This window comes from Telmatherina bonti (genome assembly GCF_933228915.1).
Source record: "Telmatherina bonti genome assembly, chromosome: 2".
NCBI lineage: Eukaryota > Metazoa > Chordata > Actinopteri > Atheriniformes > Telmatherinidae > Telmatherina > Telmatherina bonti.
This window is the reverse complement of record NC_136620.1, coordinates 24,865,425-25,009,603: the sequence shown is the minus strand read 5'-3', so window position 1 is coordinate 25,009,603 and position 144,179 is coordinate 24,865,425. Positions and strand designations below refer to the sequence as shown.

Genomic DNA, 144,179 nt, shown 5'->3' with positions numbered 1-144,179 from the left:
AGCCAATGCTGGAACCTTGCAAATCACAAAACAAAGGAAATCTGTTACTCTCATTCCTATCAAGAAAAGAAGATCATAATCGTTATTTGATTATTTATTTTTAATTATGTAAATATGGTTTTATTGCGGAGCCCTAAGGTGCAAACAGCAGTTTGGTTTTACCACAGCCAGAGAAGAAGCATTTGAAGTGTAAAATAATGAAGATAAAGGTTACATTTAGCCTTCTTGGATAGATCCATAAACACCACAAATAATGTCCAAGATTTGATAAGGCCCCAGGACTGGCTAAATTAGTACAATAGCATGTTTTTTTTATTGTGTTGTTGGCTCTACTCCAGCACGCTAAACTTGAACTGAAACATATGCTGAGGTCAAAGTGCTGACTTACAGCTTTATGTGTTTGTGTGTTCACACTGATAAAGAATGCTAGTTTGGAACGGAGAGAAAAATGTAATAAATGCACAACTTCTGCATTTTGTAAGAAAAGGGGAATGCAAGACAGAAGTCTGAGCTGTAATTCCCAGCTACACAGTAGATTGGTGATCTTTCTGTGGTGGTACCTTGAAAAGCTCATGAAACCCTTCCAGCTGTAGAGCTTCACTGCATTTTCACTGGTGGGTACAGTGGATCAGACAATTGAAAAGAAGGTAGGGAGGTTAAAATAGGTTTCTTCTTTGCTTCATGTCGGCTATGATGGAAAACACAAGGCTGCCATATATGCACGTTTCTGATTCAGTTTTGTTAACTTGTATCTGCTTGTTTCAATTTAGCTCACACATACATGTATAATAACATATTTCTATTCATAAGAAAAGCTGAAGGTGCAAAATTTCTGGAGTTAACAGCTTTACAACAGTGGTAACTATGAATTCGTTGCATTCAGCACTGAACACGCCACCCCTTCGAATAGCTTCATTCAATCTTCTCCCTCAGGGTAGGAAAAAGTGTCGGTGAAGCTGGATGAAACAGGTGTTTGTCATGCTATGGGTTTCTTTGAAGGTGCTGAGAGTTACAGAAAAAGAGTGAATCATTGCTAATTGTGTGAAATTACAGTTTGTGAGGTGCAAAATGAACTCATCCCAGTGCAGCTCAAGTCAAGACAGTTACATTTTGGAGGGCTGTAGATGGTTGGAACGATGGATTAACAGTGCTTTTCCTGGATGCTCACTGAACAATGACTTTGGTTTACTGGAAATGCTGCAGGGGGGACTTTAAAGAAATCTTACTTGACTATGAAGAGTGGAATGCCCTTCAAGATCAAATTGTTTATCTAAGACATAGGAAAATGTTGGCTCATTTTTTAGATCTATCAAATTAGCTTAAGCTACGAGCTACTTTTTGGGCAAAGCTGCAGAGCCAAATGAGATCAGAACGGGGCGGACTGGAACAAAAAACTGGCCCTAGCATTTTGGGGCAGACCTGCCCGTAGATAATCATGCATGCCACAAATCTTTACTCTCCTTTGACAGTCTATATAAACCGTGCAGCTTCAGCTGCTCAAACCATGTAGTGAGGGAGCAGAAAACAGTCAGAGTGGACATGTAAAATACTTCCTGTCATGTCCTGTCTTCCTGAAACCCCCGTCACTCTCCAGCTTGCCCTTACGTGAATTATCTTCCCTCTCCAGTCACAGCTGCACCTCATCACGTGAATGAACACACCTGTCCACAATCACCACCGCCTCCCTTTATAACCAACTCATTTCTCCCCAAGAGGCACCAGTCCGTTTGTCGTATCCACTTCCTCATTACTCATGCTTGGTTTTTTTTTTTTTTTTTTTAAAATAAACCCTTGGACAATAATTCCTTCTTCAGTGTGAATCCTTCATCCAATTCTTCTTCCTCAAACGCATGACACTTCCAAAAAATGTTAAAAAATAAACATTTATGTTACCGTACAGTTATAATTATGGATGATCAGCCACAATTATTAAATTACTCGATAAAGTAGCTTACAGCTGCATTAGTTTAACATTTGTACAAAAGTGTAAATACATGAACAATTTTAAAACTGTTTTGTTTCTGTATACTGTTCATACACATCTACATAGAAGTTGACTCACAATTTGTTGCAAAAGTATCTGTCAGCCAACAACTCTTGACAAATAGGCTGATAAAGAAAATCAGAAAGTTGCTGACTCATTATTATTAATGTTGATGGTTAAAATGTAATGTAGCTTTCAAATAGAAAATATGGTTCAGGAAGACAAATAGAACTAAATGTAACATCTACATCTGTTAACACAACCTATTAACTTTGCAAACAGCGAGTGTGTTCATTGCTAGCTGGCTAATGCGGCTGAAACCTACTGGGTTTAATGGCTCTCTCAACTCTGAACACAAACTCTGGGATGTAAATGCAGCACAACCAATCATAGTTCCGACCATCTTCCTCATCCATGGCAGCAGATAAAGGTCCTGCAAACTTGTCAATCAGTACATTTTGGACATTTGGTTGCATTTTTAAATTATTTATTTTATTTTTCTTGTTTGTTCAATCACGGCATTTTTCTGCTTCTCCGTTTCCTCTAATCTATTCTGACATGTAGACACATCGACCCACTGGGAAAATGCCTGCTGAACCGGATGGCCAGTCTGTCCCTGGATGAAAATGTTACTATCTTTGCTGTGGATTATTTAACCAATGTCTTCACAAAACGTACACATTTTATGAAATGATCTCTTCTAATAAGTGATAATCAGTAACTCTACCATTTCAAATTGCAATAAAACATGTCACTCTTTCCTAACCAGAACAAAAGCACAGCAAGCAATGAGGCTGTAGCCTCTTGTAATTTACTCGCTTTATCAGAGCAGACATCCATACCCAAACCAATTTAGTGAAGCCAAATAAAAGTAATTGGTATTCTTTGACAGAAAGAACCAATAAACAAGATAAATATACGCAAAGGCCAGCAGGGAAATATATGACTGGCGATAAATCTCAGATCTTCTTTCATATGATTCCAGCAACTTAATATACAGTTTATATTAAGTTTCTGAAATATTGTGCTGAATATTGCCGGCTGTTGTCCCTCTGCAGAACACACATAATGTAACTTCTTCCAAAATCAAATTAATTTAAAGTGTTATTTGCTATTTTTTTCTATTTCCGAGATGTACAGAATGAATGTAGTCACCTTTATTATGTAACCTGTAAATCTGCAATGGGCTGTTTGAACACATCTGTCTTATGTTAGAAAGAACAATCCATCTGAGATGTGTTTCATTTTTGCATTGTGGGGCAGAGGGAGATGCATGTGAAATAGATTGTGAGGCAACTTCTCTGACTCCTAATGCTAGACTCTATAAATATAATTGAATGAATTGACTTGTAGTTGAGGAAATGTCTTGTGCCTTTAGTTGGTTTGACCATCCAGTCATGTTTGGGAATGCAAAAAAAATTGCCACATGACAGTGATGGTGCTTTGAGTCGTCTTCTGAGAACTGAAAGTAAAGTATTGAGTAACAAATTCCTTCCTACTGAAGATTCACTTCCCTTATATGAGTGGACGTGTTATTTATGTGCCATTTATAGTTTTGGCTGCAAACATAGCGAGCTGTTTGGACAGGACAGCGTTTCAATCCTCTTGATACTTTGATAAAATTTGATAAAAATTCCTCGGACAACTGTGAAGGCGTGCCTGTGGTTATCATGTTGCGTTTTACTACCACCTTTGGTGTTTTCCTTTTGTTGGTATGCACTGTCGTCGCAGCAACGAACAAGGAGACTTGTAACAGCTATGTTGCTGTTGGAGAGAGTTTAACTTTGCCTTTTGTCTTCGAAGGATTGGGAAGCTCACATGCACTGAAATGGACTCACAACAACACGATCATTTTCTTCAGACAGAATGGCAAGTTGTTTGTTGGAAAACCAGACGACGTCTCCGCAAGTGGATCTCTTTTGCTGAAGAAGTCACAATTCACAACTGCAGGGATTTACCGAGCACAAGCACTGAATCCCAATGGTACTTTGGCTGCAGAATGGACTTTTCGTGTCTGCATCATGGAAAAATTGGCAAAACCTAAACTCAGTTATGTCTGTGACTTTCAGAAGAATGCTGTAAGGCTTGACTGCTCTGTAGCCAAACCTCAGGGTTTGGTGTTCTCATGGACGCTTGATAAAAAGATTTTACAAAGTGAAACAAAACAAACACTGAGCATATCTCTAAACAAGCCAAAAGATGAGAGGAGCGTCTCTTGTAGTGTGGAAAACAAAGTCAGCAAAGAAACCAGTGAAGCTGTTACTCTGACATGTAAAGCTCCACCTGAGCTTTGTTTTTCACCCAAAACTGTTGTGGCAGTGCTAGCAGGAGGCGCTGGCTTGATTTTTGTTCTGCTCATCATTGTTGTAGCTTTATGCTACAGCAAGAGGCGCAACAAAGCCCAAATGAAATTTAGGGACAAAGGTGAACATGGGAGGTTCTCTCTCAACAAGCGAGGGCCAGACTCCATCAGTTCCGAATATGAGACTATGCACCAAACAGAGAACTATCCTCCTTCAAGTCCCCAGCGATCTCCTACAGTCGTTTACCAGAATGTATCCCAGCCTGAAGTTAAGATTGAAAACAAGCCTGCACAACTTTCCATGGCTGCTGAAGGACAACAAAAGCCATCACCGGTTCCAAAGCCGAGGACAAAGAACACCCAGATGCAAAACATTTAAACATAGTGACATCGGCATCCCAGTGCCTCTCTTTAGCTAAATGATGAAACAGAGACAGAAAAGCCATACATTTCTGCAGTAAAATTAATTTTATATCACTTTCTTGGTAATGTCAGACTGCGACTTTGCTTCAACTCACTTATCAGATCAAAAAAGACCAGAGGCACTGGCTGTTCAAACTAACATGCTGTCTGAATCATATAGTTTAACAAGGGTCACTTTGAGCAATTATGTTTTGTACTGGTTTTTTGTAACTCATATTGTCTTTATTCTTATTTTATTATTTAACTACCTTCAAACTTGTATTTTCTCTGAGTATTGATTGTACTTTAAAACATGGAGGTCTTTTTCATTATGTGGTATAATGTGGTAGATATAAGCAGTGAAAATATTAGTGACTAAACTCAAATTTAAGTCAACTGTTTATTAAATAAAATGCAAGTTGAGCAAAGGTTGATTTCGTTGTTTACTTGATGTACTGCAACATATTTTATGTTACTGATTCTTAATCTTTTGCTTGCTGAATAAAGTTGCTGCTTACTGAAAGTACATGACTTTTTCTTCTTTCGGTTTATGTGCACTGTTGAAGGTAAAGACTTGACTTTTATTCTCGTTATAATGAGAAAATGAACTCGCCATCTCGATATATTTAGGACCCTTTTCTCGTAAAAGTGGGATCATTTATTTAATGATAACAAGGAAATTAGGCTTCTTCAAAGATAAAGAGATGAGGTGGGTTAAAAAAGTAAGTGTTATATCAATTTAATTTTTGTTCTGTATTTTCAGAAAACCCTGAAAAATGACAAAGTCCATTATTTTAATGGGGGGGGGTAATCTTGAGTAATCTTGTGAATGAGTGATTGAATTCTTCTCCATATGACATCAGCTTGCACCATTTGCTAGCTTGACTTAACTACAGCTCTTTACTGGGAGGCCACTTGGACCCACCAGTTAAGTTTTTGATTGAGAGGAAGAGGATGACTAAGCTCTAATCGACATTACAGTCTCCCTGCCCATCACGCCACATGCCTCCCAATCACTGTCAGCACCACAGAGCCTTTTTCAGTGGAGGATTGCTGCATGCAAAGCATGAAGGTGATGCAGGTCTTTGAATCCACAGCAGTCAGAATGGAAACCAGCACTGCTCCAAAAACACACTCAAATAGACGTACATATATATGTACATATATATATATATATATATATATATATATATATATATATATATATATATATATATATAGGGAACCTGTGTGTAGTTCCTCCAGTGTATGCACGGCTTAATAAAAACACATGCATATTAGACTGATTTAAGTCTTTATTCTTGATAGGAGTGAGTGTGAGTGTGGCTGAATATTTATCTCTCTGTGTTGTTTCTGTGACTGTGATGGACTAGCAACAGTTCCAGCCCTTCACAACTGAGTTAGATTATCCTGTTATAACAAAAAAACAGTGTTAATAACATCTGTGTTTTCAGATTCTACAATAAAGTTCTTCAACAATGTTCTTTGAAAGTTTTGCACAAAACTGAACAGTCACTGCTGTCTGAAGAAGCCAGCTCCAGATTATTTTCTCCATTCAATCCTTTCTTTTAGAAAACAAGCATTTGATTTGCTGGCTACCATGTCGTTTCATACTTTGTATGAGACGCCCCTTAAGATCTCTCGGCAAGTTAATCATTGTCTTTAAAACAAATGACTATTTTCTTTTCACATATTTACCCATGTTTCTTGGACATATCATCATATACTCTGGCACACTAGTCATAATAGCTATTCACATTCCTAGTCAGTATCCTTCCCCTCCACTTTCATTTATTCTTAGAAACATTGTGATTTTCTTTTTAACTCTATTTGTACCAAAAAAAAAAAAAAATCTTTTACATAGAGCGTTATTTAATCTTGCATCTACTACTATACAGAAAACTATGTAGTTTCCATGAGAATTTAATATTATTTTTAAGTAAAAACAATTGTATTTGTGAAAAAGAAAACTTGTAAGTATGCATAAATATTATTTTAATGGCGAGTGTGGGAGAGTATGATCATGTATGCAAGAGACTTCATGAGTATCAATGAAAAAGTATACTATTGTTTGTGAGAGAGCATAGCAGTAATTGTGTGAGAGTAGGAATATCCCTACAAGAGAGTGTGGAAGTATTTGTGATGAAGTATACTATTGTTCGAGTAAGAGTATAATAATGTTTGTGTGCAAGCATGATGGTATGTGTAAAACCAAGTTTAAATTATCTCTCAAGCGGCCTCTCATATGAGGGTGATGATTCTTGCATATAAAGTAGAAAATGAGTGTTTTCATAGTTTTTCTTTAATTTTCGTGCCATAAACACTGATTGCAATGAGATGAGAAGAGCAGCTATTGAAAAAAAAACCATTATCTGATAATATGACAAAAGAGAACATATAGGCTACGTTTCTATGGTCAGAGATAGAACTAATCATAGTTTGACCTACTTATATGGGTATTTCATCTGAAATACATTGTGGATTATTTTGTTTTCCTTTTTTTTTTTTTCTACACAGAAGATGCTTAACAAAACGACACTTCAAGATATCATTTGGATTTTTGTGTAACAGAACACAGCATGTTTGCAGGATCTTAGTGTTTCAAATAAAGGATGTTGTCAAAAATAATCTTGTATGAAAAGTACATAAATCAGCTTCTCAGTCGCAAATAAAGTCCTTTGTTCCAGTTTCTCACTTGTCAGCATTCTTGCACTTATTAAAATTTGCTTGCTTGCAAAAAGTTATTAAACGGTGGGGGGATCAATAGAAAAAAAATGGATTAGCTAAGGCAAATATCTATTATCTCCAGTGGGTAAATGGTAATCCACACATGAAAGTGTTTGCCGTCTGGCGTAATGCTGTGTGACAGCTATATAATGGAATCCCCCTGAGCGTCATTGCCCTAAACTTACAAGCCAATGTCATCTTTTGTCAGTCCTGCACCACCCCTGCTCCTTTTACATGGCTGAAATTTTCAATCCAGCCCGTGAGGATTTGCTGGTAAAGCTGGTATCTGCTCCCAGAACAATGCATATTTTTTTCTGTCCTTCTTCCCTGCATTTCTCAAGAAACACTGAGACTTGACTGGCAGCCTGCCACCTCCCTTTCCCCACAACCATGTGCAGCATGGAGACGCAGAGAGATAAAGCAACACACATGCACATACATAGGCATGCTGTCATGCAATGCACACACCCACACAGGACCAGATTTCATTTTACAACTTAATGAAACACATCTCATACGCCGACGCCAGATCTACACTGGAAATGGAAGGGAAATACTTTTGAAATGTGTTTAATCAGTGGCTGTTGGAGCCTAGAGGATATACCCTTTTGATGTCGAAGCGTGTGTGTCCAGGAAAAGGGTCAATTACCCACGGAAAGTATTTATACTCATGTCAGATCATTCTTATTAAAGTTCTCTTGTTGTCAAAGGCTGCCAAGTCTGGGGAAAGTACAAATCAGTACATCAGAGGTCAGCCAGCGCAGTGGCCTTTTTCATCAGATTTGTCCAAATGCAGAGATGATTATGACCTATTAGCATTCTTGAGCAGACTTGACATTCTTTGACCTCAGTTCTGTTCTGAAACTTAAAGCATGCAATGCATTGAATTAGCCAAAGCCACCATCTTCCAATCAGCCTTCAATTTATTGAAAAAGCGACGTGGTCAATTATTCTTGAAGGTCAGTGACATGATGACTTTAAGTACAATACTGTCTGATCTATCTTTTAAACGCATCTTTCTTTTCAAATGCTGTTTTCCTTCTTTCTTTTTTCTAACAGTGTGTTTAAATGGTGTTATATCCATTTTCTAATGTGTCATTAAGCATCAAGTTCACACCATCACACACAAGTGCTGATTTTTTTTCCCCCTCCATCTGTACATTTCACACTTTTTTCCATCCACACAGCACATGCAATATATGGACTGGCTTTGTACAGACAGTGGGTATCTGCAAAACTTTAAAACAAGCTGTCTGAGGAAACAGGCTACACTGATTTTTCAGTCAAGGTAAACTAATGCAAGCAAACATATAATATTTATTTAGTATCAGGGGGAAAACGACATACTGAGCATTAAACATCTAATTATTAATTACCTTTTATGAAACTCCCTACAAGTTAGGGGAAGTATGGTTTTTATCCAAGTGAGTCTCTTTGATGTCTCTCTTAAGTTATGTACAGCTATCTAAATCTGTAGACATTTAGGTTTGTCCAAATAGTGACTGTTCTATCTGTGATTAAGTGTAGGTGAAAAACTATTTAGTTTAAATTATGAAAATATCGTGGCTTGGCTTAAAATAAAACTTGTCACAGCTGTTTAAATATAAGCAAGCTTCAGCTCATACTGAACTTATCTGGCTGTTTTTCCCAACTGCAACAGTTTGAGGTGCCTTTAGTTCAGGAAGAGAGCAAAGAAGGTCTGAAGAACCTTTTCACAGTGGCTTCCAAAACGTACCTGTGAAGTTACATTGTTCTCTTTCTCAACAAACTTCATGTGAATCATTACTTTTGACATTAACTGCATTAGAAAATGAGGAGGCCAGAGAGACTGTGCAAGTTGTGGACATTGTTTAAAGGAAATCAGAAAAAAGATACAAATATTATTTGTGAAAGCTATTAAATTTTATTAATGAGCTGCTTGGTTTGGCTTTGGGGTCATTTATGTGAAGTTTCTCTTCTCTCATATCTTGGTAAGATATAAAAACTCTGCTATTGTAGGCTGATGGTTTATGTATGTAACTTAATCCTTTAAATGAAAAATTATATCAAAACAAGGAAAAAATGAATTGAATTTGAGTGCAGATGTGGGACCAATGTGATGGTATCCAAATTTCCATGAATATAAAGCAAAATGGGATTTAATGCAATAACCTATGAAAGTGACCTTTTACATGAGTCTTTAAAAAACCTAAAAGAGATCATGAATAAATGTTGTTTGTTTTCTAATCAGATTTTCCAAGCAGAATGCTTTCCAAATCTATTTCTTGGATCTTCATCAAACACTCCATCAAAATCTGCTGAGGCATGCAGTCACTAAAAGAGTAGTAAATAGTTTTCACTCATCTGCAACACAACTATTTTATAGTTTCTTCATGGATGAAGGACACTGAAAGTTAATTCAATTCAATTCAATTCAATTCAACTTTATTTATATAGCGTCAAATCACGGCAATGCCATCTCAAGACGCTTTACAGACAGAGGGGAAAACATAATGAAGGCCAATTCATAATAGCCTATATAAGGAAACCAACAGATTGAGTTGAGTCCAACTCAATCTCCCATCCTGAGCAAGCACACTGGCAACAGTGGGAAGGAAAAAACTCCCTTTTAACAGGAAGGAAACCTCCGGCAGAACCCGGCTCAGGACAGGCAGCCATCTGCCTCTGCTGTGTGGGGGGAAGAGGACAGAAAGACAACAGACAACAGGAACTGCTACTCCCGGCCAGGGAGACCTGCTGAGACAGGAGACATACATCTTAATGATGCAACACTGTTATGGGGGGGTAAAAGAAAGAGATAAAGAGAAAAAGAAAGAAGCTCAGTGTATCAGGAAATGTCCCTCAGCAGTCTAAACCTATAGCAGCATAACTAAGGGATGCTAACCATCCCTAGCTATAGGACTTATCAAAAAGATAAGTCTTCAGCCTAGTCTTAAAGGTGGGGAGGGTGTCTGCTTCCCTAACACTAACTGGGAGCTTATTCCATAAGAGAGGGGCCTGATAACCAAAGGCTCTGCCTCCTGCTCGGCTCTTTGAGACTCTAGGAACCACAAGTAAGCCTGCAGTCTGCGAACGAAGTACTCTGCTTGGTATATAAGGAACAATGAGGTCTTTGATATATAGTGGTGCCTGGTTGTGGAGGGCTTTATATGTAAGGAGAAGGATTTTAAATTCTATTCTAGATTCAACAGGCAGCCAATGAAGAGAGGCTAAAACTGGAGAAATATGATCTCTCCCGCTGGTTCTGGTCAGGACTCTGGCTGCAGAATTCTGGATCAGCTGAAGGGTTTTCAGGGCAGATTTAGGACAGCCCAGTAATAGAGAGTTACAGTAATCTAGTCTCGAAGTAACAAAAGCGTGAACCAGTTTTTCTGCATCACTCTGAGACAGAATGTCCCTAATTTTGGCTATATTACGTAAATGAAAGAAGGCTGTTTTAGTAACCTGCTTAATATGTGGACCAAAGGACAGGTCAGGGTCAAATATTACTCCAAGGTTTCTCACTGTAGCACTGGAAGCTAAAGTAATGCCATCCAGGTTCATTACAAAACCGGAAAATTTAGCTCTGAGTTTTTCAGATCCAACGAGAATTACTTCAGTCTTATCTGAGTTTAAGAGGAGAAAATTTCTAGACATCCAAGTCTTTATGTCTATGAGACAATTTTGTAGCCTATTGGGCTGATTTGTTTCATCTGGTTTAAAGGATAAGTATAGTTGAGTATCATCTGCATAACAATGAAAGTTTATTCCATGCTGTCTAATAATTTTGCCTAAAGGGAGCATATATAGCGTGAAGAGTATTGGTCCAAGTACAGAACCTTGAGGAACTCCATGACTTACTGTAGTTTGGGAGGAGGACTTGTCATTTACATGAACGAACTGAAGTCTATCAGATAAATATGATTTAAACCAGCTTAACACTGTACCTGTAATTCCAATCACCTGTTCTAGTCTTTGTAACAGAATGTTATGATCGACTGTATCAAATGCAGCACAAATGCAAGATCAAGCAAGATAAGTACGGACACAAGTCCTTTGTCTGAGGCCATAAGAAGGTCATTAGTAACTTTCACCAATGCCGTCTCAGTGCTATGATGAGCTCTAAATCCTGACTGAAACTCCTCGCATAAATTATTTCTGCTCAGGTGGGCATGTAGCTGAGCTGAAACTATTTTCTCCAGAATTTTGGACATAAACGGGAGGTTAGATATAGGTCTATAATTTGCTATCACCTCTGGATCCAGAGATTGCTTTTTAAGTAAAGGCTTGATTACAGCAGTTTTAAATGATTGTGGTACATATCCTGTCACTAAAGACATATTGATAAGACTTAGTAGTGATGTATTAATTAAAGGGAAAATGTCCTTAAAGAGGCTCGTTGGGAGAGGGTCTAAGATACAGGTGGATGGTTTAGATGAAGCTATTATTTTAGTTAATTCAGAGGGTTGGACAGGACAGAAACTATTTAGACACAAGTCAGATCCTGGTTCTAAGGATGCTTCGGAGACCACAATAGGCTCAACATTATAGGTAGAAGGAAGAGTATTGTGAATTTGATCTCTAATAGTGTCAATTTTATTCCTGAAAAAATACATGAAATCATCACAGCTAAGTGAGAAAGGAATACATGGCTCCACAGCGCTCCGGCTCCTAGTAAGCCTAGCTACAGTGCTGAAAAGAAACCGAGGGTTGTTTTTGTTTTCCTCTATAAATGATGAATAATAAGCTGTTCTTGCTGTACGTAAGGCTTTTTTGTATACGCTTAAACTTTCTTTCCAGGTTAAGTGAGACTCCTCTAGTCCTGATGAACGCCATCTGTTTTCCAAACGCCTTGATGCCTGTTTTAGAGCTCGAAGCTGGGAATTAAACCAGGGAGCCTTCATAATCTTGCCTAATTTCTTCTTCTTTAGGGGAGCAACATTATCCAAGGTTGTACGCATTGAAGCTGTTATAGTATCAGCATGTTGGTCAATCTGAGCAGGAGTAAGGCTTAAAGGGGGACTCTCAGTCATGCTAAAACATGGTAGATGTGAAAAAATTGATTCAATTGATTGTTTAAATTTTGTAATATTATTGTCTGATAAACATCTACTATAGTAGAATTTATTTTTGGTCAGTGAGTAATCAAATAAAGTGAATTCAAAGGTTAATAAGAAGTGATCGGACAAGACAGGGTTTTGAGGAAATACTTTGAGCTTATCAGTCTCAATACCATATGTTAGAACAAGATCAAGAGTATGGCCATGAGAGTGAGTGGCTCCATTGACATTTTGTGAAAACCCAATTGAGTTTAGAATAGAGCTAAAGGAAATGTTTAAACTATCATTTTCATCGTCAACATGAATATTAAAATCACCTAGTACAATGACCTTATCAGTAGTCAGCACTAACTCAGACAAGAGATCAGAGAATTCGGTCAGAAACTCGGAGTAAGGTCCAGGTGGGCGATACACTAATGCTAAAAGGAGCGGTTTCTCTGAATTCCATTTTGGATGAGATCAATTTAATGTCAGGAATTCAAAGGTTTTATAGTTAGTTTTGTGCTTAGGATTAATTAAAAATTCTGACTTAAAGATAGCTGCAACACCTCCTCCTCTGCCTGTAGTTCTAGGAATGTGAAAGTTTAAATAGTTAGCTGGCGTAGCTTCATTAATACTAACATAATCCTCTTGCTGTAACCAGGTTTCCGTAAGACAGAATAAATCAATGTGGTGATCACCTATCAAGTCATTGACTAATAAAGACTTATTTGGGAGGGATCTAATATTCAGTAGGCCACACTTTATTGTCTTATTTTCAGATTTTATTAGATCCATTGTTTTTATTTTTATGAGGTTTTCACGATTAACCCCAGAAGTGTTTTTGTGTTGTTTAATTCTTACTGCTGGGAAGTTGTATAAGGTCGGAATGGGGTTTTGGGTGGGCGGCGGCAGGCGGGAAGCTGCAGAAAAGTGTGTAGGACTACAATTCTGCCTCCTGGTCCCAACCCTGAGTTGTCAATTTAGCTGACTAATAAAAGAGTCCATATTGCTAGATAAGAGAGTGGCTCCATCCAACGTGGGATGGATGCCATCTCTCCTAATAAGACCAGGCTTTCCCCAAAAAGCGCTCCAATTATCTATAAAACCCACGTTGTTATCGGGACACCACCTAGACAACCAGCGGTTGAAGGATGACATGCGGCTAAACATGTCATCACTGATTAAGTTAACAGCGTTAAATCTTAGAAAGATTTTTGGATTTATTTTAGCCTTCTGTATAGAAGGTCCAGCAAACATCTGGTACTTCTGAAACAACTAGCACTCTTTAAAATTAAGATTTTTTGGTTCTACTGAAGCAATTGAGCAGCAATCCAAACATGCATGTATGGTTGAACTTGTTATTTAAGGTAAAAATGCTCCAGGAAGCCGTAATAGGAGATTGCTGATTCAGTCTACAATTTGGCATTTGCTGTGGGGAGGAATGCATGAATGAATGTTTTAGATATTATATCCAATGTCCAGGACATGTGCCAGAGGTCCAACCGCAATGACAAATAGACAGAATCAAGGATCAGACCATTCTGACAGCACAAAACAATTATTCCTATCATAATGTGACTGCAACTGTCCTGTCCTGACGGAGCTAGCATGAAGAAAGAAAAGGGAAAAAAGAGCTCTTTGTTAGACACAGACAGTCATGGAAAATCTGTTTATACCTGCTCATGTTTCTGACTTTTTTGCTGATAAAGCTGGTATTGAGTACAAAATGATAATTTTTACAAAAGAAAAAAAAAACAGTGAATGTGTTTTGGAGCTGTGTTCAGTGAAAAAACAGGGATTTAAATGAGCCACAAGCAGTTACATTGTGTTTCTAATTTGCGTCCTCTACTGCAGCATTTTTTACTTATTTTTCCTAGCAAACAGGATTGAAAACACTTTGCTGGACAAAGGCATTCTGTCCAAATTATACTTCATTTCATGCAGTTTACAGTATGTACCGAAAAACTTGCAGTAGTAACATGATCCGCCTGAAAATTTCCAGACAACATGTCATCTTTCTTCTCATCCATCCACTCTGCCAAATATCTATCTCTTATGTTTAAAGTCAGGGTTAGCACATGGTTAGACTGAAATATTTAATTACTAACAGGTTTCTGACACATCTCATGGATGCTTCATCATTAAACAATTAAAAAATGTTACCATATCAATATTTCAGCACTTTCCATGTGACTGTGCTGCGAGTCGACAATCTTACCTCACAAATTTAAATTTAAAGCCTTGGGCGGCATCTATCGGGTCTGTGCCTGATGGCACTGCTACCTGTCTGATACACCTATTTAACTACATAAACAGTATATATTATATACAAGCTAAAATGCTAACAATGCTGTCAATTTTGGTGCAGAAGAGTACGATCCATGGTGACAATGCTGTTTTCTGTAGGCTGCTATGGTAACATAATTTGTCCTGTCAGAGAGATTTCAATACTATTTGGTTCCAATGTGTCAGGAAGCTTCCTGCCAAATTTAGAGTCAATCGCATGAATCCCCTCAAATATAATGCATGTAAAGTGACAAAAATGGTGTCAAAAATGGGCATAAACTCTAAGATGGTGGACACCCTGTTGCCACGACTGTAGGTGTTTGATTGACTTTCTTCTTTGAATGTGTGTCAAATTTGATAGTCCTACGTCAAAGTTAGACGTTTAGGACCCAATTCATTTTTTAATTTTTGTAATGGCTAAGTGGCGCCGAAAAGCCATCTTTGCATTGGAGTCTATGCAGACCATGGGTTGTCAAAGTTTTCACAGGGCTTGTTTAATGCCAAATTTCACAACTTTTCATGTGCATTAAGGGGGTCATATTTGCACTCAATACGCATACAATAATAAACATTTGGAAAACAGTAGGGTCCATTCCAGGCTTTGTATGGCTCGGGCCCTAACAAAGGACTTAGAGTCTGGTTGGAAGCCTTGACCTTCCAAAGGAAATACCATAATTACTAATGCAAACAGCCAAGGATTTTTAGTCAAAAAAAAAAAAGAAAAAAAAATTGTGTTCTGACAAATTCGTGTTGTTTTTAAGGCCATTGTATTCGTATTGTATTTGGCATAATTTTAAACTTTTTGGGAGATCCTGCGTTTGATTATGTAGTTAATTACATTGTTAAATGTGCTGTAAGTGAAAAAAATATTTTGCCATCAAGTATTTGTTGTTTTATCCTTTTGTGTAAGCTTCAAATAGCTATTACGACTAGTCTTACATTTGAGATGCTTTTGTCAGTGAAAGTCTGATTTTTCCTTATTAAACTTATTATGTCCTTCATAAACCATTGTTATTCTTAATGAGACTGCACTTCGATCACATGAGAGATGTGATGGGCTGTTAAAGCTTAATCTTATAGGCTTGTCATCCCTCAGCTTGCCTTCATCTTGGACGCTGTTTCAAATTCCAGGTGAAGCGCCCGTACAGGGGATGAGCCCTGAACAAACATTCCAGGATAATCAGCTGTAGACAAAAGGAAAGGTAAACTCCAGTCCACAACTGCTGTAAAGCAGACCTATCATTTTTGAAGCTTGAACTCTGTAATAAAAATGCTTCTATCAGACAAATTACCCATCCATGGTCTAGCACCTGATGGGAAAAAAATTCCACCTTGTGCTTTAATAAGCATCTAGCTCAACATTCAAGCAAAGATCAAACATCTCTGTAACAGCATGTGTGCCAACATAAAATTACAACCTGGCAATAGAAAAAGAAAATCCAACTCCCTGCTGCTTATGATACACAATTTGCGCAATAAGACTTTTTGTTGTTTTAGCTTGCAGGGGGGATAATCATTAAGATGATTGTTCCAGATAGCTATAAGAGAAGAGAGGTCTTATAGCTAGAAGAGATAATTTGGATAGTTTGAAGCCTTTGTCTTGGGCTGTGGTCCTATCTGCTCTCAGACATAAGGATCCTTTAAGCCACATTGTGTGTGTGGACTCATGCAGGGATAACAGCATATCAGCGAAGGGCCACGCAACAATGGTCCAAGATGAGAGAGGTGTAAAGGTGCGACAGAAGGCTAGCAACACAAGGTTTTGCTTTGACTATACCATGTCTATCAAGGAAATCATCACTGAAAAACTCCAACGGCCTCTCTGTGTGGCCCTCGTTCTTTCAAACATGTTTGTTGTGGCCTCATACTGGAAAACTGCCTTAGAAAGCATTTTTATCATCAAAATAGATAAGAGCTTTGAAATAATGGTGTTTTGAGGTTTATGTGCAAGGTATTTATTGCTGCTATGGAAACCCAGAGGTAACAGCAAACACACAGAACACACACACCTCACACCGCCTCACACAAACACACATACATATAATTATGAGCATGAACAATAATAGACAACACAGTGCATGCATGAAGAGTTAGAAAGTTCATGCAAAAAAAGGGCCGTAACTGAGTTTCCAACATCAAGGCATGATTGTCTAATTAGGAGTACATCTAATCGTGTGTGACAAGTCTTATGGGCCAGTTCATTTATGGTGAGTCTTATCCTTATGGCAGCTGACAGACAGTCTGGTCAAAGTGGTTGCTGAAGTCTACTTTGTGCCAGAAAATGTGTCGCGAGCAGCTGGGCAGAATGTGTCGCTGAGCTGCGGTACCAGATGGAGTGCTAAAACTGAATTAACCCTGCTGCCACATTACATGTGAAAAGCCTGTGAATAATGTTTTTTCATGACACATTGAATGGCACTCAGCGATGTCCTGGTTGTTCATGATCAAAATGCAAAGTATGGCTCAGAAGTGTAAATCCAGAATATTTGAAGATTTCTTCATCCACAAATTTGTTAAAACACTGATCACAATGAATACATTCATTTTAAATGCGCCTCTTGTTAGTAAAAATAGCAGGATCCTAACCCAGTTTCTGTTTTATGACAAACAGACTTTTAAAAGTTTGGTACAAGGCATATAATGAGGAAAGTTAGAATGTAAATATTGTATTAGACAACAAGGGAAAAAATTGTGACATTTTGAAGGGAAGGACTGAAAAACTGGGCTGCATCCCTCGTAAGTACGCGATTGATTATGAACAGGGCATATCGGGAAGCTGATCAAGCATCTGTTTACTTAGGGAAATGTAAGTTATCATGATATACTTGTTTGAACTTGATTGTCCATTTTTTCGACAGCAATTAAGATGGGTTGTGGCCGGGTTCAGACAGATATTAATGGTGATACATTCCCCCTGGTGCCACCACTGAACAAGAAACAAACACCAACTAAGCTGGAGCTACTAGCAGAAGCTATAGTAGCCAGCTTTCACCTGCTGCTGGCAAGGGCCTAATTATGATATTATATAATTATTATTTGTATATATACTTAAATAAGTATATATTTCTTGTTGCAGACAAGAAATGTTAGGACAAAAACACATTAAATGGTTGGAATGGGACCAAGAATGCATGTTTTTTTTTGTTTTTTTTTGCTATTTAGTCAGTGATTTTATGAGTCATCGTGATAATGTAAGGAGATAACGTCTTTCTCTGAAAAAAAAAAAAATTACATACACACGCACACACACACACACACATATATATATATATATATATATATATATATATATATATATATATATATATATATATATATATATATATATATATATATATATATATATTTATGTGTGTGTATGTATATAATTTTAGCTGAGAATCATTCATGGTGAATCATCTGAAAGGGAAAATAATGCTGTCTTTGCTGTGGTGTACAAAGTGCCTGTTTAATGAGACCTTTATGTCATGTCCAACTTGTCCCTCGATTTAATCTACATCTGTTTACACAACTCCAGTGTAAACCCTCATCCAGACAAGAACTGAATCACTTATAAAGCACATCCAGGGCTGAAATTACTGGTTTGGAAGCTTTTCTCTCCTTTGAGAACACATTATTTATAGTTACAAAATAAAAACCTGGTGCTTTTTTTAACCACTTCTCAGTTTGCTGTGATGGGGATTTGCTGAAAGTCAAGTTCTAACACAGTTACAGAAATAAAAAACAGCCATGGATTACAGAAACGTTGGATCTTTTTGCTGTGTCATTGAGGAAATATACTCAAGCACACGTGGGATGAGAGACCATGTCATACCAAGATGGAGCTTTTGCATCCATGTAGAGCCAAGCAAACTTTCACAATAACAGTTTTTGCTAGTTAATAAACTACAAATGACCTGCACTGTGGAAGGAAAGGAGGAAAACTTCCCATATCCTGCACTCTTGTGGAATTTTTTAAATTCGCATAAAGGCACTTGTCATACAGTTCTCTCCAAAGTCAGCGTAATCCAGTCCCTTTAGGAGTCCTCCATAAAATTCCTAATTAATCAGTCTCTTTGTTCCCACCTCTGACAGTCGTGTTGCACTCAGAGAATCACTATAAACACCCTTCAGCATCATGAATGTATTTGAATATAAGGATCGTCTGTTACAAAATGTGTTGGTCTTCAGCATGGGAAGTGGAAGCTGGAGAGTTTAAAAGCCTGTCATTGGCAATTGTATTGCTCTAGTGAAGTGGCTGTGTCTGCGTTTGAGTGGCCCCTTCATGAAAGACCCTGCTGTGAATGGCCCACTTGCAATGTTAAGAGACCTGTACATGTGTGTGAATATGAGAATGCCTGACGTGAGAGACATATTGTGAGAATGTGCCAGAAGTACACACTCCCAGTAACACACATAAAGTCACACAGACTTGGACATTGTAATCCAGACAATGAGACCTGTTCAGCATAAGATTGTGATGCTTGTTCCCAGTTCCAAGAGCAGGTAAATGGTGTGGAGATTTTTAAGGTTTTCAGGGTCTTTTCGATGGGTGTCAAGCTGGATTATGGAGCAACTTTCTCCGTCTCACCCTCATACAGAGAAGGAATGATTGAGAATCACAGCAGGTTTTATATTGATGAATTGTAAAAGCAAACATTTTAGAAAGGGCCAGCCAGCATGTTTCTCCAGTACAAGAAAAACCAGAAGCTTTCACTTAGGGTGGAGAAGTAGACTCTGGTGCAGAGGGGCTGTAGGAGAGTGACTGATGTGAGTTAGCCTTGTCAATGTAGGGTTATGGATCAGCGCAAAGCAGCACATAAATGACTTCCAAATGGTCCTCACCTACCACTGTTAGATCAGACTGATACACTCCTTCCTTCTGATCTTTCCATGAATGTCCAGATCTGCTCATTCAGGCAATCACTTCAGCTTTTAGCAATAAAAGCTTTCCTTATTGCAGACTTTAACTTATAAGCAACAACTTTATAGCTTTTATCATTTAAACCCCAATTTGATTAGTTAGACTTCTGAGACAGATGATCTATAAATGGGAGCTTTCTTTAGACTAGCTGGAAGAGTATTTAAATTAAATGAATTTGCTTTGACATCTCCCACATCAATTGCATATTTCATTTTCTTTAAAAACTCCTTACAGTGACAATGACCATTGGTGATTATGACTGAAACAAAATAGAAATTCAATTAAAAAGAATATGTTGTAGGAATGTGGTTTGAAAATATGTAAAATGATGACATTTGTTTGGCTAAAAACCTAAGAAATACCTAAATCTGCCTTTCAAATTACAAGTATGACTAAAGTCTGCATGACATGAAATGATTAAACATGCTAATAGATTGTATAATAACTACATTATTATGAAAGTTACATTTCTTATTTCTTGCCTGACCTACTGTAACATGCTTATTCTTTGTATCTTGTGAAAAATCGCACAATGATTTTATTCTTTGAATTATTATCAGAAGGTAGGAAGGGGAGGCTGGTGCTGTTACAACATGGGTGTCATGCAGGAAAAGTCTGAGCTCCATCAACTCCATTGTGGATAGCCATGGGGAAAAATACATTGTACACTTTGTTAAAATTGTTATAATAAGTTGAATAACAACGTGGCTGGTGTTTGGCGTACGAGACGGGAAATTTTTATTCTTCAAGTGAAAACTTTTTGTCTGTGCTTTCTATTTCCTTAAAGGCAGAGTATGTAAGATTTCAAGGCGATTCTTTCCACCACCAGGTGGCAAACAACAGGTCGTGAGCAAAACCACAAAACTGCTACCTCCACAAATGACCACAGGTTGGCAGTAATGAGCAAAATTCACTCCTTACCCCTCTTCCTTGCCAGGTCCAATGAGGGCAGGAATCGCTTGTGAGCTGTAGCTCAGAGCCACTCTGCAATAAATGGGCTTATACTCACCCTACTGGTGGAAAAAAGTGCTTTTTTTTTTACTGGTCAGAAAATATTCAAGAAGGGTCTTTGTCATTAATCAAACTTGTAATTTAATAACGCATCAAATATGGACAGACTGGAACCTACATTTTAAAAAACTATCTAATTATGATTGTAGTTATTTTTTTAGTTAATTTATTTTGAAAACATTGAAAATCTTACATACTCTACCTTTAAACTATAGCCCCATGCTCAGCTTCGAACAGAGACAGGCTATAGCTGGATAACAATTGGATTTGGCAAAATGGACATCATCTGTCTGAACAACCTTGACAAAAATGTCTTTCACGCTTTCAGTGTTTTTTTTTTCCATTGGCTTTGCAAACTTTGTCACAGAACACACACATCTTTTTCACAGAGCAATAAATCTCCTTACATGCATTGCAATTTGGATGCACATAACATGTCCTTTGCTGCGTGTACAGTATCCCACACAAGTATTTTAAGTGTCTGATGCCAAAAACAAAGGGGACATTGTGTAGGTTTCCTACCATATCCTGGTGGTCCATACCAGTGTGTAAAAATATCCAGAAAGCTCTCTTGGTTAAAGTGTTAAGCTGTTAGAAATAATTAGCTCCCCCCCCCCCCCCCCCCCCCTTCCCTGTTATGGAGAGTCCTGCAGGCCTGTTTCACACACAATAGACAGCCGCAGCCACAGCTCCAACCATGTCTGGCCTCTGCCTCAGTCAGTCTAACTATGCTGACACGGGGCAATGTTTTCCAGGCTGATTAACAGAGTAAAGTTTTACAATGGGAACGTAATTCCCACAATGAAAACACTGCCACTGGTCATAATGTGTGCATTTCCTAAATGACTGTCTGCAGGCTTTTATGACCGCACAACTTCAGTTTTGTTTTTCCAGCAAATATATTACTCTGACTACAAAGACGGTTTTAGAATGTTCCATATTACAGAAATAAATAAATAATAAATAGTCTGTAATGCATTAACAAAAGATGTCTGAGAAAAAAAAAATCCTTCACTGAGCATGCTCTGCTCACTGTTAGCCTTGAAGTGCAAGTCTCACATTTATGGATCAAACAATGGAAGTCCATTTTTCACCACACCACATGTGCATATGGGCTATTGGCACATACTTGCAGACCCCAGGGGTCTAACACTAACCACCCCCCTTCATACCACCTCCAGTTGGACCCTGCTTGTTTTTGACAACATACCACCCGGCCCTGTGCAGTGAATAGGTGGTCAGCTTCGGGTCGAGGTTGTAGTCCCCCACACATTGCATGCAGCTGTTACAAAATGGTCACTGTAGCGGTGTAACACAATACCTAAAAATGACCTCATTCGGTCTTACCCAGTTAAAGTCAAAGCTGACATGATTTCCTTCAAAAGTACTGCCAGCCTGTCAAGTGGAGTCTATAATGTCCCATGAGGCGGCGTGCCAACAGTTCCTACCCCCCAAATGTCTGACAGTCCAGTTGGCAGTGGAGATAGCTGCTAAATCGTGTGCAGTTTTAATAGATTTTGATGCAGACATGCCGTATCAAAAGATGAAAATGATACTGTTCAAGGCCAGCTGTTCCACTATAGGATGTGTGTGGGTGTGAGAGAAAGAGCTTGCGTATCAGGGCTGAAGGCAAGTTATGTGTGTAAAAGTGAGGTTTACAAGGATTTGAGTTTGCATAAACAACCTCCTCTTGCAACAGCTTTCACTGGAACAGCTGAGTTTAGAGAGTGGATGTTTGTGTTCACTACTGGTTTCAAAGATGGTGCAGTTTAAGTGTAGTATCATACAACAAACTCTTGCACACACATAAGAACATAGACGTTTACTTGACACACAGTGAGCTGAAGAAAGATATTCCTCGTTAAAAAACAAAAACAAAAAAAGAACCTGATGATTAATCTGAGTCTTTGGTTATTTGCTTACAGTTAACTTTCCAAAAGGCTGCAGACACACAACTAGGAGGTGCATGCTTGCTTTTATTCTCTTATACTTTACTGCCCTCTTTTGGTCACAAAACATGGTGCTCTAAAAGTTTTATAGTTAATTTCACTTTATGTATTTATTTTGGTATGGCCTTCTTCTTCTCTTTTGCTGTCCAGAAAATTGCTGTAATACCCAAGCAAACAAATGTTACCAATGAAACTAGTGATTTGTACACAGTGAGCAGTGTCGTGACTCACTATGACGTGTACATAAAATGCATCCACTGTTAAAAACTGAATGTTATATTTTTTTTGCAAAGAAACCTATAACCCCTACATTTAATGTGTTTGATTTCAGGAAACAAAAGTTTGTCACAACATACATCTCAGAGTTTTGTTGTCCAGCTTTCTTTATTGTCATTTTAAACCTATTGCAAAATAAACGGAAACTTGTGTTTGTTTTTTTTTTTTTTTTTTTTTTTTTTTTTGGCAATGTTATACTGTTGGTTAATGTATTTATTTCTCTTTTAAATGGTGTTGCTTTTAATAAGAAAAAGAAAGTATCTTATTCTGCTATTCACTCTGGTTTGAGCTTCTGCTATTGCAGGTGGTGAAAAGAGGGTGCTTTATTGGTGCATCAGCAGCAACATGTGCACTGAGAACCTGGACATGTCACGGAGCATTATGTTCAGTGATGGGTTGAGATTACGCCAGTGGCTGTTGAATCATAAGTGTGGAGAAAGTTATGCTGACTGCTGCACTGATAGAGGATGGCAGCTTTTAGCTGCCCCACAGTGTGATGGTGTGGGGCAGCTTCTCCATAACTGGAAGAATAAGACTTTTCAAGATGAGCTGTGCAACCGGTTGGAACCCCACAACCCCATAGTCTGGGACCAAAATCTGTTTCGCTAGAAAATAATGCTTGCTCTCCACAGGTTCATCAGAGAATATCTCTAAAATGTGAGCAATTAGAGGACGGAATGGCCTCCTACACTCCTGACCTCAAACCCACTGAACACTTGTAGATCAACTTGGGTGTGCTGTTCGTGCCAGAATGACCAAGCTAACCACATTGGTTGACTTGGGACAAATGCTGGTTGAAGAATGGTAAACCATCCCACAGCATTGTCTTACAAAGCTGCTAAAAAGTACCAGGCTGTTGTGGCTGTGTATACTTCTACCACATGTTACTGATGGCCGTGCTTGTTTAATGAATAAATGGTTATATTGCCAGTATGTCTTGCTTCTTTGTACTTTAATGACTCCATCCATAAAAGACCCTAAACAAGAGTTAATAGCACATTATGGTATTTGACATCAGCACAGAAGTTTGGGCAAGTTTTTCATAGACACTTCATACTCAGCCATGCTGCTTATCCCACAAATGCATTTTCCTTATTAATGTGGCACCATGTAAATGAGAAATAATAAGATATATTTCAAATAAGCATAGTTAAAACAATGAAATAATCCCATTATTAATCAATCAGACCACAGTTCAGCATTGTTCATAAACCCACTAATTGCAAACACATGTATTTAGCAATGCTACCTTATAGTTGATAACAACTGTAGTATCATGCTTTAGACACTAGGGGTCACTCTTTACTCAGTGTAGGAAAACCAAGCTTTCTACAGGTCACTGGGTGAATGCTGCTGAGCATGTTAAACTAATTACCTTAACTTTAAATCTGTCATGAAATGTTTATCTTTCTGTTGGATAAATATTATTTCACAGGTGATAATATAAGACTGTTTTTCTTCATAAGCTGTAAAAATACAAGAAAATCCTCATAAGAATAAAAGCTAATTATGGCTTTTAGAAATATAAAAAAATTATGTTCATTGCTGATTGTTTAAAGTGCATTTTGGTCTGTTGCTTGAATGCATCACTGTGTGCCATGGTTGTTTCTGGATGTGTGCCCTTTAGAGCAGGTTGCAGCTGCAGACTATGCTGGAATGTCTGTGCTGTTACCTAAAAGCAGACTGTTTCATGGTAAACATCAATCATTAGTGTCTTTTATGAGATTTGTGTTTTTCAACTAGGTCATTAAAGATGCCTGGTTTATGCTCACAACAACTGGGCCAGGAGAGATGTTTTCTGACTTGCGTGCAGTGTATGGAAATATCTTTTCACAGCTTCTTTTCCCTGGAAAAACGGCCTTGCAGGGTCATTGTTGTCGTGCTACGGGACTTGTTCAAATCCTGAGATTAGATTTTAGGAACAAAAGCAGCTTTTTGGCAAAAAATCAAAGCAACTCTTGAAGAACCTCAGGATCTGTTTTCATTTAATGTCCGACCTATCTCTCTGAAATGTGCCCTGGAAAAGTGGCTTGTATATAAACAGTTTTCGTTTTGTAGAAGTACCTGCTGTTTCAAGACTGACTCAATTTGGGGACATTAAAATTCCACTTTACATCTCTTTGTGAAGTTTCCAAAGTTTATGGGAGCTTACCTCATTCTTTGATTTGACCTTACAGTATAATGAGTCATTGGGCACTTGACAGCTTCAGTTGTTTTCAAAACTCAAGAGCACGACTACATTAGTGAGAAATGGTTTTAAATGGTATTTGCTGTGTTTATGTGACTCTAAAGTGGAGTTGAACTCTTGAAAGTCAAGTTGTGGAAATCCAGCCTGAAAACCACTAAGTGAGTCCATATGGAATCAAAATTTGGTGTGTGCCAACACCCAGGCAGTGCTGACCTGTTGCCCTTTGTTATCAAACCAACTCTGTGTTGGAGGGAAGTTCTGCTATATAAATAACAAAGACCTGAGGTATTTCTAACAGAAGTTAAATTCCTTTACTTTGTTTGTCTAAAGACTTTAAAAACTTTTTGTCTGTTGTTCCTTCATTTGGCTGTCAGACCCTCAGTGATGAAAAAGGAACTACATTTTGACACCATACATTAATTTCTGCTCACCTTGAATCTGACACATGAGCATGTTTTGATGAGATCATTAGTACTCTGAAAGCTGAATGTGGTCTGAGATGAATGTTACACATCTGTGAGGTGAAACTCTGCTGACTCCTGGGCACATGCGCTGTCAATGTTGTAGTTATGAAGGACACATCTTGTGTCCAGCTGTGAGCCATGGAATAGGCAATATTTACATATTTATAGCTGACAGAATGCAATAGTTTGTAAATCAATATTTTATTTGCAATACAACAGAAAACATCTCAGATGCTGCGTTTTACTTAATAAAAAATACTGGCTGGCTTTGAAACAGTTGGGAGCAACATGTCTTGCAAATGTTGGGAGAGAAGAAAAGTAAGTAGTACAGATTAGAAACAGCTTATTTATTAGTTTAATTGGCAACAAGGCAGTAATATGACTGAGCATTTAAAAAAATAACACACCTTAGAGCGGTAAGAAGTAAAAATGGACAAAAAAGTTAATCATCTGCAAAGACTGCTCCAATGTGGGCCATTTTAAAATAATGTTATTGCAAATTGCAGAAAATAAAATATCTTACTTAAAAAAAAAAAAAAAAAAAAAAAAAAAAAAATCAGTGCTCTATATTGCAGAAAATGCTTGGTAATGAAATTTTAAAATATTTTTTATTTATTTATTTTTACATTTTAGACACTACATGAGTTTTTCTGCATTTTGGGTTGAAATATATTCATTCATTCATTTTCCGAACCGCTTATTCCAATTCAGGGTCGCGGGGAAGCTGGAGCCTATCCCAGCTGGCTTTGGGCGACAGGCAGGGTACACCCTGGACAGCTTGCCAGTCCATCGCAGAGCCACACAGAGAGAGACGAACAACCACACTCACACTCACTCCTAGGGGCAATTTAGAGTGACCAATTAACCTATCATGCATGTCTGTGGATGGTGGGAGGAAGCCGGAGTACCCGGAGAGAACCCACGCACGCACGGGGAGAACATGCAAACTCCACACAGAAAGGCCACTGACCAAACCAGCCAAGGATCGAACCAGCGACCTTCTTGCTGTGAGACCACAGTGCTAACCATTGCGTCACCGTGCAGCCGATTGAAATATATTTTAGAATAAAATAAAACGTAAATATTTCCAAGCTATTTACTTTTAAATACCCAAAAGTGTTCCATATTCATAAATTGTATTGTGTTCAGAAAACAAACAAAACCCAAATTATGACTTAGCTGAAAAGCAAATTTTATTCTTACTTTTCTTTACAGCATTAGTGTAATAACAAGACATACAGTAACAGTACGATTAGTAACCATAGCACCAGAATCATTCATTTCTTGCAGGCTGCATACACACATACTGTACGTACATACCAGGTGCATGTACATGTGATTCTTTAAAACCTCTTTGGATAAAGCATGGCAAACAAACACTTTTCGTTTCTCTGTTCAGTACCAATACCCATTCAATATTTAGCACACGGTTTAAAATTCAAGTATGGATATTAAAAAATACACATATATCATAAGTTACAAATCTTAATGGTTATTACAAAACATACAACAAACAGGATTACATTTTTCTACAAAATTAATGGCACATAGTGCATCAAGTATTCTTCAAATTTCTGATACAGACCTCATAGCACAATTGGCGGTCATAACAACGAATGATAGCCAAATGATTTTCTAGCTGCTCATTGACTTTATTTTCAGCTATTCTACAAATCAAATGAAGCTGCATTGGCCGAGAAAAAAAAAAAAGAAAATCTGCGTCTACTTTCTAACTTTGGTTAAAGCTTAACATCAGCACACCAGCATGTTAGGTTGCGTGATAGTTGTAGTAGTGGTCACGATGCGAGCGCTTTACAATGATTTACACTAAGTACTGCTCAAGGAGGAGATTTCCTCATGTCTGGCAATCATGCAGCTACATTTTCAGCTATGTTATTAAGAGGGCCATGACAGCCTTTATATGCAGATAAAACATCTGCTCAAGACACATCTAAGCTTAACTGTGTCCGTTAGAAAGAAGAGAAGCTCTGCCTCTGCCAGTGTTACTCCCTAAGTCGGTATTTTCCTTCTTTAGATTAGAGGTAATTCAAAGCACAATTCAATATATCCTTATTGAAGGTTAGTGGTTTTAAAACAAATGGCTCCTCTGCTGGTAGTAGTCACTTGCACCATAACAGACAACATAACTAGAAGTAAATACAGAATAAATACGGTCAAACATAAATATATAACAACACATATCTTAACAGAGTATGGATGTTTGTGAGAGGTAGGGGGTTGCAGGTACCTACAGTAGGCCCATAGGAGGGTGTGAGACGAGTCCTCACACCTCATACTGTATCACGGCGTAACAAATGAGAACTTTACTGTGTGTTGTAACAAAAGATGAAGACAAATACACTTAAATGCACTAAAGATGAAATAAGATGAAACAAAAATTAAAATACTTTTTTTTCACATGGATGAATTTCAAACACTGGGAAATATTCAGCTGTTGCCTCACTGCACGGAGTTTTCTTTGGAAAGTCAGAGTCACTATGTGGGGGTTGTTTAGTTTGTTGTTTTGTTTTAATACCTGACAGAAGACACGCTGAAGAGTTCCAATAATAACCTCTCATTTTAAAATGTAGTCCTAAAATTTGACCTCTGACGTGAAGCAGGTCTGGTAGATTATCAGGACTTTAGTGCCTTACCATTTCACCATTTCCCTCTTTTCTTTTTTGCAGAGTTAGATAAAAATATTCAAAATATTATAACTTGCAGTGAAAATGTCCAATTAGTGGTTTAAAAAAATCCTTCTGTGTATTATAATAAAAAATCCATTGCTTACAGACCATGCCAGTGTATCGCAGGAGAAGGTCAGCTGGACGAGCAGGAGCTAAATTGTAGAACTGTAAGCAGACACACATCACAGAGCACATTGTTTTAGAGATGAGAATATTTCTCTGGAAAAATAACAGGATAAATTTGTTCTGTTTTCTACTTCTTTCTATAATTTCTGTCTCTCTGACTGTGAATTCCTACTTTACATCCCTTGGTATTCTGAAAATAGAAAAACAAAAAATGGACAATGTCTATTAAAAGGGTTCTCCGTTCCAATCCACAAATACTGCAAAAACATTTGAGTGACAAACGTGAAAGTTTGAATGAAACGCCTGACGGTGGCTCTGTAGGACTGCGTAATGTGTAGTGTTTTGTTTAGCTGCCATTTTGGAACTGGAGATGTCACTGTAGGGTGTTAGATGCTCCACCACCACACTCTCAGCAGGATCCTACAAATCACTCTGATTGTATGTTCCTAGGCTACTGTCTTCAAGATAGATTTAGGGGTATCGGTCTAGGCCTGGCTCTCAGTGGACTTGAAGCAGAAGGCCGTTGTGAGCCTGGGGAATGCACTTCCCACAGAAACCACCACAGCGACCGTAGATTCTTGTTCCGTCCTACGGATAGAGACAAACAAAACGGGACATGTGGGTAAAAGGGCAGCTTTATGTGCAGAGAATTGATGCTTTATAACTGTCAGTGAGGATTCTTGCTGAGTGAATCAGACAAGACAGATAACACAGCAATTCAGTAGACATACTCCAATATTCAATGTGAAGCATGATTACACACGATGGCAACATGACAACAACAAAGCCCATTAGAAACCACACATTGTTAGTGACTAATATACGAGTGCCCTGGAATCTTCTTACCTCAGATCTGTGGACTTTAACGGAAACATAGTTGCCCTGAGATGTCCATTTGGTGGCCTGAGCCACTTTGAGGCCAGTGCCAATCAGATTAATACTAAACTGACCCTGGAAACACAGATTAGACTATTTTAACAACATGATTTCATCTATATGGGGTTGATAATTGCAAAAATATTCCACATAACCAAAAGCATTGCTGTGGTGTCGTATTTGACCAACCTGTGGACACTTGGCTGCACTATAACAATCCCCTGCTGTAGCAAAAGGCACAGGCCGGCCAAGAAGAGTCTGGGAAAACTGGAGGTCTGTGGCTGGTAAACAGCAGAGACACAAATCTACAGTCATTCTCATGTAAACAGACTGAAAACATCTGCTCAAAGATAATAACAACTCAGTTGACATTTACACTATATGGTTCTGAAAGTAGATCTGGGATGTTAAATCTAAAGCCAATAGCATCATCCAAAACAGTTCTAACCATTTGTAGTCTTTTTAAATTTGGACTTAAATGCATCTTACTCAGTTTTGTCTTTGGTTTTTATGCCTTTTTTTCTTTTCACTTTGTTTCTGCATGCCAAAAGTTACACACACCCCCCACGCACACCAAAACAATCAAAGCCATACATGGTGACAAGAGGGCAGGTAAAGCTGACTGTAAATAATGAGCAGAAGAATATGGACCAAAGTTCTGAGTGTGTACGCATTGTGAGACTATGTTTGCCTCTAAGCATTTAGATATGAGCAAGTGTGTGATACACAGGGATGTGTGCTCACACATTGCATGACTGCATCTCTGACTATGCATGTGCACGTATGCATTCCTTTATTCTCCAGCTCATATGTTTGGAAAGAGAGGCGAGGCTTTAAGTCCTCGCCCGGTGATGTGAATACAGAGTGCTGAAAGGTCACAGTTTCGTTTTCAGTGGAGAGAGTGTGACAGGAAAAAAAACAACTTGCTGCATTTGAACAAGCGCTGGCTTTTGGAAGAAGCATTATTAGCACTACGGGGACGAGGAGTGCAAGGGTTTAAAACAACACTGATGTGTGGTCTCATTATTGTAGACAGTGAAATCACACAGTAATTACACACTCATTATCCTCAGGGAGCTCAGGTCCAGGCGAACTTTGTGGAATAGTGTGTAGCCTGCTGCGGAGTAGTCGTTCCTGCAGCTGCAGTCCTGTCTCCGGCTGCCGTTGTACGGGCATTCAAACGGGTTCAGCAACCTGTAGGTTAAGCACAATCAGTGGCTTGATGTGTCAAGCAAACCGCACCTTCTCTGTCTCAAAATGAAGGATTATTCTAAATATCCACTTTACGTAATGATATGCATATCTCCAACGCGCACCTGTGCCCATACACCTCAGAGTAGTTGTCTGTCTGACCGCTGCGCAGGGTCACGTATTCCTTGGGGAAATCAGTCTGCATTTCGGCACAGTAAATCTGAGACCAAACACATTGAGAGAACAGATGAGATCCCATGGGAAAGCTGCTGGTTGAGTCAGGAGGTGCTGCAGGAAGGATTCTGACAGAACGGGCACACCTGTACGATCCGAGACTTGACTTTAAGATAGTATTCGCCATCCATCCTTACTCCCTGCTTCACTTGGACGTCTCGACAAGAAGTAAACAGCTGGCCTAGATGGAATAATTACAACAGGAGTTATGGAAGCTCTGACATCTGGTCTCTCCATTTAAGCAAGTTAAATGCAAATGTCTTGTGCTCAAATGCTTAAAAGACTACTTGGCTACTTGTAAAAGAGCACCTCTACTAGACAGTTTTGTGACTTGGTTTCTTCTTTTTTTTCAGAAAGAGTTGCTGCCTCTTCTGTGTTTTGTATTCCAGAATTCTGCAGAGCTCATATCACGATGATTAGCTGATTAAAATGAATACTTGACCATGGAACTGGCTGTCACCCGAGCATATCATTTTAATTTCGCCAGTGCCTGACTTGGCAGAAGCCAAGTCGAGAATGATTAGTCCAGAGTGCCAGCACTGAAATATTTGCAATGTGTGGGAGTGAACCTAAAAACTTTGGCCTGCACAATTAAAGCTGCCTCAGCCGTTGCGCCAGACTCCTGAGACATTCTGAAAGTCTGCGCCTATCACAAAAACTGCTGACTTTCCATTTACTGTTCCACTAAATTATCACTTCAAGAGGCTTTAAGTGCAGCTCACTGTTCTGCCTAATGTGAATAAGCAAAGCAAAATGTGGAGTTTCTGTATACACAATCAGATACGCCTTTGGTTCCCATATACAGCACACTCAATTTAATGCCATCATGCTAACCATTCCGTGCTGGCAGAAAGAACAGGGAGTTTCTGAGCACTTCAAATGAGAAGAGAAGAGAGAAGGAACTCACATTGTCTCTCCTGACATGTTGCTTGAGACTCAGGTCTTTCTGATGGACGGCAGTGTTTAGATGGTTGGGCTTTGGAGGTCACACACTCCACTCTGCGCTCCATCACGCCTGCCCCACAGGTCTGTGAACACTGGTGTGCATGCATTTGCATGTAAAAATTCACATTTTAAGGAACAAAATATCTACAGTCGTAAACAGGACGATACGGAATATGAACACTCCACTTAAAATCTAACCTCAGATGAACAATAACATCACGTTAGCATGTATTTACCAAAAAAAAAAATGCTAAAGCCAGTTTTCTTTTCAACAGTGCCCCATTGAAATGTCTTGATATTCATTTGTTTGTGTTTCTGTTGCAGCTTTTCATGATGTTTGGGCCTTTCCAAGACTTCATCATTATAATGTTGCATGACCCAATTTCAGCCAAGCTTCAGGTTTTGTGTTGAAGTCTAGAATAATTCATGCTCGACTTTATGACTGCAAGGTGTCCAGGTCATGTGACTACAAACCATGGCCAAGCAGTCACTCCTCTCTTCCACCACTAAGACGAATGGCTGCTTTGAGGTGTTTGTGTTGATCTGCTGCTTTTGCTGCTACCATATTCTCATTTCTTCTTGTCTTTCTGGAAAACATTGTTCCAGACGTCATGTGGTTTGTTCAAATGCAACTTTGTGAATGTAAGCTATTTTATTCTTAGAGGAGGATTTATCCTGGGAATCCTTTTAAAGCAGCTGTGCTTATATTGTCTTTGTATAATGATGCATTCCTGACCTTTAACATTTAAGACACTAACGGAAACTATGATTTAACTTTCAGGTCTTGTTTATTTTTTTCCCAAATTGCTCGGGGCATTGCGCAGTCTGACCTTAAGGTGAACTTGTTGAGATGTCCAGTCCTAGAAAGACTGGCAAATATCTTAAATGACTCAACATACTCAGTGGAGAAGGCCTCCAGCTGCATAAAAACAGTGTTTTGTGACATACCTTGCTCCACGGGCCAACTTTCCAGTAGGTGGTGTACGGGCACTCCCTGAGGAGGCACGGCCGGGTAACAGGAGGTTGGGGCTGAGGGCAGTTTTTGCTGGCAAAGGAGGACTGAGAGTACAAGCGCTGGGAGTGAGAGGAGGGCATCATAGAGCAGGAGACGATACGCTGCTGGTAACCAACACCACAGCTGGCAGAGCACTAAGAAGCACACACAGGTACATGAAAATGGTTACTGGCACCACAATGACACAAAGCACATTGCAGCTTCCGAAGCTTTTCCAGCTTTTGCTGATTCCAGCTTAAAAGCAATACTCTGCTGATATCTCCTCTCTGTTTGACTAAGAAATGGCCTCGTCTGGCTATCTTTAAGGAAGACTACACAAATGCAACATTCAAGGACAATTGGAGGATTAGACTTGGTGTAGACATCTTGAAAGGCATTATGTTTTATTCTTTCATACCTACCTGGGACCACTCCCCTGTTATCCACATGTACCGGCAGGGTACTTCTTTACAGGACTGTAATGATAAAGGTCTGGATGATGGCTCGCAGTAATCCTGCTGGGCAGGTGCCATCCCTGGACCCATGCAGCCCACTTTCCTGCTTCTCATGCCTTCTCCACATGTTACATTACACTACAAATCAAAAAGGGTAGAGCACTGTTATACTTGCAGTAATAACATCATTAATGGAGGTTTCAGTTGTTCTGAAGGGAACAAAAGCCGGCTGGTTAACATCCAACCTTGTCGACACACAGAGAATACTGATAGTATATCACTTTTTTCACTAAATCTATAAATTGCTCTCTGGTTGAAAAATTAACCAAAAAAGATTAAAAAAAAGTTGAGCTCCTTCTCCCTTGTTGCTGTTTTATGGGACCATTAAGAAGTAATGATATGGCTGTGGAGCCTAAATTTAACTTGTAACAAATCAGCTGGGTGTAAATTTTCAGGCACAAACATGGAGAGAAAGGGGACTGTAAGTTCTCGAGGCAACAGAGACAGGAATCTGCTGCAAACATGCCAGCAGGAGAACACAGTGGTTTGCCCCTACATGGGGCCCTTTTATATGCCTGCTTTTGAAGACAAAGCACAGAACATTAAAGAAAGATGAGTCGAGAATAAAAAAAGAAAAAGAAAAAAAAAGTCCCCTTGCGTGCCACGGAACTGTAGCATTCAGTAGGACAAAAGGAACGATGTCCATCAGTTCTTAGAGGTTTGATATTGTGGGATATGCTGACTGATAGTTATCACTCAAGCCCTCATGGTAAAGAAAAAAAGATTAAAGGCTTCTGCTGGTTGTCTACTTAATGCAGAAAGAGAGCAGAACTCAGCTCATACACATGTTAGTTCTATGGCTAAATATCTGTTTCACACCGAGAGACTGAGAAATGGCGCAAAAACAGCATTAAACAAGAGATGGAACTTACTTCCTCCCATTCACCTGCAAGCCAGGCGTAATGTGTGCACTCTGCTGTACGGCACGGCCGGACAGTGAGCGGGCGTGTGTGGGAATCACACAGATCCTCTCTGACTCGTCCGCTACCTTTTAGCCTGCAGTAAACATCTCGGCTCTGAGCTCCGGACCCACAAGAGACAGAACACTGGTAAAACAGAAAAAGAGAAGGAAAAACACTGAAATTGTTATGGTACGCTTATTGTGTGTTTCATGCAAGGTTATATTAAAGAATAAGTGCATGGCTTATTTCAATGCCACTCCAGAAGCAAATCTCTCACAAAGAAAGAGTTAATGCACAGATTTACTAAATATATTCCACTCATTTAACTTTATATCACTTATATCACTGAATGAACCATGTGCACATATTTCCTTTGGCTTGGAGGCTTTTTATTTTCAACAGAGTGGGAACAAAGTGAAGGCTGGAGTTTTAAACAAGTTGCAAGGAGGCGTTGGATGCAAAAGAGAGAAGACACCTTTAATCAGTCCAGGTCACAATCACTGAAACTTCCACACAGTTTTAATTTCTACTGTTAAATGAAAAAGTCTATTAAACATGATCCTATATTCATATTTGATAAATAAAACAAACAGAAAAAATGTTCCCTAGACTTATTGTTACAGAGTTATCGTACATTTCTCACATGGTTTCTTAAATGAACTAGAAGCTTTTTGAACCCGTCTGCCGGTAAGTTCTCACACCCCTCCACTTTTAAGGTCTCGCGACTTTTAGGGTTGTTTAATTTTTCATTTTGTTTTGAAGAGGCAGATTTCAGTTCTCTCTGAAGAATTTTAAAAGATTGGGGTTCATTGTTGGGAAGCAGTGAAGCAACCCTAAAGCACACAAGTACCTCTCCATGACGCACTGCCTCTTTAAACAGTTCATTTAGTGCAACTGAACATAAAAAAACAACCCCCTTTTTTTTTTCTTTTCTTTTTTTTTAACTTTGCATATTTTCTCACAATATTCATAAAGAAATTTAGTATGTGAAAAAAAAAAATGTTACTCAGCTATCAAAATTTGTTCTTTAAGCATTACCCAACCTAACATTTTAAAGTCATAACATGTATTCAAGTGCACATCAACCCAACTACCAAGAGGACAGGTGTCTGCAGTGGACTGGGAACCTGTCCAGGGTGTATAAAACCTGCTCTTAAAGCAATTCTAGTCATCAATAACTGCTACAGATAGTGAAACGTGATTTAGTATTCCTGTCTCTCGCCTGCTAATTGCTGGAAAAGGCTCCAGCTTCCCAGCTAAATTGTAATTAAGCAGTTTGGGAAATGGATGGATGGATGGGTGTTTCTTTTGTTTCTAAACTTTTTCTAGATATGCTGCTTTGTTCAATGATCCTGCTCAGTGTACTTATCTGGTATCACACAGACCGAGAATCTATCTTAAACATCTCTTTCATGTTCTTTGTGAGGCATTCCTGCATACCGAGAAAGCCCTCTCCAAGCTTGATCTGATCAGTCTGATTTCTCTTTAAGCCCTACTTCCTAAACTCAAAGAGCAGTACCACGCCTCCTCTACTTCACGCAGTCTGAAAATCTCTGCATTGAACAGCTGCATACATTTTTGAGGAACTTCCAGATCTATTTGTTGATTTGTTGCAGCTGAAAACTGTGAATTATCATTGCAGAGTGTGTGCATGGATATGAAGGGTCAAGTCCTTGAGTCTGGAAAGAGATCAAAAAGCAGCGCAAGAGGTCTGACATTCATTCATTCATTCATTCATTTTCCGAACCGCTTATTCCAATTCAGGGTTGCGGGGAAGCTGGAGCCTATCCCAGCCGGCTTTGGGCGACAGGCAGGGTACACCCTGGACAGCTCGCCAGTCCATCGCAGGTCTGACATTCAAACCAAAAAAATTCCTTTTGTTAAAACCATATGTAGCATGAAAATAGAACCTGCTGTTGAAGCAATTCTAGCCACCGTTGACTGCTACAGAGAGGGAAACGTATTTGGTATTCCTGCAAGGCTTGCACTTATTGCATCTGTGACAGAGGGGAGACTCCATGAAACGATACATGTCAAACTGTGGAAAATACCACATGACTTCACAATAAGACTAAGTCAGCAGAGCCAAAACGTAAGCCAAATTACAAATCAGGTCTTCTTGTTTAGTTTTTGGATTGTCTTGCCTCAGAGAAGGACAGTTTGGTTGGCCAGGACCGGTCAGTCCAGAGTGATGCTGTTTGGTTAAATTAGGTGTGTTTGATAATATGAAGTAGAGAAAAAAAAGAAAGGAATGAAAAGAAAAGAAACGAAAAGAACAGAAAAGAAAGAAGAAAAGAAAGAAAAAGAAATGCTTCAGAAAGAAATGTCTTTGTAATTATAGATAAAACAGAATCCATAAAATCTGGTTTTTGGATTATCAAGTTTGTTAAGTAGTTTGTTTTGTTTTGTTTTTAAGTTTGTTTTAATTACGATTATTATGCTGAACCAGCCTTAGAGATGACTTCCAGATGTTTAATGCTAACATATTAGGGTGCAAAACAAGTGGGAACGAGTGAAATAATCAGTGAGCAGCATTCTCATTTTTAACATTTTGCCTGTAGACTCTCTGTGAGGTGGGTAAGAAGGTTGTGTAGCGGGGGAATCACTCCAACCATGGGTATTGAGCTTTCAAAGTTGTCATGCGCATGGATATTAAGATATAAAACGTGTTTTTATGCTCTAACTGATGATTTCATGGTTGCTGGTGGTATTGTGAGAGGGGGATGGGTATTTGATTGTTTCCAGACACCAGCAAATGAAAAAGTAAGAGGGGAGGAGGACACTTTGAAAGAGAGGGAAGCGGCAGGAGTCCTGCAGTGGGATGCAGATGTGAAGGTCGTCATGGTCCTTTTGCCCCGAAAGAGTTCTTAGTAAAGGCATCATGCAGTAAAATATTCAAGTGCTCTAATGTTGGGGGAAAGAAAACAACAAGCTAATCTTAAGTTGTTGTTTATTATTATATTTTAACTAAAAACAAACAACAATAACATTAATGAGCTTGTTTTCAGGAGGTAATCTCACAGTCGTATGCAGTTTTCCTCACATTATGTCTGAGTCTATAAAGGAGGCCACACTTGGCAACATCAGCTGCATGTTTGGATCTCCATGTTGATCACATTTCATGAAGATAGCTTGTATGATTGGATGCATATCCATGGTCAGTGTGTGGTCTGACAAAAAAAAACAAAACTTTCAAAACGAAGCTTGCTTTGCAGGAAACTGCTGACCAGAATTTTATTGCATTTTGCCTCCATATAACACACCTAAGACACACACAGTACCAGTTAAAAGTTTGGACACAATCTCTCATTGGAGTTAATGGGAAAGTGTGTCCAAACTTTTGACTGGTAGTGTAAATGTCAAGTACTCTATATAAACAGTTTTGCAAATTCCATTTGCTGTGTTTAGTTTATGCTCGAGGAAATGACACATTACTCTTGAATGTGAATAAACTTGGTTGTGATTGGACAGGTGCTCTGTCCAGGCCCTTGGGAAGCTTGCCGCTGTGTTTGTACTGGTATCTCTGCTGCTAGGTTACAGTGCTAATAGTTTGGGCTTTGGATTGTTATCAAAGCCAGAGGAGACGACGAGAAAAACAAACATACCTCCCTCCACCTGTTGGCTTTCCAAGTGGGACATCCTCGAGCCCGACAGACCTTCTGTGTCCGCGGCCGGGGCAGATGGCTGCAGTGGGCCTCCTCTATTTTGGTTTGGTTCTGATAAACACAGGCTATCTCCCGCTGTTTGACGCCCCGACCACAGCTCACTGAACACTGAAACGGGAAAGGGAAAGGAGGAAAAACAGGGGAGTGGACAAAAAATAAGTTGTTTTTTTTTTAGCAAAGTCAAATCGATAGTCAACGCTGTTAATTGTCATGATTATTACAAGTTACATTTCCAAGAAGGCAGATTGAAGAAGGAATTTTGTCATCATTTTATCCTCACAATTATTTTTATTTTTTTAAGAAAATAACTAAAAATATGATTATTTATTAAAATTGTTTAGGTAAAATCTACCACTGGGACAATTAAGCTTAAGAACAATTTAAGAATTAAGAATTTCAGTACAACTTACTCCCATTTGGTAAATTACACATTTCTCCACAGTTTCCTCAGTCAGAGCCAAATATGGTTTATATCTCATGTTTTCACCACAAAACATATCACATAACGTAATAAGTTTCACGTTTTTACAATTAAACTCGTCAAGTTATAATATGAGAAGGTCCCAATTTTTCAATTAGGGTGTACATTATACATCTTAATGTTCTTTTTCTTGTTTTGATGAACTTCATTAGAAAGAAATCTTATCTACATATAATATATCAAATTATGTTTGTATTTAGTGAAAGGTAACTCTTCCAAAACCAAAACGGACACAGACCTAAACCCTACATACTGTATACAGAATTTATAACCAATGAAAAAGTCTCCAGTCCACCTAAACAGCTTCCACGTAGCATGTCATGGCCAACTGACCGCACTGCAAACAAATTAAACTAAATAACCTAAACAGATTTTGCCAAAAGCTTTTGTCAAACATCTCACACACTGATGGAATGCAGCCAGCTATTTAACCTGCAAATAGAGGAACTGATTTTAGGGGCTGCTGTGAATGACAGAGTCTAAGAGAAAGAGTGGGGAGGACCTGCAAAGAACCACAGATGCATTGTGAGACAATCATATGGTACTAATAAGTAACCTGGAAATACCTCAGAAAAGGAGAGAAGAAACCATAATGAATAAAAACCAGACGCCCTGATGACAGCTCTGAAAAAGGCCTGAGATGACGATGAAATTATTTTAGACTTTGGTCCCTGTGAGGCCAGACGGCAATTAGAGCGCGTATTTCTGCTTGACGAGTGAGCGCCCCCATACAAAGCCAATCCAGAAAGAGTGCCTGAATCAAATACACGGGATGAGGAGAGTTGCATTTTGTCTTTGCGTATTTTCCAGTCCACATAGTGAACATAATGTTGCATTGTCCCCTCATTATGATCTCAGAACATTACATAACACTATAAGCAATTCTGTATCCTCAGGATTCAGACCGCATTATGGATTACGTACAGAATGTAAAAAATGGGAATTTCACTCCTTTTGTTTTCCAGTTTCTAAAAGCTAAAATGCTAAATCTGCAGATAAAGGTAGGGTTACCTCTTCAAACAAAGCCCCTTCTTGCCTTTTCTTGTCAGTGCGAGCGGCGGTTAACACTGCACACACATGCATCACACACATTGCAATTAACTAGGCATTTTAAACACAGGGTTGCCTCAGCTGACGGAGCACATCAAAGCTGAGTGACTAACCCTAGGCATGGCAGATTTCACATGCAGCTCACTCACTCACTCACTCACTCACTTACTCACTCACTCACTCACTCACTCACTCACTCACTCCCTGCAGAAGTGATAACAAAACTCCAGGCAACAGGCAAACATTTCGGAGGTGGGTAGGGTGAAGGGAGTGGGGGGGGGGGTTGCCCCTCCCCACTGCAGTAAGAGCAGGAGGCAAAAAAAAAAAAGGGGAGGAAAAAAAAGAAGGAAGAAAGAAAATCACAGCCATACAGGCTACGCTTCCTCCAGCTGAACTGTATCTGCAGTTTAATGGTGGGAGAAAAGACACTAAATGGAGATGTGCTCCTCCCGCTAAACTGCTAACCTCATCTGTCATTCATTAGTTAATTAGGGCTGGTAAAGAAAGGCAAAGAAGGCTGGCACAGATCGCAGGACTGGAGGACAATTTCATCTCTAAGAGCAAGACGAGGGCAAGGACCCCAGGGACCTCAACTCTGCCGATCTACAGCGTTTACAGGTAGGACAACTCATTTTAACACTCGGCCGCTACAAGTCTGACAAGTTCCTGCCTGAAACTAGTCCCTGTACTTCAAGAAATTTAAAATGGATCTTTGTCTGTCTTGAGAGATAGCTGAAACTTAAACCTAAGAAGACATAAACTGTGTTATAATGGAATTTTTCACAAACTGCACTATTTACGCTTCTGTTTCTGCTGTTAAAATGCATTATTTTCAAAATAGTAGAAACAGCAGGAAGGAAATGTGTTTTTTCTCCTTCAGAAAAACACATATATCAATAAGTCACGTGGAAAAAGAAACTTGGTTGGGACAGATTTGCCCTCCCACGTTGTTACAGCAATTAATTTCACATGATTAGGTGGGTTAAATCCAGCATAATTCAGCTTAATCTAGGCATCATGTGGATTACTACATAATGGAGTGACTCAGTTGCTTCAGATTTTGGCAGCTGAAAACCAGCCAAATAAAACAGCCTTTGTGAAGCAAATTTTCTGTCATAAGGAACAAAACTTCCACTGAGAAAGGTGCGAGTGATACATTTGCACAAATGTGTGCCACAAACATGCAGCACACGATCATTCTACTTAGTGGCTCCAAAGCAACATTCTTGATGTGAAGGAGTTTCGGATTTCTGGAGCAAGTTACATAATTCAGAGCTAAACCAAATTCATGCTTTCTCTGCACAACAAAACCATGAAACATCCTGGAGACTTTTGAAAACAAATGCTTGTTTCTAACTAGACTCACAAAATATGAGCAACTTTCCAACTAATAAAATTTAACTGAGTAACAACAGTCATATCTGATGCTTTACTTTGTGTGTGTGCATTGATGTCTTTGTCTAAAACTGGGGGGGTGAGGATACTTCAAGATAATCCCACCCACTGCTTCACTCACTACAGGTAGGCCACGGCGACAAATGGAATGTATTAAGCAGGAACTACACTGCTGTTTGAGTATATGCTAAATCAACATGGAAGCAATGTCTCACAGAGAAAGTGCTGTAAAAGATTAACCAAACAGCTGTTCAGTTCAGCTATTTTAGCCGAGTCTCACCACAAAACCTAAAATATTCTGTTGGGCAGGGTTCATCTGTTGTAATGGGAGTCCTAAGCATGACTTTATAAATATTGATATGGATTTTATAAGTGTTTGACATGACATAGACATAGATATAAATAGTATAAATATTTTAGCATAATGCTAAGCATTTGCTGTAAGGAACTTAAGTAAATATAAACAGTAGTGAAGCAGAACATTGTGTTTACAGCTAAAAAGTCCTGTGTTTTACAGCCTATACTTTATGCATATAAGTACTGGTGAAAAATAAAACATTAGTGGGAAAACTAAAAACAGAAGATGTATGGAGATGCAAGATGTTGTTATGCTGACGAAGGTGTATCAGTGTAAGGAACATAGTGAGGTCAAGGTAAATGTTCCATTTCAAAGCTAAAGCATCTGTCATGAGATCAGGTTTATCAGCGGGACATTACTAATCATTTAAAATGTATTTTCAAGAGTAGAAAAAAAGCTTACCCTCCATGCAAGCTTACCACAATGTAATATTGCCATAAATTGTGTTATTGAACAAGTTCTGCACATAGTTCAATATGGGTTGAAAAAAATCCATTCCAAAAGAAAGAAATGCTTCCTAAGTCTGACATGGTATATTGCCATTATTTTGTGGTTCTAAGGAAGCCAAGGTCAAATTCCATTCACACTCCAGCACACTCACAATACAAGGGGATGGTAATACCAAGCATATGGTAACTGCATAGAGTGTTAAAAAGAGTTCAGTGCTGACCCAGAGCAAGAACAAACTTGCAAGTGTAAACTGTGGGAGGGGAGTAAAGAATTATTCCCTGGGCTACATGTTGTAAATGCTGTGAGATACAGTATCTTCAAATGTAACAGCTCTAAATAGTGAAACATGTTCATGAAAAACCAAAAAAAAGTTATTGTTTGGGAAAAGTGGGAACTAAATGTACTTTAAGATAGTGTCCTGTGTCGTGAAGCTGCTTTATCAGTATGTCGTCTGTTGCAGAAAATAATGAGGAATGAAAGGACGAGATGCCACAGAACATTGAGGATCTTCTGTTCGTGGTCTTGTTTTGCAGGGTGGTTTCAAAGGACAGCAGTCAAAACAACACATGTTATCAACATGGGAACAGCTGGTAAGAGCGGCATCATGGGGCAGAAGAATGTCAAGAGTCATAGATCTTTTATCCATCAGGTGAACATACCCACCCAAGCACTCTGCAAACCAAGCAGTAAAGCCAGAACATATACGTAACTAATGCAATCTTGTAAGTGTATCTAAATGCAATATACAGGTGCAAAGTGGATTTTCCCATATGCAACTGACTGCATGACGTGCAAATAACTTCTTGTCTCTTATCTCTGTTTTTGACAGGCTGTCAATGTCTCTTTTTCGTGAAAACCAGACAACGTATTCTACGCTCCATGTTCAAACATGAGTTGGCAATTTTTGAAGTGCTAAACAAACAGCGGGTTGACGAGGCATTTACACTGCCTTCAACACCGCTTCCTTTTTAAGTCAACACCACTAAGGAATTGTAATCACACATAAAATGAAACAACAAAACAGCGACATTTTTTTCTGTTTGTGTAAATATCCTGGCTAGCCTCTTTTCCATAACCGCATTATACTCAAACAAACCAGCACAGCATGAAATTTTGGGGGAAAAGGAAACAGCCACCATAAACAGAATTGAATGAAACTCATGTTTGATTATGGAAGTTGAAAAACATAAACAGTGGATCAGTTTAGAAGAATTGAAGTAGTGGCCCTTGACAGAGCATCCTCGTTTTATTCCTTCTTCCTGCTAAATGTTACACAGCTGCTTTTCTAAACTGTCATAGCAGCCAGCCTGCCACAACTTGAAAAGAGAGAATTATGGAAAAACTCAGAGAAGTGGAGGACCTTGACCTTGCATTTCTAAGAAAAAGCTGAAAAGTTGAAAACACAAGCAACTGATGCAGGAGACAAAGAGTCCATTGTTACTGTACTTTTTTTTCACATGATATTGACATTTCTTGGTATTCATGAACAGATTGCCAAGTAAACTAAAATGTTTCTATGTCCTCCCCCACACACTCTTTCACTCTTTTTCTTTTTGTTTGAAGTTCTGCTAACCTTGTGTCTATTATCAGCCAAGTCCACAGATGGTACCAACTCTTGATATAGGAAAATGTTTCCATCAGAGGAAAAAGCCACCACCAAGCAAAAGAAATGAAAGAAGAAAGCCATGGTAAATAACATTGCATGGAGGCATGCCAGCAGTGTGACAGACTAAGCATCCTCAACGGTTTTTTTAGTCCTTTTTTTTAATGAGGTTGTGTAAAGTCCTTTCAAGTAGTTTGTGTCCATAATAATTAGCAGCCTTAAGCTGGTGGATGAGCAACGCTTGCAGCAGCTCAAACCAGACAAAAAAAGATCCATGGTTTTTTTTTTTTTTTTTTTTTTTTTTACAGCTTTGAACAACCATTTTATTTTGTATTTGTACAATAATAGTTGTGTTTAGATCTGTATTGACACTGGAGTTATGTTTTTTCAAATGAAGAACTTGCACATTGTCAATGAGTAGTGAGTACAACAACTTTGCAAAACTGGTGTTCTACAATTTACTTCTGTCCCAATTCTGAGTAGAGGCTAGCTTGGCGTCATGACAGCACTTATCCCAAACAGCTTTTCCAAACAGAGCATTCTGTCCGCTTTTTTCACTCGAGGTAATGGTGCAATTCATTTACCTTGGATGTTGAATCTGGGAATGCCACACCCAAGCTGACTGTTTTCTAGACCGAAGTTGTAAAACAAGTAGGATTTTCTTGTTGCTGAGCAAACGGTTTAAGCTAGCAAATATTAGCAATGCATACAGACAAAAGCTTTTTTAATTTGAAAAGGAAATCCAAACACTTTAGCAATGCATCAACTGATAAAGATTTTACAGTATTACATGTGTGATTTAAAAGGACACAAACTGAGGAAAGTGTTAATAAGCATTTTATTACCGTGGCTTTCGCTAAATGTTGGGACACCCGTATTTTGAAGTAGGCGCTGGTGAGATTCTTCCAATTTTGTACAAAGGAATTTTTTTAACAATGAAAAATTGTATTCTGACTATAAGACATTGATTATGAATAGGTAATCTCCCATTGAATAAAAGCTACAGAATGAATTAGCTGTATTCACAGATTTAGTTCTTCATTTAAGGTTGCTGAAACACAGAAGCCATAGTTTTGATTTACCCAGTAAAAATAAAAACCCTTACGTTAATAGTAAAAAATAAATAAATAAATAAATTAAAAAAAAACAAAAAGCACCTGGGAGTGTCTTTCAGAGTCTGACCAAGTAACTTTGATAAATAGTGCATTGGGCAAAGTTTGACACACTGGAATTTTCTCACATCTGTGGGCCAGTGGCCCCGCTGACTTTGACGATGAACAAGTAGAAACAGACCTGACAGGTAGCCAAGTCACATGAAAAGTACAATATGCTCAGTCAAACAATATGGTTTGAGTAGTTACATCTCTGACAGACATCTAAAGAAGATAAGACACCACACATCAGCAGCCTGAGGACAATTACTTCTCCTTTGTGGCCAATAGCTCGAACATCCAATCTATCTCCCATTAAGAAGAGGAAAAGCTGTCACAAATTGATTTCATGCACTTGATAGCACAGACAGGTCCAAACAGGCCCAGGCCCATCTAGACTGAAGTAATAGCTTGATTTGAGAAGACACGGCTAAGTGACTTGTGAAGACTTGAAATTACTCTTCGATACTAAACCAACAAGTTGTGGTAAAGCAGACACTTTGTACCTGTGTCGAAACGAGGCCATGCCCTCTGTCATTCAGTGAGCCTGGAACAGCCCAGACTAAACAATTCCAGATCCTTGCCTTGTCTTTTTTCATTTTGTCTCACTGCATCTGCTCCACATCACCCCTCAAGACAACATCTAAATCTCGACTTCAGCAAAAGCTCTTCTTCTAATTTACTTCTGTATAGTTCAACAGTCATTATTAATAATATCTTGTAATTCAGTCAAATGATCAGAATGTTTGCATAAATGCCAGGATGAAATCTGCATGTTTATATGAAATAAGTCAAAGTTTTCTTTGTGTTTTCCAAGTGCTTGTCCTAGCAGGACTTCCATCCCTGACATAAAGTCATGCAGTAATCCAAATACTTTGAATCTTCAGATAACATCTCATCACATCTGGTTTTCTGCCTCCCAATTTTCTCATGGTTTGCCAAAATCTGTAGGCCACAGGACTGTTTTGCTTTCTCCAAAAGTCCAAATTGTAACTTTATCTACCGATGCAGATTTTAATTAAAGCCACAACAAGAACTATGCTTGTGAGCTATGGGAGGGACCTTCCAGCATGCTTACACATGACTGACATATGGCCATGATCAGGAAACATGAGCCCAATGATGTCACAAACAAGTGACCCCGAGGTGATAGGATTGGAGAATGTTCCTGCCCAATGCCTTCAAGCCAAAGTCAAGGGTGTGCATGTGGATTTCATTTGTAGTGCCATGATTAGCTTGCAGAAGCTCCACAGCCACCCCCCTCCATGGGAAAGCCACACTTCACAGGAAATGGTATGTTTTTGTTAGCAACAAACAGGCATAAATTATGAAAGCGGTGCAATGCTTGATCATTTCTAAAACACAAACACAGTGTTGGGTGACATTGATACTGCTTTTAAGGTAATCATAATTAGTTAATGATGATTTCCTAACACTTTACCTGAACTATGTGTCTATAATCTTTCATTTGTGCAATAAATACAATAATTGCCTTGTGTCTTCTCTTTATTTGTATGCATAATTATTTTTTGATGACAGTCATTTGGACAATAACTATAGATTTCTAACAATTATTTTTTCAGTTTTTATGAAAGCAAGATAAAACAAATAAATAAAAATGAATGGGTAATTATTTTGTAGACAACTCTGAGCATATTACCAGAGTCTGAGAAAGGCTTTATTTATAGATTCCTTAGGAGTCTGTTTGTTAATTTAGTCCACTTAGTTTATCAGAAAATCCACCTGTAACGATTTGTGGGACCGTATTATGTTTTGTCATAGCTTCTGACAGATTTATTTCTGCAAGTGTAGTTTGAAAGCATTATGAAAGAGAGCCTAAGTAAAATACAATGTAGTTTATGGCTTCAGTAGAAAAGTGCATTAACTAACAATACAAAGAGAAGTCATAAAACTAATTATGGGGTTTTCTGGGAGACAAAGAGGGAAGTGTAAGTAAAAATGCTCACTATATTAATGCATCATCTTATATATTTTAGATATTCCATATATGACATAACTTATGTATGCATATTGGTTGCCGTTACCATATTTGTGAAACTGATGTGATTTATCCCAAAGGTGAAACAACTGATTTCTATGCTAACTTTGATTAGGCTATTCATTAATTAATTTTTAGCAAAGAGGGTATGCATCATTTCAAGACTATCAATCAGTTCACAAAGCAGGCATATTAATTTTAGATTTATTAATCAACAGAAACATATACTAATTTCCGTTACTGTGAGTCCATTTGTAGTCTTGATTTTGTTAAATCCAGCGTTTTGCTTTGTTTTCAAATGTTCAAATTTAGTTGAATTCTCCGCTATGTGAATATACAGTTCGTATTATACCTCTTTGCCATATAGCAACTCTTGCTTTTGGATATCGTCAACTAAACAACCCTTTTCAAATTGAATTAATACTAATTATTGTTGTAGTAAATAAAGTAAGTCTCTGTCGGGCTCCTGCCAAATGCATTACAGAGCTCTCCATTAATGCAATGGTAAACAGATGTACCACCCAGCGCCAATGTTTGATTTGGACTGTGTCTGTTTTCCCCGGGGAGATTACAAAATTAAATGGTAAAAGTTGTAAAAGGAAAAGTCCTGTGGTGCTTTTCACTCAACACTATGCAGGGGTACGCAAAGCACCACAGTTACTATAGCAGCTGATTTCAAGTACGTCTCCAAGACTTAATTAGTCTAAGTGGTAAGGCAAGAGACGAGTGAAGTCAATTGAGAGTCAAATACCAAAACATCCATAATGAACAACAACTCAAGTCTTTTCCATGAGGCGTTAGCTGCACTTCTTGTCTTGTTACCAATAAAAGGGCTGCAAATATATGGCTAGCATTATTGTATTACAGTATCACTACATAAAAGAATTAAAACAAAAAAACTGTTACCCTACCAAATAAAAAACTATATATTTGAAGTGCTACAATGTTGGTTATGATGTGTCTTTTTCTATCAATCTGTATCATAGTTTTATAGATTTACTATCTTTTCTCCACAAAGAAAAAATGTCAAGAATATCAAGGCACAATCTTGCATTTCGTTTCAGTAAAATATTGCACCGAGAAACAACACAAATTTCAGTTATGTTTCTTTAATAGTATTTACAATCGGAAAAATGCTAATTCAACATATTTTAGTAGTTTTGCATGTGAATTAAATAAATAGCAAAAAAGAACAATGACCAACCAAAATATGGAAAATAAAATAAAAAAAACAAAACAGTTTGTGCAACGTAGCACCACAAGGTTAGAAGAAAAGAGGGATTGAAACGGCCGTGGCTGAGGAGTCTTTGTTGTAGTGGAAGTCTTCACACAAACAGGGAGGGAAGCAAAAACACACAGAGAAAGACTGCAGACATTCTCACTGGAGACAACACTGACATAAACACAGAGCCAGCTGCACCACTTCACCTGAAATATGTGTCGCGATCACTTTGTGTTGCCTTAATCCAAATATATTTCAGCATGCTTAGATGCAGCAGTAGGTTCTAAAATGTTTGCAGGAATCAGATTCTACAAAGCAAGAATTCAGCACGTTCTACGACTAATTGCGGCAAAATGTTCAGTATTTAGCTCAATAAGTTGGTCTTGTTGGAATTGTTGAAATCAACTAACCGCAGTGAATAACAGTGTTACACTGTTTCTACGAAGATTCCAGTCTTCTGAATATCTTCAGGGTTATTTTGACCAGAAGTATATTTACCTGCATGCAAAAACATAAAACTCACAGTGCACCAACAAGTCCTGGTAAGACCAGTTATTATAGCTTGTTTTCTGCATTTTTAACTTTGTTTTTAGTTGTTCCTTATGGTGTTAAATAACAGCCATTTGTACAAAATTATTTTGGTTAATTGTGTCAATCATAGAAAAAATCCAAAACTTTTTTCTTCAGTCTGGGATTTGTTCCCTCCAGTATGTTCTCAGTTTAGTTTATTTTAGTGTGTCTTCTTAGCAAGGTCACATCAATGTTGATACTAAATGTACAAACTAGAATTGATTAAGTGACATGTTTCAAATGACAAATAATTCAAGTAAAGTGTTGCATCAGTCAAAACTCAAAGAAAATATTAAAGCTGCAACAATCAAAAATCTGTTGTAAACAAATAAATAAAAATCATCTGTTAAAAAAAACCAAAAAAAACCCCAAATCCTTCAGAAAAAATGACCAAGCGAAGAAAGAGAAACAGCAATAACTGAAAACAACTTTTTGAGACAAGGAGGTATTTGTGTGTTTAGGTTTGTTTTATGGGCAATGATGGAAGAGAAAAATCAGTGGTTTTGATTTAGAGCTATGATACATTTGTTTAACAAGCTGCACTGCATTGAACCGTACTACAATAATACATAACATAATAAATAAATCTATGCTTTGAAATGTGATTAAAAAACAACTTATCTTCAGAAGATAATTCATCATTCATGTTAGATTTAATAGCACCTTACTATAACAAAAGTATCAAAACGTAACAAGAGTTTGCGGTTTTAAAGCTGTTGAATTTGTTCGTGAGGCTGTTTGCATCAAATTAAAGCGCCCGCCATCATGATCGACTCAAACAGCGGATGAACTTGTTACATACTCCACGAGAAGCGAGAACTTGTTTCTTGTTCTTGAGGCCCCGAGAAGAAAATGACGTCATTTTGATGACGGTTCTCGACACATCGGGCTGGCAGAACTTTTTTCTTGCGGGGCTCTGAGAAGTATCGTGTGATTGGTCAGACATTTGAGGTGGGTGTGGTTAACACTGAAAAAGCATGAAGTTGCTGCTTCCGCGTTTTTTCTGTTGCAGGTAAAACGGATTGTTTTGATAAAACAGCTGATCGAGGTGGTGAGAAAGTACCAACATTTTTACATGTGTCATTAAAACACTCGGACCCAGCTGCGTGCACGACCCGCCTTGCCGCGGACGAAGTTGCTTGTTAAATATGAAACTAGAAAAGCACTCGGAGAGCGGAAACCTCCGTCAAGCACGACATTAAAGAATCCTTTTAAAAAAATTTCTGGATCCAAACGGTGATCTGGTTCACCACCAAAATTTAATTAGTTTTTCATTTTCACATTTGCAACAACTCTTGAAATTTTTATAAAAATCCATCTGTAACTTTTTAAGTTATCTTGAGCAAAAAGACAATGGGAAAAAACAACCTCCTCGGTGGAGGTAACAACCGGGTTCATTGCACATAAAAGCAGACATCACTCCCAGCAGTGTTCCCTCCCCGTTGCAGACATGCTTCTCGTGGAGTATGCATGGACCTGACGAACAAGGCGTTTTTTTCTTGTTCTTGCAGCCTCGAGAGCAAGAACTTGCTTCTCGTGGAGTATGTAACAAGCTTAGACCAGCGGTGTCCAGCTTCGGTCCTCGAGGGCCACGTTCCTGAAGGTTTTCTGTCTTCCTGTTCCAATACACTTAATTCAACTTAATTAAAAATATTTGATATTCATAAGCAAATGGGTCTTTTTAATTTGAGTCAGGTGTGTTGGAACAGTGATACACTGAAAAGTTGTATAATTGAGGCTTCCATGGACTGACTTTGGACACCCCTGTGTTAGACCATGGCTATCAAACTGGTCCTGAGGGCCACTGTGCTGCATGTTTTAGATCTTTCCCTTCTTCAACAGACCTGAATCAAATCAGGAGATCATTGTGCAGAACTTTGCAACAATTGCTTGGTTTTATTTAATTTGAGTCAGATGCATTAGAGCTGGAAAACATCTAAAAGCTGCAGGACAGTGGCCTTCACGGACCAGAATTTTAGACACCTGTTTGAGATGATCGTTTGTAGTTTGCGATAATGAAAAAATGGCTCATGTCTAATGACTTTACGGTTTTAAAAAAGAAGCACAAAAATTTCTATTAGATATAAGAAAGGTGTCGCAGAATAATTCAGCCTGTCGTCCATCTTCTATGGAAAAGACTGCAAGTCTGGACCTTGAGATTCATGCAACTTTCAGACACATCACTTCTCCATCACATCTGAATAAAATGGCTCAATTCCATCATCCAGGTGTCATTAAGCTCTGCGGCAGCCTGGTAATAAGATAATTATTTGATTCAAGTGTGTTGAAGAAAGACTACAACTAAAGGCTGCAGGATAGTAGATCTTAAGGACCAGATTTGGGCAACCCTGGACTATATTATACAAATACTTTCTTGAATAACAAAGAAGTAACTTTTATGTAATACTTACAAATAAAAGATTTTCATTTAAACGTACATAATTAGGCCTTGAATATTCATCTTAAAGATACGTTTGCGTAATGCATCTGAACATGACGATGACAATAACTTTTAGATCATGTAACCTCATGGAGATGAAGCCAAATTTGACGCAGACACAAAAACAAACAAAAGTAAGGATGATATCATATCTTGAAAATATTTTCCTCCTTACAGACTGTATTTACTCATAAAGAGAAATCTGACTGTGAAAGCACCAGTAAAATATTAAATATTCAGTAAGAAAACAAACTATCTACTTGAAAAATATAGTCACTGTACAAAGGTACATACAAAATACATTGACAGTTTTTTGTTGCTGTTCAATAAAAAGGTCATAATATTAACTCTTATACACAAATATACACTTGTGTACTGCAGATACAGGGTGAAGACAGTAATAACAGAAAAGATCATTAACTTCACGCCTCATATATGAACTAAAAATTTTCCAGAGTTATGTCTCCATAAATATATGGCACTGTTGGTCAACACTGTCCTGGTTTATAGGTTTTAATTTGGAACCTTGACTCAAAATGAGATCCATGTGTTTTTAATGATCCTCTATGCGGAGCAGCATTGTTTTTGTATGTTTAAATCAGCACCGTGCCACTGCAGGGCCCATCTGGGTGGGCTGGATCTGACTAGTCAGCAGTGGCTCTTGATATCCAGCATTTACTTCAGAATCTCCTACAGTTTGAGGCTTAAAGAAAACTCAGTACACATGTCTGAAGTCATGTTAAAACACCATGCCTAGTCACAGCCCTTAGCAAAGAAGAGAAGTGTTGAAGGAGAATGAGTTAGTACTATCGTACCGGCTTCCATGGTTGTCTATGCCAGGAGGTAGAGCCCGGGCAGGGATGCAGATTACACTGCTCCATGTGAGGCGGCTTGTCCAGGATGTCACAGTTGTAGTCATTGAGCCTCTGCCCGTTGGGCCTTTGACATACCACAAAACGAGTCCTCCTCCCTTCACCACAGGTCTGGGTACACTGTGGGGAAACGGCAAACAACATGTTCCATTAAGGATCCCTGCACTGATCTGAGTTTCTGGGTATACAGTCACATGCTTAACAAAGCACACCCACTTTCCATTACCAATTTTTTTCAACGACCTTATAACCCATCCCAGATTAACAGGCACTGCTAAGTTCTTTTCTCCTTGGCTATTGTGTTAATACACATCTAAGTACTTCAGACTTCAAACTGTCCGAACGTCTGTTTTATAGAGGTGCTTACGCCTGCTAATGATTTAACTAAGCAGTAAGGGTGCATTTACTCTTCTAAACACAGTTCCAGCACCATAACAGTTTTTGCATAAAAAAAAAAAAAAAAAAAGTGACAGTCTTTGATGCTGTTTTGTTATGCTAATAGGGTTATAGAGCATTTTTCCATGTCCTGATGCATTAAACATGTATATTTTACATATAGGACACAAAAAAACAGCACCTTTTAAGAAAATGAAATAGAGTAAACCTTCTTTTTTCACACAGAAAAAGAGACAGATGGGAAATACATAATATACAAAAAGGGGGAAAACAGGAGATGTGAGTAAATCACCTCATTGATGTGATGTATTTATGTGTATATGTAAGAGTATTTGCTTGGATGTATTTGTGTATATGTGGATAGATTGCTTGTACTTAACAAACGGACGACAGGAAGTAAAAAAAAGTAAATAATTTTCTTCTAATGGTAAATACAAGCTCACCTCTCCCCAGACACCATAGTTCCACAAAGGGCAGGGTCCAGAGTCGCAGCTCTTGGACTCAGCAGGTTTGACCCTTTCATCGCAGTAAGTGTTAGTGCGGCCATCAGCATCCTGACACACCACCACTCGCCTCTGAAAGCCTCCTGTGCAGGTACTGGAACACTGGAGAGCCAACACAGTGTGTGTTTTTATTCAGAATAAGGATCTAACTCACATCAAATGAAACACCTTAGTAGTTTCTAGCTTTTGGGTCAAAGCCCCAAAAGCTATCTAGTCTGTCCCTACTACATGCTTTTTACATATAATATTAGTTGTTTTTTTGTTTTGTTTTGCTACTGAACCCAACTTTAAAGGCCACTGGTCCTTTTCTTTCACATATCGAAAGAAATTTAAAGTTGTTCTATGGTTAAGAGATTTTCATCCACTGCTGGAAAACATGACCCAAGCAGATTTGTATGTACAGAAAACTAGAACACATTGACAGTTCTTGACAGTTTTCATGCATACTATGAGCTTCTCCAAAAGCAAAACACAGTAGTCAAAACCCACGTTTAAAACAATCTGCTGAAGACGGAAAGTTAGTCGGTGAATTTCAACACTGAACATCTCATCCTTGAAGGAGGTATTTTGTACATTCCTTATCCAAGTACAATGATATATGCTCTCTGTTAATGGGAGTGAGAACATTTAGTGCTGTGTATCCTCTCACAATGTCCTCCCACTGCTCCCACAGTGGGAGGACATGCAAAGTCTGTTTTAGCACTATTTCCTTTCCAGTTATGTTGGAGTGAACTCCATTTAAAGGTGATGTCTTTGTGTTAATCTTTTATAGATATATACAGTACATATAGAGTCACAAAGAGCAGGTGTTTAGTTTTTCTGACCAAATGGAGCTGGCTTTCTTGCCAGGTTGTATTTGGCGCAGGTAACTATACCAGCCTTCACTACTGTATCAGTAATGAAAAAACTATTTACTAGCAAGGCTTCAATCCTCCCTTTAGTTATCTTCATTCTCTCTTGCTCCAACATGGCTAGTGCCACAAAGAGCGTTGACATATGTCAACAGCCGATTGCTGAGTATGAAGTCCAGCTTTGTGTATCAACAGTGTTGTTGTAAAGAGTCATTGGTGGTTGTGTTATGCTAAACTTACAGTTCTGTGAACGTAACATTAGCCATTGTAAGCTAACAATGCTAACTCATCAAATTCTGGCCCAGTTCTAAAGAAGTTCACCTCACAGTCAGTTTTCTGTCATTGCTATTTCTTACTTTTTTAACACAGTTATGGTCCCTCTAATGCTTCAGTTCATAAGGCTGTGGTTTGTGTGTGCATTTCCAATATCTTTAGCGTTGAGGCTTCTGTGTTAAAATTGATGTAATTTCGTTGCTTTTTGTTCTTCACAACTGTGGTGTTTTTAAAAGATTGTTACAAAAGCAGCTCTACATGTTGTACCAAATATAGACATATACGTTTTCAAAAATCTCCGGTATTCTTAATTTTGTTTCAAATCATTGAATCATTTGTGTTGCTAACTTGGAAATTACTCAAAAGGAAATAGAACGAAGTGAAGGAAAACAACCCCTCCTGCATCACTCTTGCAACCAAACAAGGTGAAGAAAGATAAAAAAAAGATGAATCGGTGTCATGGAAAAGTCAACAAAAACCTTTAGTGGCGAACACATTAATATTTGTTCTTCTTTAAGTCAGAGTTGGATTCCACTGTGCTGAATGTTAGCACGTACAGTGCATTGTACAGTATACTGTGCACACACTCCTCTGCTACCATGTATGGCCTTCTGCTTTGGGAAATGAAAACATCTGCTACCTCACCCTTCGTATAAATGTGTTCACAAGAATGTGTTTACAGACAGACACACACAGACCTCACCAACACATTATTATGCAAAGCTAGTATGTTACATGCAGGATACCACACATGTCATACATAAAGATAATCTTAGCTTCGCCACATGCTAATGAAGAATATGACTGTAAGCTTCCTCCCGCAGGACAAAATATGTCTGGACACAGCTACTTCTTTAACTAGGCTATGTAAGTCGAACATACTGCGCCCCAGGGTCCTGTCCTCCACTGGTTGTCTGCTGAGGGGACGTTCCAGCTGCTGTGTCCTGGATGACGTCCTGGATCCTGAGGATATCCATATGGCTGCTCGTAAATAGGCTGACGTTTGTAGACAGAAGGGCAGGGTGCAGCAGTGCAGTCTTGCTCCGTTACAGGTCTGCCATCCGGGTCACAGAGAGACTGATCCACCGGCTGGTGGTAGTTAGAGCAGACCACTTGCCTGGTGGCTCTACCGACACCACATGTCACTGAACACTGCGTGAGAAAAGAAATAAACAGTGAGTTACAGAGAAGAAAGCAGGGAGATTTTTATTTCCACAAGCAAATGGCATATAGAACATAACATCCTGGTTCTCAAGTCTTTGGGAACTTTGTAAAAGAATCAGTATGTACATCAAATATATGTACTTTTTTTTCCTGCAATGTTTCTGGAATATGTTGCGACCCTCTCCAGTAGCAATAAAGGCAGTGACAAGTAAATGTTTATGAATTTGGCACATCAGATCAGACAATTTTCTGCTCGTTCATCTGTACAAAACCGCTTCAACCTAAGAACGTCTGTTCTTATTGACTTGGTCATTTCAACACATTACATGACATCAGGTTCATGATATTTATCTTTGGAAGTCACTAATCCTACAATGAGGCAAGCCAACTTAACCCACATGCAGCACAAGAGTCCCAAACCATGAATTTTTCATCCACAGGACACATTTGTTAGATTTCCTCAACTCATTTACTCTTCCTTGTTTTGTTTTTTTTTTGTTCATTCCAGGATACACAGTCACAAATATATAAAGCCTGTCCTCACTAAAATAATTTTAATCATTCAAACTAATGCTGAAGCTTACATGTCAGTCGTGTGTGTGTCAGGCATTTCTAAATGGTTTCAAGCATCACTGCTCATCCTAAATGACTTTATCTGATACTGTACTGTAGCAGCGAGTGTTGCTGTGTTCCTATAAGTGCCATGTGATAACAAAAAGAAGATCTTTATGCACAAAGACTTTTGATTCTACACACTTGATATCATATTAGTCAAACAATGATTCTGTGCTCGCTTGTTTTTAGTTTGAATTCTTGGCTGATGTTAATATTCTTATTGATTATTATTTCCTTTTTTCTTTCAAATCAGACGTTTATAGTGCATTATCCTGGCTCTAAATGAGCCTTGTATTTGCAGAGTGTTCTTTTCATTCATTGTTTCCATGAAATGCTTCATGATGTTCAACATGTTTCAATGTGCAAGGCTGCACACATCTAAAACCGCACCTACAGCAGTGTTACAAATCAACTCAATGCAACATAAATTTAATGGACATCGACATTTTCCTCCAAGAGTATTATTAGGGCTTTTAAAGGCAATTAACCAGGGTGATTTAGAGCCACATATTCGTTGTAAATCTTCGCTGGCTGCAGCCAACCACTGCTCTTTTAGTGACATCATCGACAGTTTACACTGAAAAACAAAGATCAAAACACGCAGCGACGGTCTAAGATCAAAGCAGTTCCCGAGTGTCAGGGGGATTTTCACATTGTTGGCAAAATGAACTGCGTGACTGCTGTTAACCAAGTTAGAAAAACATCTGGACTGATTGAACACACTTGGATGTTTTACTCACTGCAGACCACTCTCTGGCGTGCCATTGGCCACAGGGGCTGAAGCAGCTTGAGAACTCTGGCGGACGAGGCAGGTGGGCACAGTATGATTCGTCGGCCACTCCTCCCTGGGCATCTCTACAGCTGACATAACGTGCCCGTTTCCCTTTGCCACAGGACACAGAACACTGTGGACATGAATGTAAACAAATCATTTTAGAGGAATTTGAGAAATTCTTGTGATAGTTTTGGTGGTTGTGCTTCAAAATGCTGCAAAAAGTGTGAAAGCATATCATGCATGAAGCTCCTTCCAATCTTTTCTTCCATCAGTGCACCTCATATTAGCTTTTGTTTGTTTTAAAAGATCTCATCTGTTTCCTCTTGTCTGCAGCCTTCGGTAAATCACAGATTTGGCCAAAAAGACATTTCCGTTGGCTGCTATAGTGCTGGGCAAAGGACATTTTTTAATCCTGATTAATTGCAAGATTTTCTGGTTTATCATGATTAACAGCATAGTTCTGCACAAATTCAGTCAGGAATTTAAAAGCAGCAGCACAGAGTAGCCGTTAAAACAGGTCACAAGAAGGATTAGAATCACAGCTCTATTATATTAAGAGGGAAAGTCAGTTTTTTGATTACTTTAAAACTTAAAATCTTGAAATTCAAAAAAAGAAAAAGCTGTAATTAGAGATGATTTTTGGGCTTTTAACTTTCCATAGTAACTTTGTGGAAAAAAGCGCAGCATGCAGAGAATGGTTATTTCTTGTTGGAGAACTTTGATGGAAGTGGATTCGGACCTCGACATAACTACAGTTCAGGTGAGCAGTTCCCACACACAAGCTTGTGCAACTGGGCTTTTTCCAGTTTGTGTCTTATTGTTAAGTTTTGTAATAAATCTTCATTTAACTGTGGCTGTGGAAGAAGTTGTTCATGAGGCTTTAAAAACAAACAAGTATTTAGGTTGGCTCACACTCTGCTACAGTCTTCCAAAGGCTGTTTCAGAAAACAGCCGACATACCACGATCCATTTCTACATCTGTGTCTCCCTCCTGATCCCTCCTGATTCTGTACTTCACCGATGATTACCTCAGTTTCACAATCTGCCCAAATTCTACTTCTTTTTTACAACAGCTTTTATGTTCGTGTCTTTTTATTTGCTGCGTAAACATTTATGAGGAAATCGCTAATTGGGGGACTGTCTGCATCCATTTATTGCTAAAAATGGAGAAAATCAGGTTTGTGGACAGTGTCAAGATGACAGATCGCTGGATGAGAACCAAAACTACTCATGGGCTTATAAATCTGCCATAAAGAATGTGTGTACGTTTCTGCCACACGGCTTCATCCATCAGGTCTCTCGTCTCACAAATGAATGTGTATAGAAAACCGTCTATTGTGCAGGCACTGGAATCCTGAAATTGCTCCCTGATTATCTTTCACTTGCTTAAACTCTGGGTTTTTTTCCCAACCATCTCCAGAGGACAGCATAGTAAACATTTCTGAAGGGATGAATACCTAATGCAATCAAACGGCTCCAGCTCAAACAAGCAGGTTAATATCCCTCTCATATCGATGACACTTTCAGGAGGATGGCAGTTCCACTGCTTGAGGAGGTATGCATGTTTGTGTGTGCTTGTACTCTGTGCGTGTGTGTGTGTGTGTGTGTGTGTGCATGTCTGCAGGACCACACTGGCGCTGGCCTCTCTGACATGTGAGCTCGCACCAACTTTCAGATTGACAGATGAGGTTCAATCATAGAAACTGTAGACCAGTGTTTAGATGGAATCTGGTTTTCATTTGCCACAAGTAACAATGCGAACTATCAGGGAGACGGAGAGGCCTCTCAGCCCAGACACTGGAGCCTGCGTGTGTCTACATACGTGTGTGTTTTCAAGTGAGAAGATGCAGTTACAAAAGACAATGCCTCAAAGGATTGCAGCCATGTAAAGTATGCATTATCTGAGGGAATTCTGGGACATACAGCGAAATTAAATGTCAACTCAAAATGGGTAAACACACACTCAGTTTGCCTCTATTAAATACACAGAATCGCAGACACACCCTCATATAGACCATCGGTATTCTAACTTTTCATTCTGACTTTTTACCAAAAAAATTACCCTCAAGCGAGACGCACACACAAACAACATACACATAACACACACACACACACACACACACAAAATGATGAATAGAGCGGCTCACTGATTTGCTTTTTATTTAACAAAAACCACGTTGCTTTTGTCTGCTCTACAGATTGGAATGAGGTCCAGCAAGACTCTTTGAACCCAATTTGTTTCCTTACCACGGTCCAGGAGCCATATCTCCACTGAGTTAGCAGCTGCGCAGAGTTGTCAGGACGAGGTGTGCTTTGTACCGGAGATGCCCAAGGACACGCAGGCATCTCACACTCCTGCAAACCATGTCAGCATGTAAATGAGCTCTCAGTTGCACATGAGTGTTACAAGATGAAACTGAAAAGGTGAAAGTAAACATGCCGGGATCTTCTCTTGATCCCAAGGATCCAGTAAAAAAAAAAAAAATCTGTTTGTGTCTCTGCGCATCTTCATCAAGATAATCCTAATTTGAAACCTGATTCGGATCAGATTACAACAAAAAAAAAAGCACCAAACTGCACCCAAAACAAAGCTCATATGGATCATAAGATACAAATGTATTTTCTAATACTTGCTGGGGCAAGGTTGTGTGGAGTTTGCATGTTCTGCCGGTGTATGCGGGACGGGTACTCTGGCTTCCTCCCACCATCCAAAGACCACCATCATGTTACTCTAAATTGCCCCTGGGAATGAGTGTGAGTGTGGTTGTTTGTCTCTGTGTGGCCCGGCGATGGACTGGCGAGCTGTCCAGGATGTACCCTGCCTTTCGCCCAAAGACTGCTGGGATAGGCTCCAGCTTCCCCACGACCCTTCATTGAACTAAACGGTTAGGATAATGAATGAATGAATGAATGAATGAATGAATGTCTGGAGTGACTACTAGTGCATTACTTTAACTACTCTGGCTTGTTGCTTTTTAAACGGAGCTGTCCATCATCTGGTCATTTTATTTCAATAAATGTTGAATAACAAACATTTTCTTTAAGGTGACTTATTTATTAATAAATGTTGATTTGACAGATGAAAAAACTTCTGAGATTTGAAGTTTGATTAACTCAGAGTGAAAAAGTGTTACTTGAACATCAAAAGAATAGATGATGAACAGATGAAAAGCAAATAGTGAAAATTGGATTAAAAGATCGCAGTTCGACTGGAAACTTGGAGAATATCAAACCAGGGGACGCTGCCAGGTGCGAGATAAACTGTTGGAGCGTTTGACATTAATTTAATTCAGTTGCATCCTAATGTTGTTTTATATCAGCTTGATGTCAAATGTTAGTTGCATTATATGCTGATATTGATTAGTTATTGTTGTTTCTAGCTTCTCTATTTTTCCTACAGTGACCAAAATGTGGCCGAAGCTGTTCTTGAAGTTTTTTTTAGGACTTCCAACACATTGGGTTCACAGAATAAAGCCAACAGGTCGACCCCTGAACACCTGGTGTCGCAAATGTGCACCGGACCACTTACAGCCTCAATTTAGCTCTTTATATCAAACTATTCTGTTTTAAAGAGACTTTGTTTTAACTTTAGTTACGCATTTATATTACTTGTTTATCATATTTCTCTATGTATTAGTTATTGTTACTAATATATTAAATATCAAATTGCATCTTTTTATGTTCCAGTCTTTGTTGTTATTTTTTTTAAAATATTTTTTCCCATGTAGTTATTTTGTTTTACAAAACTGTAAATAAATTCAGGACTTAAGGTGTAAAATTAAGACATTTAAATGTTTTTAAGTACAATGTCATTTCAAATTAATGACAACAGAAAAGTTAGGATGGAGTGTATTTATGTCTGTGTTGCATTTTTTTTTCTTTCAACAGCAATCTGCAACCGTCAGAGGACCGGAAAGAACGAGAGCATGCATGATGTGGAATCTCTGATTTTAGAATATTAATATGCATCCATTTTTTTAATCTCTTAGTCCAAAGAAGGGTTCCAGGGATACATATCCATGCATATCGTTGGGCGAGAGGCAGGTTACACCCTGGACACGTCACCAGTCCATCAAAGGGCATAAAATATAAATATCAAGTAAAATGTTAACTCTTTAAACCACAGGACAATCCAGCTCACAGTCAATCCCAGCATCCAGTTAACAAACATGGATGCTGGGATTTCTGGATTACAGGTAGGTTTTTACTGTCATTTAATTTGACAAAGATTTGTTGTGGCCCTAAACTGATGGTCCAGGGAAACCTATGCCAAAATTCCTGCGTATAAGTTATATCTTTGTAGGAAGCTCAGCTAAATATGAAGTTCAAATGATTTAAAAAAAAAACACTTTTAAGAGATATTTTATACAGCACACTACAAAAAAAAAAACCAAAAACCAAGAGGTTTTTGCATGTAAGAAATAACTAAAAAAGCACTTTTCACATTTATGAGCATTTTCGTAAAAAAAATCCCTTTGAATGGTCTTAAATTATGCTCCTTAGTATCTGTAGATGATGAGTAGACCATCTGCTTGCAGTGCTGTATTTTATAGAGTTAATTTTTCCTTACTTTTCTGTGTTCAGCAGTCTGGAGTTTTTGCTTATTTTACCTGACTGTCTCTGGGCCTCGCCGCTGCATTACACTCTCTGTCATCCACAGTGTCGGCATAATCCCCCGACACGCATCGCACAGCTCTCATCTGGTAGCCATGGCCACAAGTCACTGCACACTGAAAGACAAAATTAAACACAAAGACACACGTATAAACACAAAGACAGAGAGTCGACCGCAACTTTATCTCTAACTCTGTCTGCCATGATCTGTTTCATAGATGGGACCTCAATCAAAGTCCAGCTTGACCAAGCACGCCTGGTTTAAACCCTGACTCGCACACACAAACACACATACATGGACACAGACACATAATCAGCCACAGCCTTAACTCAAACATTAACTTAATTCTAAACTCACATATAAGGCCATGAGATGGCGATTAGCACAATCACGACAGCAAAGGAAGTGCCAGGATCTGTTTATTTGAGCAGCAAATTAAAATGACACAAGCAGTAATGACTCGATATATTCCAGCTCTGTAAATATCACTATCTGACTTCATACAAACACACGTGGGAGGGAATTTGCCCTGCATGTATAAACTATACTATGAATGGCCAAAGACACCCATTCATACACGTCCTTTTCATTTTGTGCTTCACCGTAACAGTGCCAAATCCATCGAGAAGCAGTTGGAAACCGAGACCTGAATGCAGAGCAGGAATGTCTGCCTGTATGTGTGTGTGTGTGTGTGTGTGTGTGTGTGTGTGTGTGTGTGTGAGGGGGGTTTGTGAGCACACTGGGGGTCAAGTTTAGTCTTACAGGATATGAGGGCAAAGTGAAAGCTGCATGGAGGAAATAGCAGCTGGAGTCACAAAGAGCACTCTCCGTCCGTAACCTACATATCAGATTACACACACAAACAGTCCAACACTACACATTTGCCCTTTTTGACCACATACACACACACACACACACACACACACACAGTCCTAGACAGACCTAAATAAGACTTATTTCCACAGTCACACACACAAACACTGTCTATGTCTTATCTGTGCGAGTGTGTCTGCAGGACTCACCGCTCCCCAGATGCCAACCTGCCAGGACGCACACTCAGGCAGCTCGCATGTTCCCGCTGCAGACGGTTTGCTGGACGAGTCACAGAAATGCTCGCTCAGCTTTTCCTCCCTGAGTCCCATGCTGCATGACACCTGTCGGTGCCTCATCCCTTTCCCACAAGTCACCAAGCACTAATGGCCACAGGTGGGATTTTGAAAAAGATTAAAGAAAATCAGTCATTAAATAATCCAGTCTTCCTAATTGGCCTGGATACTCATGGTTCAGCTGATTTTTCCTTTGTGTATACATAAATATCACAAATATCTTTAAGAGGTCATATAAATGCATCAGTAGTTTCTCTGACCCTGTCTCACACACCTGCTGAGGAGTAACAACCACGATAGCGCTGTTTATTTCTATTCGACTTGAGCTATCCTGAGGATTTGCATCGACATTTCTGCTGCATGGTACATCTGAAACAACTGGAGATGTGTTCGGGAAGGCCCACCTCGCTCCATTCGCTGACAGTCCACTTCGGACACGGCTGGTCATTGCAAGACTCGGTAACCACCCTCTCGTACTCACTGCATTCCCCATCCGCCAAGCGCCGGCCCAGATTGTTCATACAGTAAGATTCTCTGCTACGACTACCACGTCCACATGTCTTAGAGCACTATACACACACACACACACACACACACACACACACACACACACACAAAAAAAAAAACAACCCACAATGATATCTTTGTGCTTATAATCTTAATATAGTTGCTTCAAGAATATCTACAACTGAACTACGGTCAATTGAGTGTATTTGCTGAGTAAGCAGGTTTAAAAAGTTGTTTTCTCCGGCCTGTGACCAGCCTGCGGTACCTGTGACCAGGCGCTGTACTGCCAGCTCTTCAGCAGACAATCTCCATGGCAGGGCTCTCTGGTTTGAGGTTTGGCAATATCGCTGCATCCACTTGGGTCCATCCTCTCACTCTGTCTCTGTGCCAGGCTGTACTTCATACACTGTACATCCAGGCTGCGGTAACCGTGGCCACATTTAGCCGAACACTCGCTCTTTCCAGCAACATGCCACCTGTGAGAGAGGCGGTGTAAAAATAAGTTAAGTGTGCATGCTTCAGGATTTGTTTTGCAGGTGTATGCATGCATAATGCGCACCTGACTTCGCAGTCAGGGTTGCACGGCTCAGCGACAGCAACGGGACGAGGTAAATGCTCACAGCGTTGATCCGACACTTCGAGGAGATCGCTTTTACGAACGCATACTGCTTTGCGTCTTCGCTCACCTAGACATGATGAGGAGCAATATTCACACACTTTAGCACTTTCGTGAGTCTTCATCTTCAGCTTGGGCTTACAGAAGAAGCTGCCAGTGTTGGTCCCAGACCACACAAAAATTCCAACCCATGTGGTTAACCTGCTTACAAAAGAAAAAGTCTGAAATGCTTATGTGGGTTAAGAAGCATGCAAAGATGAAAGGTGAAGGTGATTTGCTCGGGTCAGAATGCGAGAGGGATTTATGGAAGGTGAGGATGAGTTAGTGTGCCTTTAAAGGAGACAAAAGCAATGATAATGTTAGCAAAATTCCATGAAAGACGAGCTGAAAAATCACTACGATTCTTGATCAATTTCACATTTTGGGTAATAAATCTCTACTAAATCTCTAATAAATACTTAATTGTAGAGGTGACAATAAATTTTGGCTTAAGAGTCTCTATGTGTGGAACTTTAGAGGCTAAGCTGAGATCTTACCCTGACAGATACGGCTGCACTCAAGCCAGGAGCCCGAGGGATCCCACAAAAACTGCTCCCTGTGTTCCTCAATGGGTATGTTGAAAGAGTAGCGCACATCTGGGTTGTAGAGGTTTCCCACACACAGGACCTACGGAAACAATGGTGTCCAAACACACTGACATCACCACTTTAGACAGAAGTAGGAAGCTTGGTATCTGAAGACACAAGCAGATAAAAGAAAATGTGAATACGTCAAAAAAAAAAATAAGAGAAAACTTCTTCGAACCTGCAGAACAAGCTCCTCCTCAATGCGGTCAGTGCAATTGATGCGTTCAACCTTCGTGTCTGAGCCACTGTACTCAATAACAGTTCCCTTGAAGGTGATTTCCCTTTTGAACATGGCCACCACAAAGTTCCCATTCAGAAGGAAGTTGGACTGGCTATCAGATAAAGCTGGAGTAAGAAACAAGACAGAAGAGCATGAAATACTTCATATCTACACTGGTTTATGTGACAATACATCAACAATATTTTAGAGACTGCCAAAATTCCCAAAAAATGTTCCAGAAAGCTGATGTGCCATTGTGAGGAGCCAGGCTTTCTTCAGTTTGATGTGGTTGTGCTGTGCTATAACAATAAAAATGGGCAAAGGCCTCAAATGTCAAGCATGTCATAAAATGTGGCTTCAGAATGGCATTTACGTCTATCTGTGGCCACTCAAGGCTGCGCATATATGTTAAATAAACCATCTTTGAACAGCAAACCCAATTGTTTTGCACAGCCATTGCTGCAGGGCAGAGTATGTTTAAACACTACTGCCACTTAGTCGTAGTTATTTGCAGTTAAACTGAGTGACTATGCACTGTGACCGACACTGCAATGCAAACAATGGATCTCTGACTGACTGCAAATACAAACAAATACATAAACATAAGCCAAAATGACACACACACCCCCCCTCCCCCCTCCCCTCTCTCTTTATTACCAACATTTAAAACATTCCAAGAAACATGCAGAAGATATGAATCTCTGAGAGTTTGGCAAAACAGTCTCTTGATAGAGCTTTGTGTATGTTTTACTCTGCATATTATTGTATGCGTGGAAGCCAATTAGAATTGACAATGATCTCTAGCTGTCACTGACACTTACTGGGAATGATCAAATATACAATGCCCTACAATTGTACACAGAATAACACAGTTACAGATGTTTGATTAGCTTAAATGTTTTCTGAACCCAATGAAACCAGAAGATGTTTTTTTCCGCAGTAGGCTTTCCTTAAAGTATGAGGAGTGAAAAAAAACAGGTAATCAGACAAATCAGCACATTAAAAGAAGAAAAGATTAGTTATGAAAACATAATTTCACAAGGTTTAGAAATCTCCTAAACATCTCTTAAACATCTTTAAAGGATGCTATTTAATGATTTATACCAGAAATATAATGTGTGCAGATTGTCAATTTAAAACAAAGTCATCATAAAGCACACTGAAAATAGTCTAACCCAATCTACTTCAGTCCAAAACATTATATTCTATTTCAGTCTAATGGATTATAATGATATTCATATCACGCCATGTCTTAAAAAGGTGCCATGTTAAGAAAATAAGTGCTGTAGTTTCATTATCAGCCATGGACCACAGAACTATGTATTGATGGACATTATCAATGGAAAGATATTGTCTATAATATAAATGCAGTTCGACAGTGTAGATGTAGAATACCTGTATGAGGAAAGGGGACTTCTAGTAAGTGGTATCCACAAAACCCAAGAAGGAGCCATATCTTTTAAGGTATTTTGTCTTCTTTTGTGTTGCCAAAATTTTTTATACTGAATCTGCTTGAATGTCAAAACTTGCAGCATATTGTAACTATCAGCCAGATTTAAAAAATAATTCTACCTGCTTGAAGTGCAGCTGTGGCTCCCAGAAACATCAGGAGTTAACCTTTTAATGGACAAGTGCTGATGACAATCTGCCAGATGTGTTTTCTGATAATTCATCCTAAATATTTTGAACTTGACTTTACTAGAGCCATCTTTCCAAGTCAGTTTAAGTATCTTTTTTTTCTATATATCATTTCACCTCTTTTTCATCTCTCAAAATGCAAGCAGACGTATGAACACACAGGCTGAGCTCGGTGGGTCCACCTTACCCTATGCCCCTGTATCTGCTTTCATGCAGCCTGTGCTCCACATGCCTCTAATTAGCACTTATCGCTGCCTCATTTATCTTTCTTAGTGACTGACACACCATTTGCTTTCCCAACCAAGCTTTAACCAACCCAGATGGACCAACACCCCCCCACATTTCCTCCATGTACTGTAAACTTTTCTATTCTTTTCTGAATTGGGTTTGACATCAGTTTCTCCAAACCCTCATTTGTTAACGCTAACCTCCACAGCACCAGGTCGCTGAGTAACATATGGGTAACGGTCATGTGAAGGATAATGGCATTGACCGTTGTGAGTTAAGACTTAGGAGATGAAATGAATCCACCTTATTAGGTTGGATTACATACATTTCAGATTAAATCTCTTGAAAAACAGTGAAATCTTATCCTAAGTTGCTTCAAACCACATTCCTGTGCTGACATATACAAGGCACGCTCACCGAGGTAGTTGTCATCTTCTGGTTTTCCAGAGTAGCTGACCTGTTTGATATCAATGTTGGTGGCTCCAGCTGGGATCCGCACCACTGTGTTGTAACCTGAACAGCAGAAAAAAACAAAACAAAACCAAGGAGTGAGGAACAGGAAGCTGCACAATGTTTAGGAAGTCTCAGAAGGGTAAATAAAGTGGCTGCAATCAAAGCAGTGAACAATCCAACCTCCATTTTCATAATAGTTTCACTATGGAAGGAAGTCTGGTTCCATCCATGGGGGATTTTAAAAGTCACATTTGGAAAAATATGGAAAAACTCATGTTATCTCAAATAACCTGCAAGAGGCCTCGTTTCAGTCTCGGAGGCCTGGCTCTGAAATGATATGTAATTATTCCCTGGACCTACTTTTTTGGCCTGTAATTACTTCACAGCGCCTGTTGTCCCATGATCAACACTAAACACAAGTGACTGAGAGGAAGAGGGAGCCTCTGAAAGCTACATGTTGACAACTGAAAGCGGAATATGAAAGCTTGATGGGGGCCACGTGAATCCAAATAAATGATATATAAATGGGGACAGTTAAAAGATGAAAGCCTGTCAAGCTCTCTGTAACTCTCTCAGGAAATACCAATGGTGTCATGTTAGCTAATAATGACTGTAAAAAAATTATAACAAAGACAAAGAATTTCAACCACCTGAAGTAAAGAAAAGTTATTAAGTGATCTGGCAATTAGTCTGACACCTTAAGCCACTCGGGGGCAGCACTCGGTTTATATATCTGCTTCTCAACAGCTATGTAGAATATTTCACACATACAGAGAGAGACAAAAATGTCACATAAACACAGACTGTGCCCGCCCCAAATGAAAAACGCTACTATTCAAAGTTACTATGTAGAGGAAGCTTCCTTTCTATTACTAATAATATGTGTTTTTCGTGTATCTCACAGAGCCATGTCGGCTTTTCATTCATAAACACCAGTAAAAACAAAAAGGAACGTGTGTGTGTGTTTATCACCACAAGTAAACATCAGATCCTCACACAGCTGTCCTCAGACTTCCCTTTAGATGTTTTTGGCTGTGAACTCAAATCCCCTCCAAAACTGCTGGAGATAGGATGAGCTCATAAAAACACAAGTGTTTCACCTTTAGAAACCATCAACACTGTCTGCCCTCTGAGGCTACATGGCTTTCAAAATTCTTCAGCAGCCTCAGAGATCCCACAGCTTAGCAACTGACCACACACATAACCCCTCCACTGCCACAGACGGACCCAGGAATGAAGAAAAAAAAGTAAACCAGAGTGCATGCGGGGAATGCTGGGGTTTACCTCAAACATGCCTCTGTCTTCTAACCTAACACATCAGATGGTTTTCCACACAGATCCGCTTGACGATTAATAAAGCCGTGTGGTCAAGTTTTATGTTTTAACCTCTTTAGACTTCGGATCCATCTAAATAAACCCCCACAAGATTCACTTGGTAACAACTCTGCAAGAATTCTCATTGACAATAATTCTCCTTATCTTCTTTACTTTCACTCACAAACAAACATTCTCTAGTCTGGTGAAACCGGTAACGTAGAAGAATACATGAAGACAAAAAAGACGTCAAATGAAAAGAACAAAAGAAAGAACGACGGAAAGACAAGCCCAGACCCAGGAACAGAGGGATATCCTGCCTGGGCTGCACTCCCATTTGTTTTCGCCTTCTTAAGGTTAAGCCAGACTTCCAGGGCTGACGTCAGCTCCTGGTTTGCTTCAATCCAGTCCTCCAAACTCTTTGCCTCCAACAGTCAAAATTGTGCAGAAAGAAATCAGATGAACAGAGATGCAAATGCGTAGAGTAAACAGTCACACCCAGAGCTTTTCATGCTAATGCCTCTGCCATGTCACGGTCGCAACTTCAATAAAAAAAAAAAATTAAAAAAAAAAAGTGTGGAGGCAATCATCACTTGGCCTGCACCACATTAAGCAGGACGGCTCATGGGGATTATGTCAGTTTTGTGTTTGCTATTCTAATAACCAACAGAGTGAGATCTCTGTGTGACTGTTTCTACTCTTTTAGAACATATTGCTTTCTTGTGTTTTTTCCCAAATTTGGCAAAGATGTTAGTTGTTGTTAGTTAGATGTTAGTTATGTTTAAACATAACCACCATGACATCAATGTCTAATACGACCGTGAGACATGTCTGTATTATGACCACATGGAAATGGAAGTCTGTCTTGGCTCTTATATGTTTACTGAGTAGCATATTTATCTGCAGAAGCTGCTGACATCATGTATGTTTAATAGCAACACAGTCAACTATTAATGGATGTGTCATACGAGCGGCAGGGCGTACCATACTGAGCGTCGTTGAATGTCCCTGCCAGAGTTTTGCAAGAGGAGTTGTCCCCGCCACACACTCCACATTTGTCGTTCCTTGCCTTTGAGTTAAGAACATGGTCACAGCCAGCTTGCTGAAGTGAAGCATGAAGAGGAAGGAAAAGGAATCAGTGATTTTAGGGTCATTTGTTTTTTTCTTAAAAGGTATGGTTTCATATTTCAGTATTGCAGATGAAGTGTGTGTCTGAGTGCATCTCCTAAAATTAACCAACAAACTAAAAAGGAGCTGCTACGGCCAAGAAGTATGGGATGACAATGCATTTTTCAGAAGTGCAGCATTTATATTACACAGTTTCAGCCTCACACTTTAGAGTTTTAAACCTCTTGTTGCAGCTTTGCTGTTTTCAAGTGAACATTTTTAAAGTTTCAAATATGGCATTGTTGCCCCACCACAGTAGTTTGCAAAAAAAACATCTAAAACCTTGTAATATGAGATCTGAAAACTGCTGCATAAGTGTTTGCAAAAAAGTTTTTAAAACTTGAAACATGACTTTTGAAACATTAAATTCTTCTACAAGTATAATTATGTACGCGAGCTCTGGGTGCAACAATGCTTTTCGCTTTTGAAAAGTTTTAAACCTCAAATATAAAACAGAGAAAGAATTAAAATGCACATTTACCCTGCAGAGGCCTTGAACACAAATGTCATAAGTGTCTGGACCACATGGGGTGCCATCGGTGACGCGGTCCTTCAGCTGATAGTACGACATAGTGCCAGCTGCCCGGCAAAAAAGCTTACAGCGATCTTTCATGAGAACTGAAACAAACCACAAAAGGAAGGAAGAAAGATGAAGAAAAGCTGATTAAGCCAGTGTGAATAAAAAATACAACTCCAACATGATTCACCAATCCTTACGCTTTTGACCTGTTAACTTTTTTTTTCTAACTTCTACAGAGTAACGTTTATGCTGCCAAATTTTTATCCAATGTTTGGAAAAAGATCTGTATAGTTTGTACCTGAGAGTGTTATGCCTCTAGGGCTTGGCTTGTTTGCTTGTATAGCATCAAATAAATGAATGAATGACTGGCAGTAAATTTGCCAGATGGTATTCTCAGGGGGCCGGCAATCTTAGCAGAGGCTGAGCTACAGCTATTTGAGGGAAAGCTGTCGATGGGAGGAACACGCATTGCTGATTTTGCTGATGTTGTCATGGTAACGTTTACATCTATTCTACATAGCAGATATTGTTAGCAGTGCAATATCGGAAATGGGAAGCAAAATCAATGAATAATTTGCAGCCATTCTTCTGTGCTGGTCAATCCATGTTTGTCTTGCTTTGTTTGCTGACACTGGGTGACACATTTTCCACTGTCATGCCTTAGCAATCTGCTTTCATCATTCATTTGCTATTTAATGTCTCCAAGGGAAGGCCCCACAGCTAACCCTAACCCAATCCCTAACCCTAACCCTAACCCTAAGGACCTCTTTAACATATGGACTGCATATTATAAGCTTGAGAGAGTGTTGCTTTAATTTCCAGTAAACACTGTCGTTCATCAATGTATCTTTTTGCAAACAAGAGTATTGCTTTTTTAATGTGCTTTTTTGGCCTCACACTTGCAACCCAAAGTTTTAAGGGCTGCAACAAGTCCACCATGGTCAATTTGAAGCCCTTTAGTTCAAACTTTATGCCAGGGGTGCCCAAAGTCAGTCCTCAAGGGCTTCTGTCCTGCAGGTTTTCCATGTATCCCTGTTCAGAAATACCTGGCTTCCAATAAATAGATCCAACAGCAAATGAAGTTCCGCCTTATGCCAAATTTTAGAGACTATTCTAATTAACCTGTATGAACCTTCTTCAGTTTTATGGCTCTAAAACCTTTTCATTGCTGGATTTGAATGATTGGAAATGTTCATATTTTTGTTAGCAATATTACACGACTATGACAGCTCTCTTGTCTTTAGCACTCTTAGAAAGAAACTCTATGCTATATAATGTTAAGTCATGTGAAACAATTTCTTGACAACATTTTGCTAATTTTGTTCAAGATTCTGAACTCTACTTTTGTGGCGCCAACTCTGACTATGCAGTTATGTAAACCATGGTAGGACATGAATAGTATCTGTCTTTGATGATGCAGCCCAAATCAACACATGACATTGGAATTACATGCTTGATTATACTCACTACCACTGTACTTGGGAACCCAGCGAACGGTGGGAGGTAAACCATTGATGTTGAAGTGCTTGCCATCAAACTGAGAGCATTGCTCTTCGCGGAAATCCTTTCGTCCTCGTGGGCATGGCTCAGTGTTGCAAGAGCGGAACTTCATCCGGCGCCCCACACAGAACTTACCGCCATTTCTGGGCCTAGAGTAAGAACAAATCTCAGACATACTAAGACTTGCAAAGTCTTCCATGCTGTATAGACTTACATCAACCCTTTTTTCATACACATCTATACTCTATAGTTGCTTTTGTTGCCATAAATGTTTAATTCTTTCTTACTCAGGCTTATTGCAGTCTCTGGTGGTGCTTCTGGTTCCACCACCACAGGACCTGGAGCAAACACTGTAAGGCCCCCATGGACCCCACTCTCCGTGAACTGGTTGTAGGTCCAACTCTTTGTTTACACACATCCCATGTCTGCAATACTGCATGAGAAGACACATGCAGATCATGTTAGAAATCAAATTGCAACGCCCACAGCACCAGAGAAAGTAGAAACTGTTGTGTACAATTGGGCTCAGTGTTCCTGTTGGCCTCTTTGACCCTCTGTTTAGAAAACAAGCTATATTTTTCATCAAATCCCATTTTAACTATTGTTTACCCACAGGGAATGTGTCCAAGTTTTGCAGCTGTCCAAAGAGAGATGTGAGACATGTGTAAATACCAACAGAAACAGAAAAAGAAGGAGGCAGCGGAAGCCAAGTGTCCTTTAGAGAGGCCTGAGGCATAAATATAAAGCGTGTTGCATTAATCTTTTCAAGCCAGTGTGATGACAAGCTGTGATTTGTCTTTTTTTCTTGTATGAGCACCTTCACTGCTTGGTTCACATTGTTTTGGCTGCATCATCACCCTGATAGGATTGTTTGTTTTTTTTTGTCAGAATTTGACAAAAGAAAAAGACAAATTGCCCCAATCTTCTCCTTTTTTTAAAAGTGATTTTTTTCCCCTCTTGCAAATAGCTTACTCACTTACCTCTGTAAAACAGATAAGTCTCTCTGCAAAGTTGCATTCTCGCATGTCCCTTTTACCATTAAACTCAGAAATATCTACTTACCTTTAATTAAAATCTGCAGTTAGTGGCATGATTGATTTAATGGCACAATGGTAGTTTGAGAGTGTCAGAAGTTAATTATGTTGCATCCTACCAAAAAATGGCAGAATCCACAAAGGGGTTCTGATTTCACAAGACTGAGTAATAAATAAATTAATAAATAAAATAAATATACAATAAATACTGTTAGACAAAATAAGATAAGCTGCAGCTGTAAAAATTAAAGCCATTTACTCTCCATAGTCACTGAAACATCTACACTCATATTTTCTTTAAAAATCTTTGGCTTGCAACTTAAAGACATAATTACATAATAGAGTTGTCATGCACAAGACAAAATGTTACAAGGGAAAAAAGACAAGTGTGCCTTCCGAGCAACTTTTGCTAGGAAGCACTAACATTACTCTCACAAGCAAGGCTCACATCAGACACATTTCTCTTTGTGTGTAACTAAATCCCTTTGAAGCGACTAAGATATCGAAGGGTCCTGTTCACTGAAAGAATGCAGGACAAGACGGCGTCTGTCTGGGTACGTATCCCGCCGTCCAGGTACACAGGCTCGGGGAGACAGCAGCACGATGATAAGGAAACTTTAGAATTGTGATAATAAGAGGAACAAAGGTCATTACCGGTGTTAAATTGTCTGGATAGGACTGTGCACCAGTTTTCTTAATTGTGGCAACCAGGAGGCATTGGTTAGAATGCATAAAGGTGGAATGTTTAGGGTTAGGGTTCACTTTATGTGATTTCTGAAACAGAGATATTATAACAATAAATTATCTATACAAATACTACTCATAAAAAGTTAAGGATACCAAGACGATGATCAACAGGTTTCAAACAAGATGCTATCAGACAGATGTGGCAACTGAGCTTAGTGTCAGAGTATCATCAGCAGGTTGCAACAGAGATTCAGAGAGATTGGAAGAACCACAGAGACGCACAGAAGTGGATGTCCTTTGGTCACATCCCACACTGATGACACCTTCATGGTGCACAGAATGATGAATGCTACCCAGGGAGATAAGATGCACCCAAGTCACACCATTTTGAAACTGTTTACATATTATTTTCTGCAGGCCAGATAACCTGCAAGAGTACCTGACCACATCACCTGGCATAGCCATCATCATCTTGGACCTGCCAGGGAGAATTTACGCCATATGAAGGACCAGTGGACCTCAGCGGTGTTTTCTAGTGAAAGTCAATCGTTGAGTACGATGGCCATCAAGGATGTTAGGAAGGAGACACAGTGTCACGATGTCACTGTGTCACTGTATGAACCTTTGGTGGTGCGTGTGTGGTGGTATAGTGGTGAATGTCAACATCTCTTAGAGAGCTACTGGTTTAAATCTTTGCTGGGTTGTTTGTACTAGTAATGTGTGGTTTGTCTCTCTGTGCTCATTCGCGGTCGTGAAGTTTCTTTGTCTATCCTTGTTGGAATGGTGACTGCTTCAGGTTGGACCACACCTCTCCCCTAGTACCTTGAACAAGCTCCACCCCTCTGCAACTTTGCATTAGAATATTCAGTTCTGGGCAGTGAAGGAAATGTCTTTTTTATATCACGAAAAATACATCTTTTCACCTTTCACACTGATGAAACATTAGGTAAAGCCATCTTTTCAGCAGATTTGCACTTGGTAGGACCACTGCAACCCAAGATGCAGCATGGACACTGCACTGAATTCTGTTTGGTTATGGTTACTCCAAACAGAGAAGTTAAAAAGTTGTCTTCTATCTGTGTTCTACAAGAAGACATTCAGTGATCTAGGATAGGCCATATTGTTATTTTGAATAAATTAACTCAAAAATTAAATCATTATTTTTAGAGAACACCTGCAAAAATGCATCGTCATACATAAAAGCCACATTAAGTCATACATTTGGCAGTACTTTCTTTCCTTTTGCATGTGTGCTATACAGCAGAGAACCTAATGGCAGACTGTTTAATCTGTGCATGACAGGCCGGCTTTCGAAAACTTCAGGGTTTGGACCTCACAAGCCACAATAATTTCCATGGCTGAGATTTAGTTTAAAATATTGCTTGGCCCATTCTTCATGTCAGACTCTACAGTCAATGAAAATTGCAGGCGCTGATAATTTTGTTCGAGTAATAACAGATTGTGAGAAGAAATCTTATAAAAAGCACGGACAAGGATGTGATAAAACATGCACACAAGTGGAAATGGCCTCCACACCACGAAAAGGCAAACAGGTGCAGGTATTTGTTGGTTGAGCAACCTCTGCAGGGAAAATAAAGCCAAACATTAGGAGCTTGAAGAACTGTCACAGAAATGCATTCATGAAGTAAGTCCAAAAGCTTTCTTTTGTTGCAGAAAAGACTTTCCCTCCTCTCACAGCTCTCACATCCCCTTCCCCCACATCAACTTAGAGACTGTCTACCCAGACCTGAGCATCCTTTCTGTATATCCGCCCATCCCCCTTATCCTCTAATGGGAAATTGCAAAAGCCACGCAGAGACCACCACATTGCAACCAGGCAGGGAGACCCGAGGAGCTGTCAAACACAAGGGGGACTGTCTGTCACAGAGGACCAAAGACTGTGTAAGCCTCTGAGGCATTCCACTCTCCCTGCTGGCAGCCTGTGTTTACAACCGTTTTGTGTGCCTTGAAAAGGTGATGTGAGTGAAAAAAAAAAAAGGAAAGAAGGCAGTGGAAGGGGAAAAACATCTGTGTGAGGTGATGTATGCATGTGTGAATGTGAGCATGCCCATGAGTGTGAGCGTGCACATGTGCGAATGTGTATTAAGTGCAGAAGTGAGCACTGAGGAACTGGAGGCATCTGGGGGCCACGCTCACTTCCAATTAGCCTCTTTCTAAAGCACACAAACACATTTGGAAAACACTGAAGTGAAAGACAGACTCTGCAAATCTCAGACAACAATTACAGACGCCGGTAAACGCTTTCCTAGAAAGATTGTCAAAGTTTGCCCTCAGTTGGGAAGGTGGTGAGACATTTGAAGGTCTTGTGAGAGCAACATGTCCAGCTGTCACAAGCATGTGTTTCAAATTAGGAATTTCACAAAGGCATACGTTGACTCCCCAACTATTGTCAAGATGTGTGCATATGTGCATATATCATGTGCATGCATCTTGCATATACTGCACCAATAAGCAGACAAATAATGCATGCAGGCTGCATTTCTACCTCTAGGATCTCCAGCAACGCACTTAAAGAAAGTTTACAAAACTGACCCATAAAACCAGTAAGAGCGTTCGTCAGCAAGCTAAGTGCAACAGTGGGAACTGCAGGGACAGTAGCATCTGCTCCAAGCTCCTCCGCTGGCTGGTTTGGAGGACAGCACCCTGTAATTGCCAGGAAACTGTTGCAGGGAGCATCTCATTTCTGAACCCAAGCCATACATCACTGCAGGAATGAGAAGGCAGAGGACTGATTTAAAAAGCACTCCGCTCTTTCATTTTGACACGACCATTTCCAAAAGGCATCACCTTTTATCTAAGTGGATTCGTTCTCATGGCTCAGAATTTTGGAGTGCACTGTAACTTCGGCCTGTTTGTGGAGGTGTGTACTTGGGTCCTGGCAGCAAGCCCTTCATCCTCTCAACGATACACAATTAGAGCATACCGCTGTCTTAAAAAAAACTAAACCCTTCTGCAGCCACCTGTCAAAAGAGGTCAATATGGATTTCCAATAAGACATCATTCACTTTTGCATCTGCTAAGACCTGACCTGCAGGTGAGAGGTGATGTAAAGCCCCTGAGACCAGTGAGGGTAGCCCTGAAGAGTTCTCTGGGTGGATGGAAACTAGAAATAAGTCAAATTCAGTTGTTTTTCTAAAGTTTCCTTTTGACCCATTAGTTCCATATTTTCTCTTTTTTTGTTTGTATTTAAAAAAAGTGTGAAGAGAGGAGGAAGAGGAATGAAAATCATAGTGGAAGTGAGCAGGAAGAACAACATGATGCAACTGTAACCCCACAGAAACTCCTCTTTTAACACCTTGTTTCCTATTCTCTGTCGCAACTTCTCTGTAATCCCTCCTGGCTGCCCATCTTTCAAAGCACTGTAAAGGGCTGTCATTAGAGAGAATGAGTAGCCTGCTTCCATCAGCTGTTCCATTCACGTGCACTTCACAAGCTTTACTTTTACTGCTGGTTTTTTCCTCCTTCATTATCATCTGTACAACTGAAACACTATACTAGACCGAGGCACTGTACCATTACCCCCGTTATCTTAAACCCATATGAGTCCAGTGTGACATATATGATACATATAGTTTCTGATACCTTTCACATCACTTTATGGTAAAAACTTTGCTTAAAATCCTGTTGAACACAATCTGGATCTTGTCTTCTGCCCCTTAATGGACACCAGAAAGCAGAAGATTACATGATAAGAATGTTGACATATGACATGATAATAAATGTTAAATATCTCTAAAAATGTTTTCGGTTTGTGGTTTTATTTTTCTTTTTACATTTTGTTAAAGGGACAAATACAGACCGAATTGGACTCTTCTTAGGATTTTTCATTGGTCAGATCTTAAAGGGTTAAAATTGCACATTCTAAAAAAAAAAAAAAAAAATACTATTTGACAGAATTTAACCATTTCAACAGCTTGTGCAGTACAAGCCTTTAAACATGTAGCCAGTCCTATACTGTTACAAGGTGTGTTTCAGCCACACTCATTTTACGTATCATGGGTCTTTTGTTCATTTTGCCCCAAAAGGTAGTCTGTCTTAAAGCAACACTGGAGAAGTGTGTGAATCTTAAAACTCTCTGTTTCTGGCTGGTTATGACACACACTAACATTCATCATGCACACTGGTTTGGATGACAGCTAAGTATGGAAGTGTGGAAAAAGAGATAAAGTGTATAAATGAAATTCAGGACGATAAATGTTCGACAGGATTTTACAGGAAGAGAGAGTTCAGAGAGGAAACCAGTGATAGATGGATGTATTGAAAGACTTTAAAGTATAAAATTTCTCATTTATAGGTACCTTATTGCCTGCTTTGTCTATAATTTTTGTTCATCACATATATCATACAATATAGCAACCTGCAGTCTTGTTGTCATTTCTTGTAACGTTACCCTTCACTTAAATTCTTGATGGCTTCCTAAGCTGTCTTTGTCAAATTCATAAAACAAAACAACAATTAAGATGTTGATGAGTCGTTTTGCTGTGTTCAGATGGAGATCTATTTTTACAACAGTGCTGTTATATTTGACAGCTGTGGGGGGAGCCAAAGCACTTCCAGATTCTCCTAAAGACGCACTAAGTAACTTTCCAACCTAAAAAGTCCGTGTTTCTGATTTGTTTGGCGGCACAGTGAAACTTCTTATGTGCATTTCTGAATCTGGCACTTCCCAAGGCTGAGAAACAACACTATGCAACTTTTCTTCGGGCCCCCTGTTTGAAGCATCTGAGTTTATCTTAACGCACCGTGTTCCAGGCTAGGAAGTGGATATAAACACACCCAGACAGTTTCATGAAACACAAGAAGACATTATACAATGATGAGAGAAAAACGAAGTATGGAAGCGTGGAGCTGTCGCCCAAACAATGAAAAATAGGGACCTTATCACATTAATATTATAGACTTATTGTAAAAACATGAAAAACATCATCTAATAATGTGATAAAGTCTGAAAACAGGCAACATAAACTACTGCATGCAGATGTTGGGACTGAGAGGAATAGTGAATTAAAAATAATTTTCTTTAAGCAGAAACATTTCAGTTCCTTCTGTAAAGGAGTTAATTGTTCTGCTCTGATTTACTGTTGTACAACCAGGGATGTGGAACAGTTATGAGCAATATACATCACCTGTCCGCGTGCAGGGAGATGGTGCATGCACGTCTGGATGTGTGTGCTGTCTTAGGTTAACATGTACCAGTGGTTATGCCTATGGCCCAATCCCAAAATTAAATTTATATGGACTATATGCACCACTGGGACTGGAAGAGTTCATCTTCACACACAAAGACATAGTCCTGTCCAGTTCAAATGGTGCAATGTCAACAATATCACATTGTCCATCATCACATTCTCTCCTATAAAGTACAACTTAATCCCATTTGGCAAATCAGACATTTCCCTGATCTATTTCACACCCAGTTCTCTCATTCAAAGATAAATGTGATTTATATTCCATGTTTTCACCACAAAACATATCACATCATAACAGAATAAGTTTTATGTTTCCACAATAAAGGTGTTCACAATACAATTTGATAAGTTTCACATTTTTACAATAAAACTAATACTGTGATTAGGTCCCTTTTTTTTTTTTATTTGGATGACAGCTCTATTCTTCTGAAAAAAGGAGAGAGAGGGACAGAGCAAAAGATAAGGTAAGAGTCAAGCCTTTTACTGTCTGGAGAGAGCTAACAGTGCAGTAGGACTAAACCTACTGGGAGATGAGTGGTCATCTGCTACGTTTTTAGCAAACAGTAGACTTCAGATGGACATTACTCCAAAATCCTGCTTCCTACTAACCCAGATCATTAAGCCAAGTTAGCAAAGAGCTGCTGTTAGTTGGCAAAATTACTATATTTGATGAGCTAGCAACTAGTATTGTTGGCGTGGCTAAAAAGAGAGCCTTTTACGAACTGGTTTATACATAATCTAGACAGATAAATGACATAGTGAAGAAAAAGCCTAAATCTATAACTCCCTACATCATGACGATTTGGTGGTTTTGCTTTACCACCTTGTTGGGACTGTTTGCCCCATAGAGAAATTATTCAAACCAAACTAATCTTAACCTCCAATTAATCATTCTTTTGTTGTTGGAGGTGGTCTCGAACAGACTGCAACGCCCCCCTCCACAGGGCATGGAGGGAATGGTTTAATCAGTATTTGTATGTTGTGAATGATAAGCTGTGGCTTATCATTACGGTAACCACATCTCAGCTAGAAACCAATTGAAGACTGTGGGCCAAAGTTTGGAAAGTTGCTTTCACCAGTATCATTAATAAACCACATTTTAGTAGACTGCTAATCTAATTACCTTAAAGAGTTGCAGGGATTTTTTTTAACTAATTCCAAGAAGCATCAAAATGCAGGAGGTGACAAAAACCATAACAAAGCCCTTTGTAGGTTTTTCCTGTTTTTTTTTTTGACAAATCTGTGTGTGTAAGGTGTGAAAAACACTTCTTTTTTTTTTTTTTTTTTTAATAAATTCTGATATTTCTTTCCATCTGTGACAAAAATGCAACAAGGGTAATACTCTGAAGATTTAAAATGCTTGTGCAGTCAACATCATTCAGATAGTGTGTCTTTGTGTGATTTTCCCTTCATTTTGCAATTGAGATACAATGAATGTATCTCCTTTCAGGCCAAGAATAAGGCATCACTGTAAATACACTATGCTACAATGATATAAATGTTTACCTCTATCTCTCATGAAAGCAGTGCCCAGAGGCTACCGGACACAGTAATTCCATTCGCGAACGACATGACTGCTGAAACAACAATCCCGTTGTTAGCCCAAATCCACAGATATGTCTGTGATGATGGCAAATCAAAGTGGCAACATCCTTTAAATGTCCAGAGATTAGTTGGAAGTGACACTGATACTAGTCTCACAATCCCACACTCCCATACAAGCACACATGCATGACACGCAGAAACGCACACCCGTTGCAGCATTGTACGATAACTCTGTCAGGCTGCCAGTGGAGATCCAGCCAACACTCACCACCTTCGCCAACAGACTCCATTCTGCTCTTGCCTCACTTTTCAAGACCTAACTATCTCACTCTAATTGGCTGAAACCAGAGCAGGTCATCATTCATTTCCAAGGAATGTTCTGGAAATCAAAAGCAACTTCCCATTTATTTGGTTGCATTAAGTGCTCAAATTAGCATATTTGAAGGAAGAAGCCAGGCTGAATGAAAAGACACAGCACAGAATATATGAGCTTTCATGTTGCAGCAGTCAGGTAAACGTTCCGTCAACTCAAATTAAGAAGTAAAACAACAAAAAAATCTCGAAAAGCATTTAAGTCATTCAAGCTCAATCCCTGTTGTTGTCTCTCCGTGGCCCGCTTAGTGATGCTGTATTGAGGAGAACTGAACATGACTTCTAGATTGTACAGAGACGGATGGAAATCCGAGAGAGCCTGTTGGTTTGACAAGCCTGCTGGCCAATAATAAACTCACACACACATACAGACACAAACACGTCTAACATGTGTTGTTACCTCTAAGTATGTACTTCTCTGGTACATTCCTCTGCATGTTTCTGCACACACAGGAACATACGGGCAAAGTCCATTTGAAGAGCAAGGCAGAGTAAAGAAGGAAGGGCAAAAGGAGGAGGAGAAGAAAAAGAGATGAAGGAGTTGGGTTTTGTGGGGGGTGACTGTATTTATAGACAACAAGTGATGGGATGCTCTCGTCAGAGCACAGCCCACTGAGCCAGATCACAGACAAGCCGCCAAGAGGTCATGTGACCACATTACCCACTCCAGTGCCCTGTGGATGCAAGAGACAGGGAGTGAGAGCGGGAGTGGAGGAACAGAGAAACTCAGAAAAAGAAGGGGAGAGAGGGAGAAAAACTACCCATGAACCCCGTGGTGCCATTGGCCTATTGTAACCAAGCAGTATACAAACAAGTTTTTCCCCCTTCATCATTTGGCGGACGTGCCTCGCTCTTACTGCTTGGGCACCAACCTCAGTTACCCCTACTTTGTTTCATAACCCAACAGAACAAAAACCTCTCCTCAGACACCCCAGTCACAAGAGGTGACAGCCATTCAGAAAATCAGCTTTCTGTGACATAACTTGCAATCATTGTGAGTGACACAGGTGCTTTGATCTAATATAAACTACAAAACAGATCTTTGAAGAGGATCTATGGATGCTCAAACAATCCTGCACCTACTGTAATCCCTCATCCCCCCACACAGAGGCCACAGTAGTAATCCCCCAAATCTGACACCTAAGAGCCAGGAGCCTGACCCAAAACCCCATAAAAGCCTCAGACTTGAACCTCATGGCTTCTCATGCTGAAAAAAGAAAAAAAAAAAAAGGGGTCAGGGTATGAGATGAGATGGTGTGACAGATTACAAATAGATTATGTCTGGAAAAAGAGACACACAGTGGACAGATGCAGAAGAGGCACCAAGAGATGTAAAGAATGAACTGACACAAAAGAATTAAGAAGAATCATCTGGGCTTGCAGATTATCTGACTTTACAGACCTAAAGATGAGCACAAACATATTTCCAGACACACAAACACGCCACACTGAAATACCACATAAAAGAGCGCTTGTATGGGCAGGTGAGTGTTGGAGCAGGGTCCCCATCTCTTTCAACTCGTGCTACTTCAAACAACGCCCTGCATGAAGATGAAACCGGGGCCTCGGCACCGCAAACAAAGGTGGTGCCACCACTGACGCACACATGAAGAAAAGACAGAAGGCTGTTCTCAAAACTGTTCATACGGAAACGGCCACCTGTTATAGATCCGATGTCAGATTTTTTATTTCCCAGATACAGTTTCAGACTATGAACCAAACCTAAACAAGCCCAACGCAAGTTATATTGCTTTTCATTCAAGCAATATAACTTAAAAAGGGAAAATCTATGTGAATTTCATATTATCTTGTGGAAAAAAGGGTTGTTCATGAGATTAGCAAATTGTCGCATTCTTTTCTGTTTACACTTTATGCAGGATCCCAACTTTTTTAGAATTGGGGTTATACTTGCTTTTCCCATGGGAATGACAATAAATGCAACTATAAAGGTTTTTTTTTTTTTTTTACTGAGTTGCTCCATTTATTTGATCAAAACCACAACACAGCATACCTAAACATGTTTAAATGAGTTTAATGCAAATCTACAATGTCTCAAAAACTGATGGACTCATTCAGGTGTTAATGATTCTGTAAGAATGAATTACAACAGACATGCTGAAGTCCTCATTTCTTGATTTTGTGCTACTATGAGGCCTCGTGTGAGATAAAAAACATACATCCAATAAAACCAGAACATTACATGATGCAGGGGTTCATGATGGTTAAATGGCTCCATTTTAATAAAACAAACCACTGATCATACTCCATGTGTTTCTCCCACATACACGATGACTGCAAAGTAGGAGTTTCAATCCCAGGCACATTACTGTTTAGTCTGGGTGTTGTAGTTGGATTAAGATGTTAGCAATTCCCTGTTAACCTCTCCTCGCTAGACTGGGCTGATCCAAGACCTAGCACGGTCAGGAGGGTCATGGAACGGCATGAAAGAATATCAGGCATAACGAGGACTCACACTGCAAGACTCTTTCAGGGTAGAAGGTTAGGATAGAAAAGAACCCTCCTTTCTTTCACCCTCTCTCTTTTACTCCTCATGAATGTTCCCAAAGCTAAAACAGCAGTTACCTCCTCTCCTCCTCCTTTCCCTATCTCCTTCTCAACTGAGTCGCTGATGTGAGAGCCTTAGCTGGCCTCAGCCTGAGCTCTGTTACGGCCTGACCACTGACCCACTCACCCGCCTTTTAAAGAGGTTTTAGGGTCATGAGTTCACAACACGGTGACTCAACTGTGAACAGCAGGCGGCATCCTCTTTCAAAGAGCCCATGTCCTCACCTTTCCCTCTCACTATCCTCTCTTCCACTATTACCCCCCCCCCCCCCCCCCACCACCACCACCACCACCACCCCACTGTCTCTATTTTCTTTTTTTATCTATCTTTCTTTCGTCCGTTACGCTCTCTCTCACCCCTGCCCCACTTTTGCCAATGCATCCTCAGCCATAATTAGCATAGTATCCCTGCAAGGAGAACGTGAAGGCTGATGGAGGGCTGGGACCCCGTAACAACACCAAGAGTAAAGCTTTAAGTTTTGAGCACAATCCATCACCTGACTACATTTACATAAGTTTCTACAGGCAGAACAGTAATGCATGACAAATGGTTCCTTTCTATGTAGAGAAAGTAAAAAAGAAAGGAATGCCATCCAGACTTCAAGCTGGATGGGAGGTCTGACTTGTGCGAGTGATGTATTTGGTTGGAAATTAAATGGGGCCACAATTAGCGACAACAATGACTGAAGAGAAAAGAAGTGGACTCTTGCAACATGGTGAACTAAAAACAAACATTTCTTAATCAAGCCCACATTTTGGGTCTAACACATTCTGGTTTTGTAACAGCTGCAAAATGGCTCATGCTGTTTTGCATTAGGACCATTCAGTGCCTATTTCTGATACGAAATTGGAAATATTTCCTTGTACTTTACAACAAGGAATGCGTCTTTTTTTTACAATTACTCACCTGCATTAAAGATGGGTAAATTTGATTGTCGTTGTATGAAGATGTACTTAAAAGAAAAAACAAAACAAAACACATAGATTAACTTACCATTCCATGACCACAGTCAGTCCCATCAGCCAGCGGCATGTGTTGGGTACGGCAGCCTTTGTGGTCCCCCTCTGCACTCGTACACCACAACCTCTTGCACTGTTTCTGGATAAAAGAATGAATAGGAACAATAAATCTACGTCACTGTGCAGATCTTCATACACTGTTGGAGCCTTTCAATTTGAGTCAGGTGTGTTGAAGCAGGGAAACATTAAAGGACAGCAGCTATCGATGACCAACTTTAAACACCTCTTGGTTTGAAGCCTGTTAGACAGAATACACAGCTCCATCTCTCCACCTCCCCCAAATTCCCAACCTGACTGAAATAAAATGGAAGCACTGCACAATGACACTTTAATTTGAGTCAGAAATGTTGGAGCAGGGAAATGCTAAAAAACTGCTGGATTTTGGCCCTCTAGGACCGGAGCTGAAAAACTAATTTACTCAACTTACTGATAAACAAAAGAAGAATCTGACACTAACTTTCTCCCATATTGTTCCACATCTTGTAGGCAGCAGTGTGATTGTAATTCCAGTATTTCAACTAGTTCTTCAAACAGTGTTTCAGTGAAAGTGGCCGCAAAACTGGCATTGCTTCAGTGCTTTCTAAACATTTGCTAAAAATATTTTAAATCACTCTGCATCAGGTTTTGATCAACAACTGTGCTTAGTCCAAATGGGAATTTGTGGATTTCATATAGCTCTACTGTTTATGACCATAAAAGAAAAACACATTACTGTTTCATATCAGCAACACAAACTTAAGTCAGATCCAACAAGATGAGAATTTTGTTCAGGTGCACTTTTTCCTCCCAAGGTCATTTGAATGCTTGCTTTGATTGTAACTTACTAACTAACTTACCATATAGGGGCAAATTTGAGAACCAGGACCAAACATCAGTTCGCATTGTCTGTTGGCATTGTAGATCTGACCAGGGAGGAGAGTGGGAAGCTCATATGTTCTGCCTACTGGTTCATCCAGGAGGCACTCCCCATAGCCAGTGCTAAAAGAAAGAAAACAATGAAAAAATAAAGTGGCAGAAAAAACATATATATATATATATATATATATATATATATATATATGCAGTCATGTAGTAAAATCCTAACATCATACAGTACTTTTCTCTTGACCCTACAAAGTGTTAACGTGTGTCATCTCTTCTATAAAACCAAAGCAAACATCCCTGTGTCATTGTCTGATGTGTTTTCCTCTGTGGGTGGTCTGTTTAGTTACTTCCTTTTTCAACTCCGTCTGTAAATGCCGTCTCTATGGCGCTCCAAAGACTAAAGAAAAACAGCATTACGATGAAGGCTGAAAAGGATCAACCAGCTGAATAGATTTGTGTATTTTTATTTTTGTCTATGTTCCTGTGTTAAAGGCAAACATGGCCATTTAAAATCCCAAAGCACCTTGATTAGGTTACACAAATCAGAGCCAGCTCCAACATTACAGTATAATAACAGATTGTGCCACGACTCAGCCACACCCTCAACCAAGACACAGTAACAGAGACAACAAAAGCACAGCTGGACTAAACATTTATGCACCAGCAGCCTGAATATGAAATCATCACCCTTTACGGCTGTTAACAAGGACCTGACAAACGTGTTGGCAGAGTGAGCCAGGCAACAAAGGATCTCTTCTTGTTTACTTTAGAAAAAGGAAACTTTAAAATGGGACATGTATAGATGTGTAATTACACAACATGTGTGCACCGCTCTGACAAATTTCATCCTGGATTGAGCTGCTAAAACACCTGCTCAACAAAGCACCAGCTGATGTGACAGGCCAATAATTATACAAGATCATCCTGGGTTACCATCACTTTGTTTCTTTACCCTTTCATTTCCAGCCGTGGTGTAAAAAACTGAGGTGCATGCAGCCTGGTGGAAGGGGCCGGATTACACAAGAATACAGCAAAAGCGGAAGACACTGAATGAAAGCTAAGGAGCAGCCTGTCAAAGAATCAAACAGAGAGTCCCATATTACAGTGTCTTTCAGCAGGTGGTCATCTGTCTAATCAGCATCCAGGAACCTAATGGTATGATTATTACAACCAAGACAGAGAGAGAGAGAGAGAGAGAGAGAGAGCGAGAGAGCGAGAGAGAAGAGGTCATTGTGTTTTTTTTTGTTTTTTGTTTTTTTTTCAGAGGAAACATCTCTTTTTCTATTTTTTTAAAGGAATATCTATTATATAATTGTGAGACAGTTAGGTGGTTCCCCTACACCAGATAAGACCCCACACCTGGCAGCCATTAGAAGACTTATATGTCAGTTTTTTTACAAAAGACCCTGAGTCGGCTATTTTGTGCATGGGGCTAAACAATAATAGTTTTCATGTACAACATACAGACGGTGTCTGTTGACTGATTTGACATATTTATGGTTTCTGAACAGGAGTGAACGACACAGAGCATCACTGTGCAGTCTTTGATCAAGAAGGGTCAAGAAAACTGAGCATGCTCGTTACATCAAGGTTCTGACAGCATTTACAAGTAGTTACACGAGATATATGAGGCCAGATAATGACAGATACTTAGTTGAAACTGTAGATCAGTCGGACTTTTCCGTTTTGCTCTTACATATGTATTTTAGTGGTCTAGATCAAACAGCATAGTGCCAGAGGGGGAGTGAATAGTTTCATTATGTGGCTGTTGATGCATAATAATACGGCACCACAACAGGACACTTTTCATCAGCTTTCAGGTGGAGGAGTTTATTACAGCTACGGTGAGATAAGAGGAAGTAGAAGAAGAACCATTTGCCTTTGGAAAAGAGATGTTGGAAAGGTGGTGCAGCCATTTGTTTTTGAGAAAAACGGAAGAGCAGTGCAGAATGAGTTCCCTCTTCAGAGAGAATGGGCAATCAAAACAGTGACGTACTTGACCAGGTCAGTTTACTGAGCAGGAGGGGTACCGTAGAAATGCTAGTTTGAATCAATGCTCCTCATTGTTGGCAGAAAACAGGCTTCAAAAGCACTCAAACTGCGATCTCAAGGGCTTTTCCCACCACTGCGCACCGAAGCAAGTGCAACTTCAGTCTCTCCACACCTGCATTGCATTTTTCACTGTCAGTCCTATGTGACCTAAATCTACATTTACATCTACATCACCCAACCCTGTCCTAACACAGCTGAAACAAACTCATCAAAAAAGCCAAGAGACTGATGGAGATCCGTCTTGTCTTTGGTTGGCTGTTCCAACCACTCAATGTTGAGGTCATTGCTGGCTGGAAACTATGCAAAGTACAATCTCAAAACTCCATGTGAGGCATCCTCTAACACTGCGCTCTTGAAATGCATCTGGTCAACAAGGCTGTTCTTTATAGGGCCCTCCACAATTAACAGTGGAAAGGAGGGAGAGATTAAAGGTCATGTCTATGGAAGATCTAATTATAACTGACATTTACCATTTTAAAGGGAAGCTCTTCACCAGAATCACTGACCATGCTGTGGGTTAGGAGCTACTGAATGAGCCGTTGCTGATTCTGGTGAGGAAAATGACTGTGTGTGAGAGAACATGGCCAAAGGACAGCCGAAGGTATATAACCAAGGAAGACCCCAGACTCAAACAGGAAATACTCTTTCAACACCATTCAATAACAACTCCACAAGGTTTACATTGCATCAACCTGTCTACAGTGCTCCGAAGGAGATATAGAGGTCATTTGTTCCAACTGGTATGTCACAACAGAACATGCTGCTTTGTCTTTTTACTTCTTGAGGAAAGCCCAGAATTCTAGTGGGATATACATACTCTAAAAACTCTGTGATGTATTTGCGACTGCACTTGGACCACGACCAGGGATTGGTGTCATAGTTGAGGGTAGGAGCCATGACATGATACTGGTGCTTCATGCCTGCCTCCCGGCACTTTGGGCTGTCATCGTGAGGCATGTTGAACCTAGCGCACAGGGGAATGGAAAAAAAGAGGTTAGAGAAGGCAAGAAGAATATGAAGAGAACACACAAAGTGATTATCGGCCGCTTAACAGCTGTGTCGAAGTGAGAGGGATAAACGTCACAAGATTTACTTTCAGCCGATTTTAACAGGGTATCCCCCCCCCCCCCGCACCATGCCCACAGACTACCACACACAGATGCAGCCAAAGACACATGGATGAACCATGCCGCACACTTTTCAGCTGTCTCTGCCGAGCTCATTTTTCTTTACATCTGAGTAAAACAACATCTTAGCAATACTATACCCCAAACTGTCCACCCCCCCCACACCAAAAAATACAGACAAGACTCCAATACAACCTCAATCTGCCAGTAGGGGGTGCGATATTTAATGTAAAACATTACTCTCCATCTATCAGCATCTATTACCTCCAACATGCTGGTGAGAACAACCTCTAGCTCACTGTTTGGAGGTCAAAGATCACCATCTCACATTCTCAAAGGGCTTAATGCAAAGAAAAGGCAGGGGTGGTAACGCAACACAGGTCAGCACAGATATTTGTGACCAGTGTGAATAGATACAAAAATATAATAGAACTAAGAGTTGTAACTTCATTATTTTCATTATTTTCCAATTTTCTGTAAAGGTGACATTTATTATACTGTAGGCCACATATTAATAAACCTACATACATTTGTTATTTATCAAACAGTGAAGTCGAGTTTTTACAGAGAAACAGTCCATGGCATCTGCAAATTAATTAAATCATCCACGGTGTCTGTAGTTGGCAGACTGATAAAGAAACTCTTCTTGATCGTGTCCAGAACAGTGTGGTCCAAGACAGATGTCCTGTTTTGTCCTTCATTCACAACCCATAAATACATGAAGTGGATGCACATAGGAGCATGCACATATTTATACACACAGGAACCCATGCAGCTGTATGATGTCTGAGATGTTTACAACAGGATGTGGGCCGACGCTGAACTCACTGGGCTGAGGGTCAATCCATACTGCCACACAAACAAGATCTAGCATGGCTGGCATGAAGCCCACACTGCAGGGGCTGAGGGCCTGAGGGCAAACACCCAAGAAATAATTAAACCTCTGGCACAGTAATAAGCTCTGCACACACTAACCCAGGCTGCTGGATAACACTCCAAATCTGACTTGAATGGGGTTTTCGGGTTATGAACTTGGTGAGACAGACTGTAAAATTTTCCTATCGCCAAAAATTTCCTGGAGAAATGACAAGTGGAAACGCTGCTGCAACTAAGACAATTTCCTCATTATCGTGACGGGTGTTTGAGGGATTTAAGTGTGTTGGGATGATTTATTTGACTTACATCTGAAGGAAACAAATGAGCATACCAGCTTTTAGTATTATTACGTTATAAATCAAGCAAGTTTATGGCCAGATCAATAGAGTAGTCTATTCCTAATTGCTAATATGTACAATGTCATCATTTTAAAGTCTGCTTTCATTTAGTCAAAGCTCTTAGCAGAATAACTCCTCAATTTCTTGTGCATCATCTTAATTCCATTTTGCCACTTTCAATGATATATTTCCAGCATGAGAAGCAACACATTTGTCTAATTACATAACCGTGATCCACCCTGCAGCACAGACAGACCTCCATGACAAAAGAGGGAAGTTCCATGAGTTACATGTTTCAACTATTTTAAATGTCCACTGAGGACCACTGCTGACAGTCATAATCATTTCATCCAGTCTGGTGATGAAAGCCTTTTATGTGACGGAAAATATTCTGAAGCCTGACAAACTTTATAAGTCCTCATCTGCGTCACTTTTGAAATGAGATCAAGTGACACTGCCATGCCTAAAAATCCCCATGATGGCTATTAGCGAACGCACATCATTGCCGTCATCTGAGAAAGGCCTCCCATCCATTAGTCTGAATCTTGCTTTAATCTGCGCTGCTCTTGAGTGGCTCCCACTACCTGACATTAGCTTTCCCAGGGCATTAAAAACTCTCAAAAAGCTCAACGCCTGTGAACACGGCAGTCAACAACAGCAAGACTAAGAGCCAACTGGGCCTCCAGCTGCTTGAACTTTAGCATAAACAGATCCACATGAGATGCAAGAAGATGAGGCGTTCGCAAGACCCCGTTCATCTGCTGCTGCTCTGGTTCCATCTTTCCACTGGAAGAATGTGTGAGCGTGACAGAGGAGGCTGAAGAATACCTTTCATTCTTTAACAGAAAAAGCGCTCAGAGGGCGCACGCTGACACTGGTCCTTTCACAATCTACAGCCCGACAGGACGGAAAAATCTCTCCATCAATCTGAACAAAAAGGATCAAAAAAATCCCAAAAAAGGAAAACATCTGGACAATAATCTTTCATAAACCGCAACTTCTTTGAATCACCTGAGAAACAAGTAATGAAGAAATAATGAGTGATTTTCAGCAATTTGCCTGAGAGGCATGTTTGAATTAAGCAGCACTTCATAGGAGAGGTGGAGTAGTGTGTTTTGACTTGGGTCATTTTTGAAATATGATGTATATACAAGCCTTTCATTTCATTTGACACGTGTGGCAGTACTTGCTTGTTGTGAAAACAAGATCTCTGGCAGACAGGCGTGTTGTGATAACCCAGCAATTTCATGCACTAACACAACACGCATGATGACACTGTGACATCCTCAACTTGTTTTATTTGTCTTTGCGGATGATAAGGGGAAGGAAGTTGGCATATGAGTGAGCACCCGAATACGAAAGATAACAGTTAGCCTTGTACCATCTGATAAAACAACTTCTATTGACAGAAATCTTTCATTTGCCATATTTCATTCTGTAAATGTTGCAAAGCAGCTCAACTCCCTGTAGCTGTTTTCCATTACATCTATACATGAATTTCATCTTGGCTTGTTGTCGTCAAGCAAAATTCAGACACACACACAGGACCACCTTCTCGAGCTGTATAGTGAGGTATTATAGCCTGGAATGTTATTAAAAGTCAGGTTTTTTACTTTATTATGTTTTGCACCTGTGTCTGCTGTACCCTACGTCTCTTTATAAGAGGGCTTTTGTTGTCAAGGCTGACTGTGAGGGGTGAGAAAGGTTGTGTGTGTACAGTATGTGTGTGCGTTCAGGGATAAGAGGGGCTGCCTTGGACTCTGAGCTGCAACTTACACATGGCCCAGCTCATGAGCGATGGTGAAAGAAGCACTAATTCCATTTTCCTCACTGATGGAGCAGCTGCGGTACGGGTCGCACATGGTCCCCAGCTCTGCAAGCCCTACACACACACATACACACACAGACGCACATATATAGACACACGGCTATTCGAAGAAAGGAAAAGTTGTTTAAGTGTTAAAGGCGATTAAACCATCAAAACTAGTGTTTTTTTGTTTTTTTTAAAAGACAGATTAGCACAGTCTCCAGCGCTCCTCCCCTTTCTACCACCCAGTTCTGTCACTGTAGTATTATTAGCTCCCAGCCTGCCATAAACTCATTATGGAGTGGTTTCATGAGTTGAGGCCAAGAGAGTGGAATTATCTTTGAAAATGTCTCCACTTGAGTTTGTAGGTATGTTTGCAACAACAGAAAAGGAAATTCTTACCTAGAGTGTCACATTTATCTTTTTCACGACAAATGTCCTCCCTAAGAAGAAGAAAAATATAAGGTTATTACATTTATTCAAACATTTCCTTTAAAGAGAGAATGGCAGATAAATATGTACCTGGTGATGAGGAGTGCGGTATCATGATGAGAGGGATGGTTGTCATCCTGGGTGTTTTGGCTCTGCTGCCAGACACAGAAGTTGTGGAGGGTGGTGGCAGCATGGAAGCTCACTGTGGGCCCTTCCTGCATTGGTCAGAGTTGGAGTTGTATCCAAGTAAAGTGGGTGTGCATCCGTGTAATGATGAATATATTTGCAACAGCAGTAATTAAGAATCTTCCACGCCAATCTTATTTTCATTTTGTCAAGACCTCATATTCTCCTACATAAATTGAGGAATTTCAGAAAAGTTCCAGGGTGGAAAGAGGACGAACAATTCCTGCAACCTAACAAAATGTAAAAGTTTAGCAAAAATTCTGTTAACATAGAAAAAAAATCCCACCTTTTATTGGAACTTTTAGTTGCCACTCCTCTTTTGTGTTGCAACCCCCTTTTCCCCCTAGACACCACTGGGGTCATAACAGGGTCCATTTTTACTTAAAATCTTACTTTAGCAGAGTTTAATACTATAAAATTAATTTATGCTCCTTGTTTTGTTTTTTTGTTTTTTGTTTTTTTTTTTTTTAAAGGTCTCAAATTGGTTGGGAGTTGCTTCCCAAATCAACTCAAGTGACAAACCTTCGCTACAATATATAGCGGCCAGATAAGTTAAAGGGATCATCATCTGGAAATTGCATTTTTTCCAAGTTAAAACGTGTGATTTGTAACCATATACCAATTTGGCTGTATTAATAAATTGGACTCAAATCTGTTAAATCCAATCTATTTATAATGCTGGTCTTATTTAGACTTTCTAAACCAAATGTTGCTGGCTGCTATGAAAAAAAAATAAGAAGAAGGATTCACAATGAAATGATCAAAGAAGTGACATTGTGCCTCTGCAGCAACACATGCAGGTGCCTTAAAGCAGCTTTCCAAGGAGACCTCTCAAGAGACTTAAAACTCATAAGAAACGCAATGTCTTTTCAAACAAGCCCCACCGACAAAAGGCCAAGCCAGAGACACCTGCACTGACGTCAGCCATACCAAAAGCCTTCATACATTTAGCATACGAGACCCCATACTCACCTGTTCATTGTGGATGACGGCTAGCTTGACAATCATGATGTTAATGAGGTTTCCTACACTGGGGTCTCTGTACACGGCTGCCACCTGTGATGAAGACAAAACACACAAAAATGCAAACCTCCACACAAGATAAAAAGTGCATGTTTACTTGGTACTTTTAATAGAAAACAGGAATAAAGTGTATTTTGTTTACCCTTTAATTGGTTTAATAAAACTAGAAATGGTCCATTGAAGCTACGAGAAAACAAAAGTCCCACCCTGAATGTAAGTTTACCCAACAGGTACTAAAACCAATTAAATTTCCCCCAAACAGCAGGAAAGATGACATTTACTGACCTAGCAATAAACGTGAAACTAAAACAAAGCTCAAGCTCAGAAAGCACTTCTATGAGGACAGTAAGAATCCACCTTTACCCTGTTTTTCTTGTGCACCCCTGTCACAGTTGGTCAGTGGTCTTCTGACGGTGCATCTGGCCTCATGACAGGAACTCATTAGTCTTCTATAAACATTTAGCTTTTCTTAGCCTAGGGGAAAGCAAACGTGGCTTCAGCCTGCTCACAGGGAGCCTGTCTTCGTCTGTCTTTGACATTCAGGACCTTGGTCTGTATGCTCCCATCTAGTACATGTTATTATATTAGAGCCAGAGGTAAAAGCAACTATGGACAAGAAAACAAACTCAGAAGGACCAAGTTTCAACAGAGCTTACATGGCAGACACAATAAGACTCAGTGGTCAGAATACTTGTGTCCGATATGAATGAAACTTCATCTATCAGACTTTTTCTTTTTCTCTTGTCATTGTTTATTTTGACAATTCTGGTTGTATTTTAGATAAAGTTAAGCAATAGTGAAAAAGGAGAAGAAGTACTTGTGTTTTTCTTTGTTTTCATGTGCCATTGAATTGCAGAATCAAATTTAGCCTTACTGTTACACTTTTTACACCTATTCAATACATTTAAGATGAAAATATTGCACTTGGCTCAAAAATAACTTTTATAAGGTAATATTGACTTGATAAAATGATTACTTCGTAAAAGTTCTCATGGGAACAATAATTGTCATGAAATATTTTCAGATGTACTTTTTTAGTTACAAAGACTTCTGAACAGTAGAGCACATGTTTCACATGTATGCAGTCCCGAGACCAATCTACAGCATCTCCACTTGCTTGTGAGAAAAGGTAAGACTTCCTCTGATCATTGTGGACAAGACATGGTTATGCTCTGTGTTCCTTTAGATAAAGCATCTGGTCGTTTTTCTGTATTGAAAAAGAAAACATCAATCTCATCCCTAGAAAGTTCATTATAAATTCTGTCTCAATCAGTTCCACTGCCATAATCCTGATTAAAAAATGAGTGGTTTGGTAAAGATTTAATACACAATTTGCTAGTATAACAATCACTGTTTTACATACATGGTTCTGGTCTTTACTTTTTTGACAGAAGGAGTTTTAGTTCTGACGGAGTATTTTTACTGTGTGGTCTTTGTCATGATTTGGGTTTTTCTGTGCTTTGTTTTTGGGCTTCCTGTTTTATTTTGTAGTTTTTCCTGTCTTGGTTCTTGGTTAGCTTCTTAGATTTCCTGTTCATTGATTTGGTTCACCTGGGTTCATTTAGTTCATTTGTTTCACCTGTTTCTCGTTCGGTTTTTCCTGTGTATTTATACCACTCATGTTCACTCATTGTTTGCTGGATCATTTTGTACCTCAGTTTAGTTTCTGTTCTGGGTTCCTCTGAGGAAAATAAATCGTTCTGCATACCGGCCTCCCTCATCTCTGCAATTGGGTCCACACCACATCTCCACTGCTTTCGTGACAGGTCTTAATACTTGGACTAAATTTAAAAATCTGAATACTTAATCCACTTATAGACACTTACATAAACTGGCACATTTAACATTGCCCACACTCTTCCTTAAGAATAACACTAAAGGACAATCATTACCATCATAAGTTAATAAGTATTTTGAACTTTCCATCTCTCATACTGGTGAGTGATACCAGAAGGAAAAAACTGCTCAGTCCAATTGACGATATGTCCTGCTTTGACACAATGTTACTAGACAATTAATTACAGTGTCAGGGGGTTGATTGTCAACCTGCTCTCCCAGTCAGATTTAGGATTCACAAAGATGCTGAATCAGGAGGGGACCAATTACCAGGCTGGCTCAGCACGCTGAGGTCAGTTCAGGGTTTATAACCAAAATGTCAAAACTGAAATCTGAAGCTGAAAGCAGTCAGACACTGGGCACAAGGTCAGCTCACTAAAAAACACTGAAATGTATATAACTTTGTTACGTCCTTTTCAAAGCATCTGTGGTTTTTGCACACATTGGTCTAATGCAAGACGTCGAAACTGGTGGGACAGCATTTTCATTTAATATTTCATATTTGCATAACTTAATATCAGTAAAAGAGAAAGTAGTAAACAACTTACTCTTGTGCTAAACAAGGATGTAATACTGTTGAAAGGATTAATTTATTCTATCTTAAATGTGTTATGAGCCACCAATTCAGCATTATTTCTGTGGCAAATAGCCATTAATTAATCTCAATCTTTGAGATTAAAGCCAATGGAAACCACACTGTCAATCCATGTTGGTCTTTCATTAACTGTTTAAAAGTCTGAAATACATTAGTTAATACAGATTCCTGTGTAACGTAACCTTATGTTAAAAAAATTGGCTGCACAATGTCTGCATACACTGCCTCTGGAACATACACCCAGTTGAATGATTCTGAACATGTAATTAAAAGCAACACAGGCATTGACATATGTAAGATATTTTTAATGCAGCACCAGTGCCATAGCCTTTACCCCTCATATATAGGCTCTATATCAACCGATATTTAACATAATATCGGTTGGTATAGAGCCACTTTAGTTACACATATAGTTCCAAATATGAACTCTTTGGCTTCCAGCCATAACAGGGAGCGCCGCGCTGCTGCCATTTTGGAGGTATTCTACTAACCTTTCCAGACCGTGGAATTTTGTAAATGTTGAAGGCCAATTTTGCATTCACAACATGTTGGGTGTACTCTGGGTGCACGCTCGAAAGGGGCCTTTTGGGGATGTTTTGACAAGCGTAGCTGCCCAAATCGGCTTCCCATATACAGAAAGCATAAAATACGTCAAAAGATTGTTTTTGGCATCCAATGAGTTGAGAAATGTGTAAAAATATCATTTTATTGCTGAGTCGTAATATTTCACATAAGTACTTATTCCTTTAAACATTGCTTTGTTCTTACAATGTGGATGTTTAGTTTTCTATTCCAAGTATATTTTCTAACGAACTTAATTTATCTTTTTTGCTCATAGTTACTTTGTTCAAGGTGGAGACTTAGCATGAGCCTGTTCTTTTAGTTTTGCTTCTGTATCCTGTTATATTATGTCAACTGTATTTTTTAAATGTGCTTAATAAAAAAATACAAATAAGTAAGGACTGAACCTTGTTTTCAGGCCCATACCACATGAGACAATGCAAAAGGTCTCCTCACACCTTTTCTATTTTTCTTTTTTATACCTATTAAGAAAAAGTTTAAGAAAAAAAGACACATGTATGTGATGTGGGAATGTGGGGTGTCATAATTGATTTTTGAACGTCCAAGTGACATCTTTTGCTTGCTTGTAATCACATGAAAGACACATGAAACCATAATTATCATCCAGGACCAAGTAAAAACTCATTAAAATACACAATAGTAAACATGTAAAAAATGCCTGTTCTCACAAAACTACCAATCCATAGCTTAAACTGCACAACTAATGAACCATAAACCCTAAAAATGGCACTTAAAAAGGATAATTTTTTAGAAATTTTATTTCACTTACTACTGACATGATTGTTAGGATGTAGTGTTCCAGGTTACGTCCATGGTGACGAACCATTTTGGCGTCCGCTGTCACCATTAGTTCAACATAGCGTGGGTAAGAGAGGAAGCGCTTGCGTCTGCGTGGGGATGTGGCACGAATGCTGGTGGAGTTGCTTTCATAAATGTGCTGCTCATCGATTCTAGCTTTGAGAGAGTCCAGCTCCTCTCCCATATTTCTTCCACTTTCAAAAGACGCTGGCCTCGTGGAGTCCCCTAATAAAACAAAAAGGAATAGATACTTTGTAAAACTGCATGTTAAATATTCGTGTAGAATCAGGCAATACATTACAGAGAGCATGTTACATTCACAGATCACAGCACTTCTATAGCAGTATTCCGCCATAAATTACTGTGCCATTACAGTGTTCAGAAAAACAGTTGTACCAAGAGACCCAGGCCACTAGCGCACTTTAAGTTTTAAGACTTTTAAGGTCAGGCAATCTGCACTCCCTCTGCTGAAATAGCAACCAGAGAAAATCCCATGATGACAATTTACTGTCTTACAGATGGACTTTCGTCAGTGTGCACTCTGCAAGAGGATATAAAAATCCTCAAATTATCCCACTTCTGTGGCCTTGGCCACTATACTGCTTGAAAATGATGGTGAAGTGCCAGACTGAAACAATTTCATTTACAGGCTCAAGATGAATTCAACGGTAGAACCTGAATGACAGCCATATACTGCGCATATTCGACTCAGTTCTCTCAGCTGAGCTGCACGTGTTGAGCTGGCTACGAGGAACAGATTCCTTCACCATGACAGAGTGAAGTTAAAAGAGGGAGATGCAAGAAGACTATGAGCCTGAGGAAGTTTTTTTTTTTTTATTGGAAGAAAAGGAAAAGCCTCAAAGTTTTTAAAGTTTAAAGCAGATTTACTGACAAATTAACAAAGAATAAAAAGAAAAGTCCTCCACTGCTCTCCGCCTCCACTTAACACCAAGACAATGTTGTTTATCTATTGTTTATATTATACAAAAAATTTTGCCAGGGTTAGTAATTTATCTTCAATAAGCATTTGATAGGCTTTCATTACATCTTTCGGTGAAAGAAAGCTAACTGAGCATGAAGTATGAAGTACCATGAAGCAGTCAATGTGCTTTCCAATGTTTGTACTAATTCATTGACACATATGATCCCGTGAAAGAAGTTGCTCAGAGCAGTTTTGATCTTCTTTCAGTTTACACAACAGTTAAGTATCTAAACAAGGCATGCTGCCTGAGAAATTGTCACATGATGTAATACACAGAAGCAACAGCAATGTACAGTAAGTGATGTTTATGTTACATTTAAATTTAAGCTTTTTTTTTTTTTTTTTTTTACCTTAGCTGCTGGTTTTGTCAAGTAAACGTTCATAATTTAATAATTGTTGATTAATAAATTGAAGATCTGATTTTTCTGAGTAAATAAATGACCTTAACTAAGACAATAAGTGCTTCTGAGCCTAGCATAGTTTGGAGTCCGTCATCCTCAACAGCCTCCTCGACTTTGGACAAGCCGATAATTGTGAAGAGTTCCATTGTTTTCAGTAAACTCAATTTTTCCAGACATTCACACAAAGAGAGATTGTGTGTGTGTGTGTGTGTGTGTGTGTGTGTGTGTGTGTGTGTGTGTGTGTGTGTGTGTGTATCACTTTAGTCAGTAAAAAGACCAAAAAAAAAACTGAAGAAAGGAGTAAAGATGATTAATTGAGCCCTCGGCGAGTATTTAAGCGATGCCCCCAGAGCGCGAGGCAGAGCGTGGCTCCCTGGCACAACGGTGTACAGCTTTTGCCACCGTGAGGCCGAACCCCATGCCAGTCCCAGCATCCAAGCCAGAGCCAAGCCTGTCAGTGCCCAAGCACACGGTCCAGCCAGCTGAGCCAGAACACAGCTTTGTGTTTCCTGGAAAAAAAAAAAAAAAACTCTGCATAGCCAAACCCACGACACTAAACCCCTTAAACAGACTCATCAATGCAGACAGTCTGACATCAAAGGGATTATCAAAGCACATATGAGTATCTGCGTCCTCAGAAATCAGTGTTGAGATTCAGAGTAAGAGTGTGAGATGAAAAAAGGAGGAGGGGAGGGGTTGAAAATACTGTATGGTCTCCATCATAATAGCCTTTGAAACAGTGCAGATTAGCCACACACAACTTTTCCCAAATCGCCTTAAGTTAAAATCCCCCTCTCACTAGGTAGTGAGCTGCTACTTACACCATGAGAAGACAGGGGTGATGTGCTGGACACACAGAAACATGACATCACCCTGCAGCTACGGGGCACTGACTCAGCACCATATAAACATACATGCAATGGCTTTTAGGAATTCATTGCCAAACAGCAGGTGTGTAAGCATTTCTATTTGTCAGAATTAGCTTACTCTGCCGTGCACATGGCAAAAACAAACCCACACAACCCTCAGCTTTCTGTTCTAGCGCCTATTTGACCTGAGTGTCAAATCTTTCATTGCGATTCAAAATGATAATAACGCTAATGTATGTTAAAACGTTCATCAATTCAGTCAATAACATGCTGATCAGTACCCACAGACAGTAATACTGAACAGCACTATACATATTTGTGATTTCATCAAGGTTTTAGCCACTGCACGAGTTAACAGTAGAACTTTTATTTACATTGATCCATACACGTTAAAGGTTTGGAAGCATCTTTGCTGTTGTGTATGTGCGTTCTCTTTGAGCCTGTTTATGCACAGCAGCCTGTCAAAATGAATTCTGAGATTTCGCTCCAGATCAAAGAGCCACTCTTGGACTCTCCTTCACCTCTCTGTCAAAAGTATCAATGCCAAGAGCCCGACAAAGGAGAACCCACATTTCATTGTTAAACTAATTAACATTCTTTTACAGTGGCCTGCTGGGAGTTTAAGCACCCGATTCCATTGGTGCAGATTAAATAGATAGTATACCTTACACTTATAGGTAGAGCCTTGCTTCTATGTAAGGTCAGACACTCCAGTACTGGAATTTAACTAACGGTACGACTCAAGGGGGGGGGGATGTTAGAACTCCTGCAGACAGAAGCACAATTAAGTGCAATTCTGTGGCTAGACAGAGAGAAGCAGAGGCAGCTAATTGCTCCTGCTGAAGAAGCATTTTAAAAATGAAGTGCTGTGGCTTTTGACCCTACTTGAAGACATGGGCTTTGTGCGCTTCCAGTGCTCTCAGTTGTTATTTTCATTTCGGAGACACGGTGAAAGATGGCATGGTGACCAACTGAAAAATGTGTTTGGAGTTGAAGACCTCCTGAGATGAGATGTAACACTACGGTCATGGATCTGGAGTGTTCTCTGACATCATGAACAAATCAAAAAACTTGACATTTTTTAGGATGTTTATCCAAATAGCGGTGAGCTTCCTGTAAAAGCCACTTAGGCAGCTGAAAATGTGTGCTTCCGTCAGCTTTTCTCTCTAAAAGTATTCTTTACATTCACAAAATGTTTCGAACCTGTATCTGCCCTGATGAATCACCCTCATTACCTGATGATAGCTGAAGCATAGTGACAGGAAGAAAAGGAACAGTCTGTAGCTTCAACAGGAATTTGAATTACGATTTATTTCGTCGAGGATTACAAAATTTATAATTAACATGCAATCAAAACAAAAACAACCACATTTCATAGACAGATCTGAACACAGTTGCTACGTTTACATGGGAGTTTTAATTCTTGTTTAATCCCGAATAAAAGATAATTCCGCTTGAAACTGATGAAAAATGACCATGTAAACACTTCATTCCTAATGCAAATTTCTATTTGGAATTAAACTTAATTCCGCAGTAAGTTAATTCCAGTCATTCTGCACATGCTCGTTACCTTGTCCTGTCCCGATGACGCGCGTCATTTTGCCTCCCCTGTTCGGTGGTCTATCTTTCTTCTCCTTCTCAGCTGCGACAAAAAGTGAAGTAGCATGCTCGTATTGAGCTGGTACTTTAAATTTATGATAAAAATAGCGGCAAAACTGGTACTTATTTTGTAGTTTTTACAAGTTAAGACTGAAAAGACGAGAAGTAGCGAGCTTTCCGGTATGTGCCATACATCACGTGCACCCTCTGTCCAATCAGAACCCTTTCTAACCCACCACTCTAAAGATCAATTAAGTAAGGACGTGTTTCATGTAAACCTCCATTTGGAATTATTATTTTCATGTAAACTTGAAGGAGAATACGTTAATTCCGAATTATTTAATTCTGACTTATTAATTCCAAATTAAAAAAATATCATGTAACCGTAGACATTGTGGTTGGAAATGAGTGAAAACAGATAGTTTACAAATTCCCCTTTTTTGTCATGATTTTCAGATTATTGTTTAGGTTTTTCTTGACTTTTCTGTTGTTGTTGCTGATATCCAGGTTTTCTTTTTTTATTTAGTAATTTATCCCCATGCGTAGTACATTCTGTTTTATATCCTGTTTTTTAGACACCTTGTTTCATTTGCTAGTTTGATTCACCTACTCCTTGTATAGTTTGTTTTCATCAGTATATATTTACACCCTGCATTTCTTTGTTCATAATCAGACTGTCATTGATTTCCTACTATCATCCATGTATTAGTTTGTTTCTCTGTTTTAGTTTTTTTTTTTTTTAGCTCTGTTAGCCTCAGTTCATTTGGGTCCTCATCATCCATGCACCATGACATTTTTATTGAGTTTTATACAAGTATAATGTAACTTTTATTGACATAAAAGCTCCAGAATGAGGGGCAAAATGTACCTTATTGATGAAGGAAGGAAGAAAGAAAGAATTAATAAGAAATGAGGACTGATTATTGAAATATTTCCATATGACAGGGCTTGTGATGATACAATATATGTTATTCTTCATGCTTCATTCAAAGAAATTAAACTTAAATGCTGCACACATAAACACCTGTATTCATGCAATTCATCACTATAAGTATTAGAGGATTAGATAGATCACATAGATCACAGGCAGCCTTATAAAAGAGGAGAGTTTTGTGTGACTGAAAGCAATATGCAAGTCTGTATGTAAGTTCCATTCAAGTTAGGCAGGAGTTGAGCAAAAGTCAAGCAAAATCAAAGATTTTCATGTTCGTTGTTTAATAGACCTGTTTCTACTCCCATAACTTCAGCAGCTGAATTCAACACCTTGTCTTTTATGGTGCCGTTCTCAATAAATGTCATCTAGGTCCTTCTGTTTTTCCTCAGAACTCTGGGTGTCTTTGGCCTGACTGCTTGACTTATGACCCTGTGCCACTAGTTATGTTAAAGTAGTGATGTGATTACATTCACAAGTCAGGAGAGTCTTATATATTGAAAAATGGTGGGATTCTCTTTGCTGTGTCTTTGTCCGACTTCCTACCAGGTTTAAACTCTGCTTTCATCCAAAATAGACAATAGCAGAGAGGAGAGCTGCTTCTGAGACGATCTGGAAATCATCTTGTGTGGCCGCGATCGGCTCCAGCAGTTTTATCACAGAAGCTGATAACTGAAGAAGAACAGTAAGCCGGCACAAGTAATTGTGTTTCATCGCTGTCACTATGGATAGAATAAACCCTAACCTCTTTTAAAACACAACAAATCCTTACTGTGAGCATCCACTGCCGCCATCTTTGGCCTCAGAATACAAAAAGCAGGTTTGCGGTTTTGAGTGATTTGTCGCCTCTAAAAGTCATAAATAGCCGGTGCATTAGGCAACAACACCAACATTTTACTGGCTAACTCTTAGACCTCCCTTGTCAGATTCCACCTCAGTGGGAAGCTGTCACCATCACACGTCATCCCCTCTAACCACTGACTGTCACCAATGCCAGCACGTGGTCACACACCATGTCACCATCACATAAGTTGTTACAACTATTACATGCAAACACATCCGTTGAAAGAAATCTAAACAGTAGACAGGTAGAAAATAGCCTCAGCTGGACTTTGTCAAGGGAACTACAGAGACAAGACGACACATACTGGGTTCAAAAGGGCCAAGGCCTTAGGACAGGCAGACACATGGGAGTAATTAAAGCTATTGCAAGCATGTACTGTACCCCCGCTTGGCTCTGTTCAAGGATTCTGTTATGTTAACATCAGATGACAATGAGTGCAATTATTAGCAGCTTACACTATGTCATGCGATGATATAAAAAAGATGAGGCAGGCATGGGACTGAGTGCAAGTTTTCCTGAAAGAAAGACTTGCACTCATGAGTGCAAGCAGTCTTGCACTGGCACTGAGTGAATGAACAAACGGATTTTTTTTATCTATTTGACTATTAAGACTTGTATTGTCTATTTCTGTAAGAGTCAACAGCATAGAATGCAGGTAAGAAGAAACAAAGCTACTTGGAAGACCAAAAGACACCTTGTTACTGCCAGGACTGCTTAAACATAATAAGAAGCTTCTTTTTCGTTTATCTGCAATACTTCCCAGTGCTCTGTGGGACACTTTGCCAGTAACACCCAAGAGAGATAATATACACTTTCTCACACACACACACACACACACATTTCAAACATAATGCAACTATGCACTTGCATAAAAGCCCCCAAACAAACTTTTTGCAACAAAGGTGCTTCGTAGAAAGGGGGACATTCAGTCAGTCTAAGGGGGCATGATGGCACATGGCAAGCCTAAGCCTTTTGGAGCCATGGGACATTCAGAAGCTTTGCAGCATCCAAAGTCAGACCCTAAAGGTGAGAGAGGCTGTCTGAGCGATCAATGCTCACCCATCATGCCTTGACTGACCACCTTTCCTGACTCCTGTCAAGAGTCATAAGCCCCTTTCATACATGCCTTTTCAAGCTAGGACTGATGTGCCTATGTCACACATTGTGTCGCGTGAAAGTACGGGGAAGGGGGTGGAAGCTAATATGCTGATGGGGTGGGGGGGGGCAATGACAGAAGCTGAACTGCCTCTTATGTGCATTTTGCAGAACTTGGTCCTGTTGTCACTCAGCTTATAAACAGGCTTGATGTGTGTAAGGACACAGTGTGTATGAGGTTGAGGTCACAATAAACAAGTGCTTCCATTCATATATGTGACAGGGAGAGCGGAGCAGGCAAGGCTTCAAGAGGAAATAGTTCTCATGTATATGAACCCATTGAGCAGAAAACACGATGTTAACTTTCAAACTACAGTGTACAAGAACGGGGGTACAATCAGTTACCCTCAACACTGATTGTGTTGGGGGTCACCAGTATCATGTGTACAAAGTGCTCCAATTATGAAAGACAGACATTTCACATCCCTTCTGTCCTCAGTTAGCTGTCACGAAAGCTGAAGAAGTCTTTGAAAATCAAAACTGGCACACTAGGTGACTGGATTAGATCCTGCTCTCAAGCTGCCCTTTTATTCAACTAACCGTTTCTCATTCAGGCAAAATATGACACCCACTGCTTAGGATTGGCAGCCAGTGGCAATGAGGAAGAACTTCTGCCCAGTTTCCCTTTCCTCCGCTTTTTGCTTGTCTTTACATAGACTTCAGAATGCAGAAAGAGGACAGCGAGAAGAATCTGCCCCTATCTGCAGCTGCCCCCATCCTAGTGGTTATCTCTGCTGAAGGACAACACAAGGATTCACATGCAGGCACAGACACAGATACCCTGCAGAATGTGTCATTAAAGGTCAGGGCTCTGCTGTGATGTGAGCCTGGCAAGCTTCTCTCTGAGATCCTTTTAAAATCCAGAACCAGGCACACCAAGACACTTTGTCATTGTAAATCATTAATCATCCACTCAACAGTTATGTACTCTAGAGGTATGCTAAACAGCAGGGACGCCCCTTGGTTATTTGGCATTTCCATTTGTTTGGATCTAGAAGCGCTCCGAAGCTCTTCAAAGTTTTACACCTGCCAAACCGCTCAGCACTTCAGTTCACAGTTTTGGTTTGAGACAAAAGCCCTCTTCACCAACACATAGAGTGGAAAGAGAGAGAGAAAAAAACAAGTTATAAGATGACTGACCCTGTCAAAGAGCGCTTTGGTAGCTCTTCAAAAAGATACTGGAATCTGCCCCTTACCAGCATCACCGACTCTAGGGTCATCTATATGATGAGATAAATATGAAAACTGTTATTCTTAACTTGCTATGCGTAAACTTGTAGTGGAATTATACAGACAACTAAAATACATTCAAATGAAATCAAATCGGATTGTGTCCGAGGTTTATTTCTTTCACTCCCATGGGTACATATGTGATGTGCAGCATTCTATTGACCTCATCTTTTGTCTCAGTCTCAGTAGAGTTTTCGCCTATCAGCCAACAACTTAGCAGTCGTGTGTTTCTACTCAGTTTCCAACCGTTGTTAAGCACTGATTTAATTTAATGGCAGTAACAAAGAGGAGAAAGATAAGGAGACAAAGAAAGGAAAACAGAATAACTATGAGGGGGAGTACTAAGCTAAGATTAAAATTTCAAAACTCCAAGTACGGGAGCAGCAACTCTGAGTGTTTTGCAAGCAGAGCGGCACGTGCCAAGTCAGTGTTTATATCCAACCTGCTAGTAGCAGCGTGCACAGAGCTACTTCCCATAAAAAGACAGGAGAGGATTGTTAGTCTTGGATCAGAGTCGCCTTCAAAGGACCCGTTTATCGCCACATCTGGAGAGGGACCTATCTGATAAAGCTGAGGAGCTGCAGCCTCGTAATTCTAGCCTCGGACCCAAGGTTCTTGTAGCACTCCTGCTCATTGTTTGTTCCCTTTGATGAACCCCCACAGGTGTCACACCCATTTACACGTCTTCCTCCCAAGCTGCAACCTCTTGTTGTACACTGATGTGTCTTGTACTAGAATTTAAACTTATAGCGATGATGGTTCAAGATTCCTACAAAATCCTCAGAACCAACACATGAAGGATGAAAGTGAATCTTTCTGACATATCTATTGATATTAACAAAGTCCCCCCACTGGGCTCCTAAAGGAGAGTAAATTCAAACAAGCCTTGGGGAGCAGGGAGACCCTCTCAGTGTTTACCACACACAGACTGAAAGAGTGAAAGGGCGAAGCATATTAAGGCGGTATTGTCTTGGCCCATCAGGTCAGTCCAAGTTTTTTAAACTGCCGCCACACACAATGGCTACCATCAGACGACAATGGCTGGGTTCAGACAACAAGCAAATCAAGTGGTCTGCACATAAAAGATTTATTGCATCATGTAACAAAGGCCGCCCTCGAAGCCGCCTCTGAAGGCAACTTTAGGGTCTTCCATCAAGGTGAACTCCACTCGGTCACACTGCTTTTCCTGAAGGGCCTCCACTCTGCCGAAAGGCCGCAAACATAAAAATTCTAATGAAAACAGCAAACTTTCAAGTGGCCTCCCAAGCGGAAAAACCTCTCCTTTTCTTTTTGGTCCAACTGCAAACTAAAAAGGAATTACTCCTATCCTTGTCTGAGCTCCTGCCACAGACCTGGGTCTGAATGAATCAGCAGAGGAGTGAAAACATCAAGCAATACTGGAACCACTTTGGAACCACTTTTTTTTTTCTCTTAATTAAGCTGAGGAGCTTTCATTAACAAGCCTTTATCAAGATTTAACTTTTTTGTGTATCCTGCAAACCAAAAGTCGTGACTGAGTATAATTAACATTTTATGGAATTGTTTATTTCCAACAATCAGAAACCGAATGCAGGTGATAAGGAATTATGAGGTTGCGGGTGAAAGTCAGTCAGACGGTGGTTAGAGGCACAGTGGTTAGACAGTCTGTTACCTGAGGCAGCGCAGGGCTCATCAGTATTTGAGATATTCCTTTTCCTCTCATGTCGATAGACAAGATGGGGTTTGTTGTGTTCTTCATCGTATTCCTCCTCGGCAACGTTTAAAAGGGGCTCCAAGAAGTACTCTCCGTGTTGTGTGGTAAAAGTTCCAATCTGGAGGACAAAAAATGGATATCTGTCATTATTGGCTTTGGTATGAAGCAGGCACTTCTATGTGAGTGTGTGTGCTACGTTGGACATGTGTGGGTTCAGTTTACAGACATGTTATATTCCCTCTCACTCATTCTGTTCTCGCCTTAGGCACCAGGTTGCAAATAATTTCCACACCTCTGAAACATCAGGTGTGACAAGCACACATGGAAAGAACAAGCTGGCTCAGAAATGTCTTTTACAGCTCAGTGTCAGTCACTTTTGAACCACGTCCATGAGAATCAAAGACAGTTGGGACACATTTTATAATGTCTATATGATTATCATTAAGACAGCGGTTTATGTATCTATAAATAATTTACGCATCAAGCCAAAGCTTGTTTAGTCTTTTTAAAACTTAAAATGTGCATATTCCTTGGTGCACTGACACGAGGGGGAGTGACATAATCATACATGGATAGAAGTGCTGAAAGAGGAATGCTGATACTGATTTGACAGCTCAGGCTCTCACAAAGCTTCTTAGCTCAATCAGCCACGACGCTCAATGCTGTTTACATGGTAATTTCATGCGCACACTTAAGCAGGATGTTGAAGACTGGAATGTTATCTTTAGGGCAGTATTACTCCATAAACATCCATAAAGGTGATTGATATTTGACAATGGAAAACAGACAAATCAGATATGGAAAACAAGTACAAACTGGATGTGCATGTTTCCTTACAGCCTTGCTATGTGGTGTGACACATATACGACACATCCTGAAAAAAAAAAAATAATAAAGAAATGCTGCAGGTCTTTAGATGCAGAGCAAAGACCAGCCTGTGGAAACAATGTACAGCTTAGATTCATCATTACCTCAGAGGTTCAACCTCGCACATGTTCCACTGCCTCTGATGCTGCCCTGAAATAATGCATTTTCTCTCATTCTGAAATCCCACTGTGGGTGAATTAAACTAAAACAGAATTCCAAACCAGCCAAAACAATGATGAAATCCAGTTACACGGAAATACAAGAGCATAAACCTGTCCGACTTTTTATTTGTTGAAGACAACTACGACATGATGGGATATTTCATGTCAAACGGCGGACACTGTTCAGATTCTGTCAGTTCAGATACGAAGCGGGTTGCGACGAGTGCTTCCCAGGAGAAGCTGATAACTGAATAAATGTTGACTCAATCATGCCTGCAGTCAAAACATAAATTCATTCAGTTGTTATTTAACCCCTTAACCGTCGGCGGCCCGTCGCCGTTTTCCGTTTTTCTTTTTATATCATGCTCGTACAATATCTTATACGTTTCCTATTTCAATAAAACTACGCATGACGCACCTGTTGGCTCTCCCTTCTGATTGATCCCATTTTTGACCAACTGAATTGATCCATGGTCATAGCCAATAATAGCCAATGAGTGTCAACCTAGGTGGTCTGACAATCACGTACGTTTCCGCTTCCAGACCTCGCCCACCAGCTCTGATGCCAGTTCTGACCCCACTGCTGTAAAGAAAATAAAATTCCCGTCACGACGATGTGAGGCCTCTGTGTGTGTGTGTGTGTGTGTGTAAAATGCGTAAACATTTGTGCCAACGTGCGTACTTGTGTTTCGTCCGTGCCCAAAAGCAGAGGAAGCCTCTTTTGTCTGCTTTTTCTCGGTATGAACTTTCGCAAAACACGCCAAAAAGCGGAAATACACCCGCGAGGAGGTGATGGAGTCGTTTACACCGAGGGATAGTGATTTTTACACAGGAAGACGTCTCTGACTGCAGAAGAAGATGCGGTTCCTGAAGAAGAAGAGCATGAAAAGTAAGCACAAACTTCTATATGCAGCTATGGTGTCTTTATCAGCTGTTTAGATGAGTAACTCTGTTGTTTATGGGGCTGGGGGAGGGGGGGTTGTTACTTTTGTGCATCGGGATGGGGGAGGAGGGGTGGGGGCGCCTGCGTTGTTTTCGTTCCGTTGTTTCTTACTGTTGTCGTATTTCCAGTGGTTCTGTTTGGTCTGCTAAAGACATGAGACCTGGTTTGTTAGAAAACTTGGGGTCTCGGCTCTAAAACGTAAGACCCCGGACCGGGGGAACCGTTCCTGAGGGTGTCGTTTCAGTCCGAGTGTGCGTGAAGCAAAAAGAGCAACGATGAAAGAGACGCAGCGGTTCAACACCTCTATTTCCCTCTAGTTGTAAACATTTGTTCATAAATACAAAATCATAGAAAGAAAAAAATAAGCTGCTGCTGATTTATCTGCGTGTGTGTGGGCCGCTTTCGTACTCTGTGTGCGCATGCGTGCAGGGATGCGCGTCTGTTAGAACATACACTTATTACAGTCGCAGTACTAATGTGAGATAAAAAACTTCTTGTCTTTATTATTCTGTCATCTGATTCAGAGTGGAATCCCACCAGCTCTTTAGATGAAGAAGGACCAGCTCCTTCCAGAGGAAGCCGACATTCCTGCCCTTCAGACCACCAGGACCCCTGCTCATCATATTCTGCTCTCCAGCTTTTTTACTTTACTTTTACAAACACTCTTTATCAGACAATAGTTCAAATCTAATGTCAATATGTAAATTTTATTGTGTTATGGTGTTTTTATTATTACATTTTGTTTATATTACATAACATGGCATTATATTGTTTACATATATGAAAATGACTGTAAAACTTATTCTGACTCTTTTATTATAATGCACATTAGAAAAAATAAGCTTTTAGTGTGTTTATCCATCACCTGGTGAATTTCAATAATACTGATAGTGAATATGAATATACAACAAGATTCCTCTTGATACCACCTTTCATTAGAGGTCTCATTGATGGAGCATCCAAAGTGACCATTTGGAGACTCCAAATGGTCACGTTGGGGAACATACTTACAGTAAAACCCTCATAGAATAATAATTGTGGCTGCTATTGTCACCAAATTTTAACTGGTCATAGTAAAGGCTTCATGCTGCAGCTCCATCTGATTTTCCAGTCCATATCTCCATCTCTCCATGTGCAGCATGTTGGCAAAGTAGAAGAGAAATTCAGACGAGGGAAAAAAACTGAAATTTCCTTGTGTTCCAACTCCAATAACTTTATGCTGGTTACAGTTACAATAAATTTGAAGGCTCAAGGTAAAACTTTAGAGTGTTTTCTTTAAAAAAGAGACCATGCTTTTATATATACTCCAAAGGGTTCAAGAACAGCAGCTACTTTAATTTGGGTATGTCTTTTTCAGGCGCATTTGGCATTTTGGGGGGTGACTGTTAAGGGGTTAATGTTTTGTTTTTCCTGTAGAGCAGAAACTTGGCAGATAAGAGTACATGTTCAACTGAAATGCATCAACAATAAAACAAACCTAACCTCCAAGAGTCCAAATCTTACATTTAGGTGTGATAGTAACAATTAGTTTTGCGCTCGTAAACGCGGTTTCAAATGTAGCATTTCTACAACTATAGCCACTGTTATCTGAAAGTAATGAATGACTTGTGCACTGTAACAACTGGTAGATGTTTACCTGTGTCTTGCAAATCACTATCTACAGTGAGTCTGCTTTAATCAGATGATAATGGTTTATTATGGTGTTAAAAGAAGCCTGAACAGATGAATGTTCTGTTCAGGCAGTGGACGGGGGCAGAGTTTGAGAGTTTCCCAGCATTAACACTGCAGAAAATCTGGCAGACGTTTGGAAAGGGACAAAGTTGCTGTTCAGCAGTGGGTGCTGAACTGGACGCTACAGCTGAAAAGCTTCTGTTTAGCGCAAAGTAAGACTAAATGAGTGGAATGACTGTTTCTACACATCTGTTTTACTAAATCCCACAAAAGTGCAAAGAAATCTCTTGGGTGCCGAGTCATCCAAAAAGGGCAAACAAGCATCTGCAAGCAATCTCTAAAGTTAAACAGCACATGGATGTGTCAGGAGAAATAAAGACAGAGGTGCATCGGTGGTAGATTAACTTCCACAAAACACCCAGCTCCACCAGGAAACAGCATTTCCCACGGTGTGAGCAATCGTTAAGTTCCCTGCAAACCTTCATTGGCAGTTGTATCCTCTTCAGACCTTCTTTTTTTTCTGCCCATCACAATTCACTTTGAAAAGGCCAAAAGCTCCAAAACCCTGCAACCCCCGTCCTCTCTAACTGCCCCCTGGGGATAGCTTTGAGTAACTCTGGACGAAAGGGGAAACTGCTTTTTCCTAGAATGACCCCTTTGTTTTAGGCCTGAATAATTCCTTAATGACCTCATCCCCACACAATGCGGCCTGGCCGTTAAGCCCCAGTGATCAGATACGGACACATTTATGACCCGATAGCCTCTGGTGCAATGTCCATTGTCCTGTCATTCTCAGTGAGTGATAAGCAACAAAGATCGTTAAGAAAAGGAAAGAAAAAATGTTTGCATAAGTGAGCTGTACATCAAAGTTGGGCAGAAGGGCAATTAAGGAATCATTACCATCATTATTGTTCCAGAACTATGTTAAATTAAAGTGAATTCTAATATACTGTTAATTTTTACGTAATGTCTCAACAAGTGTACAATCACAGCATCTGCTGTGACCATGGTAACTTACAGCATCATGAAGAGCAGCGTTGTATTCTATGACATTCTACACCTATTTAAAATAAGGACTATGTCACTGAGAAAGCTGTTATGGTGGATTGGCTTTGGTCACTCTGTCTGTGTTGCTTTGGCCAGCAAACAACCCCCCACACAGAATCCGGTTGGCGCGACTGAGGTCAACCCCCTGCTCCTGGACCAGTAACCTCATGTGACCCATGAAGTCATCCCCTTCAACTGTTATCAGATTCTCTTCCACAGGAGTCGGCAAACTATATGATTCAGACATCAGGATTCCCACATAACGTATATCAAACCCATAAACTCATTATTACCCAATACTTCCCATTAGCCACATAAGATCTTGCATAAGATCATCTCCATTCTTGCAAAGTATGTACATGTTACCTTACGGTAAGAAGTTGCTAGCACCTTTTTTATCTATCGTTAGCCACAGCTAGTTGCTCCCTAACTTCTCCTCATTGGGATGAGGGCATGTCTGCTATTGCAAATTCATATATTCCTATTCACAGAACTAGGAAAAACGGTGTAGAGTTTTAATACTTTTGTTGTTTTTGTTGGGGTTTTTTTTATCACAAAAACTTCAAACCGTTTAATTTCATCTTTCATAAGATAAATGCTTGAGTAGCGTATATTTTGAAAAGCTCCTGTAGCAACACAGTTATAGCTGATAAAACAAATAAGTAATCATGTTTTTTTTTTGGGGGGGGGGGGGGGGGGGGGGGGGGGTTGTTTGTTTTTTGGGACGGGGATGCCTTGCACAATGGCACTACAGTAAAGTGGCTCCGCAGTCACATTGACCTCATTCTCAACCATTACATCTCAACGCACCGTCCAATTGGAGCATCACCCCGCAGACCCTGAAGTTCATGGCTTCTTGGTGTCATTAGTCTAGCAACACTTGCTCTTGTTACACTCCTACACACTTCACTTCACTTGAGGGTTATAGAGGACATGCATGGATGGGATCAAGTGAAATGGGAGAAACCATGTCAGCATCTCTTGATTAAAGGCAAACCGGAGGTGTGTGTGTGTGTGTGTGTGTGTGTGTGTGTGTGTGTGTGTGTGTGTGTGTGTGTGTGTGTGTGTGTGTGTGTGAGGTCAGGTCAAAAAAAAAGAATAAAAAAAGTCAAAACTCACCAGACCAGTGCACAGGCTGAAGACCGCAGGGTGTCCGCGGTTTGCGTTGACGTGCCCGCGGTAAAAGCAGTGGCGCATATCGCTGCGGTCGACGTGCGACACCGTGTCGTTTCTCTGTTCGGCTCCCAAGTGTGTCACTGTGTAAGATGGGGCGATAAAGCTGGAGTCTGCGGTAAGGTTGAGCAGAAAGCGGTCGCCAAATGCATCAATCCTGTAGTGAACCCGTAAGCCCGACAGGTCATCGTTTAAACTTCTCCGTCTTCTTCTGTAGTGCAAGTTGTGGGGAAATGATTCACCAAAGTCATTCACTCGGAGCGGGGTGATGATTTCATACGATGACAGCTGCTTGATGAACGTTTCTGCAAAGAAACAAATGAATAAATTTTTTAAAAGTTGGATTTTAAAAGTTGGACATTTGGATGAGAAATAGCGGCAATAGTGACTGTAGATGCAAAGCTGGGCATCCTTCTCAAACACACCAACCTACTGTTAAAACACCTTAAGCGGTATCGCTCTCTTTTATTTATTTTTTTTTACACAAATTGAAGTAGAAACTACCTTGTTCGGATGCAATCGGTGCTGCAGAGTCTCTCGGACAAGTGCTGACAGATGACACGTTAGTCCAAGCAGCCAGATTGCAAACTGCATGATTTCCTCCGCGAAGGAACCTAGGCTGTCCTCTCCAAGGCAGTACCCTCCGTCTCTGCGAAGCGGCTCCCCCTCTCCCTCTCCTTTCCCCCGGCTTGTCAGCAGCAGGTTGTGGGATCCGCGGACGCTCTCTGCAGCGCAACTCTTTCTAACTGAAGTGGCCTCATTGCTTTGCTAAACATGCATCCACTAGCCTCTATGAAGCCGAACTATATATGACACATTCATCACCCCCCTGACGCAAGGGGGAGAAAAAAAAAAGTTGCTTAATCTAAAACTGCAGCCTATACTGAAACCGGGGCTCGGTGCCATGTACTCTTTCCCTCAGCCATCCGCAGACCACCCCATGCACCAGAAGCAACGCCCCTCCAGGCTCCAGAGCCAATGTGAATGCGCCTAAAACCACCAAACATAGAAGCTTAAGTTCTGCAGGGTCAAAAGTGAAAAAGAAAAAAAAAACAGACGACTAAGCATCCTGTGAGAATCAGTCTAAACAACGGAATTATCTTGGAAACATAGCTGATCATGTCAAGCCTCTAAGAAAACTACGCAAGGAGTATTGCTATGTAATCTATCTTAGATGGTCAATAATGAGTTGCCTGCATGTCAAGTTTGCAGACTGGCATAGACTTGCACTGATTTTATTGAAAGGCGTGATGTCAAGTTATACTGTAAGACAACACCCTTCCACAAAACCAAATAATTAGCAATGGTTTTCAAAGAAAAAGGCAGAAAGCAAAACAATATTGCGCAAAACATAACTGTATACCATGAAACATTTTAGTAATCTCACACCTTATATGTTTATTATTCATCTGTTCTGTTGGCTGAAATTTTACATTTTCAGGTTCCAATAGTACTAGATTATTGATTTAGACACATAGTTTCAGGAAAGCATGTGTCCTACGTGTTGAGAGTATGTGATGGATTTGTCGAGGAACTCTAAGTTAGAATATAGTACAAGAACAATCATAGTTTTTCCTTCTGTGTGGGTTTTATTGTGTTTATAAGATGGTGAAAAAGCTGTTATCTAAGCATTTGCTTCTGCTTCCACCCTTTGTGTTTATCTGTTTCATCCTGTTTATTATTTAGTCTGACATGTTTTGGGCTTGCTTCCATTGGAGGAGCTAATAAGCATATTCAACATTAAAGAGCAAAAGCCAGCTGAACAATTACATTAACACATTACGTTTAATGCATAAATGTCCCAAATATCTTGTTCTCTTCTCATCGTATTCCACAGACCACAAGCATATGAAATAATAATGTGACTTTTTCGAAAGTAAAGAAGTAAAAAGTGTGTTAATAATCTGATATTTTTCAATCAAAAATATTATTTGTATTTACATCCCAGTAATCTTCCAAATGAAATTAAGAAATTTACTCCAATTTTAGCAAAGAGATGTGGAGCTTCAGTTCCATCAGCGGATGCCACTTTGATTCATTTGTTGAAGGAAGTGGAATCTAGTCTCTAGCAGCAGAGAAGAGTTTTATGCGAAAAGTCTTTTTTGTGGCTTGCAAAAGTCAGTCACTTAGAGAAACTCAAGATGTGGCAGGTCCAAGTTGTTCAGGAGTAAACATTCCCACGACTTACAGGTGGCTTGTTCAGATTCTAAATGAAATTTCATTCTGTATCTATGAATATTAAATGTCAAAATATTATATCTTTATTTCACTGACAATTCAGAAAGTCACTGCTTTCTTTTAACAAGATCATATATCATATTTTTCTGAAGGAATAATTAATTTATCCACAGTTGAGACAAAAATATTAGAAGCACAAAATTCCTACAAAATAACGATAAAAACATAGAAATTTCATTAATTATGTGATGTGTCAAGTAATTCATGTGGAGAATTTTGAAGATTTAAACCTTAAGGGCTGTATTATTATTCCAAATAGAAATATTTTTGGAGGACTGGTATATTAAACATATTCATTGGCTGCTTAACATTCTTGTCTTTACAAGCATCTCAATAATGACCAGAGTAAAAACTGTAATGTAAGTTTAATTTTTATGTAGTCACCAGTCTGATTTGATTCAAAAGTTCTTATATGATGGCATGTCAACTTAAAATAAACATTTTTCTCATGTTGTCTTTAATTAACCTTTGCTGAATGCATTGCTCATAGTTTTATTTTAGATGCTGACGCATCCAATCGAGCATCTATCTGTAACTCGTGGGAAAATACTGCACAATTAAAGTACAAGTAGTTAGCGCAGAGGGCACTGTGAGCCATTCTTCACTGTCATGTGCTGGAGCAAGAAGACTTCCTTGGCTGTGATGTGACCAGCTTCTCGTTAATCATTTAGGCACGTAAATTCGAACACAAAGTAGATGGACAATTGAAAGGATTCTTGTTTTTCTTGTCCGCTGAAGGCTGATGTCACAGAATTGTGGCTAATACGACTCAATGCGCTCACTTCAGAAATGTTTAAATATTGTAAACTCTGTCTTTGACGCAAGCTTTTAGACTGCAAGTCGTGGCTATGGCTGTTGTTAAAGAGCTCTTTTCACATGGTCACATTTTAGCTAAAATTACAATGTGACAATGTGGTCAGTGGGGGACCCAAACACTGCTTCTGTGGTCCTTATTGGGACTTTTTAGCTCCATAAGTACCTTAGAAATATCATCATTAAAATCAGATCATTTGACTTTTATGTATCCTGATAATCACATTTTTCAATTTTTTTAAAAATCTGTACAAATTTGCTTAAATCCAGTCTCTTAAAGTGCAGAAAGAAAAAAAAAAAAAAAAAAATATATATATATATATATATATATATATATATATATATACATATACATATATATATATATATATATATATTATAAGAATGCATCCGGGCTTGATCTTGAGAGCTTACGGAAGCATCTGAAGCGTCTGAACTGCAGAGCTCCTGAGACGAACTTATTGTTTACAGTAATCTCTCGCCACTGTAAATCTGATGCCTCCCTGATGTGTTATTCAATCTGCGAGCCTCCTGTGAGGCTTTTCATCCCATTAAACTACTGCCACTCTTCTTTCACTATCTGGAGCCATGTGAGAGAATGTAGGGCGGAAGTGAAGCAGAAACTCTCCATTAAAAACACAAATCAGTTGTAGCAAAGTCATGAGTGACAAAAGCAAGACACACACGTTATGCATGACTGATTTGACCACAAAGTAATGTTCCCAAACTATGATCATGTTTTTAAAGTCAAGAAATGTGAGGCAGTGACGGGAAGTTTTGATAGATCTGGTCAAAAATTGATGAATATGAAACAACAGTTTGAAAAGATTTTGGAATTAAAAATGAACTCTGTGTTTTCATGTTTTGGTATTTACAAATAAAAATGGGATAAAATGCATAAAGCAAAATAATGTATATATATATATATATATATATATATATATATATATATATATATATATATATATATATATATATATATATATATATATATATATATATATATATATATATATATATACAAATATATATATATATATATATATATATATATATATAAAAGGACAACCTCCACTGTCAAGTATTGCAATTTATAAACCTTTTTGTTGCAGCTAAGGTCTGATTTTTGTTTGATTTTTTTACACAATTCCTTTTGTACTGATGGCTAAGTACTTATGACTCTTTTATTTATTTTTCAATCTGTAATTATTTTTTTTAGTTGTTCATTCATTCATTCATTCATTCATTCATTCATTCGTTCATTCCAGTAGATATTTGAAGTTACAACATTTCAGCCTTTGTTCCCCATTTGCATGGCACTATAATGTTATTGCTAAGAGTAAAAGTTCAGCTCTAGTTTTTTTTTTTCACACAAAATTGTGTGAGAGAAAAGGGATTATGAAGCTATTAAGTCTTGTTCTGGAGTGAAAATAATGATGAACCCCAGATGTGCTTCTTTCTCTCTCACACTGTAATTAGCGCTATGCGAGGTAAATGGCACATGTACATTAAGGTTTACAGGTGCCAAAGCCTCTAGCTATTATTTTAGCATCTATTTACCCATCTATCCACTAACTATACCTTTTATCATCCAATGTAAATCTTAAAGATAGCCATATGACCTCTTTCAATAGCTCATTTAGAGTTAGTTTAGCTACTCACATACTCATTAATTCACCAGATGGATGGTTAATGGAAGAAACATCCCCAGTTCCCACCAGATGTGCATAGTTAGGCCTCACCACATGACTGAGATTCTGCTGTGGGCATTGTACATCATGGAATCCCCATATCTGGAAGACATCTCAACAACGATGGGTTAATTTAATCATATCCTCATGTTTACAGGTGGGATAGTTATACTTCCTTTTGCATAAAGTCAGAGTTTGATTATTTCTGGCTGTGAACATTATGAAATTGTTTCATGTAATATAACAGAGTATATAACATTGTATTATCTGAAATGGATCAGCTTTTACTTCTTGGTATATACTGTATAAATTGTCTTTTTCAAAGTGATGTTCCACGTTGCAGCTGTAGCTACATATCCTCCTGAAACCCAGAAGGAAAAAGGTGTTTATTTGGAATTTTTTCACATAATTCAGACAATGAGATGGAAAAAAAATATTCTAAATAGTATTTTGATTTTATATAATTTTATTAAAATTTCACAACTTGTGTACTGTAGTGCACAATGGGACTTCATTCAATGTGGAGAAGAAACATTAATAAAGTTTAAGAGCTGATTTAGACTATTTACAAGCTCCACTAAAATGACTGTAAACAGGATATCAATTCATGTTTAACATATTTACACAAAAATATTTAGAAGAGGGTGATGCCTGAACTTAGAACTCATTGAGGGCACATTCACATCAGCCTTTTTTATCAGAATCCTAGTTTGTATATCTGAAAAGTCTGCTTTGTTTGCGGAAAAGTGAATGTGACTAATGAATTCTGATTTGGATCAAAAGAAGTGTACTCGGTCCACCCACAAACACAGGTCTCGCTCTCTTTCAAGGGGACCAAATTCAGGATGCAGATTACAAAAAAGTCCTTTCCTGCATTGCATTGTGGGTTAATAGCGATAGCATTATGAGTCCTCTGCCTAGTCTGTTGTTCATACTGCGGTCATTGTATTTCTGCAGTATACTTGCACAAGACACAATAAAAACCCAAAACAGCGATAGTTTTGTTTAGTTTGTAAGTGAAGGAAACAGTTTTATTCTTCACATGGGTCTTGTCTTCTCTTTTGCTAAATACTAGTACAGCGCTACACTTTTTTGGCCAATCCACTTGTCCTGATAAGTACTACAGTATATGTCGATAAATAAGTAATTTTCCCCGTTAAACTAAAAGTTTGGTACTGAAAACATACTTAAATGACCTATTAAATGTTCGTTTTTAAAAATGAATTGGAATAAGACATTGAAAATGTGATGTCATCCTAAAGCTATGGTTGCCCTCTCTAAGATGCACTAGGACTTGGCACAGTGGCATGTGAGGAATGAAAGAGATGAGCAAAAAGTAAATGTGTACTACACATTTACTACAGTGCACAAAAATGCATTGCTGGGTTCCAGGAGGATATGTAGCTTATCATCACGAAGAATAAATAAATAATAATCATTATAATAATGAATAATGGATCAAAATGTAAGCGTTCTGAGTGCCACAGCAATAAAGCGTGATATAAATCTAATCCATTATTATTATAACTAATTCTCACACTGAAACCTAATCAGTCACTAGTACAGCAAGGTTATCCAGTGTATGGTTTGAAATGTTGGGTAACATGGGGTTTAAAGTCAAATCATTTTAATGGCTGACTGCTTTTCTCTCTATGTTCCTTCCAAGTATTTTTGGGAAATGGTTAAAGTGGCAAACAACGGTAACCTGTTGTGCTCATCTTGTGTCAGACATTAGCACGGTAACTGTCATTTATGTCACCTTCTTGTCTAAATGGAAGTACATGAACTGAAAAAAGGAAAAAAATATATAGCTGAGCATGTGACTTCATATGGGACAATCAATTATGGTAAACCACAAATCAGCAGAAATTATGCACTCCTATTGGTTACATTTAGTTTTACAGTCAATTATTTACTCATCGCAACGCTTAGTTTCAACAGTGATTCGTTTTGTAAATGCTATGTTGTGCCATATCTTGTAGTTCCCCTTTAATCACCTTATGTATGTCAGTTTAATTCAAGGACTTGTACATGTAAGGAATTATACTGGAATCCAGAAGTAAAACCATATGCTTTTTACACAAATTCTGTATTAATCTGAGTTATCATTAGGAAAAGACAGCAGCGGAAATTCCTATGCTGTCAGGTGATTTATCATCAAAATTTTGACATACTGTGCTACCATAGCCAACACCATGTCTGCTGTGCCCCCAACACGACCACAGCCCAGGCCTAATATTTCAAACAGCTCCAGAGCCACTCAGCCTCTCACGGTTCCAGGCTGTGAACTTTCTAGTCACAGATCTAATACAGATCTATACTTTCTTGTCCACCGCAGAGCATTCCCTTCACCAGCCACTACTTTTAGTGCTGCAACCTTATTAGCCACACATTTAAACATGCACAAGGTTTGGAGTGCAGAGATTGTAACTTGACCTCAGAGAGCAGTCCTCAACAGCTGCAACGCATCACTGCATATTATTATTGCTTGCCACGACGGTTCTATTACGCATGATGTTTCGCTTTGTGCCTTTGTTGTACTTTCATCTGCATCCTAGGAAATTGTTAAATCTTCAGTCAGAGCTGTGTAGACAGCACGTTACTGTGTCACTGGAGTAGTTATCGTAACACATCTCCCACCCTATATCTGTTCCCACCCTCCCCCACCTCTGACCGTTCAGGTGGTTCTCATGGTGCAGTGATCAAGGAGCTCGTCCACCTGAAACTTGTGTCGGCTTGCAACACAGATTAAGCCAATGGAGGCTTCCGCCCCCCATTGCCAGACCGAAGCTTCATAAACTGCTGAATTCCGAGTGCCCTTTAAACACAGTGGTCTGTCAGCCTCTTTCCTGCTCCCATTGAGTGAGGCATTGTGTGCCTCTGCAGACAGCTGTGAAACAATGTCAAAGCAGTAGTCTCACACCTCTCACTCTCTGTAGATGTCATCATATTATGGAAAAAAAAACAAAAAACACAGTTTTCCACAGATAAACAATAAGGCTTTAAATTTCCCATAGTGACTGCTATAATAGGGAGTTGTGTAAACATATGATGATGTTACCGCTGTCACGATTACAGATCTTATATTTCAACATCCCTTTTTTTTAGTGTGTTTATTCTTGTACACATGAGGTCATCACAAGCAAAGGGCTGCTTGTGAACCTTTGTAGGGCATGTAAAATAATGTTAAGGTATTAATTTGTCATATGTTGCAAAAAAAAAAAAAAAAAATTTGTATTTTGGGCTCCAACTAATGATTAAATTAAAAAAACGTGTTCAGTTAAGTCAAATAGTTTGTCTCAGCACTTTTTCATAGGTCTTGTCTTGCTTGATGACAGCTACAGTGATGAATAGCATGAAGTAGGTATGAAAAAACTGAATGATGGATTAAAAACTAATATTTATAGACTGGATTAAAAACTAATATTTATTGACTATGTATGGTAGCGCTTGTTTTCATACGAGAAGAGGATGGCTTTTTTTTTTGCCATGACAAGTGTGAAATTGTTCTCTACAGGGTGCAGACAAGGAGGTACAAAAATGTCCATGTCTTCAAAGTACAGTACATGAATCTTGCAGTGGTAAAGCTGAAGCATCAGTGCATTCTTGTGCCATGATGTTTTTATGTGTCATGTTTAGTGGGCTTGTTACCTTTATTTCTAATAACAACCTAATAACTGAAAAGATCAACACTTGCAAACAGATTAGCATGGTAAGACTAGATATGTTTCACCCCCCCCCCCCCCCCCCCCCTTGCCTTCCTCAGTGTTTTAATAGCTTCTTGTTGCTGTGCTAATTGAAGGTGTTAAAGGTCCATTGATCAGTGTGTCAACCTTTTGTGTTCAATTTGGCAGAGATGGCAGAATTTATGATTTCTAAAGATGCCATCATCCTGTAGATGGAAAATGCAAACACTAAAAATTAAAGAGGAAAGAATCAGTGAAGTTTTCAGTAAAAAAAAAAAAAAGAAAAAGAAAAAAATCAAACATACAGTAATGGTAAATTTGCCAATTTTTTTCCAAAGAACACCCAGAAAAATGGCCAAGAAACGACAAAAGACATCATTAAGGATTGCTTTGTATCCCAGCTCTCCTGAAATGAGGTGCCTTGTTGACAATTGTTACTGAATTTAACATGATCTATTAGAAAGTATTGAAGCCAGTTACATGGGAGTTACCTAATTAATAGAATTAAAATGTTGACAAAAAGAAAAGAGCCATATGTGTTCAGTTTTCCAGTTATCTTTTTTCATGTTAGAGTGCTTTTGGTGGTTTAAAAATAGGGTTTCATACAAAAAATGTGTTAAAGACAATCATATTTTTCTGCTTTTACTATTTTCAGCCATGAATGAAATATCTCACTCAATAAATCTGTTTAATCTTGAAAAGCAGCGGAAACATGTCCCATATAGACGACTGTAGCGATACAAATTCCACTTGTGACATCTAACCTTTTCCATTAAAAGGCTGTTTTCTATATCTGGAACTAACTATATTTCCTCTGTTATTGAGGGAAACATGTGAAAGGAAAAGCGTGACTCTTTCTTGATGTTTATTAAGGGAAGGGATCTGCTGTTATAAAAAGTCTGGTGTCATGAAGAGTATATTTAATATCTTACTTGATTGTATCCATTACACTAAGACACACACACACCGGCAAAGCAAAGTGAGATGTTTATTGGTGGAATTGGCTTTAAAAAGATCAGGCACCAAGAAGGGTGTCATAAACTGTAATGAAACATGGCGCTATTACACATTACTCAGACTGGACGATGATGTAAACAGAAGGTATGCAAGCATTTAACACCCATGATGTATCTGCTATGGCTCCTCTCACAGCATGCTGCCTGCTTTCTAAGTCATGTGAGCATCTCTAAGTTATTAGGTTTCGCAGAGAAATAAATTTCCTCTCCGCAGTTGTCTGCAAGCAATCAAGTCTCCATCCTCATGATAGAAATAGTATGGTAAATGCTGATTTCTTATGATGTATATCTTCAGGAGAGACAGTAGTGTTCTCCTTTGAAGGTCTTGTCTTCTGAAGTAAGTGGAAATACAGTAGACAGTAAAATATAACTGGGTACGTGAACTTTTTTAGGTGAATTTTAGCAGATTTATGAACCCACAGCTGATTTTGCCCAGGCCTTAATGTTTGCCCAGCTGACAAGAGGGAGATGTTTTGACATCTAATACTTGTGCTAACTCCATGACAGACAATCTGCTACCTGATATGTTGCTATGATTGGATGCCATAGAGCTCAGTAATCACCATGTCTCACTAGAAATGCAAACAGAAGAGTACTGATGACCATATCTGCTGAGCTTGTCATTTTCCTCTAGCATTTAATGGACCAGTTCTGTCATGACCAGTGTTAGAGGAGATGCCAGAGACAGCTGCCTCGTCTGTGGTCCATCGACAGCTGTGAAATCTAAGTGATCCCAGATTTGATCACAGTCCTATTCAAAGTGCTGACGTTGCTGTTTATAGAAAAAGTTTAACATCCTGAGAAAAACCCTGGTTGCAGCTTCTTGTCTATTGTTTCCGTTGGTAATTGATTAATTGACCACTGAAGTTCTGGTTCTGTTTCTGGTTAGAGTTGATTCAAAACCAGCAGACCAGACTTGACACCAGGGGTGTCCAAAGTTGGTCCTCAAGGGATGCTATCCTGCAGTTTTTTGATGTTTACTTTAAATTAATCCAATAACTATGAAGTTCTGCACAATGTCCGAGGCATGGGTATTGGAGAAGGGATACACGGAAAACCTACAGGATTGTGGTCCTGTAGGACCTTTTTCAACAAAGTACATGTCGCACACAAATATAAGTTCCCAATTAGCACAGCGAGTAATCAACATCCAGAGCAGAGTTATATGAATGATAAAAAGATACTTATATCTTGCATAAACAGCTCAAAACGAGACATAGTTATAGATTGGTTTAAATTTGAAAATTAGTAAGTATACTCCAGCTTCCTCCCACTGTCCAAAGACATGCATGTCAACTTAACTGGTTACTCTAAACTGTCTCTGGGAGTGAGTGTGAACATGAATTGTTGTTTGTCTCTTTGTGTTGGTTGTGTGATGGACTGGTGACCTGTCCAGGATGTACACTGCCTCCTGCCCAAGGATTTGTCGACTATCTCATCTGTTAAGTGTGTTTCCAGAAATATAAAGTCTCACTTCCTTGTTTTACTCCTTTTTGTCTGTAACAAACCTACAATTCCCCTGCCTCATTCTCTCAACATCTCATCTCCAGCAGTTGGTTTAGGTCAGGGTTAACAGGTGATGGTCAGTCATCCCAGAGCTCAGGGGGGAAATGACTTTACTCCATTTGCTTTCCTCTTAATGACTCCCTGCCTCGAGGTGACATTCATTCTGTTTATTCCCAAAACACATCCACACACACTTGCACACATTTCCTGCATCATTAGCAAGGATCAGTTTTCACCTCAGCACCATGGAAAAAAACTAAGTTTCCATAAATGACCCCATTTTTTTTTTTACACATAACCAAGCCACGTATTAGTACATACAAGTTGAAACATCACATAAATGTCATACTAAGCAAACAAGTTCTGAAAGTTAGAAAAGAAAATGGGGAACTTACAAGATAAGGTAATCTGCCCCCAAGTGAAACAGGGAGGACAACTGTTGCACTATTTGTGACCAGCAACCAAAATAACAGTGAGGTCATCGGGGTAGAAATAGATATCGCTCCCAATGAGTGTCTGCCTTGAGGATTCAGTACCTTCATTGCAGATGACCAGAAGTTAATCCTGTCTGGCTCAAAATGTTTGAGTACTCTCATGATTATTTGATTGAAACAAACACTCAGTATTAGAATATATGGATGTCTTACCCCAAGTAATCGAAAATTCATTTGTGTTTCACTGCGCAGGATTTTCCTCTCAACTACATTTCATGTTATTTTACCTTAAAAATGGAGATGCCAAAAACTCAGATTTAAGACTGCTTGATAATAATAAAACTGGTGAGATCCATCATTGAAAACAATTTCATTTTTTGCACAGAAATTCTCTTTTATGGCATTAGATTTTACATCCTTATTGCCAAAGTGATCATTTCAATGATTTAAAAAATAATTCCTAACAAAATTAGCAAGTCAAGCTTAAATAATTTCATTTTAAATGTGCCTAATCATACATTTTTTCTTCTAAAACATATATGCAGCAGCACATGCTCACCTGTGCAACATCATTTTAACATCAATTTTATATAAACGTTGGGCTTGGTTGCTTATTACTCCTTTATAACAATATCAACTGTTATACATTGTTTAAAAGCCTGATTAGTTACCTTCATGATGTATACATTGTAAGGTCTGTGCTTGTGTGGAAGAAGCAACACAGTTGAAGGTGTGAGTAGTGCCTTCAAGGAAAGCCAAAAGTGAAATGTGTTGAGAAAACAGAGGAGGCAAAGCCCTACTGTGACAAAAACTTCTTAAAGCATCACAGATGGAACAATCTCAGAGCACAGTTGGTAGGTCTCAAATTCTGGACAACCTTGGACAGCTGAGTGAGTGATGTCTCAAATACATTAAAGAAAGTAGGAGGGTAAGGAGGCAGATGCATGACTGAGACACTGGCCACACTATTATTCATACTTTGTCTAACTGAGGCCATTTTATTAATAAAGTGACAAAAGAAACTCATCATTGAACATGTTAAAGGGGGATTTGTAAGACCGAATTGTACTGAAAAAGAATTGTGGTCAAATACAGCTAGCAGAAATGACACTTTAAACTTATTTACATTTGGCTTCTTAAATGGCACTTTGCTAGAAATACAGGTTGCACATTGAGCTTGCCTGCTGAGAATGAGGTTAGAATTATCTCTGAACCCAGGTTAAAAATGGAGGTTGCACTTTTTTTCTTCTGCTGCTGATGTGTTGTTATGACACATTTGGTCTTTAAACATAAATAAATGAACTGTAATTTGTTCTTATTTAAACTCAGTGATCCAAAAGGTCAACAAACTCTCGTTTAGTATTGATTTTGATCCTTGAAGGCAACATTTATTAGCAGAATCCAGCAAAATTTTAGTTCACTTCTGGTGCTGTTAAGTTTCTGTCCAAAAATGTCTGTTATATTTAGGAAATTAATTTATAATAAAGAAAGTAGTAACAGTCAATATTGTGGTGACAGTTATAAGTGTATGGTCAAAGTGACAGACAGGATTAAAAGAAACGTCAACTCTGAAGGCAAAAACATACAATCACTCCCTGATTGTTGACCCCTGCACCCTGACCTCCTTCTTACACTCACTCTGTCTTTTAAAACAAGTCATCTTTTTCCTCCTTTGATCATGTCTTAAAGTCACAATTCTTCTTAACATTTGTGATTAGAAGGAGGACTTGTACATGCAGAATTTCTTTAGGTTTAGTTCAGGAGGTATTTTGGTCTTTTTCTGTGGGACTACTCATGCTATTTTATTTTATTTGTGCAAATTCTATTGGTATGACACTTTTGAACATTTTTAGAATTAAAATGGGTATTTATGTGTTATGTGTGCCTGTGTGTGCGTGTGGATAGACAAGAATGAGCACACATGTGTGGTGATGAAGTGAGCACTTAGCAATGCATCACTTTATTGAGAAAAATAAGGAACACTCCTCATCCTCTGTCTTTCTTTGGTATATTTTTAAATTTTTAAGTACCTATTACTAAGATTTATTTATACATATTATTCAGAGTTATAAAGTAAACCAGAAAATCTTTTATAAGTGAGCAGCACAAGACAAAGGAATTATGTTCACTGGCAGTGTGTGTTTATTACAAAATGTGTCTTTCAGTTTTTAAAATTAATGGTCCTAATAAAACCTAATAAAATCAAAACATGCTGGGTCTGTGTGTTCTGTAAAAAGACTTTTATAATGAAATAAAATGTTCACAACAGACTTAGTTTAGACACTTCTAATCTTGTAAAAACTTGCACAGTGATCAGTAAACTCATCTCCCATTAGGTCACTGCAGTCAACCCGGTGTCAGCACAAACAGCATGTTGCACCCTCTTGTCCTCGTCACCTTCATCATCATTGTCTGATTGCAACATTAGACCAGTTATGAACCTCAACATGTAAATATATGCAGTTATCAATTCCAGTATTTTCAGGGATGAGATCAGAATCAGTGGAGGCGTCCAGTCTGCCTGGCAGATCATTTGTAAGCTTTGACACTACCAGTCTGTCTAAAGCGGGGCTCATCCTTTTACACACCCACTGAGCTCACTACTATTGTGCACTCACACAAAGAATCACTTAGCTTTTCACCTCATTTCATTCTCTTACAGGCGGATTAGGGTTTCACAACACAAAGGTGCTATACATACATGCATTCACACTTTTTACTTTTCCATCTCAATGAACAAAAACTTATTTTGGAGTTTGGTTTTTTTTGCCTTAAAACTTAATCCAATGAGGTGGTCAGACAGAAACGACAAATGCGGAATGGCTGCAGCAAAATCAAACGCATTGGTTTATTTTACACATCCAGAAATTTCCTCTCAGTGGCAAATATTGTTTAGGTTAAGAAACATGCTGTTCAGTACAAACACGTCTCTCTTCCTGAGCTCTCTGCTTCTCCTTGTTTAGTTGTGAATGTCTAGTACTTGGAAAACACAAACTGTTCGATGTCTGCTTGAGCCTATTCTATCAAAGGAGCTTTTCAGTGTGCCGAAGTGTCTCATGACAAAGACCTTGTTCTCCCACGTTGAAAGATGGCAGCTCTTTGCTGTCCAGGAGCCTCCCACTCACCGATAATCTTACATCAGAGATGTTGGGGAGTCTAAACTTAGTGTTGTTAGAATGCTTCATGATAAGAAAGCTTAAGATTTTTACGCTCCTCACTGGTAGTCACTTTGTTGTGGATACACTGCTGATCTTCAAATACAGTATGAGTGAGAACGGCAGAAGGACACAACAGTAGTACAGTGATAATATTGTATAGAAAAAATGTAGATTAATACTCTCGCATTTAATTGCACACAAACTATAACAGTTTTCATCCAGCAGAGAAACACCTTTGGGAAACAAGCAGTTATTCCGGACCATTATTTCAATTCATTTCAACTTTATTTATATAGCGTCAAATCACGGCAATGCCATCTCAAGACGCTTTACAGACGGAAAAAAAAACCATAATAAAAGCCAATTCATAATAGCCTATATAAGGAAACCAACAGATTGAGTTGGAGGCTCCAATTCGATCTCCCATCCTGAGCAAGCACACTGGCGACAGTGGGAAGGAAAAAACTCCCTTTTAACAGGAAGGAAACCTCCGGCAGAACCCGGCTCAAGGATCAGATGTTTGTTTCACTCCATGATCTGAAGAAAATAAAGGGCACATTTTAGTCAGACATCTAAAATTGTGACAATAATTGATTTTTGGTAATTGATGCCTGTCTTCGTCCCAGCTGCACACCTTTGTTTTACCTTTTCTTTACACCTGCTTCTTCCTTGTTGGGTGTCAGGGAGTCTATAGAAGAAGGGTGCACCTTGGATGGGTTACTACCTTATCCCAAGACAGTTTCTTTGCAAGTTAAAAGCTAAATATATAATCAAAAGAAACCAGATAAAATGTGGGGTTTTGTGTTTAATAAATATCTTCCTTGCTTCTGTTGATAAAGCAAGACACTGCTTACATCCATCCACATAATGTTCACAATATTTAGTCAGTGCCCACTCAGGGTACTTGGAGTCATTTTGTACCAGTTGGACTGCTTGAAATGCAGTTTATCAAACAGGAATCTTCTCAGTTTGTAATAGCTGTGAGTTGGACTATGTTTACTTCATAAACCACATTTCCAGGTAAGAAAAGAGAATGAACAGAGAACAGTTTCTAGGAATAGAACATTTACAAAGAAAAAACATTTTAAAAGGAAAACACATCCCTCGTGACAACGTTCAATAGATTTCCAGAATGTGTGAGGTATGACCTCAGGCAGGATCATGACATCAGAAACAGGAAAGTTCTGTACCTTCTCTCTCCGCACCCCAATCAGAAGGGTGGGAAAGAAAACTCATGGGCCTGTTTCAAATCCTGTGGCATGAAGCAGTGCAAGAGCAGGATAGTGTTTGTGGGATTAGCCCCAGTCCAGGTGGTCCTAATTTATCCCCCTACCCCCTACCCCCTACCCGCATAAGGGACTGTGAGTGGTTCTGAGAGTTTAGCACATGGCCATCACAGCTTCCACTGAGTTCTGATCTCCGTGACATCTACTTCTTCCTTCCTTCTCTTTATATATCTTTTTAAATTTATGTCTCAGCTACATGAAGGCTGCAGCAGATGAATCTAGCATGAAGTATTGGTTTCACAGCTATGGCTACATATTATTACTGCAAAAACTCAAAAGACTGATGAAGCAAAGCAAACCAGTTGGGCACTCACAACGTTTGGCATCTTTTTATTGGAGCTAGTCCTTTTTTAAACTGATGAATATGTCATGAAAGGGATGAAAAATATGAATGAACTGAAAACTAATGTAACTTATCCAAATACGTTCTCCACAATACATCCCCCCCCCCCCAGCTTTTCAAATAAAAGTTTCAGGTATTGTCTCTGCGCTTTATTAGAATCTGGAGTTGTGTAAACAAGCTTAAATGGCAGGGAAGCTGCTGGAGATCTGAGAGAAACTCTGATCAAAGGCGCCTTTACATTCAGCTGGTGTCAGTGCTGTGTGGTGTAGTTGTGTGTATATGTGTTCTGCCCTGAGATGACATGCATAAATCTGTCTGGTGCGGTTCCTTTAGAGGCTCTTTTTTGCATTCTGACAGTCTCTGTTTGCACAACACCTTGAGAAAACACCTTAGAAAATATACTCACCTGCACCAACACTCATGTGCGTCCCGGGTGAACTGAAGAACTGGGAAAAGTGTGATTAAATGCTGATCCTTTACAGGAGACAAATCAATGGGGATTGGGGTCGTATAAATTTGAGTGACATTCTGAAGGAGACATTTTCCGGTGTTTTCAAGGCACTTTATAGTTCGCAGCAAAGCAATGAAAAGCAGAGAGGAGAGAGAGATGCTGACTGAGGCAGAAGCTGACAGGGTTCTGCGTTCAAGACAATTTGCATGAAATTCACTTTCTTAAAATTTATTTAACAAAAAGAAATTTTGGAAAGTAAATGCCTTTTCAAAACAGCCAAACTGGAGGGATTTTACAGATTATTGTTTGAGGTGACATTGCATGAGAGCTCCTTTGGTTGAGCTGCTTCCATGCAGTCCGATCCCGAGGTTAAGGGACCACCCATCAGCCTTCTCTGAAGAAATACCCATTCAGTCCCTGCGCCTATTCACAGACCTGCCTGTCTCCCTGGACATGCTTCTAGCCACAAACTGTGGCTGGGGAAGTGGGGGGTGGCAGAGTTCCTAAAGGCAGCAGTCCTCGGAATGAAGGCTGGTTGGTGTGACGTTTGGAGCAAGTTAGAGTCAAGGGGGTGTCCTGCTGCGGGAGAGCAGGGCTTTGATTCACAACTCAGCTCCACAGCCATATCCCAGAACAATTGACAGCAAAAACTCCAGGGGCCAGGCTTGGTGAGAGGAAAGGTTAGCATCAGGGTGGGCACATGTTGCGCATGGTGATGACAGTGACATTGACAATGATGAGGGGACAATGTGGCTGCAGGCAACTGTGTGGGAGGTGACAGTAGGGTGAACAGAGAGGTTGAGTTTTTAGGGGCACTACTGACAGACCTCTTGGAATTAAGTGTTTGAGTGAAAGAGGCAGACTTTCATTTGTGTTGTTAAAACCTCGGTAACCACAATAGTGTGTTTGGAAAGTGTGTGTTGGGTTTGAGCTGCACCTCTGTGAAGTGTAATGGATGTTTGTGCAGCAATGGCGAACTCTGGGTTCATTTCAAACACACTGCCATTCAACTCCATGGATTTATATATCAGGACATGACAAAAACACTCCCCGCCCTAACAGTTACATCAAATTTACAATTACATTACAGCTGACAGTGTGTCATCATGCAGTACGATGATATTTACGATGACATCTTTAGAAACTAAGTAAACTAAGTAATCAAGAGGGAAAGGAAGTTGCTGCTGATTAAACACACTTGATTATCGGATCATTAGTGAATATGAGTAAGATGTTAAGTCAGTTTCATAGTCAAGATATTCCGTTGTGAGTTAACACAATGCCAAGGTGGAACGACATCAGCAGAGAAGCAGTTCTTGCTGACCATCAGTTGTGTGCATTTTCAAAAAATTTGCAGCTTGCCCTTTAAAATGGAAAAGTTTAAGAATGGCTCTTCTCAGGATTGGATGTTCCAGCAAGTTTACCAAAAGGCCAGACGGTGCAATGCTCAAAGAAATTACTAATTCCAACATATCTATCTAGCATAGATAGATAGATAGATAGATAGATAGATAGATAGATAGATAGATAGATAGATAGATAGATAGATAGATAGATAGATAGATAGATAGATAGATAGATAGATAGATAGCACTTTGTGCATCCAGGCCATCCTTGCCTGCCAGAGGTGAATATGAAAATGCATGATGGCATTTGTCCCATAGGACAAACATTGGACATGATGTCCTGTATTTGTCCTATAAGACAAACATTGGACATGATGTCCCGTATTTGTCTGGAAGACATCAGAGCTGTCTCTGTCTATTAAGTTTGTTGAGTGAGCTCCTCACTGGTGACAGAAGCCTTCTTTATCAGTTTGATGAGTCGGTTTGTACTGCTGACTCTGATGCTGTTTCTGCAGCTCACAGCAGCAAAGTAAAACACACTGGAAATGACAGACTGATAGAGATCTCCAACATCCTGCTGCAAACATTGAAAGATTTGAGCTTTCTCACAAAGAACAGCCCACTCATCCCCTTCTTGTTCACAGCAACCATGTTATATTTCCAGTCCAGTACGTCATTGATGGTCATTAAGAGGACTGAGAGTTCTCATCCATCTCCTCCTCATGGCATATTCATGGCAGTGTGGTTATAAAATGACTGAACAAGTGTGAATTGTTTATGTCTAAGAATTACAAAGCTTTTTCTGTCTATAAAAAAGACAATTGCACATTTGAAGTTTGCCAAGCTGTTCCTTAAACAGACCACAAGACTTCTGGAAAAATGTCATTTCGACAGATTAGACCAAATTAGAGATGTTTTGTTATAAATCAAACATAGTATATCAGCACAAACACATCAAACAAGACCTGAACAACTTTCAGTCATTGAGTTAACCATAAACTCCTTCTTCCTACCAAGTCATTATACACCAAGATTATTGTCCAAGCAAAGACAGCAAAAGCTTAGCTGAAACTAGGTCATGAAAAAGCACAATGACCCACAAAACATCAGCAAATCCATAACCAAATGTGTGAAAATAAAATAAAATAAAATAAAATAAAATAAAATAAAATAAAATAAAATAAAATAAAATTTAATTTAATTTAATTTAATTTAATTTAATTTAATTTAATTTAATTTAATTTAATTTAAGCCCTGCGATGGACTGGCGAGCTGTCCGGGGTGTATCCTGCCTGTCGCCCAAAGTCAGCTGGGATAGGCTCCAGCTTCCCCGCGACCCTGAATTGGAATAAGCGGTTCGGAAAATGAATGAATGAATGAAAATTTAATTTAATTTAATTTAATTTAATTTAATTTAATTTAATTTAATTTAATTTAATTTAATTTAATTTAATTTAATTTAATTTAATTAAAGGGTTGCAGTACATCAGTGAAAATCCAGACCTCAACTTGATAGAAATAATGTAGAACAGAAACAGCAGTGCAAAACATAAATGAATATCCATAAACTTCAAATAACAGGAGCCATATTGCATAAAAATGTGGGGCAAAACTCCTTCAGAACAATGTATCAGATTGATAATGTCATACATCATGTATATGCTTCTTTGGACACATGACTGTACAACAACTTCAACCAAAAGTGAGAGTACTGTTGCTGGGTATTATGAAATTAATTTAAAACTAAAGTGAGATTTTGACAGAATTCTGATGGAACGGCTCCAACACAACTACCGGTATTTGCGTTGGAGCCCACCTAAACTCAGCCTCAAATGTCTGCTTTAGGTTATACTCCCTGCATCTGGGAATGTGGCTCATATTATGGCAGCACAGCTCGTGAGATCGGATATTGATTCAGATTATATGCATTGAAGAAAAAAACCTTACTTGGCAATTCGTCAGTTGCATCAAATGGCCTCAGATTGACTTTTATAAACACACCATTTGTCTATACTGTTGTTACACTGCATGAGGTGTCCCCAAAAATTGAATTTCCTCAGCGGGATTAGCAAGCTGTGTAAGATTTCCTTCCCTTCAGCACTGGCATGCAGCCAAATGGCCCTGTAGGTTTGTATTACAGCTCATGCAGCTGAGAGAGCAGTAGGCCAAACCATCTGTCAGTCTGAGCTTGCTTCCACAATCAGCATAACACTGGGAACTGGTGTCAAAGTGGTGAAAAAACTTCAAGCTTATAAAGACATGTAAAGTGGCACCGCATGGATTTACAGTGACTTCTATCTGGTTCAAGTATTTATGGTTTCAGACTACACTAATAATTTGACACACTTAACACTATTTTTTTCCACATTCTGCTAGACTCACTCAAGATAATGTACTTTAATGTTCTAGATCAATGCAAATGTCATTCTGAAAGTATGAACCTACAGATTAATTCATTATTCATTACTGTTACTGCGACAAACATCACTTAGATTTGTAAATATCATGTGGTAGAAGGAAAAAAATTATCCTTCCACGGGATTTGGACAGAAAGTTGTTGGAGAACACGCCTGAGGTTCCATCAAAACAAACCAATGAGAGTGGAAAACCTTTCTTTATTAGATTAATAGGTCAGAAACCTTGGGTAATACTGTTAACACAAATGTCCAGAGTTTGTACGGTGCGTATACAGAAGACAGACAGAATGTACATGCTCTTGTGCAGTAATTCCACAGTACATGGAAACTCCAGGAGAAAAGGTGCTGAACAGCAGCATGACTTCTCTGAACTGCAGGGTCAGCAAGTGCATGCAAAATAACATTCAGTGTGGCATCCCTAACGAAGCACGCCAGACGGCAGAAATACCTTGTTTTAAAATAACCAGTCTCATCCCAGAGGAGACTCCTAACACAGAACACCACCCTCTTCCTTGAGCTTGATGGGGCCCTGTGAAGGAGTCCCCAGAATGCTGATAACTCCCCCCACTATTCACCAGCACTCTGGTTCATATTTTTGTGGAGGTCCATTGACTTTCTCCTTTTCAGTCTCCCTTTAATCCCTGGGTCTGTGTCCTCAGTGGTTCTCCACAGAGGAGCCATTATTCAGGGCCTTATTACTGCGCCCCTCGCGGCTTATCTCCTTCCTGGTGACAGTCTTTTCAAGCCTCTCCCTAATGACCTGGGGAAGCTCACATGCTCAACTTCCCAGGGCTGCGGGGCCTCGCTGATGTCAGAGGAGGTGGCCCCTATGCAAAGACTCCTGGTTCGAGGAAGACAAGTTCCAGCCACAATCACTGAGACATCACAGTTACCTTGCATGTCCTGAACCTGGTCTTCTTCTTGCACAGGTAATCAAATGCAGGAAGACTCCTCCATGAAACGAGGGCATGGAAGAGGTTCCTCCATTCACATTAAAATAAAGCTCAGCACCTCAAAAGAGGTGTCAGAGTCTATTTAGACTAGAAGAGATACTGTGTAATTACTATTCGCTGCTTATGCAGAATGAAATTACAGTTAATGTTATGTAGAATAAATGTTTATATCCAGAGATTCTGTGAAGCAGAAAACTTCAAAATCAGAATAACCAAAGCAATGTGATGAAAGATCTGAAGCTCATATTGATATTCAAAAGTGGTCTGCTGGCACACTCGGTGTTGCATTCTGCATTCTCAAGCCTTGATTAAAAGTCTGTTAAAGCCAACCATTCATCTTTGTCAAGGCTTGTGAGAAACTTGAACGTTTTTCATTCTAACATTTTCTTTTCCCAGTATCAAAAGACTGGAATCCCTTGACTTAGATTGCTCCAAATTCCATTCAGCGTGCCCACAACACTGCATTGCAATGTACAGCAATATCACGCATAGAGGCTATTGAAGCACAGAAAACTCCAGCTGTTTGCAGATCAGCTTCTTCATTCACATGTGATTTTAATTCACATCAAAGCTATAGGAATCAGCGAGGAGGAATGAACTCTCTTTTAGGTGATTGTGAGTGAACACGATGTCCTACTGGTGCATTTCCTAATTATCATTCACATTTCCCTGCAAAACCGTCTTTGGAGAGCTATGAAAAGTGCATGGCAGGCCATTATGCTTTCATGTGAAACTGGCTCCCCCCATCAAACGATAAGCACACAATTCAGTCATCAGAGCAGGCATACAAGAGTCTGCTGTATAAAGACAAGATGGGAAATGTGAAGACAGGTGTCCTCCTGCTTCCTCATATGGCATGCGGGCCTGTCACCCTCAGGCCAAGAGGGGAAACAACAGTGTTTTGTCTTTATGTCCCTGAGTCATAAACTGTTTAAGACTTTGAGAAACATGCTGAAGTGGTCCAATTAAGACAGTAATGGCTTTAGTGAAGCTATTTACAGCATAAAGAGCATGAGACATGCAGAGAAAGCCCCGGAAGAGGTAATAGAGTCTTCTCCTTGGCTTTCACTGTATCCCCCTCTTTTTCTTTTCTCTTTCTGATTCCCATTTGGTGCATCTTTAAAGCTGTGGGAAAACTTCCCACTACTGTGCTTTTCACATTCACCGTCCAATATTTGTTGCCTTTTCTCCTGACTTCTAGTGAATATTACCAACCCTGCTTCCTGTCATCTTCCTGTTGCGGTTAGAAATACACTTGGATGCTTATTTAAGATTTGCCTGCATGCATAATGCCTAATGCAAGGATCTTTGTGTGAATGCACAAAAGCAGGGATTGTACATATACATTTTCCCCCTCAGAATAAAGCCTTAATCTCCTTAAAAATCTCGATCCTTGTTGGATTGCAAGTGAAGACAGGGATTTAATTTCTCGTCTTTCCAATACCAGTTAATAGATTAAGACATTTCCACAAATACAACTTCCAATTTGCATAAAAAATGGCACAGTGATGGAAGAAACATTAAAGAAAAAGTACACTTTGACTGGACGCTAAACTAAAACTCTCATTGGAGAAATTAAAATAACTTTTTTTTTATTTGGTACTTCTCAATTCACTATGAGCTGGCAGTTCTATTCTATTCAGAGCAAAGGATCAAAGATGCAAAGGGAACTAGAGAAATAGCCAAAAGAAACCATCCCAGAAAGTATATATGTGTGGTTGTGTACTTTTTCGGTGATTAGTAGTGACATAATCCATGGTTTTAAGTTGTGAAATCATGTTACCAAGGTTTTCTGGCAACACCACAGCATCCACCATGAATCAACAAAATTAATGATCAGCTATGCAGCTAGTTATTGCACCCACAATAGCAAAAGATGTTTAAGCCTGGAAGTGTTTGCTCTACCATTTGGTAGTGCAAGTTTTTTGGGACTGTTAAGTCTGATTTTATATGTGTGGAAGTAAACCAGCCTGAGCCATCTGGGTCTGGGTATGTAATACCAAAAGTAACAGGTTTTTTTTTTCCACATGCTGTTTCAAGTTATAATTTTATTACTGTTACTGTATGACTAAATTATCTCAACCATTTATTGACAAATTGATTCATATTCTTGTTGTTTTCCATTTAGTTTTTTTTTTAAATGTGAACATGACAGGTTTGAGAAAACATTTAAATTATACAGATCGTATATTTTTAAATGAATATATACAGTAATCTACCTTAGTGACTTGACTCAACATTCAGAAAAGATTTGCAGGTGAACACTGAAACATGGCATATAACAGCCATCTTCAAAGTCATGAAACTTTCCAAAAGATATTTTTCAGGTGTCAGGGCTCTGCTTTGGGGTATCAGACCTCTCTCAGTCCAGAGTAAATCTAAAAAAAAAAGACTGTTGTCTTAGAACTTCTTGGACTGGGTTTTTTGTTTCTTGCCCCTAGGCACTTCACTTAGTGGACTTAAGTAAGCTTTGTTGCTGTGTTCCCAGATCTCAGAATATGTTTATATAACACACACACACACACACACACACACACACACACACACACACACACACACACACACACACACAAACAAAAGGAGAGACTAAAAGAAGGAAATTAATCAACATTGAATCAGGATCTCAAATTACATGGATAATATATTTTACCCCAAGGCAATCAAAGTTTATGCTCCTCATCTTCCAAATTATATAGTCTCCTCATCCAGAGGGAGGGGATGGAATCTGCAAAGCCTTTCAGAGCAGCCCACTGATGCCCTTTAACCCTTTGCTTTCAGTTTTCATTGGGGCTTTTAGGCACACCTAAACCTGCTGTTAATTACCCCAAAACACTCATTGCCTCCACCTCCATCAACAAGGTTACTGGGGTGAGCAAAGAATGTGCAGTGAGAGAGACAATATAAGACAGCGTCTGCACTCTGACTTTATTAAAACAACCAAATGCTCAAGCAAAATATTTCTCTGTTGTGGCTGATAAGTTTTTAGCTAATATTACTTAATATGTCGTCATGTTTGATGAAACTGTGTGAGAATATCTGTGCTCGTTACTTGGTGCGCATATGGCTCATCTGTTAATGATGCTAACTCTTCTGCCTCACAGATTTTGATTATGTGACACTAAGAAATAAAATTATCCAGCATTCTGTAAAACCCATTTCCTAACATCTGCAACGACATTCATGGGCTGACATTGATAGAAACCATTTAAATGACAACTAAACAGAGAGAATCAAAGCAACTATAATACAGAGGCAAAGACTAATGTTAGGAGCAAATAAACTGGCTTTTGCTTGTTTATGCCAAGATGCCTTGTCTTTCTTCACACTTATATTTTCCCGGAACTACCAATTAACTTTGTGCGTGATTCTTAAATGACTTTTTGTTAATGTGCAGAGCCAAATGCAGAACTCAACTGTCATGTATTTATCTGCCAGGAAGAAGCACAACATCTTGAGGCAGCAAATAAATGAAAGTTGCATGCTGTATTGTGCAGACTAATCCTCATAAGTCAGCAGTATATCCTGAGATCAGACATAAACATTCTGTTCTCTGGGACAGACTTTACTATTGTGTTTAGAGATCCTGACATCCCAGCTGAGCTAAAAAAAGACCCAAGGACTTCGTCTCTGCGTGGTAACAACTGGTTTCAAAGAAAACAGGAGACAGAGGGGGCTCTGAAAATAATGGAAAGTGCTTTGACATCCAGGTTTAAGTAATTATTGGAATTAGATAAGAGGGGAATTCCATCCAATGTAAGGTAAAATAAACAAAACAAGAGACTGTAAATTATTCCAGCAACAGCAGAAGCTCCACTTTTTCCCTAGGGCAGCTGTAGTAAACTCACATTACATCATGGAGGTAATCACACATGGAACAATGGAAAAATGCATGTTGCAACAGTGTTGGGAGCCTTGAAACCTCCCTGCAGGGTCACAACTGGGGCGCACAGATTTTACTGCAGTAAAGAAAAGTATAACTCTGAATCAATGTGTTGTAAAGGACTGAATGTACAGCTGTGACATACATGATTCTGACCAACTGTGACTGAACTTGTTCCACATCCTCTCCTCCTGAGTGTTCTTTAATTAGAAACATTTCAGCAAAATGTAACATGTAATCATGGCCTGGGAGGCACCGGTCCTTCTTTTTTTTTTTCTCCCTGAATGGAGATGGAGACAAATCTAATTTATGTTGAAGAAAACTGTTTTGTTTCAACATACCAATGCAGATGCATGAAAGCAGTTCATCAAAAAAACATATATTGGAACTAATGGAGTACATTATGTGCAGAAGAAGAAGCATGTCCTCACAAAAATGAGAACAGTGTGTAATGACCAGTCAGAAGATCACCAGTTACATTAATGTTTATTCCTTCACTCAAGTAAAAATCTTCACCATAATTGATTCTGACTTGTCCAAAAATGTACTGAAAAAAACCTCAGTGAACTAATTTTGTGCAACAGCCCTGTGATAAATCTTTAATTATTTCTCATTTTCATTTTGATACATTGTTAAATAAATAAATCATTTGTTTAATTTAAACTATTTGCTGTACTGTACTTCCATGCAGATGCTTTGAGCATTATGCATGGCTTGCAGCATTGTTTGCTTTGGCACCAAGGCTGCTTAAAGATGAGAACATAATCGGCTTTTTTGACCAAAATATGAATTAGGAACCTCAATCCACCAACAACTTTTTGTTAGATCTACTTATACCCATCGTTTTTCTTTTCCATCCTGTTCCAGTCACTTGTCAAGTGTTCACTGTCTGAAAAGATGACACCTCCTCAGACATCATAAGAAATCTCTGCTATGTTATGCACAGATATTATTCCCCATGGCAAACTCACCGCTTCCATCACACTAAACATATACTGCCCATAAAAGGCCTGGTGAGGATCTCGCTTTGCATTAGTTAACTCTGGCAGCTGTCTAAAATGCCTCAATTTGTCTTCTTTATCCCTGAGGACCTCTGTTGTGGTTTATGGTAAGAATATAGCTTTACAACTACCATTACACATTCCCAGGTTTAGTGATGCACATCAATCACGTTGCAAAAGTTGTGGTGTGTGGCTCTGGTTGTGTTCTGACATAGCTCCCCATTCTAGATGAGATATAAACTTTCCATCTCAACATTGCTTCTCCTCCCCTGCTGATCAAACTCCTATGATATAGTTTGGCAGCTTTAACGATGTGTCCAGGTTTAAAATTAAAAAAACTTTACATGTGGTTTTCATCCAAAAGAAAACAAAAACGAACAAACAAACACAAAAATATGAATACACACATATATATATATATATATATATATATATATATATATATATATATATATATATATATATATATATATATATATATATATATATATATATGTATATATATATATATATATATATATATATATATATGTATATATATGTATATATATATATATATATATATATATATATATATATATATATATATATATATATATATATATATATATATACATATATATACATATATATATATATATATATATATATATATATATATATATATATATATATATATATATATGTGTGTGTGTGTGTGTATATATATAAACCATTTTATCAAAACAAAACACAGGTAGCAAACCAGAAGAAAAATAGAATCAACAGTTATTTCTCTGTGCTAAAATTAGCAGTTGCAATGGACTGGCGAGGTGTCCAGGGTGTACCCTGCCTTTTGCCCAAAGACTGCTGGGATAGGCTCCAGCTTCCCCGCGACCCTGAATTGGATTAAGTGGTTAGGATAATGAATAAATGAATGAATGAATGAATGAATGAATGAATAAAATTAGCAATTAGCATGCGTAGCTAGCCAACTAGCAATGAAGCTACTGCTTTCCAAATCTGCTCACCAAGAACAAATTTGAAAACAAAAAAAATTCCCAAATTGATATTTTTTTAAAGAGGTATTTTCAGAAGGGGAATTGCATTCTCTAAAACATTGTGGTAGTATCATGGTTTGGGACATTTTATTTTTTTTTGCCTCAGTAACAGGACAGTGTGTCAACAACAATAAAAAGTTCTGAAGTTTACCAGTATAATAATCAAAAGAAAATGTCTAAGAAAAGGAAAGTGGGTGATAAACTGAATTGTCTTTAAAGTAATAAATTACCCACAACTTTAACTAAAACTACATCACAGATCTGCTAGTCTTGGTGAACAATCAGTAGTATTGATTTAGTTGAAACATAGTTATCTGGCACCTGATACTCTCCCTCCTTCTTTGGCCTCTGTTCTGGCAGTAAAAAAAAAATGCAAAGAAAAGTAGGTGACCTGTGTATTAGAAGAGCAAACAGTGTTACCCTGCATCCTCTAGACCTGGTGGTGTGTGTGCTTGATAATATCTGTGCTCTGTCAATGGCAGACAAGGTGTGGCTGGTTGATTCAAGGGTTAGGGACGTATGTGAATGTTTGTAAATGTGGATCGTGGGTGTGGGGCATTGGTGGAGAGACTTTGGTGGACCTGCTGGGCAAACACTCAAGGTGATCTGTCAGGAATGGACCTGAATTAAATGGCCATAACCTTAGTTTACCTACTCTGGGAAGTTTTATGAATGGGACTACAGGGACTTTTTTTTTTTTTTTTTTTTTTTACTTCCAATGAAATGTAAAGCCATATCATATAATTATGCTTTAAAATGTTATGTGACAAATTCATACTATCTTTTTCTTTGTTTGTTTTGATATAATAACACTTGATATCTCATTATATAAAATACTTATGTTTATAGATCGGAACATTAAGAGAAAGCTGATATATTTGTGTTTTTATTAGACATGAGTTATACAGTAAACCTGGTAAAATAGTCACACTCAACAGTTGTCTCTTCTGCAACAGCTCTGATATGATGCTTTCAACACCAGTTACTGCAGACATTCCAACTGTACTTCACTTCTGAAAATCAAACATATTGATATATAAAACATATCACACCAAACACCAAAATATAAGAGTTTTTTTCCTGTCCATGTTACACTCCACCAATGTTTACAAAACTGGATATATATTATATACTGGATTAATTGTTAGGGTGTGTGTGTGTGTGGGAGGGAGGGGGCTGTTGCAATTTGCAAACAGACACATATGATGTGGCAGAGAGACATAAAAGTAAAACAAAGTGAAACACACACATACAAGTGCACAGATAAAGGTTTTTAAGTTGGTATTAAAAGTATTTGCAAAAACATTTATGCAGTCCAGCAACTGCACATTACTAAAATCTTTTTGAAATAGTCTCAAAAAATACTTCTTATCCAACATTGTCAAGCCTGTAATCTGTATGACTGTTTCCTCATGGAGCCACAGGAGTGTATGGGCTCAGCCTGACACTCGTCTACAAGGATCACTTCTGCCTCAGCTTTTGATCTACTCTTCAATTACACCATGTAGTAATCATCTCTACATCCCAAAGATGGTGATTGAAGTTAAAAGGACCCACACTGATATTTTGCAATTCACGATGTTAGGCAATCACATTTTTGGAAAGGTTAGTTTTTAGCGGAGTTTGCCGCTTTGTTATTTTTGGTTCTTTAAACTAAATTGTAGATATTTCTTTTTCCATGCCCTTACAGTAGTGACTTCACTAAGCTAACATGGGCTAAACAGAAGTGTGCATTCAAGTTTATGATGACACGCTGAAATTTACATGACAGCTAAATACTCGGGAGTGAGGCCCCTGTTTAGAACTTCCACAAACCTTCCTTTATGTGACAGGTTTTTTTTTTTAAAGGTGCAAAGGTGATGCATGAGTGACTTGGAATCCGTTGAAAAACTCAGACCTTTTCCTGAGGGAAACACTAGAAGGGTTTAACATACAAGACAGGATTAGCACCTTTAGTTTTATTCCATGAGGATTAGGAAACATGTATCCTGCAAATTGTTCCCACATTCAGTTTAAATGGAAAAACTGAGATTTGGTTTCAACAGGTAGCCCCGTCTTTATGTAGTGCTGTGGAGCATATTTTCTGAAGGGTGATCGTTAAATGACACAACTGAAACATAAGCTCCTGTTTTTGTGACACTTGAGGATAATATTTGGCGATGACCTTCTATTTACTTTTTATTTTAAACTGAGTAACAGCTAAAGGCTGTTATGGTCTTTCCTTGCTGAACCCACCAGTTTGCATCTTCAGTAGATGTTATATAGTTGTTTTAATGTAAAAAAAAATGGTTAATTTAAGTTGCACAAAAATTAACACCAACAATGACTGAACCCAAACTTCTTGTTACATTCATACCAGACTTGCAGGATATAAACAACTAACATCAACACATTTACAAAAGATAGTTTGGCTGAGATTAAAGCAATACTACCTAAGTTTCCAATCTTAAAACTCTGATTTTCTGAGTCATTCTGATGGCACAGTGACATTTATTAAACACATTCCTGGAGATGTAGTTGCCCTGCAGAATCCTCCTAAGGCTGGGTAACCACATTTCATAACTTTGTGCTTCAGCCTTAAGTGTCACATGACAGCAACTGAATGTTTTGGACACACACCATGGCTGACTTAACCAAGAAATGCAAGAAGACATTATCAGAGGAAGCAACAAAAAGAAAGAAAGAAATTTTTCAAGCAAAAATAAGGCAAGTCAATATCAGACACAGGTTGGGCGAAGTATGCTGAATTTCCCTCATTTATGGAGTACCACGTTCACATAACATAAAGATGATATTGGTATCATAGATTATATTTAAGGCACTTTAATCATTGGAATATTTATTGACATTTTTATTGCTTTTTCTATACTTTACAATACTTTTATAGCTTTTTCCATCGTCTAAAGTTCTGAAGATACATACCACTACTGCTCCAGTAAAATGCAGGACACACAAGGTTGTAAAATTATAAATACTTGAATACCATGTTAAAAGAAAATTTATTTTTTGGTTGTAGAATTAGCTGCGTGACAAACACAGCAACATTTGCCCAACCAAGACACATGAGCATTATTTAAGTCTATAGATTTTGTACATCTTCTCAGTCAGTACTTGCTCTTCTGAACAATACAGCCAATCGTCGCAAAAAAAAAAAGTTCAGCAGATCCTAGAGCCAGATATCCTGCATGAAACTCTGTCATTTCATTTCATGAGTAAACATAGAAGTTCTTCAACCATGCACATCACGCCCAGGATATTTTATAATGTTTGAGGAAAGGTTGAGCTGATTTAGATCAAAGAATGACTGAAACGTTCACAATAAAACCATCCTGTCCGCCATTGTTGCGCTGCTTAATTTGCTAACGCTGTGGTGGGTGTGCTCAGGCCTCCATATCATCCAAAGTCACTACTATTTTAAGCTGTTCTTATTTATAGTCCACTACACATTGCCACCAACAGTTTTCACTGTGAACAAAGGACAAATCCCTGGGATTATGATGACTTGGCTTTTTGGGTGTGAGTATAAGAGCTTGCCAGGCATGCTGTCAATGCTCAAGACAAAAAAGGCTTTGGTTTCCCAGACTGGGAGGAATCAATACCCTGAACAATATAAGCATTGGTTTGGTGATAAATTAAACTGTGAAACCAATAACTTCGCCACATAAAGCATACAGTGGAGATTTTACTTGGACAGTGCTATTTTTTGTAGTATTTTATAAAAAGTGATCAAAGTTTTCTGTAGTATTTGTGCTAGGTTTTATTTTAGCACACAGACAGGCCTTATAAGTAAACGCAACACTTTTATGTCAATGTTTCTGCCTCTTTATGTCTCTTCTTTACTCTTCCCGCCGCCCTTCATCCGTCAACATGCCCTAGCAGGTTTTAAGTGAGGAACAAATAAGGTGGAACATTGTTTTATAGTCTGAAGAATAAACCACCTGTGGCTGCGTTTTGTAATCTGTGAGGTGAGATAATTCTCAAGGCCTCAGAGCTGAGGTCTACACCTGCTTTGAAATTTCAGTGAAGGTCATTGTGAAAGATCAGAGCAATCACTCCACTTCGCCCTGGGTTATTTATCCAATAAAAGGCCGGCATTTTCAAAAGTCTTACAAGGTGACAATACAGGGGTAAAGGCTAATAAAGGCAAGATTAGAAAGCCTTAAACAAATTAGGAATTTGTAAACCATTAAAAAAAAAATCTGCTTTTTATGTTTGGACAGGGGCAGATTAGCAACCCAGCCCACCTGGAGCTGAATTCCTCTTCAACTCAAAGCAAGTTTATCCTGAGTGTTATGGTATTTCTCCTGCAAGTTTCAGTAGGACAAGTAAAATTAAAAGCACAATAAATGCCATGTCAATGTTAGGACATCGTCACCCTAAAAGATTGTGGAGTCAAGTAATTTTCTTTTTTTTTAAATCAGCTATTCAATTTAAAGGCGTGTTTTCTTTTCTCTGTGTATTGAGCTTTCCTCTTGGTTGTTAGTAAAAGTTAGTCATTGCAGCATGAGTGTTACTGTTCCCTTTTTTGACAGTAAAATTATTGAGATCAACACTTTGACAAGCATTGGATTGCAGTATACCTGACATGGTGTGGAACGGCTTTACTTGCTCCTTTTTTTCTACCAACTTTATGGCTAGTTTTTGGACACCCCTACTGGCTAATTACCTAAATAAAAATGGGTATGTGATTTACAGTATCAAACACAGCAGAACCAGGACTGATACTTGATCAGAAACAATATTCCACCTAATGTCGTTTAACACTTTGACCAGAGAAGTGACTGTGATGAGGTCAGAAGCATGAAATTTATGAAAATTTCCGCTTTCATTTAATAAGTCATTCAATTAGTTAAATACAAATTTGTCAATAATTTTGGATATAAAGGAGAGGTTCAAGACTGGTCTATAGTTGTTCATTATAGAGGTGCCTAGAGTCTTTTTCAGGAGAGTTAATGGTAGTACTCTTTGGTGAATCGGGAATGTTTTCCTGATGTCATAGAGCTGTTAACTATAAGTTGGAGATCACTTTCTGATGAGGTAAAAACTGTTTTCTAAAAGTCAATAGGTGACATACAGAGTGTATCTTATTGATTTCAGATGCCATCTTGTGGCATTTTGCCAAATATCCCAGAATGCAGTGAGTTAACAGGCCCTCAAGCAGAAGAGATGCCAGTAGAGGCAGTAGAGGTGTGTGTTCTTGGCTGGACATTTTGGGATTGTGACCAAAGATTTTTGAGGAAATATAAGAGGGCAACCTCCTGCAATCAGGTTGTGTTGGTGACAACTCAAGTGCAACGCAATGGAGAGCTGCAGCTATAGATTCTGCCAGATCATTCTTCAGAAGTAGACCCTATGAGTTTTTAATGTGAGTGTGTGTGCATGTGTTAGGATGTGTGTATGTGATTGTGTGTTTGTTCTTGACAAATGGTACAAATGACTAAATGAGAAATGCTTTAAAACACAATGGTGTCCTTCTTGTTGACTGGATAGCTATAGATGAACATTTACTCTTTCAAAATTTCTGTGTAACATTTCTTTTTCTTCTTTTTTTTAATAATTTTTTTTCTACTTTGGGAGGGTGAGAGTGGGTGGGGGTACAGCGAGAATTTTACAAAATCACATGCTTGACTCTGCCAACATGGGATATGATGTTTTCTACATGTGCAATTTTGTGTAAGTTTAAGCAATATTGATCACATCTGTCAAATACGAGCAGTTGCAGGCTGCCCTCTATGTGTTAAAAAGGCAATTGCAGCATTCTCATAAGCTCTTAGTGAGCAAAGTAATATGCACTAGGGTGATTGGGTTTTGAATAATAAAGCTATAAATGCTTTTGAAAATGCAATAAAACTTAACCTAACACACAGGCTAATCAAATGCTTTTCACCCCCTAAAGTTGTTCTTGCTGGATCAGTTGTGTTGCACTGTGAGAGGAGACTCCCTGCTGTGAGTTCTCAATGTCCATTAGTGGTACACTGCTAAAAGCTTGTATGCACAAGCAGTGGACAAACAGACCTATACTGAAGAGCCTCTGCTGGAATCTGATGTGGTGCCCACACCCCCTGCTGCTCCTCTGTGT

General features: G+C 39.1%; 2 protein-coding genes across 2 annotated transcripts; one reads left to right on the top strand and one right to left on the bottom strand.

The window, feature by feature from the left end:
* Positions 1–3,618: 3,618 nt before the first annotated feature.
* Positions 3,619–4,766, top strand: LOC306762602 (uncharacterized protein). Its single transcript, XM_079249145.1, has one exon. The coding sequence runs from the start codon at positions 3,655–3,657 to the stop codon at positions 4,663–4,665; it is 1,011 nt and encodes a 336-aa protein (XP_079105271.1). The 5' UTR covers positions 3,619–3,654; the 3' UTR covers positions 4,666–4,766.
* Positions 4,767–26,842: 22,076 nt separating this feature from the next.
* On the bottom strand, positions 26,843–111,504 carry LOC306770164 (A disintegrin and metalloproteinase with thrombospondin motifs 20). Its single transcript, XM_079258991.1, is given in 39 exon segments — positions 26,843–28,914; positions 29,173–29,277; positions 29,392–29,483; positions 30,263–30,396; positions 30,519–30,613; positions 30,714–30,808; positions 31,535–31,664; positions 32,521–32,721; positions 32,989–33,159; positions 33,954–34,127; positions 37,589–37,756; positions 51,183–51,359; positions 52,079–52,240; positions 54,145–54,414; positions 55,782–55,946; positions 58,064–58,171; positions 60,427–60,546; positions 61,454–61,624; positions 61,942–62,106; positions 62,310–62,520; positions 62,604–62,730; positions 63,197–63,326; positions 63,465–63,631; positions 65,790–65,885; positions 68,124–68,241; positions 68,788–68,924; positions 70,294–70,475; positions 70,614–70,759; positions 82,734–82,838; positions 83,596–83,737; positions 86,493–86,639; positions 89,793–89,898; positions 90,226–90,266; positions 90,346–90,470; positions 91,414–91,497; positions 95,247–95,500; positions 104,938–105,097; positions 110,788–111,144; positions 111,328–111,504. Coding segments are annotated over 39 exon segments (5,736 nt in total). The 5' UTR covers positions 111,436–111,504; the 3' UTR covers positions 26,843–28,824.
* Positions 111,505–144,179: the final 32,675 nt, after the last annotated feature.

What these genes read in the sequence shown, in the direction of transcription:
- LOC306762602 (XM_079249145.1), top strand. Translation starts at nt 3,655, where the DNA reads ATGTTGCGTTTTACTACCACCTTTGGTGTTTTCCTTTTGTTGGTATGC.